At 39.5% G+C, this 144,179-nt stretch overlaps 4 protein-coding genes across 7 annotated transcripts; 2 read left to right on the top strand and 2 right to left on the bottom strand.

Moving 5' to 3' along the window:
• Positions 1–10,197: 10,197 nt before the first annotated feature.
• On the bottom strand, positions 10,198–48,466 carry sema4d (sema domain, immunoglobulin domain (Ig), transmembrane domain (TM) and short cytoplasmic domain, (semaphorin) 4D). 2 transcript variants are annotated; one of them, XM_062435011.1, is made up of 18 exons: positions 48,304–48,445; positions 38,497–38,569; positions 38,293–38,400; positions 31,522–31,580; positions 19,260–19,393; positions 17,445–17,590; positions 17,276–17,338; positions 17,056–17,154; positions 16,844–16,937; positions 16,567–16,683; positions 16,208–16,359; positions 15,789–15,964; positions 15,496–15,652; positions 15,022–15,244; positions 14,467–14,579; positions 13,828–14,000; positions 13,566–13,612; positions 10,198–13,278 (listed from the first exon to the last, which is right to left on the bottom strand). In XM_062435011.1, exons 5-18 carry the CDS (start codon positions 19,354–19,356, stop codon positions 12,272–12,274), a joined length of 2,664 nt encoding a protein of 887 aa, XP_062290995.1. In that variant the 5' UTR covers positions 19,357–19,393; positions 31,522–31,580; positions 38,293–38,400; positions 38,497–38,569; positions 48,304–48,445; the 3' UTR covers positions 10,198–12,271. The 2 variants fall into 2 exon arrangements, with proteins under 2 accessions (XP_062290995.1, XP_062290994.1); XM_062435010.1 differs by lacking the exon at positions 38,497–38,569 and having other exon boundaries at positions 48,304–48,466.
• A 5,404-nt stretch (positions 48,467–53,870) lies between these two features.
• Positions 53,871–83,449, top strand: add1 (adducin 1 (alpha)). 3 transcript variants are annotated; one of them, XM_062435015.1, is made up of 18 exons: positions 53,871–53,998; positions 66,014–66,222; positions 67,138–67,300; positions 67,646–67,797; positions 67,962–68,042; positions 68,213–68,362; positions 68,467–68,610; positions 68,876–68,974; positions 69,333–69,506; positions 69,849–70,106; positions 73,033–73,128; positions 73,290–73,382; positions 73,772–73,789; positions 74,987–75,073; positions 75,896–76,052; positions 76,740–77,069; positions 78,005–78,097; positions 81,901–83,449. In XM_062435015.1, exons 2-18 carry the CDS (start codon positions 66,028–66,030, stop codon positions 82,179–82,181), a joined length of 2,571 nt encoding a protein of 856 aa, XP_062290999.1. In that variant the 5' UTR covers positions 53,871–53,998; positions 66,014–66,027; the 3' UTR covers positions 82,182–83,449. The 3 variants fall into 3 exon arrangements, with proteins under 3 accessions (XP_062290999.1, XP_062290998.1, XP_062290997.1); XM_062435014.1 differs by lacking the exons at positions 73,772–73,789; positions 74,987–75,073; positions 76,740–77,069; XM_062435013.1 differs by lacking the exons at positions 73,772–73,789; positions 74,987–75,073; positions 78,005–78,097; positions 81,901–83,449 and having other exon boundaries at positions 76,740–77,969.
• A 2,304-nt stretch (positions 83,450–85,753) lies between these two features.
• nop14 (NOP14 nucleolar protein homolog (yeast)) lies at positions 85,754–97,056 on the top strand. The gene is made up of 19 exons (XM_062434465.1): positions 85,754–85,894; positions 86,785–86,967; positions 88,684–88,818; positions 89,024–89,165; positions 89,471–89,616; positions 89,743–89,871; positions 89,981–90,103; positions 90,267–90,398; positions 90,507–90,855; positions 91,014–91,144; positions 91,254–91,339; positions 91,456–91,591; positions 91,779–91,880; positions 92,863–93,016; positions 93,140–93,299; positions 95,893–96,040; positions 96,156–96,274; positions 96,358–96,513; positions 96,606–97,056. Exons 2-19 carry the CDS (start codon positions 86,785–86,787, stop codon positions 96,700–96,702), a joined length of 2,628 nt encoding a protein of 875 aa, XP_062290449.1. The 5' UTR covers positions 85,754–85,894; the 3' UTR covers positions 96,703–97,056.
• Positions 97,057–102,825: 5,769 nt separating this feature from the next.
• On the bottom strand, positions 102,826–112,142 carry LOC133995622 (alpha-synuclein-like). The gene is made up of 5 exons (XM_062435095.1): positions 112,022–112,142; positions 111,725–111,754; positions 109,998–110,140; positions 103,601–103,672; positions 102,826–102,843 (listed from the first exon to the last, which is right to left on the bottom strand). The coding sequence occupies exons 1-5, from the start codon at positions 112,140–112,142 to the stop codon at positions 102,826–102,828; spliced, it is 384 nt and encodes a 127-aa protein (XP_062291079.1).
• Between the last annotated feature and the right edge of the window lie 32,037 nt (positions 112,143–144,179).

Below are 144,179 nucleotides of genomic sequence, written 5' to 3' on the forward strand. Positions count from 1 at the left end.
TGTGGGCCAGTATTGGTTTAGTCATTTCATAATCCTTCCTCCCTGAGATCAAGCAGCAGAAATGATGTGACGATGAGCAAATACTACTGACAGATTTTTGGGTAAACTAAATAGAGTAGTCTTACATGTCACTGTTTCTAAAACAGGGCGTTTTTCTGGTCTGCGTTAAAAAAGGGCAAAAATTGAGAGTATACCCACTTCTCCAGGGACCACTACACCACTGATTGTAGCTGCCTAACTTGCTAAAAACCTCATGTGCATATATTCCAGAGAAATAAGACAACAGTGATTGACTGATCAGTGCTATAGTCCAATTGAAAGGTCAATATTAACATATTGACATAAATAAATATGCAATTACATTCAACATGTAACTGTAATGTTTTTTTGTTTAAAAAAAAAAAAAATCTCACACTGCTATAATAAGGCAGCCAGCAGTTCCACCTGCCACACAAAGTGCCCTTATTTTTCACTGAGCACCTGCCCCCCAGAATGTCTGTGCACGCCACTGGTGGAGAGTAATATGAGGGAGCAAAGTTAAAGCGATGGTTCAGCGTAATTTCGACCTAGCGTCATATGCACCATGAGGTCTATCTAATCACCGCCTAAGCCCTTTTTTTTCATTTGGTCGCAAAATAGTGGAGTTAGAACCATCAGCCTAATGGCTTAGTACAGGCGCTAACGGAACCACCAGTGTATCTCGTAAATTACTCCACTAATAATGCCTGGATTGTTATCACACTTCTACAGTAGTACAAATTTACTCATAAATCGATGCATTGGAAAGTTTGTAAGTACACCAGGAGTTTATTAAAATAAACACTTACCTGATGGCTTTTACTCTGCTGCTACTGCTAAAGCTGTAAACATCTTGCACGATCACTGAAATACCATGTGGTCGCGCAAGATCCCGCACAGATCTCTAGATGTGCTGGAATATCTGCTGCTGCTACAATGAAGGATGATGGCTGGTCACTCTGGGGCGTTTCATGCTTGTTGACTGGGACCCGTTCATCCCTCAGCGATGAGGGTGCAATAGGATCCAAATACCACAGACTAGGGCTTCCTGTTGTGTATCATGGGACCCACCTGTGGATAGGTCAAAAAATATCTAATAAATAATAAATATGGCAGCACAAACATAAAAAAGGGATTGATTTTAAGTAATCATTTGGAAAATAATTGAGTTTAAAGAGCTTCCTTTAAAATAGGTGAGTGACAGGTAAAACTTTAAAGACTTCACTACCACAAACATAAATATCTTCTAATAATTTAGAAATTATGATCATCACATAAAAACATACAGGCCACAAATGAAGTGATAATCACTCAAAGGTCATAACATTTGATAAGTGTAAGACTAACTACTAGAGCATACAGAACGTTCAATTTCAATTAAACATGTTTTTTTGATGAGTTTTGTTCTTAAGACGTAAAAATAATTAAGAGTGAACGAGAACGAGAGAGACAGAGGAAAAGAGCATCCATTGGCAAGGAAAGCAGCAGACACTTCTCCACTTGACTACTGTTGCCCGGTTACCAAAAACATTCAAAAAAGCCAGAGTTATTTTCAGACTAGCTAGGAGCAAAATAACCAATGTGACAAAAAGGCCAGACATATACGTAACTGGTAAACTGTGACCAGTCACATTTTAAGTGGTAACGCATCAGTTTTTGGATAATGGACCTGATCTGTGTTTTGGACTTTGAGTTAACATGTCTCAGATTATCTTACAGTTCATTTAGCTCTGTAGCACAGTGGGTTTTTTCTTCTTTTTACATTTGGCCTGTTGGCATTTTAGACTTTTTATGTTTTCTGGGTTTTTTTTTTTTTTTTGCTCTATCTTTCCCCTCCTGTGTTCTTATACTTTCCTTTCCCTCCTTTGTCCATCTACACACATGCTCTGTATCAGCCTCATTAGCCCTGCCATGCTCCTTGTCTTCCTCAACCAATCAGCTCTTTTCCCATTCTCCTGTTCCACCTGCACCTCAGTTTAATTTGTATTAAAGTCCTGATTTTCACTTCAATTATTCATTTCAGTTTTTTATTTTGCATGTACTTGAGCCCCAAATGAAGAATTTATTTTTCAGCTTTGCTCTCCTGTCTTTGGGTACTCCTGCTCTGCTCCATGTTACATGAAATCATGAGAGATTTGACTCGTTTGACATATTAAGGATTAATCAATTTATTAATGACTGGCGGGGAATTTATGACTGAGTTAGTGTAGGGACTAATTATGAGTCAGAATATGAACAGTATGTAAGGGTTAATGGCAGATTACATTATTGTAGTTTCCCAGCAAACAAAAACAACATCAATTTCCTTTGGGACCATCTGAAATTAATTCTCAGGAAACTTTCTCCATGCCCAAGATTTCATTTCAACAACTGCTGTGGCATTTTCCCCTAAAGTCAAATATCACAAATACCTCTTTTGGTGGTCAGCATGTTTAGTTTGACCAGTCTACCTACTTTAAGGGGACTATGTAGAGGGAAAGTAACCTTTTTTCCCTGTTTGGTTTTATGATACTTTGGATATTTAGTAGTAAAAGTTACTAATGTTAAAATGATTTATTCTAATTAATAGGTTCAATTGTAATTTATTAAAATGTACAAATAAGCCATGCATTGTTGTTTTCTCTAGATAGATAGATACATAGATAGAACGTATATTCAATGACATTGAAGAGTCATTCATGTATATGATTATTATATATTTCAGTCACATACACACACATGCACAAAACATGGGTCAGGGACACCTATACATTTGATTGAAATATGGAGGAAGTTACACAACATTTGGTTTTCATGAATGGAATTTCAATGTAGTGTCATATTCGTGCCCTACATCCATGACTATGAGCCTGTTTGTGACCATATTTCATGGTAATTATTGCCCGTGGTTATACAATCCTGTGTCATGTTTTGTTTTTTTAATTCTGAAAGGAGCACAATAAAATGAATAGCAAAGAAAAGCAATATTGATAGCCTACTTGAAGGGCGCAGGAGTGATGTAAGAATTTCCTGTGTGGACAATTACATCCACAGCCTTGGGAGCTCATTTTCATAATCATATCTGGGGCATCATTTGAGCTTTCTGTGAATGGTTCATTAAAAGAGCGACATAAGTGGCGGAAGCACAAGCCGATCACATATATGAGTGTGTGTGTGTGTGTGTGTGCAGCCCTATAGACCAGAGTAACCTTATACAGAGGTGCAATCCCAGGCACCTCTGTAAATCAACTAAATAGGCTACAGCTTATAGAAATATTAATTCATAAATATCTTAAGTAAATACAGCTCAGCCCTATACTGCTGGTGTTGTGCATTATTCACACCAAAAACGAGTTGTTTTATAATTCTTTACTTTGACGTGTCATACAGAGGTAAAGTTAAGTAACATGCAAACTGTGACCATGAGAGCAGTCGTCGACCATCTCTTGCTCTCTGTAAAAGCAACCAAAATGTGTCAAAGAACAACAGCTATTCCGTATTGCAACTAATAAACTACACACTATACATACACCACTACTGTCTAGAGCTGAAATAATTAGATGATTATTCAAAAACTCAAATTAATTCAGAAGATTCATTGGTGACTGTTATGACTTTTCACTGCTGTTCAGACAAAACAAGTAATCTGAATATATTAACATGGACTCCAAAATGTTCTCACATTTTACACACTGAACAATTAACAGATTATTAAATTAAAAATAATTGTCAGGCCTGTTGATAATGAAAATGATTGTTGGTTAGGCTATTCCTTAGTGTCTGGGGTCTCTTGGCATTGCCTGCTTTGCCTAATGGGGCTTATGGGTATGAACTGTTTTGCATTGTCAAATCTATTGTTGCATTTCTGGCCTTCTGTCATTATTTGTCAAATAGGTGATACAAAGCCAAATGCAAAAATATATTTAAATAGCTCCCTAGCTAAAAAGGTCTTCACCATTCAGCACACTGCGGATTTTTGTAACGGCGTGTCTATTTGCACCCCTGGTACAAATAGCCTCGGCCACACAGCTGAGCTATTTGCACCCTAGACGTATAACAACGTGAAAACATGATAATGTTTTCAGCGGAAAAACTCTGCTGCATTTTCATAACTGTGTTAAGCAAATGCATACAACCCTAAAAATATCTGAATTTACAACCTTCAGGTTTTTATACGATGGAAATTAAATCTTGACAGATAAGTCTATGGTTGCCATGGATACCAAATACATTACAGACCTCTGAAGTCTCAGGCATTGGCCGTGAGACACGCATTTCAAGCTGCTCTCACGCTCACACGCCACACCTGACATTTTTTCACGCCGGGAAGTGATAGATCTCACCGGATAGAAATTATTATATAATATACAGAAGAGAACAGCGACGTATATTTATCCCGCTGTCCCGGTGGAATACGGGAGACTTCCGTATCTCCAGACGCTCCCCTCCGACACTCAGTCCCGCAGCATGCACTCCTAATTGTACTGGGGTGCAAATAGCATACATTGATATTTGCACCAAGACGGGTGCAAATAGAACACTTTGCTATATACCAGGGTACAAATAGCATCCACTTCTAATTGTACTGGGGTGCAAATAGCATTCATTGATATTTGCACCAGGGGTGCAAATAGCCTTTGCCTTTTTGTAAACGCTTTCAGTGAGATTCAGTGGTCCACATTGCATGGGTGCTCTTACAAAACTACAACCCCCAAGAAGAAAATAAGAAACGTCCTTGCTCCATTTAGGTGACCTAAAATGTTTTGGGGAAATCAAAAAAAGGACTTTGAACATGTGAAACATCATCATCCTGCCCTCCACAATACTGCCACTTCTCTATATCTTACTAAACCTAGCCTAGATACGCGACAAAATAACTTCTTTGAAAGCACTATGGTAAAAGTTACTCACCTGTGTTTTGATGAGCTAATGAAAGTTTACAGAACATTTAGTTGAATAGGAGTATGGTCACATGACCTAAATCAACCAATTGGAGCTTTCGTACAATTTAAAAGCAGGAAGCTGAACGTCAGCTGTTGTCACTTTGTAAATTGGTGTCAAAGTTATCTAAATAACTAGAAAACATGTCACGCAACCAAATGTACTACTCGGACAGGTACTATGACGACTATTATGAGTACAGGTAAGCAATTCATAGAGTCGGAAACATCTCCAGCGAACCTGGAGGCTAGCCAGCAAGCTAATTTCCCTTTTACCGTTGCCATAGCAACAGTGGTCCAATTTTAATTTCAAAAATAGTTCATTGACTTGAAATGTAAAATGGCGCTTTTTAAAAATTCTAAAAAAATATTTATTTTCAAGGAAATGGAGATTGTAGGGCGTTTGTAATACTGACAAAACATTATAAATACCTTTTAAAACATAATGCAGATCAGTTAAACCGTACCACAAGTTTAACTGCAACCAGCATCTTTCTGGCAGTCACAAAACTGAACATGCCATGCTTTAAATGCAGGATTTATTGCTGATTAATTGTATTGTAGTGCATCTAATGAATTAAACTGCTATAACTCCTTACTGAATATGAGCAATGCACAACACAGACATGAGTCATGATAGTGTCTTCTACAATCCTTACTGCAAGATATGATACAAATACTGTTATGTGCATGCTTATATAGCTTGGCTCAATTGATGTAACTCTCATGAGTTTTCTTTGTGCTACATTTTAACAAATACATCAAATTTAACAGTATGGTCAGTCATCATTAATAACTAGGAATAATCGTTTTTTGTTTTTTTCTCTCCCTCTAAACACCAGACATGTTGTTCTGCCTCAGGAAATGGCTAAATGTATTCCAAGATCCCACCTGATGTCTGAGGATGAGTGGAGACGACTGGGTGTACAGCAGTCCCAATGATGGATCCACTACAATGATCCACGAGCCAGGTACTGTCATATGTCATGTTGTTGGCTTTCTTTTGAAATCCAAAAAACACCATGACATACAGCAACTACATTTTGCCAAAATTAACATTGTCATTTCTAAGACTTCATGTTGTCAGACAGGTTCTATTTAAGTGATTTCTTGATTGTACAGGTCTGGAAGTAATCAGGCCTGGGTGTGGCTAGTGAAATTGAACTCAGCTTTCCAAAAAATTTGGTTAATCACAGTTAATTCATGATTTGACAAGGGGGGGCAATTACTTTTTCACATAGGGCTAGGTTGATTTGGATAGTTTTTTTCCCTTAATAAATGAAATCATCATTTAAAAACTGCATTTTGTTTTTACTTGGGTTGTCTTTGCCTGATATTAGAATTTGTTTGATGATCTGGAACATTTAAGTGTGCCAAATGTGCAAAAAAATAGGTAATCCGTAAGGGGGCAAATACTTTTTCACAGTACTGAATGTCTGATGATATGTTACATGGGTTAACATTAGTTCAAGTAAACAGCTTTTGTAAAGTCAGGAGGAAGAGAACTGTCTTGTGACTTTGTGGTAGAATTGGCAAGTTGACAATCAACTGAATTTGTGAATGAGTGAAACTACTTTAAACAGTAATGCTGCTTTTTTTCCTCTCTTCGTAAAGTGATACGTTAAAAATCTACATGGCTTGTATTATTGTTCTTCCTTTTGAGTCAAGTGTCAGATAGTGCCCACTGAAAGAAAGGACTTAATTTACATCACAATGTTTAAATTTGTGTCACATATGAGGAAAAAAATAACATGTCCAGTCATGACCTAGTTTATTAAAGGTTTGAAAATAAACTATCCATGCCATGTTTGTTTTTTTCACTTGATGCTCCTTTACTTGGTCACAAGAGGGTGCTATAGCTCCTCCCAAAATATGAAAGCATCACTGCGTCAATACTGAGATGCAGAAATGAGGCCTTTAAACACTATATCTAGGATGTCCAGTGTTTTCATCCATTAAATGTTGAACATAGGTTATTTAAGACAGTTTATTTTGAATTATTCCCAGTTGCATTGCTATTAGGTTTCCAACAGTCTATAATCTGTGATGCATCAGCTTCCCAGATTTGGTCTACAACCTGCATCTGTATGTGTAATTAGTTTCCAGTCAAGGACATACTAGTATCATCTGAAAATGTCATGACCGGCTTCCAAGGATAAATGCCTGGTGCAGGTTGGTTAATAATTCAGATGGTAGAAAGTGCTCCTGTGGGAAGAAAAGGCTGACGTGTCACTGTGCCACTCAGGAATAATAACCTGTTTATAAATTGCTGAAGTAGGCCAGTGCATATTTAACTTATCTGACATCAAAAGTGATAAACACGCTTAATTCAAACATGACAAAAAGGTGTGGAACAACAGATAAAACAAACTCCATTTATTTCTGCTTCAAAAGGCACATAGCCACAGTTTAAACATGAAGAAAAATGTAACTGCAGACAAAAAGCAAGAAGGTCTGTAACAACCTATGCTGTCCTTGGATTGAATTCCACATTTGAATGCTGGTGTTTTTTTATCTGAATCTCACTTTTGATGATATAATCTTGCTTAATGTCAAACATAAGTATACTGTGATTGAAAGACCCACTGTAGCCTACTGAAGAGAAACTCGGGCTCTGGAAGAAAAAAGAAATGTCCAGTAAGGATTAAAGATGCTATAATCTCTAGTGAAAATGTCAAACTGTAAGGTAGCTGTGAAGGACCATATCAAGGCTTTGGAAGGCAGTGAAGGTGCAAACTTCTCTGTGGCATTTGCAAAAATAAACCACACTGTAAACAGGCCTGAACTGTCACAGATGCTGCAAATACAGAACAGCCAGGTGTACCCTTCTTTATGATTTATTGTTCCATACAAACACTGCTTTCAGGATGTTCATTTTCATCAATAAAAAATAGTAATGTGGTAAAGAGGTAGCCCACATGTCTTCAGACTGAGGCAACCAAAGAGCCTCATCTCCATGTGAGTTTTGGAAGGAGTCGCCATCAAACCATCATCACAACCAGCAGAGCCTTTGCATAAGGCGGCAGTTGTGCATTCTTTGCTTCACGGTCCATCAAACTCCAATGTAAGAAGTGACACTGGGACATCATATTCCATTTGTTTATGATTGTTTCAGTGTCAAAAGTGCAGTCCACCTGGGCTGAGGACCATGTTCACAACCAGGCTCAGCCGACGCAAGTGAAGCTTGTGACGTCTTCACAGAGTTCGGTGGCCATCACAGCTTTCCTGTGGAGGGAAAACTAGAGTTGAACAAGAGGAACATTCAAACAAAGGCCTCACACTAGTTAGAAACAGAAGTTAAACTAGCCTCATTCCAGACATCTGATTTCAAATGGAGATAAAGTGACACGAAATGGTGATTCAGCCTGATTCTGATCATGAGGCTCAAGTTTAACTGGTTTAACATCTGAAAACTGCTTTGCAAAGAGGGAACTTGTGTGTTTTTGTGGTCAAACTAACATGCAAATAAAAAGCACGTCTGCACTGAAACTAAACAGTAAGAAACTAGATGTGAATGGCTGTCCAAACGTGTAATGCTACATATGGATGTTGAAACAAGAAGAGACCTTTTAAATGTGGACTGCTGGAAGAAAAACAACTCTTAAAAATAAAACCAAAAAAGCAGAAATAGGAGAAATGTGAGGTAAAATAAAATCTATATTGATAAAACCAACTACTTGTTACACATAAGAAATTCAATAGGTTTTGGTAAAAATATCACAAGACTTGTGCATATTTTCAGAGGCATCCTTTAGTAATCCTTTTAAAAAGGAACATGTAAGTATTTAGTTATCTGCAACACAATTAGCTGAATGCAGTTAATAGATCATGTGGTCCAGAAAATGCAGTTAAATGTAACGGTTAAAAGCAGTTAACTAAAAAGAGAGCCACTAACTCAATTAGTGTCCTTTAAAGCACATCACTGTTTACAAAGACCTTATTCAGACTGTTGAATACATCATAGCATAAAGAGCATTTGCAGAACATTTACTCTTTTGCTTGTGCATTGTTTCCAATGCATATACAATCAATCACTTGGCTTTGAGTTCCTGATTATTTGCCAATAGCCCAACCAAGCTGTACTTAGCAATTTTTAATGTTCCTGAAAACGAAACAAAGTGGCAGTGAGTTCAAACCACTCGCCTACAGCCAAACATGCATATCAGGTTAAAACTGGTACACATGATGCAAGTCAACCTAGGATATTGCACAGCAACTTTTGTGAAGTCGAGAGAAAACACACCGACATGCAAGAGCGTACACCTACCCAGGCCTTTTCCCATCTTTTCAGCAGTTGCTCATGCTCTGTGAGCGCACCTTTCCATTGGTTCAAATCCCTGGATGGAATGCTCTCCTCATCTGTCAAATAACAATCTTTAATGGATATGAACTATAACAAATGTCCATCTCTGGACTAATACAAATGGCAAGTGGAATTTCTGACAGCCAAAACTAGATTTTGGGCCTCTCTCTTTTATTACCACTCTGCATGCATTACTGTGATCACTATTTCACTTGTTGGAGACATAACAGGTTTTAATCCTCAAAAGTCAAGACAGTAGACAGATACACAATTTCCCATACACAACCAGGTCGAGATACCTCCGATTGAGAGGTGGAGGTCGACCTCAGACATGTCATTTCCTGTGCTGGCCTCAGCGACACAGTGGTAACGGGCATCCTTGATTAGCGGCCCTTCTCGGAGCCAGCTGCTCACGAGTACCTTGCTCTGACCCAGCGGGCGGCGTTCCTCCATTATGGGGGTGTCCAGACTGTGCCCATTTATTAGCCAGTGAATGTGGACATCACTGGGACCTGAGGGACAGAATCGAACTTCATGTTGACCCATGATGATGGAGACATTTAACACTCCACACAAGAAATGGGAATACTTGCCTTTAGTGAGTCCGTTTGTATTGTTCAGTTTCAATAAACACTTCTTAGGGTTTGACTGAATATACAGTACATGCATAGCATAAACATTACCAAACCTGTCACATACTGCATATGCATAATGCCTGATCTCAGCACTGATAATCATTCTCTACATACTGTATTTTGGATAAACAATTCTTTGTAGGCTACTTCATCATTAGTGAGGTCACCTGTAATTCAAATATTTATCGGTTTATATTTTCACTATACAGGTTACAAATCTCAGCCACGTACAGTAGATTTCTCTACAACTATATGCTGTTATCGTCACTGTGTCCATATAAAAATGAAAGCCACAAATTTAAGAAAACAAGCCAGAGTTGAAAACATTTGACAAGGTTTATTTAGCCTCCCTACCAACAATGTAGCCCCAAAAATGTCCCCCTAGATTTATGTACATCTTCAAATTGTATTTCCCATATATACAAATATATTTACATTTGTTTACAGTCACAAAAAAAAAGATCCAGTTGAAGTATTGAAATAAAACACAGCGAGCCTACCATAAGTCTTTTGTTCTGAGGAGAGATCCTCAACACTGGATAAAAACGATTACATACTAACTTTTACAAGTTTTATGTCAGACTGCTGCTTCACAAAAATATACACAAAACTGTACCCTTCATTGACATACAATTGAATCTGTGAGACAACCACATCACTGAGAGGCTGACGTTTTAATTAAGAATATCAGGTTTTCTTCCCAGAAGAAGAATCCCAGTCTTTTTAAACATTCAACTATATTTTGCTCATTATATTGGTCCTGCAAGACATCACTTATGACAAAAATGAACAGACCTCCACAAGTCAGACACCTTAAAGCAAAGGGCAGGCTTGTTTTAAGAAACACAAACACACACACACACACACACACTCACGGTTAATTCAGGTTGAGGAAACGGTGACATGCAAGGTCAGAAAAGGAAAGGGGGGGGGGGATTATGGTATAGAGCAAAAAAGGGGAGTTAGAGAGAGTAATAGATTTCCAAACTAAGCAAGAGTGGGTGTCAAGGTGTGCGCTGTCATAGGCACCACTCACCCAAGGCCAGGCAGAAGAGCAGAAAGGCCTCTTGGGCATGAATCCCCCAGGCCTGGTCCTTCAGCAGGGGAGGCAACAGTCTCACCTCTGCCTCTCGAGCCTCCACACTGTGGGGCTTGGCAGAGGAAGAGGAGGAGGTGGAAGAAGAGGAGGAGGAAGAGGAGGAGGAGGAGGAAGGGAAGGCAGAGGGAGTGCTACTTCCAGAGAAGGACAGTGAAGATGAGGTGTCGACAGGAGAGGATGCTGTGAGGGAGGGAGTGATGGAAAAAGAGAGTATTGAGGAAAACAGGAAAACTACACACGGGAGGACATGCAAAACAGACGAGGGGGAGACTAACAAATGAGCATCTAAAATCAAATTCTGCTGCAATAAATTAAACACAAATGGACAAAATGATATTACCACAGATGTGACTCCTCTTAAATAATAATTCTCTCAAAAAGGTTCTAAAACCAAAGGCTTCATTAAAAATACAAAAATAACTTGTAACTAATTGTTTCCAGTTTTAGAGAAATAACTGATGATATCATCAAGCATCATGTCATACTGTACATATTCATGTTATTAACAGACCACATAAGGATAAATGACTAGTAGAGGTTAATTACACAGGATCATGAGAGTTGACCTTGTATCCATGGAGGAATGTCGACTTCACGGGGGGGGGGGGGGGGGGGGGGAAATTAAAATACAGAAAAGCTAAACATTCTCACTCAGGACAACTCTTCAGAAGACAGTGGTTTGATTTATTCCAGCATTTTTTCTATCATGCAAGTCGTCTCTTTTTCTGTTCTTTTAACCCTACGTTGCCACCTCACTGGGTGAGATTAAGGCCCACATACCAGGTGCTGCAGATGGCAACGCTGTACATCAATGCTCGGCTATAAAGTACTGAGCAAATCTTCCCTGAGAAATGACTATGATGTTGAAGAATTCACCCAATGTCAGATGGCCTACACGTTGCTTAAAAAAAAGATGCAAAAGCTTCAACAGATTATTTTCCCACCCAGGCTGTACAAAAAACACGACTCCAATTTGGAAAACATCACAGTAACTTACCAATTTGGTAAACAGTGTTTCCAATTTGGAATTTAAGAAATAGCTTTTTTCGCTGGACTAAGCTGAGAGGGAGTAGCTTCCATGAATAACTCACATATGCATTAAATCAGACAGCAGTAGTTCAATCTCTACAGGAAAGCGGGATGCCTGACTTAAGTCTTGTAATGATTAAATTTCACGAGATGCTGCGCGCTGAACATACTTTCACGTAGAGGACACCACTTGTATTTTGCAATGATGAAGCAAGATCTTGACCCCCTCCCCTATAAACAGTCTCTATGCAAGAGAAACAAAACAGTATCAGTAAGCTTCATCTGCATCTGCAAACTGGATGGGCTGAGAATCACAGTCCACATCGAAGGGTTTCTCCTGGGATGGGCTGTCATCTCCAAAACTGTGAGAGGGGATCCTACCATTGCCACACTCTGGCTCGGTCTCATACCCGGTGTCACGGAGCGCCCGCACATTTTGGGTGGTTTGGCTGCCATTCTGGGTTGGTTGCTCTGTCATGTTAATTTTGTCTGTCGCAGCCGTTTCCATCAGACCTGCTTCACAGGCTCGATACTCGGGCTGATGGGCGCTCTTGTTACTGCCCAGCAGAGCAGCTCGCATCCGCAGGCAGGGAGCAGGAAGATACTGCATGTAGCAGTTGTACGCCAGTGCGGCCAGGAAGAGGAGGAAAAACAGCAGGAAGAGGAAGAGGAGGGCGGTACTGTTGTTGTGCTGCAAATACTCAGCCGATGGATCCCCTACATTCTCTGGGCGGGGAGCGTTGGAGCTTGGGAGGTGCAGCTTAGGCTGGGACTTGATTGTGCTGCTTGGGGGCGGGGTTAGTGATGCATCAGTTTGGGGTGGAGTGGTGAAGAGGACTGTGGCTGTGAAGCTGGGAGGGGCAAGGGCCGAAGTTAGTGGGGCTCTTTCTGTGTTACCATTACCTTCAGAGGCAAGTGAGCTAGACGACTCCTGGTTGACGAAGGGGGTGGTCACGTGGCCTGTCTGGTGTGGGGATCTAGGCGGGGGATCCAGAGTCAGGACATATCCAGCCAGGAGGCGGCTGAAGTTCTTCCCGACTGCTGGGGCCCATTCCACTGACCAGCACTCGTAGTGACCTTGATCCTCTTGAGCCACGCTGTAAATAAGGAGACCGTTTTCGCCAATGAGGTGGAAGCGAGAGGCCTCGGTGAGTGCCGAGCCGTTGAATTTCCACATCACCTGGGCATGGTTGGAGTTTACCAGGCACGGCAGCTCAGCAGAGCTCCCCTGTTTCACTTTTACATGCTGGTAGTACTTCAGAGACACATCTGGCACTACAAGGCAAGACAGAGAGAGATCATGACTTTTGGGCACAGTTTTGGGGCATGAAAGCAAAACATTCAAGTTATGGTATGATATTATATTAACAACCACAGTCCACTGAGTGATATTTAGCCCAAACCACACTTAATCTAGATTGATTAGACAGTAATGTGTGGAACAAAATGTAATTTCCACAGACTGTTGTGTCATGAGGGGACTAAGTGCTGATATTGCCCACTTTTTAATTCTCCATGTTAAATCCCTTTATCATGCTGTATGTGTGCATGCTGCACTCTACCTGAAGGACACTTGTCTGCGTCACCATTCAGGCTCTGGATCAGTTTCCTGAAAAAACAAACCAAGTATTATTTTCAGTAGTCTAAAACATACACATGCACACAGTATCTAGACAGAAAGAGTAAAGCAGGTTCAACTGGATGGATGACACAGTATCAGTTGAGATTTCTTGCAATGTTGGTTTTGCTTTTGTTAGCCACAGTAATGCAGGTATGTCGAAGGAGAGATACAGCATGAGCAAATCTAGGTTGGTAGTGAGTTACCTGAGCCGTTGGCTGGGAATATCAATGATATTGATGCAGGCAGCAGTTTGAGGGTCCCAGGCGCAGTAGGGGTCTCGTGCCAGCACACAGTCATCACAGGACAGATACCTGCCGCAGGAGGCTGTGGGTGACTGGACTACACCCGAGTCTGAACCAGCATACAAGGATCGTGTCTGTGGAAGCAAAAGATCATTCACATGTATATCTCAAAGATAGAGTACACAAACTTTCACATAAAATTTTTTTTATAAATACAATTTATTGAGCTTTCTGAAACGTAACTAGACACTGCAAACTCTACAAGAATCTTCAAAAATGAGTCTGCTAAATTTTATTTGCAAACTCCAGACAACCACAACCACACACTAAAAGAAACATGTACAGTCTCAACACATTTAGAGGAAATGCTGGTTTTGATGTTAAACATCGTGCCATCTTCTGTGCAACTTCCTGCCATGAGGTTCTTTTTCAAAGCAGAGTCGGCACGATAGAAAAATGTGCAAACACACACACACACACACACACACCTTGTTTATATTCACTGAGGTTCAGAACACATTTTCTAACTGTTGTGTGCTGCAGCTGTCTCTCTGTACAGCTACTAGTTGTAACTGACTACTGATCACAATAAACACTGACCTCAGATGACAGCAGCAAGTTCTTGATGGGCTCAGAGTTCTTCAGGAGCTGGATCTCCTCCACAATATGAACCTCTCCATCAAATACCACTGACTTGTGAAGGACTCCCTTATCTAAAGATGATAATGGAAAAATATCAATCACTCAGTCAAGCCATAAGCCAGAGTTTAACCTTATTAGAATAATGTGATTAGGGATGTCATGAGATGTATATATATAAAAATATCAATTCCAATAGAGTATAATTGTGGTGCAAGGTATTTTATTCTTAATAAAGAGCTTTGTAACGGTCAAGTGTGTCTTATCTTACTCCATTAATATAAATGGGTGGACAACTTATTAGAAACATTAGAAACTTCATGAACATGCAGGGCTTTTGTAGACTGCATTAGTCTTAGTTACATGTACCCAATACACCGAAACCTGGATGTATATAGGATTGACTATTTGCAGATATTAAAAATGAAATGACTCTTATTAGTATTAAGGGTTAATTAACTGAACATGGACATAATTATAAACTATTAAATAATTGCAACGTATCAGTGTTATTACCTGTTCCAGTGAAAATGACATCATAAATGTTGTTGTCAAGCGCACGGACCCTCTCCACAACAATTTGTGTATAGTTGACGTCTTTGGTGATGAGGCGAGGCCCGTTGCCTATGGGCAGGACCGGATCTTCCAGCAGGGGGTGGTCCTTAACAAACTGCAGGGTCTTGTCTGGCAGGTGGAGAGAGCTGCTAATATTCTGCTGCCGCATGAGGTTGTTGATACACTTGTAGAGAAGGGAGAAGAGGAGATTTATTGTGAGATAGTACACTTAATTTTATGGTAAAGTATATTCACATCCACTGTATGTTAAATAGAGTGTAAAGTAAGATATGTTATAAAGTCTTTTTATTTATTTCTTCCAGTTCAGTATTATAAATAGTAAAAGTATTACTCAGCTCTAAAGTATCACGCAAAGGTTGCACAAGCTTCTACACAAAACTGGCTAATTAATCCAGATGTGTTTCAGGTACTTACTGCTCCAGGACGTGGAGAAGGAGTGATGCCGTTGTACCGGACCCACTTGGTGTGGGACTGCTCCACTGTGGCCTTCTGCATGTACTTGCCTTTGGAGAAAACCTCTTCCACAGCTGTCATGTTGTACGCACACACTGCTGACAATCCTACATTACCCCTGGGGGACGAGGAGGATGATGGGAGTCACGATAGAAAGAAAAAAGAAAAGAGAAATGGGTGAGGGCTGAAAGAGGGGAACATAATTTTTAAGTGCATTGACATAATTAAAGGATTAAGATTTTCAAATCACTGACCACTGAGAGGTGAAGACACCATAGATGACTGTGTCTCTCCAGTCTGCCCCCTTCAGGATGAAGACATCATGTACTACGTTGAAAACAAAGTTGAGTTCAGGCATGGAGCAGACCAGCTTGGCTTTCAGGAAAGATGTCCATTTTTTCTGCAGTGTCCGCTGCCCCCCGAGATCACCCTGCGGTGGGAGATGGAAGAGAGCTTATCAGCACATTCGGCGTGTGACATTTTTGATACAACAGCAGTCAAATAAAGTCTAATGATAAGCACTATGTTATGAGTTCAGGTTAAATATAGTAAAGAGATACAAGAATATTGAAAAAAGGAGAAAGAGAGAGACATGAACACACAGACAACTGGAAGATCAGGTCTAAAGAGGGATGCTGCTGGTATGTGCAGATGGTATATCACGTGTGCTGACCTTACAGACGCGTGCCACCCTGGGAATGAGCAGCTTGCCAAAGAATTCATACTCCACAGACACCTCGGTGAAGAAGTAGTAGATTTTGTCATCCTCTCCATCTGCTCTGTTTTTCCCTTCCCTGATCACATCGGCAAAAACAAAACTGGGCTCTGCAAGGAAAGCGTAGAAAGCAAGTAAACCTCTTGTATTCCTGCTATTACAAATAATTCATCAGAAATATTTAGAAATGTATTTACAACCCTTAAAAGCAGACAAAAATGTTTAGCCATCCTTTGAAATTAATGATTTTTTAAAATTCCAACTATCCTTCAATTGATTCAAGAAATCTATATTTGTTCCATGTTGTCCGAACTCACCATTGAGCCATGATGTGGAGTACTCTGTCCTCAGCAGAGACTGGGAAGGTGAGTATCTAGAAATAATCGGTTCACTGCCTAAGAAGTTATAAGCTGTCCCAGAGTACAGCTCTCCATCTGATAAAAAAAGCAAACAAAAAAAGGCAATTTATTATCCAGCGAGTCCACTTCCCTCCCAAAAAAAGAGATTATTGGGGATTATTATGTGTTTTACTGCAGCAGAGCTGACAACCAAAAGTGCTCTTTGTGAAATGAGATAAAACTGGCCGTGACTCACCAACCATGACAGTAGTAAAGCTTTGTGAGGGATCAAAGGAGCACTTCCCTCTGCCATCTTCAGCTCGACCCGCCAGTGAAAAGTCAGCGAGATTCTGTGAGATCAAGATTACATTTCAGTCAAAGGTTGCCGTGTTGATTGGTGAGAACAAACACATGTTTATTTGTGCATGGCTATTCAGAGTTTAGACAGTAGACTGAGCATGAACCTACCAAGTAATCACATTGAGGTTGAAAGGCATGTGTCCCACAGACATACAGACGCTCGTCGTCTACGACTTGGAGCACTCGAATGTAGTTCAGACAATCCCTCTGGATAGTAACATGCAATAAACACCTTAAATACACTGATATTTGATTGCAGACTGTTCAACACAACAGTTGAAAGAGTAGTTTGATAAAACAACATGAAGACAGCAAAGATTAAACAAACCTCTTTTGATTTTCCTTTGAGTGTGCACATCATCATGGGGACCTCAGCCACTGTCCACTGAACCTAAATTGTTGACATGAAAATAACAATTAAAACTTGTAGAAGAATTTTTTTTCTTCCTTTTTTTTTTTTTTTTTTTTTTTACAAATCTTGAATCACACTTTGCTACCTTGTTGTTTCTGATGGTCACATTCTTCTTGCTGAGTTCGAAGACGGCCTCCCTGGCTCCCACATACAGCGCATCCTTTTTCTCACTCAGCAACAACGTGGAGTAGTTGAAGATCCCAGGCTCTGAAAACTCCATCAGATCTAAATCTGAGTGCAGAGACATTGGATCACAAAATGACCATAAACATAAATAGGTTATGTTTTACTTAATGCAATACTTACTTTTTAATGCTGCTGTAATCAATATTTTCATAGTAACAAATGATCAAATGACTAAATGTCATGTGAAACACATTGCTCATAGTGACAAACCCACAGATAATTATCAACGGACTCTATGGAGTGTTTGTGTTTTTCAGCTTTTTGTTCAGACAAAGTTGGCGACTATTTGGTGAACAAAACAGAGCATTAAGTTGCTACAAAGCGACTTCTTTTCCTTTGAGCATGCACATCATCATGGGCAGTTCAGCAACTGTCCACTGAGAGCTAAAAGGAAAGTAAAATATTCATCAAGTGGCCAAAAACATGACTCCAAATGAATGCCAAGGTTGCTTCATTTTTTTCTGGGTGTAAATAAGCAACTGTTTGCTAAAAACTCTGCCATAACAACTTTAGAAAGCTGAAAAAAAAATACATAAAAAATTATGTGTTTACAGCTAATTTCTGCTGCTTATAAGTAGCCAAAAACCACACACACTCAAACAGACACAAACAGTGTTTAACATGCACCTTGAAATCATCAAGATCATGTTGTAAACAGGTAAATATCAACAAAAGGTGATATAAGGCAGAAACTTCAAACTTTAAGTTCTGACAAGTACGATGCATTAATATAATGTGAGTGCATCTCTTGTTATACTGTTGTGTTATTAATGTGTGTTGTTGTGATTGATGGCAAACCTAGTGCACAGTTAGAATTCGGCTGGCATTAGTTGTGCCAGGTGCAAGTGGCTTCGGGTTGCAGGTGGCGACACATAAACACCACAATGTTGAAAGCAAATACCCTCACTGACTGACTGAAACAGTGAGTGTAGCACGGTGAGTGGAGAAAGTCGACTTTGTTAAAAGGGTGAGCTGTACTGGTTCTCGCACAGCGACTCGGTTACTGGAGCTATTTATGTAAACAGCAGCATGCAAACAGAACTTCCGCCTGACAGTAAAGCGGTCCAACTTGAGAGTTTGTGGTGAATACTGAGAAGGCTGGAGGGGGGCATTTCACAAGATACATTTAGGACAGGTGTTACTCAGCAACCTATTGTGAGCTTTAAGAGAGTTTCAATCTAAAGAGTGCTTTGGTGCATAACATGAAGGTTCAAAGCTTTCTGCTGGTTTGCCTACTTAAAGCTATGTGGGATGCAAACGTCCACCACGTGAACCTGCAGAATCAGTCTTACATTAATTTGCAGTGGGGCAAATGAACTTTACATTGTGGCCTCCAGTTTCTTGTTTTGAGGTTGTGCAAGACTAAATACCAACTGAGATTAAGAAGCACGACTTCCCAAATTGAGTGCCAACACTCAGTTTCAGTTTAAATCAGCATAGTGGTTTCTGCAGACATTTAGCAGAAATGATTAACATTTCTTGGCATGACATTTACTGTGAAAAGGAAACAGAAGTATAAGGATGTTGCTAAGTATATATGTGATATTACTTGATACAATCATAAATCATTTATAAGAGACATGAAAAAAACCCAGTTAATTCTTCTTTTTTTCTACCTAAATGAATGATTAGGTATCAAACTTTAAAACATAAATTTCTCTGTTTTTCAAGAAACACAGATTCAGAAAATTATGTATATAATTTAAATCTTTACCTTGGTGTCTCCAGGAAGTTCGAGGCACAGCATGGGGTCCATGGGTGGAGACCTCGAGGAGCAGCCCCAGGAACACTCCCAGCACGCCAAATCCCATATTAGACTCTGATAACTTCGGAACTGTGAAGTTTCCTCTGCAAAGCAAACAAAGACAAAAGTAAAGCCACACACTGAAACCTGATGCGCCAAAAAGGCATCGCACAAACGATGTGGAGATGAACGAGTTCCTCACAGACTGATTTTATCATGCTGCACAGACGCTAAAAGGGGACTGACATCAAATCCACTTCCCTCATACTGAAAGCTGGCAGCACTGATTCATCCTCTTTTGTATCGCTTAAAAGGTTAACGTAGCATGTCACGTGCATTTGAATACAATCAGTGAAAAGAGATGTTTTGGACAGACACTGAACAGTAAAAAACATCAATTACAAAAAAAGCATGTGTGAAATACAGCTTTTTCTCATGTGAAGACATGTAAAAGATTAACAAAGGTTCTGAACTTTGTTACTTAGATATATTCTTAATTACATGTGAAATATTTGTTATCACATTGTGAAGTATGATTTTTTTTATAAATGATTTTTTTAAATTATCATTATTTTATTAGTTTTTAAACAAATAGTATTCAAGTAGTCAGCTAGACTCTACAAATAAGGAAACATTTCTCATTCACATGCATGAGTCATGTTATTTAAAACCCCACAAAGCAAGGGAAGTCAACTTTTCATTTGCCATTTCCAGTCCACATATTATACTTCCACTGTAGTGCACAAAAAAAAAACTGATCATGACTTGTTTTGGTACTATTTCAGAAACGTTAAATAACAAAACAGGAAAACAGATGGATGTGTGGATCCACATGAGGACTCAGAGAGGGGACAGAGAGAAGGAGGGGAGGGAAAGAGGGAGGGATGCAGCACATGATGGACCTCGTCTGAACTAACATGACTGAAAGTGGCAGAAAACCACCTGCTTATGTTTATAACAAGCGGAGAAAATACACACAGACACACAGCTGGTATGACCCTCTGGCAACAGATGACCATTATCAGTGCACTTAAGGTTAATGTGACCACTGTATGACATTTCAGTTTACTGTTGGTATGTGTGTTATGCAATGTCTTAACACCTCAGGCTTAAGAAAATCTCCCTTTTATTAAAAACTTGTTATTCTGCACTGCACACCATTGTTGCAACACAGTAACAGGCGTATCCGTTTGCCTTGTATGATGACGACGACAATGACCGCCATGACGACAGCATTCCTGGAAGCTATCAGATGAGGGTGTCGTTTTCCATTTGCCAATTTGCGGAGCGTCGTGATGTTTTTGCCTTTTAACGACTCTCTCCTGGTACATTCACTTCAGGATGTGCCTGATAAGAGCTCCATTAGGCTGCTCAGTGCCATTCACACTAAACGTTAACTTATCCAGAACCACCTCAGGAGGGTGGTTTCGTCATATTCAATAAAATGTTAAGTTTAAAACAAGTTGGGTTTTTTTCTGTGGCACTAAGCCACTGCAGTCTCTGTACAATGGTGAATCAAATGTATTACTCCAATATGCTGAGATCAGGAAAGCTATGGTTGCAAGTGTATAATGGTTTACGACCAATCATGACATGCAATAAAATCGACAGCATCAATTCTCTTATGGTTTCATCTTGAAAGGCTGTGTATCTATTTTGGGAGTGAAATCCCTCTTTGAATATGTCTCAAACATGGAGGATTCAGTTAGTTTAATAACAATTCTGTGTCTTCATTTTGTTTGAATCATTTTTATGTAAAATAGTTAATATGTCATGGTTGAACAAACCGTGTTTTAAGTCGACTGTTTTAGGTCAGCTGAAAAGCTGGGGGGAAGCTTTAAAAGCTTAAGTAAGATATTAAAATAAATCCCTAAATCTGTTCTCAATCCAGCTTGTAATAAATGCAATGTTTGCCAAATTTACTGCAACGTAGGGTACATGTAAAATAATCTTCAGGTTGAGTTTCACGACTGATCAAATTCTAACTCTGACATGGACGGAAGCCTGATTATCTTCTTTTGCTAAATATTATTAACACTGAAATGGTATTAAGTCAGAAAGTGATTAACAGACATAATTCAGTTATAAGGCTCAAGTGCTTCCTGTCTCTAGATCCAATCATGTGAAAGGGATGGTGTCTCTTCTTTGTGGTTTTCCACGGATATGATTGGCTTTTACAATATTAGAGATTGATTATGTGTGCTGCCTGCATGTGTGTGTCCAATGTCATAGACAATGTCACAGTAAACATGAGTCAGGTGGATCTGGCCGGTCAGGTGGTTTGTGTGCAGTTTTCTACTCTGAGAGAGTAAAGAGAGCTGGCACAAAGCAGGTTATTCTTGTTTTCCACAACATCCTCAGAAGAAACTGAAGTACCCGCAGCATACATCTGCAAAATGGGTGGGCCGGTCATGCACAGGAGGGGATAAAGGGTTATCGGATGTCTTGTAAGACGCGGGTTGAGATAACAAAACTTTTCACTCACAAGAACACACTAAAACTCCCTCCATGTCCTAAAAATATGGTATTAAATAAGGTATTCAAACTACTGAAATCAAAACTTCTGTTAACAGAACTTTATTATCAAACTTTCAAATGTATAAAAAAAATAGAAATCTCACGAATAAAAAGGACTTTAATAATAAAAAGGAAGTGAACAACAAACTGCTTTATCAGGCCACTTGTCCTAATTTTAGGGGTTTTTTTTAACCAAAATCACAGAACACATTATATGATCACAGAACAAATAAATCATTGTCAACTGCTGTCTTAATGACCTAGTAGCCCCATTGTGGTTCATCCCAACAACATATAGGTTAGTAATTAGTTACACAGCCAGGGGGAGATATATCATATGGCAACAGCATGCATGGACAATCAATGGAGGTCACTGCAGCTAGAGAAAAAAGGGAGGAAAATGCTAATTGATTATTGATTTGTTTGTAAATGAGAACAAATGGCCCCAGAGGTACGACTCTCTTAAAACTGGGATTGTTTTTTTGTGGGAGCTTCCACAGACTAAATGTGGCAAAGATGGAATTCCATTCCAGTTTGAGCTCTAACCATGGACTACTCGACTGAAGAGGGGGTCAAATACACAAGGACCTATTGTTTACTGAAGATGATGGTAGCCTCCACTCCACTGCCCCCACCCAATCCCATCCACATCATCACTGCAGAGTAGCAAACAATGAACAGAAAGAGAGAAAGGAGAGAGGACAGAGGACGAAGGCATCACTTCTCCCTCTCATTCAGTTCTTTTACAGTCTTGCCAATCTAAATGCCAGGACAGCTTAGCTGTGAGGCAGGCCAGTATTTTCAAAGCTCACACAAGCCCATGAGATCTGGAAGCATCTCATAAAGACGACCCATTAAACAGTCTGATGACAGTAAAAATTGTGACTGTTGAGGAGAGACAGAGAGAAGTCAGTGGATGAGATAATAACACTTAATGTGTGATGAAAACTGCAGACAGACTATTTTTCTCTCAGTTTTTGTCCTCTGAAAAATCCTCTACTGGGGCCACTGCAAAAATAAAAGCTTCAAACTAGACTAATTTCTCTATCTGTGCACTCCTGATGCCCTCTATCAATCTCACCACTCCGAACCCCATTTAGGGAAAGCTTAAAAAAAGCTTCAAACCCCTTTGAGAGTCAGTGTTACAGTAGCAGAAAGAGCAAACTGGCAGCTACCCTATGCTGCTGAGAGATTTAGAGGAGTGGCCATACTGGCCTGGGATATTTAAGACTGTTACCATGCTGGCAGGTCTCTTTGAGCCCTTTGTGTTCCTCTCTCAGCTCCTTTGGCTGGGCAGGGAGGTTGACACCTGCTTGGGGCCTTGGGGTTCCCAGCACTGCACTGTTAACTGGGCACAAATACTGGCAGGCTGCCCACTGAGGACAAGGGACAGAGAGGGGGAAACTAGAGCTCTGCCTATCTGTGCACCATAATCTGGAATGTGTTGGTGCCAATGAAAGAGGGAAAAAGAGACATCAACTTTATCTAGAAAGTACATTTAACAAATCATTAGGGAAGTCTGTCATCATAATAAATCACTGAATAAGCAGATTTCCCCATTGGGTGGGAGATTCACAGCTAAATATGTGTTGATTATTGTATTTCCTTTAGTTTACATTATAGCTAATTAAGCTATTTTACAAGCTAATTTAACCAGTAAGCAATTTCTGTAAGGAAAGAAGGAAGTTTGTTTTCTACTTCTTACTTGGGGGAAATACAGTGTCTTTGTAAAGAACAAAACAATAAGACTCAGTGTAGTACCCTCACAAAAAAAAATAAATCTGTAGAATTATAATCAACGGGGGAAGCCCCAAAGAAAAAACCCTGTCTCAGTTGAGTGCGGGAAATTTGGAGGCGTTAATGTCAGAGTCAAAAACATGCAAACCCCGACCTACATGCATAAATTGTGGTGAAGACAAATCCAGTCAAGTTTAAACTGTCGCAACAAGAAACATTTGCATGATGCCTTAAAGCAAAAAGCCTTTTGATTCCAAGCAGGTGTTGGACTTGACGCTGGGGACAAGCTCACAGTTTTTGGTTATCTTTAATATTTATTTACTGTAAATGAAGAGGTCCTTGTGACAAATATAAGCGATTCTCTAGAAAATTCTGAAAATGCTTGACAATAATCAGTCCAAGTACAAACTGTAACACTCTCTTCTTGGTTTCCTCACACATCAGTACCTGATTGTGTCTGACTAAGCCGTGCACCTTTACCTTTTCCATAAACAGTTTGTTTTCACCTCAACATTTCTGATCACTGCTCTGATTATTTATAATGAAGCAAACATGATAGGAACGCTTAATCTGTGTCATCTCCTGAGCTGAGTCAGCCAGATCCCGACATTTCATCTCATGATCAGTTTTAATTTGTTCACTCAACTACCACCTCTTTCTCCCTGGAGGTTCATAATATAATTCAAAAAAAGTGTATTTCATATATTTTAGTGGAGGTACTCTGTATTTCTGACTAGGTTGGTTAATAATAAGGATGCATCCATTCAAATTTTCTCCTGATGCCTTTCCTCAACTCGGTATATCTGCCAATACAGAGCACTGATCCAATACTCATTATACCCAAATATAAAATCTGTACATTTCATTGGGTGGAAATCATTGGGGCTATTTTATGTAAAAGTAACATGAGGCCAGGGTTCGCTTTGGCACTCAAACTAATTCAGCTTCCCGCCGTGACTGAACGAATGTAACTGAAATTTATAAAAGACACTGACAAACGAACTATCTAAAGTGGATCTTTTATGTCATTAACAATATTCAAACTGCTTAATAGGGTCAGTCGTCAGTTGTACTGATACCAATCTGGTGTATCAAATTGGTCCATCCCATCCAAATAGAGTTGGCGCATGTTGCTACTTCAAATATCTCAACTATTAATCAGTGTAGACGTCGACTGGCTCTTAGAAGAAAAGGATTTCAAGTTCATAGTTGGTGGCTGAAGCTGTATTAATTGAACCAAGTGTATCCGACTCAAAGATAAACACATTTCCTGATGAAATGATAGCACGACTTGTCACGCAGGACATGATGTGACGTGACTTCCCCACTTGCCACTTCACTTCCAAAGCAGAGTGCCGACAAGAAGCTCCACATCCTGTGAGGAGAGAGATGGCGAGGATACAGAGCATGATGTGAGGGAGTTGGACATTCAGTGCCTGCCAACAACTCTACTTCTTTCCCCTCAGTGGCTCTCTTTTCCATGTGTCCGCTCATCATCAGCATCAATGCACAGAGATGCTCTTCTTCCTTTTGCTGCAGCACGCCAAGAGGCTGCTACTCATTTTTTCCCCCTTGCAATCTGTCACTATAATACCAATGAGCCTAACCGCGTACAAACAAACTGTAATAGGAAATGTGCTTTCAGTAGCTAATTTTGTGGAAAAAATGTATCTTTTGGCAGTTTAATATGACATTTCCAAGCTCTGCTGCACACGAAATTGATGAAAATATCTTCTGCTCTTGTCAAGTTGCCATTCACACCTCCGGTAAAAGTAGTTAATTCAGTAGTCATGAAGGGAAATTGTTCTTTTTAGTAACTATGCCCACTTCTTACATCTCACTTCTTCTTACTCACAACCTTAAACAGAAAGGGCATAATTAATGAAACCACAGTGCCTCTCCTGTCCATAGGAGCCTCACCGACTACGTTTGCATGCACACTAATATTCCACTATTATTCCAAATATTACAATATTAGAGATTTGATTTGAGTCATGTGAACAGTATTCTCTGTTTGGATATTCCGAATTAGGCCTCATTCTAAATGTAGCCTTTACTGATTATGACATATTATCGAATATTTTTCAGGTTTAGGAGAACTTTTTGGACAGCACATTTGGAAAATGCATTTCAACTAGGTTTTTTTACAGTGGCTTCCAACACACGGCCTCTTGCCTGTTAACGTTCAGCTCTGTGCGTTGTAAACAAACCAACTAGACAACAGCTTGCAAGGCTGATATACATGCCAAAAGAAAAGCCCACATTTCTGGTCGAAAAAAGAAACACACCTATGTTTAAAATGTTTGAAAGAATTGGATATGAACAGGTTTTTGGATATGCGCAGATATTGCAGAGTTAACCTAATCAAGAAGGTGGTTGAATGATAGAAAGAGGGAGGCTGTGTTTGGACGGTCAAACAAGTTCGCTAACGCTGGAAAACTTCGGGTCTGGCTGTTCCAGTTTTTCGTATTTTGAGTATGCATTGCAGCAAGCCAACGGGAATATTTAGTGGAATATTTATTTTCATTACCCATGCACCCTGCTTAGTAGGAAAATTGTGTTTTTTCGGAATAAGGGCAAAAACAAGACTATTTCGTGCATGTAAATGTAGTCACTTAGACAAGCAATGACAGTTTGTCTTTTCACCTTCTCCAATACAAAATATACAGCACATTTTTTGCTGTATGACTGCTGACTTAATCATCAGGACCATCTGTAAGTACCCACCCAAGCTGTGGGAATAGTGATAGCACAACACCAGCAGCTTGTGATAATCGGGGTGTTGTGCTGACGCTGTCAGTCATAAAGTTTGATATCATTACCGGTACTAACAGTGGATATGTTTGAATAATTTAATCAAGGGGCCGGGTGGAAGCCAAGGATGCATTATTTTAAAAAAGCAAGTTTATGATCAGGAACACCAGATTTTGTTAATAATGACCTAATGCCTATTTGGTCTGTAATAATTCATCCTTAAATATAAAGCTTTACATTGATTTTGTAGTGACGTCAACTTGTCCTAAAATATTATAACAGAAATGCCTCCAGCATTACCCACATTAATATAATGCATATTTACATTTGTTAATTTAGATCAATGATTAGATTATGCTTCATCAGCGAGCTTACGCAGAAAACTTTCTTTAAAAATATACACCTATTGGTTTCTTTTATAATGGCAAAAAGAAGAGCTTCAGTGTCTTAAAGGACTCAAACTCCAGCTGGTTTGCTCTTGTATTCTCTGGGGAAGTTGTGGGTTATTTGGAGCCAGGCCCATGTGAGAAAGTGAGTGGGAGAGAGCCTTTCTCTTGAAACTAAATACTGAGAGCACATAGGATGACACACTGATGGGGACAGATGTCTGCTCCAATGTCATTTACAGATTAATGGAGTTTGGCTATAGATGTGGCAGAGACCCGAGCATGCATACATGTGTACACGATAATGCCAACTGTGGGCATGTTATAAGACCAGACAGGGGACACGAGATCATCTTAAAGTACTGCCAACTGCATCAGAGTTTTGGGTTGTGTTACCCCACAGGCTGATGAACTGTTTTTGACATTTCACATAGACAGCCAGAGCTTTACAGTCTCACAGTCTGCACTGAGCTTTTGGCATGACAACTTCAGCTGACTATCATGCTTCCATCTGATTATTTAAGCTACATTTCAAGTGGCCTCCAGTTAGTGTGTCACTCATTAGAAACTTCTTAAGATGAACAGAAAAACCCCACAACATTCTGTTTTTCCTTTTCCTTTCAAGAGCAGTCTTATCTGCTCAACTGCTCACAGCGCATAGCCGTCTGCAACTCTGATCCATGTCCAAACCATCTGGAATTCACTGAAGATAGACATCAGGCTTCAGCTGTGAAGTGCAAAGCCACATAATGTTAACATCAACTCATTTCAAATCCAGTGAACAGCTGTACGACTTCCACTGGACAGCTGACTGCTGGTCACACAGAGAACCGTCCCATAGATGACAGATGGGAGGAAAAGTTCAACTTTTAAAAAGCCAGATGAAGGATTACCAACCTACTACTTTAACAACATTAATTCACATCTACATTAGAGGCTAAATGATGACGAGGTGCACATGACTCTCATGTCTGATGTGCAACAGGCTGGAAACATTAACTATTTCTGTTCTGTTGAGAAGACGTAGGTGGAATTAAAATGTAGGTAAACCATCAATGACAACCAAAATGTCTAAATTGAGGGAAAGAGCTTGTGTGAAAGCAACACTATACAGGGGATGTAAAATGGAAGCCCTCCTATATAATTATTGGTTGTAGGGCCCCTGCTGAGCTAGCATGTCGACCTAAAGTGGCCACAGCAAAGGCAAATGAGGGGTCAGGTCCAGTAAAGGGTATATTTAGTCAGCCGATGGCAAGCTTTTTAAAAACAACACGCCCTTTCCCTGAGTCATATTGCTCTGGAAGATCTGAAAAACTTCCCTATAAACATACAGGCAAGTGAAGTAAGCTAACTAGAGGAACAAGGCTTTCTGTGTGGTGTTCCCCTTCTAAGCACAAAATGTGCCTCTGTAGTCGAACATGAAAACATAATCACTATGCATGTATTCTTTTAATTAAAAGGAGAAAACAGTGGAGTTTTACTAGTGACATCTGCCATGGCAAAAATAACAATAGGGGAACTTCAGTTTTGAAGATCTGCGGCTACTTCTACATCTACACAACTGAAAATGACATTTTATTCCATCATCCATACGTGTTTCAATTCAGACAGCAATGTAGTGTAAGTTGCTTAAGTCTTAATGTCTTCATGAAGCCCTGTACAAACAGCCCCGCACCTTTGTCACCACAAAATAAACATTTTGTAGGAACAAAAACTTTTTTTTATCAATAATATACACATGCAGTGAATGAATTAAAACAATGTTTCCTGGCTATTCAAGCTTCAAAAACTAAGCCAGGCTGCTATGATAAGAGCACACAAGTGATGTTACTTCAAATGTCATTGAAAAGAAAATTTCACTTATTTCAGGGTGAAAACTGGTGATCCATGCAGGGGTCACATGGAAGCCACCATTCACAGATTTGATTTAGTTTCCTTGAGGCTACTGTGATGGCAGCCAGGCCTTGGGGCGTATAATGTGGGACTATTTTGGGAAGCTGCGAAAGCCCAGCTGAAGGTCTTGCGGTCCCAAGCTGGTGAATGGTAGTCGCATTGGTGTTTTTTTTTTTTTTTAAACAGCTATAGTCAAGGGCAGGTGACTTCAGCTCCCAGAGTGGAACAAAACTCTGCGTCTGGGTTTCAAATCAACTGAAGTGAAATGAAAATATGTATATGATGCCACTTCATTTGAGTAACATGGAAAACATTTTACAAATTTTGGTGAGGCTGTGAAAGAATATCATGAGCTAAATAAAGAAACACAACAAACCGTCTTTGAAATTACAGTTGCTAGGCCTTCCCACCAGTCAGGGGACATTTGAAGGCGCCATAAACATCACTAAACACCCTGCTATATTTTCTCCTTTCCTTTCTGCCTTTAAGGAGGTCTCCTTTCTCCTCTGCTTTTCTCTCAGCAGTCTTCAACAGGCGCTGATTTCATGGTGGTAATTTTGGCCGGCAGAGACAAAAACCTCCTTTGGAGTGCTGTGTGAAAACTCATCCCATCACCCACAGGCTGCCACAACACTAACAGTGTGTCCTCCTGAACTTGGCATACCAGAAGATAAAACACTAAGTTCACCACTCCTTTTGCAGAACAGAGAGAGATAAACAACTCAAAGCCAAGCCTCAATCTTTTAACAGTTATCACACAGATTTCTCGTGATCTGGTGAGCACATTTATAGCACACTTCCATCCTTATGGTAATGAAAAGGACAGCTTCAAGCTGCTTATTCAGAAAAAAATATCTAAATCCATCTAAGAATAATGGAAGTTACCTGAGTTGCTGTTGTGACACATAAAAAGCTTTCTATACTTTATCAAGGTTTAGTAAGTAAGTTTAAAAAGGTTGTGGCAGATTAACTGCTCGAAATTAAGTCATTTTTGAAATAATGGTTCTCTAATTTTCACGCAAAAGGTAAACAAGAGCAGGCTTTTAATTTCTTTCAGATAAAAATGATTTTGTTGGGCTAAAATGAATACTAATATGTTAGCTTATTTTATTAGCGATAACTAGTCTGTTGAACTAAAATAAACTGTATGAGTTGGTTGAAAACAATCTCCGGCTGACTTGTTTAAAACATGAACCATGTTTAAATGTGTTTTATGTCTTAAAAATACACTTGATGGTTGCATGTAAGATTTAACTGAAAAAGAAAGACGGAGGCTAAAGCTACATGTTCCAGGCAAACAGTGACCCATGTAGAAGACATACATACTGTAGCTGTTATTGTGGGTAGAGCCCTCGTATTATAGTACAGTGTTATAAATAAATACGGTAAATTACATAACACAATTAGCTAACATAACCCGATTTGCTAACATAATTAGTTAACATAACCCTGTTTGCTTACTAAAGAAGAAGTGCAGTGTAAACATCCCTAAACCAACTAAAGGACTCTAGCTTTGATATAGCAGCATCTCAGGACCCATAAAATGAATCAGTGGTGTTACGACCCAGAGGTCGTCCGAGTATTTTTATGTAGTCTCCTTCTTTCATGTTGCAGCAGGGTTCCCCTAGGTCGGGTCGTAACAGTTGTAAGGTGACTTGTGATTTACTCCTTTAGTTGGGAGGAACATCACATTACTGTAGGTAGGAAAGATGGTTAGCCAGCCAAGCTAACACACTTTAACCCGTTCCTTCCAAAATGTTCTCTACTGTTTTCGGCTTTGGGAAGATGATTGATAAAAAACCCTACAGACCAAGTCCAATGTACACAATGTTTGCAACCATTTTCCGTGGAAAGCAGCTAAAGCTTGATGTCATATGCCCCCTTGCACATAAATGATGTCATCAAGATTTAAAAATTATAACATTTTAAACTTAACTAACTAGCTATATCTTGAGCTATTATTATTTTATACAGCTGAGATTTATTTAATCTAAATGGATCTAAAATTGGTCTCCTTAAGTGTCATGAATAAGAGGATCCAGACACTGTGTTTTGATAGTCAAGAAAAATAATTTAGAATAGAAACAAAGAAGTTGTTCCAACCAGTTGTCCATCTGTGATTGGTCATTAAGTTAGGACATTCACAGCTCTTTCCTCTGTCTATCTGGCCGATGATTGGTCGAATGAATGTAATGCTGCTCTGTCCCTGCTCACTGAACACAGTCAGTCCAGAGAACCATAGCCACATTAGTGCACATTCACCCAGAAAAGATAGCAAATGTATTCAATTAAAAGGTGTAAAGATAAAATAAAATAAATAAAATTGCCAGATTTGTTGCTGTCCAAAAAAGGTCTTAAAAGTCACCAAATCCAAGAAAAAAAGTTGGTAAATAAGCAACACTGCATGCACATGGCATCTGGAGCAATTCAAAGCTTAACAGGCGAGGGGTTTAGCAAATGGTCAACTGCAGAGCAAAGCTACAGACCAAAGCATAAGCTGGTTATCTAAAACCCACTGCAAGCAGGCACACAATGTACACACTATGAAAACTATTAGGTATAATCAACACAACATCAGGTATCAGATAGCAGATATAAAACAAGAGAATCACAACTTAAAGCAGGGAGGAAAACCAAATCACACAGTGAGGGCAAATGATTAATAAAAAAAGTAAAGCATCATTCCGTAAAACAAGAAAGAAAAAAAGTATAACTGGAGTTCTTCTCCATGAGCACCAATGCGAAGCAGAATTAAAGCTGGATTGCCCAGGTGTGGTCATGCACGGGGGAATAAATACACTGAGTAAAGCCCCAAGGTGGTTACAGGTGGGAGTCGGGGAAGCATGCAGCATTCGTGTTGAAGCATGCAGACCCGTGAGCAGCTCAGTATCGGTCTGCACAGCGAAGAATAAAAGGGAGGGAGAGAGAGGAGTAGAGTTTCTGACCTGTGGCTCCTTACAAGATGCGACGCTCTTCCTCCGGAGAGAATTATAAAATCCTCAAGCTAAGAAAGGAGGGGGGGGGGGGAGAAGACAGAAAGATCAGACAAGACAAGTTATGTGATGTGGATGAGAGCCTAGGAGAAAGAGGAAGCTCTGGTTAGTTGTCTAGACCATAGTCAGAGAAAATGATGAATCAATGAAAACACACTTCAAAACAAAATGATGAATCAGTGAAAACACATATTACACAATACACTCACAAGACAAAAAAAAAAAAAAACCAAAAAACACCTATTCATCAATACAAACACAAAACAGACATATACACACACACAAGTGATAGATAGATAATTGTTCTGGGAAGGACCAAACAATCATATAGACATTGAGATTATATAATGTTTGTCAGGATACTGTGTTGACTTTTATATCAAGGACAAATTATTGGTGAGCAGCCATCAAAGGAACCTGAAGTCTGTGACTACAATTATATTTCCCCTACAGTGTCTTGTCTGCTGACGAGGTCATTGTGGCCTCACACCATTTTCCAGTCTGGGATAAGTAAGCATAAATGTACGGCTGTGGGCAGCCATGTCTGATGGATGGACCAGATGTAAATAAAATGAAAAGCACTCTCTCTTCAACACTGTCTAATCATATAATTCAATGAGGTCAGCCAAAACCAAGCCCAAATTCTGTTGTGAAAACAAGTATCACGTTTGAGAAAACCATCAATTTAATAGAGGCGTGCAATGACTAACTTATATATACAGTTTTACACTTTTGCTAAGCAAGTTTGAATTGTTTTAATACTTTGATTTTAGAAATATTACATGTTTTTCCCCCATCACAGACTTGTCATCAACACCACTATGAAACAAGGATAAAGAACTATGCACACCAACATTTAAAACAGTGGCATTTTGTGTTGATCTCAATTTGTGGTGACTTTTGGGAATCACGATAATAGAGCTGCAATTAACTTATTATTGACTTATCTGCTGATTATTTTCTTAATTAATCCTTTAGCCTGTGAAATGTTAAGAAACAGTTAAGAAATACAATTTACAATTTCTGTGAGACCACAGTGATGTACTTCATTAGCTTTCTTTCACTGACTAACAGTCAAAAACCACAAAGATTCAATCTTCCACAAATTACAAAAAAGTAGACAGGCTTCACATATGAGAAGCTCAAACATTTGTCATTTTTGACTGAAAAATACAGATTAATCAATTATCAAAATACTTTCAGATTAATGCCATAACCTACCATGCAAATGACCCATATTGTTATCCCTGAAATGAGACCACTAGCGTGACTAAAAAGATGATTACTTATTAAGAGTTTAACACTCCAAAGCTTAACTATTGTGCTCCATCAGGACTCTGTGGCTGTGGTTTGATCACATTTGATAGACTGGCAACATAAGCACATAAGCCAATAGATTTTGATTTAAACATTGCTTAATCCACTTTTCAACCCACTGACAAGAGCACAGGCAGAAATATTTAAATTGAAATAACGAAAGCTGTTCAAACATTTTTGTGTTCATGTGAGACCACATCTCTCACAGAAAGCAGGTAATTGAGAAAATAGGCTTTCAGGTCCTTTAAAATTTTGCACTGCGTCAGCACTGGAGTTGTGCATCGCTAATGACACAAAAAAAATAGAGAACAAAGACTTTGTGGAATAATCTGCATCAAGCCACAACAGAACAGTCAGCTGGAAAATTCTTTCTCTTTACTTTTGAGTGCATGAAAACAAGATTGTATATTTCAAAAGGGAGGGAAAGTAGAAATCTTCTTAAGGCCATCGTAACAGATGGTTGGGCCTCCATTCACAACACTTTCCAGACTGTTCCCTTAGACTGCTTCCCTGAGCTAAATGAAAACTCTTACAACGAAGCTGAATACATTCTCCTTGCACAAGTACACAAGCTTTATTCCCACAGTGCACTACAGTCCAGCTCTGTTTGAGTGGAAAACATGGGCTTACATATTTGCTTTCCCTTGACTATAGTTCAGTTTCTGACTCATGGTCAATTTCCACTGGTATTTTTCGATTCCTCATTATGACTACATCACAAACAATTTTCAATTCATCTTTAAACTAATGAGGAAAAAGATGATATAAGATAAGATAAGATATATATGATAAATCAGTAAAGTCCTAATTTTGTCACTGGCAAAACAACAAATACTGTCCGAGAACAAGGAGACAAATCTTCCAGACAACTGAATTCAGGTCACCCAAATCAACCCAAATATGCAGATTCATTAGCATTTGCTGGGTGGGGTAAGCTACTCTAATGCAGCCCCCCTGCTCTCCTGTATAAAAGAATAATCAGATTATGTTAAGCAGAGATGATACACACCAGACTACAGACATGGGCAGTTCACTTACAACTGATCACATTAAGACAAAGAAAGCTTATGTATGTCTGTAACGGTATTCTAGCGTCTCTCCATTACTTGTTGACCACAGTATCCTGCAATGAGTCGATTGCGGTGATTAATATTCATCCATATTAGGATTTCTCTACTGCATTTCTGTCAAAGTATAGATTTTTAGCTGACCGTACATGGTAGCAAATTACTTCAGCTCAGTTTCATGGTGACTATCAGTTTCATGATTACCGAAGCCACGGATGAATATTCCCATAGATCAAGTTCAGGCTTGCTAGTTGCGGTGTAAAGACAAAGCCATGCGACGCTACAATATGCATATTCCATTTGCCTTCAGACTTTCCCATTCTTAATTCGCTCCTTCACTTGTATAAAAAACTAAACAAAACATGTATGCAAGCAAGCACAAATACACGACACAACGAGTCCCTGCCTCTCGCCCTCCTCTGACAGCATCAATGCAGCACTGGGAGAAGATGACAGTTGCGTAAGATTGATGAGACGGAGGCCAAAGGCTACATCCCCCTCGACATCCTTAGGAAGCACTTTGACTCGGCTTCCCTCGGCTCCCACAAAACCCCATGACAGCTGATACAGAGTTTTTACTATGCACCCACGAATCCCGATGACACCAGTGACACCACGCCTTCACATGTCTCAATTCAAGATGTCCGGGGGTGTCGGGCCTGTGTGCGAGACCAGCGGTGCCCCCACGCCACGCCCTTGGTGACACAGCGGTCTGGAGAGGGGACGGAGAGGAAGTGGAGATGTCACGGGTCAGAGTTTTCTTAATTGATGAGTGGACTTGAATGAGGACTGGCCAAAGCTGGCCTTTTGAGAACTCTTCAAGCCAGAATACAATTATTAATGGCCCTTCTTCAGAAAGCCAGCGTATGGTAAACACACTGACAGGATGGACTATTGAGCTCTCTCCACTGTGACACCTGAAAGTCTTCAGGATATTTTTCCTCCCCTTGTCACCGCCAACACAAAGTTGTACAATAAAAGTCTAAGCTGACAAAAAAAGCACTTGTCATTCATGTTGTCAGATTTTGGCTTCTTATTTTCCTGAAAGTTCACTCTTGCCTCCGCCATGACAGAGATTTTGTGAGTATGTACTTCAGCACAGCAGTCCTTTTAACAGAATGATTAACATGCTCACAATGAAAATACTAACAGTAAAGATTAGTCGCTGGAAAGAAAAATGTATCTGCAACTATCCACTATACCACAAATTCTCTGCTACCAGCCTCTCAAAGGCGAGTATGGACTACTTCTCTTTAACATGTAACTTTTGCTTTTGGACTGCTAAAATAAGAAAATTAAAGACATCACTGTGGACTCTGAGAATTTAAAAAGAAATGTCTTCCACTTTTTAAAAAATATTTAGAGACTTAATGATTATTCAATTAATCATGAAAATAATCAGCAGAATAATCGATAATGAAGATAATTTTTAGTTGCAGCCCCAATGCTGATGTTTACCATGTTCATCATCTCACTTCAGCATGCTGACATTTCCTAATTAGCACTAAACACAAACTGTAGCTGAAACTGATGAGAATCCCCCCCCCCCCCCCCCCCAAACCCAACAACACACTCTCTCATCTGTGCAACCATCCTTACTGTCCATCTATAAACATCCCCAGCCTTTGACAGGGCTGTCAGTGTGCACCACCACAGGTGGGGGAGGGAAGGAATACGAGAGGGGACAGAGGAAGAGAGAAAACAGGCTTTGGTATGAGAGAGGATATTCGAGCGTGCAAATTCATACAGTGGTTGGAAAGAAGGAAGAGCGAGGACAAAGGACAGCAAGGAGAAATGAGTAGGAGGCAGATTCTCCTTATGGAAAACAAGAATGGAACATGATCGTATGGTTTGAATGGTAGAGGAACAACATATTTTCCCCTTAGCTTTCTTTCATGGACTCTGTACACACACACACACACACACACACACACACACACACACACACACACACACACACACACACACACACACACACACACACACACACACACACACACACACACACACACACACACACACACACACACACACACACACACACACACACACACACACACACACACACACACACACACACACACACACACACACACACACACACACACACAGAGCAGTGTGTTGAAGAGGATTATGCAGGCTTGGATTTCAACAGAAAGAATCCCTGTCTACAACCACTATGGAGCAAATTTGGCTTTTGAAACTTTCCTCATCCCAGAGCATCCTGGTACAAAAGGAGGCTGAACTTAAAATCCTGCAACTGAAACATGTTCATTTTTGAGGGACCCAAGAGCAGATAAGCGGCTCCTGAATCAATAGCAACATCTGCATGGACAACACAGATTCAAAAGGCCTTTAAAACCAAATGTGAACACTGCGCACTTGGCAGTCACGGTGTAAAATGGCCAAGTACTCCACTTCTTGTTGTGTCCGCATGCCAGTTTGTATCTGGGAATATCAACTGGAATGCACATATCTAAAAGGAATGTAGACTGATATCCCGCTTTGTGTAAATGTTCGCTCATGAGCGAGCTAGAGAAAATAAGGGGGCATTTGTGTGTGTACGCCTCTGTGTGCGTGTGAGTGTTTGTGTGTGTTGGTAAGGAAAATAAGTAGCCGTCTTCTTCAGCCATTGTATGAATCTTAAGTAGTCCCATGTGGAGGGAGGCTTTGTTCGCCGTCACTGTCGGGGGGCACGTCCTCCAACTTTTCCCCTTACTTCCTTTTGGCATAACATTTATCATTCTTCTCCCGATGAACAATCATCCTACAACATGGACTAGCATCCAGCACACAATAAACTCCAATCCTCCCCCCTTTCGCCCTTTCTGGTTGCTCGGATACCTTTCATCCAATTGGACAGCTTGTCAACAACATCATCACTTACTTAGAAACTCCAAAGTTTCACTTCGCTTTGATTTGCTCGAGCAGAGCCTTAATGAAAAAAAATAAAAATACTGCTGCATCTTGTTTTCAGAATAACTTTCCAAGAACATCTTTTTCTTATTTGCCTTTTATATTGCATCCAAAACACTTAAAAACTTCCGAGCCTGAATGTCTGGCTCTGAAAAATTGCAATCCATCCTTAAGGGAACGGCTAAGTGGTACAACCTTCTAATTTTGCGAGAGAAATTCCCCTTTGGGCAAATATAGCATTATCCAGATTGACTAACCAGCTAGATGCACAATATTTTATAATGACATTATAGTGTGCTGGCCAGAAGAGCTACCCGGAGGCCCATTTCATAGAAAGACTGAATAACTCACCAGACCCCCCTCCCCTCTCTCTCTTCTCGTTCTCTAAGGGGGTGAACAGGTGCATAAGTAATAAGTGGAGAGATGCTGGGGGTGGACTAAGTGCATACAAACACTGACCCAACGCAACCTCATTTATCAGCTGCACTCTTTGCATATTTATTGTCTGCTTCTCCACTGAATCCTGCAGAAGCATTCATTATCACTACAATTTATCTGTAGCACCAAAGTATTCTGAAAACAACCTGTTTCTTTAGTTTTGTTATAGGCCAAACTTTTTTTCTTTTTTTTTTAAACTGCCCCTTTCATTTTCTGTAACTCAAGCACATAATAGGCCTGACCTTGTTTGGCCCTCACCATGTTTGCGCCTATCCCTTTCAGCTGACTGGCCCGCACCACTTATTCCGCTTATTATGAACGCTGACAGCAGATTATTTTGCTTACTGCGCCCAAATTCTCCATCCTCTATATAGATCAAATCCAACAAATACCGGACTGAGAGACAAAGGCAAAGTTGACAAAAGAAACAAAAAAAAGAGAGAAAAAGAGACAGGGAGTGTAGAGAACTGATCCAAAAAGAAAAAGGAGGGGAGAAGATGAAGGAACCACAAGAAGAAGAAAAAAAAAAGAAAAAGGAGGAGAATACAGAGAAGGAGCAAAAGAAGAAGAGGTAATACAGCAAAGGCTCAAACCCCTTCAAATGACGGTGTTTTGTCAGAGGAATAAAGACGAACTAACCGCAGCAGCAACATACCAGCACAGTGAACGAGAATGCAAATCAACCCTGATGCAAATGTCATACGTCTTCTGGGGCAAAACAGACTGTCTTTATACCAACCCCCAACCACAACACACTTCTGTCTGTGCTATCAAAACTCCCCGATTTTTTGCCAGCTCTGTGCTGAACCACACTCACACACACACCAACATTTCCAGTAGACAATCTTGGACCGAGCAAGAGAAATGTAACCACAACGGCGCTGCATCATCATCTTACTTCATACTAAACAGAAAGGTCAGAGTACAGTGGGCGCTTAACACAAATTACACACAAACACACCCTTGAGAAAGATAAATCACTTACTTGTCTGTCATGGCGTCGGCTAGCGAATACTGGTTCATTAAAACTTCTTTTCACTTTTCTTCACAGTTAGAAATGGTTGAGGGCCAGGGCCAATGTCCCAATGCCAGTCTGCAAAAGATAGAAAAGCAATGCAGGTTAGTTTGGAAAAAAAATCGAGGATTCACACCTACAGGAGATTGTAAATCTTGTATTAAAACCATATACCTGTCTATTTAATTCAAAGGCCTTTGTATTACTGGCCTCCACCCTTGTTAAAAACTGTTGAAAACTGATGTTGCTGGAATGAAAAAGACAACATTTCTTCAAAAAAGGCAGTGGTTGCAAGTAGGGCTGGGCAATATATCGATATTATATTGATATCGTGATATGAGACTAGATATCGTCTTAGATTTTGGATATCGTAATATTGTGATATGTCACCAGAGTTTTCTTTTCCTGGTTTTAAATGCTGCATTACTGTAAAGTATGTAATTTTCTGAACTTAACAGACTATGCTAGCTGTTCTCTTATTTACTTTTTACCCACTTTGTCATTATATCCAAATTACTGATGATTATTTATCAAAAATTTAATTGTGTAAATATTTTGTGAAAGCATCAAGAGTCATCACTACATTATTGTTGCAATATCGATATCGAGGTATTTGGTCAAAAGTATCGTGATACTTGATTTTGTCCATATCGCCCAGCCCTAGTTGCAAGTATTTTTTCCATTTTTTGACTAGATAAAAATCTTTGTGAGACGAATATGAAATATGCAGTGAATACTTTCTATAACATCACTGAGAGATTAATGTTAGCAGAGCAGCGATCAGCAGTGATAACCCAGACTGGTTTACCAACACACACTGCAGCACATAAACTACTTAAACCAACTCTGAGGTGAAGAAAATAACTCGGTGCTGTCTCTGTTTCACCTCAAAATCCCTGCCCCCGCTCAGCGTCTTCAGCGATTGCTTTCCTCAGATCTAATGGTGCAGCAGAGCTGGTGTACTCCACTGATGAAGATGTAACATTAATAACACAGCGGAGCACTTGGCATACTCCTCATTTTGTTATTTTCATACAGGCTGGGAGACTGTAAGATGTGACGTCATTTTTTGAAAGGTTTTTCAAAATATCCAAAACAGATACCGAAGTTGCTGTTTGTAATGACTGCTCAGCATCAGTCATGTGAGGCGAAGCCACAATGCCGTCTTTCAACTCTACAAATTTAATTGCCTATCTTAAGAACCGTCATCTCCATCATTAAGAGAAATTTGTGAAGAGCAGAGAAACCGGCACCAGCAACACAAAAAAAAAAAAAAACTGCCAGCAGCCTCTTCTCCAGTCCTTGAGTCCTTTGAGGCCAAAATGTTGTACAATGCACCTACTTTCACATGATCCCTGTGGACAGAGATTACATTTGTTTACTTTGCAACTTGTGAAACAGATTAAATTTGCCCTGGTTATGGCTAATGTCAGGATTGTCTCAGGGACAGCATCCGAGCCCGAATCTTACAGAAAATGTAACATAAAAATAAATATATATTTTTCATAACCTAATAAAAGTCATTTTCTAATTTTGCACAGTGAATGTGAACAATTTGAAAAGCACTGTATTTTATGCCTGCATCTGCCAGTGAGCCATCATGATAACAGTAGGTATGTTAATTTCACTATAGGAGAGACGTGATGAAAATATGTGCATGCAGAATTGATTCGGCACTCAAGTATCATAATAGTGAATATTGAATCGGATGACAAGCATATCGTCTCAAGCCTTCAAAATACATCATTTAATAATACATTTAATAATTTGTGAGAACCTTTATTTTTCATCTTTTTATTCAATCTTGGTATATAATTTCCTTCTCATGGACACTTTGGTCTGCCAATGGATTTTTTCACTTAAGCACACGGCACTTGCCACATCACACACAGTGCCCAGCCTTTGCCAAGTTATGGAAAATTACTTAAACTTTATAGTAACTTATTTACAGTTTTAACAATGTTACACCCATTTATACGCCACATTTGTGATGTGTTTATAATAGTGATTGCAAAGTTCAAAGTCCTTTTTTTCATGATGTTGTTCTTTGTGTATGTAGGTCAAGCAGCCAGATGATTCAGTGTTCAAATACTTTATAAAACAAAAAGGTCTGAGCAAATCGCTTTTATTGTGATGGCTAATGCATGCCAGTAAAAGACATTAAGGACAACAAAACAAAAAAATCCACTGCAACGGGCCGTTGTCCAGGCTGGGACTGCGTCTAACTTTGCAGACATGCTTCACTTGCTCACAATTAGCCTAGCAAGGCCTGATCTCTTTAACTTTCTGAGGGATACTGTTACCATAGTTACCAAGGCAGCCAACCAGCCAGCTTGCTAGCATAAATAGAGTGCACCAAGAAATCCTCCGGGTAGCGAGCTGACAGTATGAATCCAATCAGAGATGAGGAGTGCATTGTGTGACAAAGCAGCAATGATGACAATTTTGGAACAATGCTGCTGGTTATCATACAAAAAGAAAAAATCAAAGCATGCACAATCCCCAAATTATCACTAATAACAAACCCATACAAATTTAAAATCAATCTTTAAAAACACACTTCTGCTGATGATGCATTGTTTGGGAATGTGAATAAATCAGCAGATGTTTCCTGCCAGCATTTTGATTTTTAAATTTTAATGAGGTGATGAGATTAGACACATCCTGTCTCCTCCTGTCTGATGATGAGCAATATCCAAAACGTGGCATTAGCTCTTAAGCTTAGCTGCCTTTAAAAGATTACGATAGCAGCACTTTAGATTCACAGATTATTTGCTGATATGTGTCAACACACTAACACAGATTTTGACCTGCCAGTGTGAGATTTAGGTTTCATAAGCAGATAAAGGTTAAGATACCAATGTATTCCACTGTCAGGGATCCATAATAGACCTGAAGCAGGAAATGGGAGCGTTTGAATCATATGTTTTACCACACTCACTCAAAAACATGTTGATTTCAGTTAATAATCCAACGCAGATTAACCAAAGAGGACTTAATGGTTTTATAGTTGTCAGCTGACAGGGCTATGACTGCAGGGAGACAGAGGAGTGAAGGTACTGGGGGGGGTCTCAACCCCACCCAGTGCTATCAGCCCCAAACCCAGACAGACAGCCACCAGACTTGGAGCCAGCCAGCGGCAGTCTGTCTGTGTGGAGTGTAATGGCTCAACGGGCTGATGTGACTCCTGCTTTCCTTTCTCCATTTCACACATCGAGACCTCCCTTTTTCCTGATGCTCCAGTGCATTTGTTTTTACCTGTCAGTCTGTCACTTTCATTTTCCTGCCAAATAGCAGCTCATTAAACTTTTGTCTGTGTGTTTGTCTACTGTGCAGTTACAGACATTAGCTGTATACACTCGAGTAATTTCCAGTAATCAATTTACCTCCATTTCCTCTAGTCTTTCATCATACCGTGTTTATGGGAAAACATTTTTTTTAAAGTCGCAGTCACCTTCCTAGAAGGCTGTATGGACAACTCCTACATTTAAACCAATGCCTACCAAATAGGTCAATTCAATTAAGTACATTTTCGGATGATATTACTAAACTGCTGAAAGATGCAACAGTGTGTGCCTTTGCACCATGTGGCAATCCACCCCAGAATACAAGCTTCTTATGCTCACTGTGGTGATGATGCATGTCGTGTTTTCCTGCTAAGCAAAGAGTTCCTTACCCAACACCCAAAATTAAACTCTTCTCTTCCTTGTATAAACAATGATACAGTGCACAGATCCTTGCTCAACACTCAGCACCAGTGAACGATAAAGAGCATACTGCAATAGGTTTGCAGCTGACGGTGAAGACAGATCAAGTGAAAGGTTTCATAGTGGAGATGGGGACCTGCCTTGGGGCTAGAAGAACAGTGCTCTTTGAAGTAAAGCGATATCACTTGAAAAGACATATTTGCTAGCTTTGATCTGTTTGAGCCTAGCACTCACAAACAATTACACCAATATCTTTCTCTGAATGTTTCAATGCCCACTTTAGAGGAACAACTTGTGGCGTGGTCAAAGAAAATCTGAAATACCATTGCTGGGAGGTTAATGCCACTCCTTACACTCTCAAAGCAGATTTATGACCTGACAACAACCAGCCAAGGATAAACAACTCCTTCTACACACCTTACTACAAACAAAACAACACACATGGGTGAAAATAAAAGAGACGCTGCCTCTTGCCTTTAAACATTATCAGTCTTAAATCATACAGCCAGCATCAACACAGTTTATCCAAGTCAATGGTGTGGTGTATCCTCAAATAAGTCACACTGGACCCTGTCCACTCTGCATCATAAGAACCTTCCACCCATCAAAACACTGAATTATTTACCTCCCACTTGAGATTTGGGTAAAAATAGCATGCACCACACAAGACACCCTCTCCACTGCACAGAATAAGCTTAAAAAACATGTGATTTCTAAGGCAATCGTTGACAATGTGAGACGAGTGCTGACACAAGATGTTTGCGCTGTGAATCTTACCATAATCTGAGTGGGAGGATCCTGCAGGTTGAGAGAGAAGAATGCTGTAGACAGAAGGAGAGAGATAGAGAGAGAGAGGCTCTTCCAACCCGGCACAGTCACAATGATATTAGCGGAAATGGTTTGGATGACAGATGACAGAAAAAATAAATAAAATAGAATATGATCATCTCGCACGTCTAGTCTGTCACCTCCTCCCTACTGCCCGGTCATGCCTCTTCTCTCTCACACTCCCTCCTTCGGTCTCCTCAGCCTCTGCCTCTATCCCTCAGGGTAAACACTTAAAAAAAAAAAGGAAAAAAAGAAGCAAAACAGCACAAGAGGCTGCAAAGGGTGGAGAGATAGTGCTTGCATTAAAGGCTTGTTTCACTTTAATGCATGTCAGTGGCAGACTGTCTGTCTGAGTGTCTAACAAAACGGCTAGGATTGCCTTTCCTCGCTGTCACAGTAGTCAAACGCTGCTCGCCAGTGGAGAGCGACAGCGCATTGGATCGCGCCTCTGGAAAGCGTCAATGCACACAATTGCTGAGGGGGGAGGGGGAATTTGGGGTGGCGGGTGAGGGGGGAGGGGGCTGAGGTTAGGGTAGTGTGTATGTGTGTCTGTGGGAGTGTGTCTATTGTTGTGGGGACGGTTTTTTTTTCTCCCTTCTCTCTTTTAAAGAAGTGAATGGAGACTGCAGGTCCAGCTGCTGCCCTCTCTCAGCACTGTATTTAGTCCTGGTGATGTGGACTGCATGCACACACACACACACACACACACACACGTTAACTGTAAAAAGAGTTTGCATCCTCGGGCAATGCATCACTGATGTTGGGATTTGAAGACTAGTTCTCACTATGCAAAACACTAAACAAATCAACAACAAGCTGATAAAAGGAAAGCTGATTAAAATCTGCTGATTGCACTTTAAGTTTCTGTAATGCAAGATGCTTCCCTAGGCAAAACCTCACCTGTAAACAAATGCTACCAATGCCACTTGATTAAAGAAGAAAGTTGGACAAAGACAGATAGCACCTTCTCCTCTCAGCTGTGTCAGACAGTGATATCTACCACAGCAACAGAATGTACTGTATGTAGGCTAGCTCCCCGCTCCATTCCCTTCCAGCTCCCTGCTCTCAGCAACACAACGCTGGGAACCTTTTCAAAACATCAAGTAGGCTGTCAATAGCACTGCAGCGATGCATCAGTAGCTTCCTGCACTCACTGCGGTCAGTGATGGCTGTAGATGCAGCATCTTCTTCAGAACCTTCACTGATTTCCTGCAGTTTTCATCAATACAATTACTGTTGGCATATTCAAACAAATAAGCAACTGCCGCGCTGTGCTCAACAATAAGTCCTTTTGGTCACTGGAGAGAAGTAATGCAACTGAGCCTTGCAGGGTGTGGACTGCTCCTCACCTGTATTGCTACCTAGCCTGCAATACATTCAGTGTTTATCTTTGCATCAGCTGATTTGAAAACACCATTCAATCATGAGAAAATTTTGCTGAGACATCTCTGGAATGCAGCAATGCATTATGCATGGCCGGTAACACGGAAACGTGCTCAGAAAGTGCCTACACATGCCGCTGTCTGCTTCTGATATGCAGCCAGATGCTACACTCTTTGCCAATAGGAAATTATTCCAGCCTGAGGGTGTTGGGGTACTAGGGTGTGGCAGGGGAGGTTTGTTTGTTTGTGTGTGTGTGTGTGTGTGTGTGTGTGTGTGTGTGTGTGTGTGTGTGTGTGTGTGTGTGTGTGTGTGTGTGTGTGTGTGTGTGTGTGTGTGTGTGTGTGTCTTTGTTTCAAAAGGAGGTGGGGGTTGCCCCAGATTTCTGTTTCACAGAGCCAGCACAGCACACCTCAACATCAGAGCACCATAGATTTGGCCCCTGACCTCTATCATTTAACTCCTGCAGCACCAGAACAATGAGGTTTCTGCAAGTCATACATCAAACTCTCCCACCTTGTTTCTAGTACCAGGGCATCTATTTGACTTGTACAAAAAGATCACCCCGTGTGCATGTTTCCTCTTTCCGTAAGCAGTGCTTATAATTTTAAATTAAAGTAAGAGAATCTCATTTGCTGACTTGACTGTGGGTGAATCCTGATAATTAGATTGCTAATGAGCAGGAGGGAACAATGAGGGCCGTGTGTCTGTGTCACAGACGTAGCACCTTTTACAGTGACCTCCACAGCAGGAGGTGAAGTGCTGTTGCCCAGACACTCTCAGACCATTTGCAGGTATATTATTCAACCATAGGGGCTGCCTGACGACCAAACTCAGCAGAGGGGAAGAGTGTAGTAGCAATCTGAAGAAAGCCTCTGACGGCTCATGAATGGTGACCCACAAACCCATTAGAGTTTATTCAATTACCTGACAGACACCCTCTGTAGGCATGTGAAGAAGAGTGACGTCTCTTAAAACTGGTTCTCCCTTGAGGTGGTCGAATAATTACATTTGAGTCATTTGAGTAACGCAAAAACACAGTATGTGTGCTTTATGTGCGTTCCTATAAGTAACACTGGATACGCTCCAGTAAGAACCAATTTCAACGCTCCAGCTTTTTTTTTTACAAGAGAGAAATCTGACAAACAGCCAAGGTTCAGTCTGAACCCAAAACAAGGCATCCAAGTAAATAACCCCTGACATCCAAAACAAGAGCCATTTCTGCACAAAGTTCAGGTTTAAAACAAAGGTCTCTTTCAGCCATGTAGTTCCTGACTGAATTCCCACTTCCCACCCATTTTAAATTGATTACTGATGGAGAAAAAAAGGACTAAAAATGGGTTTGCGTGCGTAAGTGTGGTTATCATTAACAAGCAAGGGCGTTCAGTGTAATTTAATTTAGCACATGTGAATCCTGTGCTTCCACTGAGTGTGTAAAAAGATAAGATGGATCAGTTTTGTCCCCTAACATAATTCAAACAAATGAAATACAGACACACACATGTTAAAAATAGACTGATTAGCTTTAAAATGGGCAGTCCCAGGAAAGATGAAAAGGTGCATTAAAGGATAAGGCTGGCAATTCTCTACATTTTTCAAACAAATACAATGTGCAGAACCAAATCAACACTGAACTGAGCTTACTTAAAAGTATTGCGTGTGTATCCAAAGTCTGATATATCTTATTCCTCTGTGCTATATCGTCCAAAACCTATTAAAATCCTGTCAATGAGCCACACTTCTACACTTGGAGACATGTTTCTTTGCCATGAAGAGTTTGGGCAGTTTCAGTTTTAGAAATGGCTCCAAAGACTAATAACTGTGATCATGTTTTCAGTCTCTAAAGAGTAGTTCTGTGTACAGGAAACACTTCTGAGCATGAGCAGGAACACAGTTTTGCTGGTTTGTTGTGCTATATATCATAAGCTCTGGACTTTGTACATTTTATAATGTAAATTGGTTGTGATATGTAGCACGACAAGCTAGCGAAGCACTGTAAATCCAGTGCAGCAGTGTGGCTTATTGACGTGTCTTTAATAGTTTTTGGACAACAACAGCACAGAAGAATAAGATCAGGCTTTGGATGGACAAAATATTTTTAAGTAGGATCAGTTCATTGCTGGTTTGGCTAAACCCAAGTAAAAGACTGAAAGCCATATCCTTTAAAAGGGATCAGCACAGAATGGATTCAAATCTGCAAAACAAATCGTTTCACACAAAATAATATATCTACAAGATTTGACTTTCACTCCAATGACAACTTGAAACTTTGTAAACCTTACAACACAAACACAACCTCTAACCTGAGGTGAAAGTCAGTGTGACAGACAAAAATGCCTCAACCGCTCAGAGGCACGCAGCCACTGGTTTAATGATTTGTCTGCTGCTGGTGAATGATCACACAGTAATATCCTGTTCTGGCTAGTTCTTCGGGCCCCCCTGAGGGTCTGGCTGACATGATTCTGGCTTGCCCGGGTGCCACCGTAGCACCTGCCAGCCAACAACATATTGACAAGATTTGAGCGGCTGCCCCATGCCTGATATGACCCAGCCAAGGACCTGTGGAATCAAACTCGATGAGGCAGAAGAATTACTTATTGAGGCTGCGAGGGACGGGATGTCATGGCCCCTGCATTTGTCGAAACGCTGAGAGGAGAGGAGGGAGAGGCGGGGCGGTTAATGTCACTAACGAAGCAGTGGAAAACAGATTTAGAAAGCACAACAGCTGTATTTAGGGAGCAACTAAATAGCTGGCATGTTTCAAAATTCCACAGTGCTTATGCAATGTAAACCTAGTCTGTATATAATGTGAGGGGAAATGTTATACTCTTAAGTCACATTTTATAGACCAGAAATGAATAAAACTGGAAAATAATTGGAGAATAATTGATTATGAAAATAATGGCAGCATTAAATTGATTATCAACATTGTTCTTAATTCACTTTCTGCTGATCTCCTAATTGATTGATTAATTGTCTCAGCTCTAAATCAGCAGTAATACACAAGATAAGAGAACTTGATCCTGTGATGGCATGTACTTCACTGCAGGGGTAAAGAAGGTCAAGCGGAGTAACAGGGTGATGATGGTGTAGTTTGAATTATACTGCATCGAGCCAAGAGAGTCATGGAGACGCAGGACTGTGGCTAGCCAGGCCAGAGGGCAAATGGTGAGACAGAAAGCAGCTCCATAACTTCTTATTACTCCCTCCGGTCCACACAGCACCAACTAAGACTAGACATGCATGCAGGTGAAAGGTTTATGACCATCTGCTGATGAGCCCCAGCTGCACTGCCCTCCTGTCTTGGCACAAGATGCCTTCAACGCTGAAGAAAAACAACTTCATAAACAAACATCTTGAGAGAGCGAGGCTGCAAGTCAACTATGTGAAATCACACCAGTGCATGCTGCAGATATTTATTTCACTTGATGGTCCAGTCAGTCCACGTATAAACTGTGGTAACGTGGATATGTGCTTCAGTGCTGTCAATAAAAGGGCTTTTGTTGTTGCAATGAAAGAGCACCCTTGATTTATGCATGCCAAGGTTACAAACCTCTCAGTGACCTCTGTGTGCCAAAATGGCATTTAGAAAGTGCAAGCGGAGTTTAATCTTTAAAAAGATTTGCGTGACCACTGCTGTTGGATACGTAATATTATATTCAGGAGTTATTTTACGCTTCAAGGACAGTGACAAGCGGGCTGCGTGAACGCAACAGTTGTCGGCCAAATGCAGCGCTCGGTAACATCAAATTTTTTCGTCAATTTTGCCCTGAAACGTAGCGGGAAAGTTGTTTAAAAGTTTGAAGCGCCGCCAAAACGCCGGGCTGCTCAAAACAGAGAAAACTGCGACGATGTATTTCTTCTACTTTTGTGTCTCAGCGGGGGTTTTCTGCTACGGTGCAACAAGTGCAGCTGAGCCTGAAGTCCGAGACAGCACGCATGAGTACGAGCAGCGGGGCTGATATTACTCCGCAATTTGAAACAGAAAAGTTAGCCCGGCGTCGGTTTCACCGGCTAGTTAGCCCAAATTAAACTATGCACTGAGGCGAAAGCGTCTGGCACTCACCGTGGGGAAGTTTTCCTCTTTGTACCGGTATGTGCAGAGATGAGTTTCGGTGCAGCCGCAGCGTCACAAAGTTTGGTTTGTCCCTCTCACTCTCTCTCTCTCTCTCTCTCTCTCTCTAGTGCAGCATGGCGGCGGGGGCCAGAGCCTGGATTCAAACCTCTCCCGGCTGTGATATCAACAGACAGGGGGGAGGGCACACAGGGTGGAGGTGGTGGTGAGCGACCCAAGGTATCCCCACACAAAGTCCACAGATAGCTTCAACTTGGACTTTTTTTCTTTACTTTTCAAACACCCATTGTAGCCATTTTTTAGAAATTCAACTCATAAGCACATTAACTTAAGCAGAGTACTTAATTACAATTTTTTGGTTAGTCTACTTTGCTTGAGTAAACAATTGTGGGCTACTTGACAGCTTAAATTACTTTGCAGATGTCGACTATGAATATGCATATAATATTCAACAAACAGATGATGTATTATGGATTAAGTCAGTGCTTCTCAAACTTTTTCAAGTACTTGACATGAAAAAGTTTGAGATGCTCTAATTTGTTTCAATTTAGGGCACAGACCTCCACTGTGGTCTAATTTGATAAGATTTTTGCTTTTAGCTATTTTATTACAGAAAGTGTATGAAACCCATGACCAAAATAGTCATACATTCTGTCATTGTGTTACTTATTGATGGAGTTATAGTGAAAATAAATAATTCACCTTTTTCTCTGGGGACTCAAGACCCACTGGATAAAGATAACCAACAAACTAGTTAAATAAGCCCAATCTTTACTAGCTGCAAAATGTTGTGGTGTTTACACTTTAATTCATCAATATTTAAAATCCAGTCATTCTGAAATGGGCCATTCTGCACAATGAGCACTTTTGGTACTTTATATTTTGAATCATGTTAATACTTTTTTCCAGGTGAATGATTTTTACTTGTATGAGAGTATTTGAAAAGGTAGGTAATGGTATTTTACTTAACTAAACGATCTTCCAACACTGATGAGAGCAAGTAGTAAGTTACCAGCAAGTGTTGCAAGAGTGAATGAGGAATTTCTAATAAAAATACTTTTTTCATGAATTAAAGTTATTAATTTATTGATACACGTAATGTCATAAAAATGGCAATTCCAATAGGCAACCTAGTGGTGGAAAGTAACTGATTCCATTTACTCAAGTACTGTACAAGTAAAATGGTGATATGCACAAGAATTTACGCTACTTCTACTCCTTAAGAGGCAAATATTACATATCTTTATATCTTTTCACTCAGCTAGTGAAGGGTGACCACAATGCCCTCACTTACTACATAGCAATATGCTGCTTTATTTGTCGATGATGTCAGTGACCTTTCTTTGCATTTCTCATTGTTGACTTGCTACCAACCAAACTCCAACCAAAATGTAATAAAAACAGTCTGATTTTAGATTATTTCTGTCTAAAAAAATATAAAATCAGTCTTAAACACAGCAACACGTGCAATGTGTGGTCATAAACTCCTCTGTATGTCATATAACCCCCCCAAATTCCAGAAATATGACTGAGGACATGACCCCAGTGTCCTCTATGGTAGTTAGCCACAGGCCTGATGAAGAGTCAGTATAAACCCTGCACGGGGGACTCTGTAGGTGGGGCCAGTGGGCCAATGGGTCACCTTTCGGGGGTCAAAGGTTATACAACATTTTCCTAAAGTAGAAGTGAGTCACAAACACAGTGAAGGAAAGACAGACTGACCCTTGTCTCATTGTGCAGGGCAGAGGAGGAGGGAGTGGGACTTTCCATGGCACTGCAAGCCGAATACAATACCATCTTTGAGTAGAAGACAGATTGCGGCTGGTGGAAGATAGAACAGCGTTGCAGTCTACCTCTGTGGCTGCTTTGTGGGTTCATTGAATAACAAATGTTCAGAAAACTACCTGCCCAGTTGTGCTGGTGAGGTGCACTTATTTGTAGAAACTCCCCCATGCCATGCGTCTATAATTGCCTTTCACTTCAGCAAAGAAGAATTATAGGCTGTATACTTAAATATGCCAATTTGTCTCCCAGGCATCATCAGCTGTACTACAAATTGTTTATTCTCATATCAGCCCCCAGTGATTTGAGGGCTTAGGTTTGAAGGCTGGCTGCAGTTAAAAGGGGACAGTAAGTGCTGCCTGAAATGAATACGAAAAGCAGCTGGGTTTATCTTCACTCGCTCTGTGACATGTGTAGCTAAGAGAAAACAGGTGACCCAGGAATGTGTGCTGAAACCCAAACGTAATGCTTGAGCTCAAATGATTTGTTGCCGCTCAGGCAGATTTGCATTTTTAAAGATAGCTTATATTTTATTCACTATTTTGATTTCTATCTATCTATAAATTCTTCTGTTCTTGTAGTCTTTCTGTGTGTTTTCTCCTTTTTCCTTGCTCGTGTATAAATGCCATTTCAATATTAAAAAAAGAGACAGTCACAGTGTCACACAGGCACCACACAGTGAAAGCTATTTGACTGTTTATCTAGATATAAACAGATTAAAGTGAAAAAATTTAAATGGAACAGGAACAGGAAGCCAGAAACACTTACATGCACACACAATGGCTGAGAAAGTAACACAGTAAGGTGCATTTCCAGTGTAAGTATATGATCTTCATGCCTGAGCTCTTCAGACACACCATTTGGATATATTTAGAGTCCCTAGCTGGTGTATCCATGCTACAAGGCAGACCACAATTATTCACCACGCTGGAAGGGTCAGCACTGGTCTCAGATCAGTCAAGAGGAGACTACTTGTGTGGCAACTGGTACGAGACAGGATTGACACCACTAGAGTCACAGGTCAGGGCCAACAGTCCACTCAAATTAAAGGATATACTGTACCCTGTAAACTTCAGAGGGAAAAATCACTATTTGGTGGAGCTATTAAACCCATAGTAATCTGAAATGTGACCCTGACTGCACACTGCTTTTTATAAGATGCCCAAAGTCCAAAAACATTTGGATGGTTTGATTTAATACTTTAATACTGGTTTAATGTTTAACAATGTATTGTATTGTAAAAGCTTGTTATATAATTTATTTAGTCAAATATTCTTCTGAGAAGGAACTATAGCTGTCAAATAAATGGAGTAGAAAGTACAATATTTCCATCTGAAATGTAGCGGAGTGGAAGTATAAAGAAACATCAAATGGAAATACTAAAGAAATTACAAGTTTATCAGAAGTACAACTGTTGAGTAAATGTTACTTTCCACCACTGATGGTATATGATAAACATACAGAGTTTGGTGTGCCTTGTGTTTATGTTGTAACCTGTAGCTGGGCCTCAATCCCACATTCCTTGGTTGCAATGCATTGAAATGCATGATGTATTATTTTATGTACTTCAAGTTAATTATTATCAGAGATGTTTCTATAAACTCATAAAAGTGTCTAATATATAAACTGTGACCAGGTCTGTTATTTAATGTATTCCACTGACTGCAGGAAATAATAAATAATGTAGCAAAACATTACACGTTGACTTGCACCAGTGTGGCAAAGCAGCACCATCTAGTGGTAAGAATAATGAACATTTCATCCTTATATTGTGCTTTTTAGGCTACTGCACGCTCACAAATCCTGTAATTGGCCCTTGGTGCCCCTTTTTTGAAGCCACTTTGCTCTCAGCGCTTCAGTAACTTAAATTTGCCCAGCAAAGACTATGGAAGTAATATATTTGGGTGATATCTAGCCTATGACAGTGAAGATTGGTAGTATTGTCAACGGAAGTCCCGCCTCCCATCTCTGACTAATCAGTTTATAGCGCCCCCTGGTGCCTGGGTAAAGCTTAATTGTGTGCATCATGCAGTAGGCTACACAACAATGTTTGCAGACTCGCTGTGGGTCCACTGTGATGTAATTGACTCCGAGTGCCACCAGCATGGTTTTAAAATAGCCAACCTGACTTGCACCATAAAGTCAACATGATGACTTCTATTGCAATACAGCTGTGTTATTATATAACAACAGCTGTATTGATTTTGACTTTATGCCAAAGTGAAGCTGTATTTTGTTACCTAAGATGCTCAAATAAAATGGATATTTACTCAGGGATAAAGAAATGAAGCCTATAATGATTAAAGTGTAACCCTACATGCTCTTGAAAAGGGGTTTGATTACTCGGGTGATTTCGCTTTAAAATTCAAAGTTGTTTGCGTTATCTTAAAAATAACACTAAATAACACTATGCATACAACTACTACATCATCTCCATTTGTACAGGCACATATACAATACAATATTGTAACCCTGGTACATAGAGTTTACCCGATTCCTGAAACAAAAAAGGGTCCAGTGGTCAGTAAAGTGTTGGAGAGTATTTAAAAGTATAGAAAATAATAGATATGTGTATATATATATTTCAAAAGAACAGCCACAAATGAGGCCATAAATTGGACATCAATTAAGTAAAGCAAGTTAAATATTATTGCACTCGGAATAGACTACATTTTGCAATATGGTTTCATGTGCAATATTTTGTTATCTTACACTTTTTCTCAACATTGTGATATCACAGTGCAGGATCAATGGATTAATAAAATGCAATACCTCCAGTTGCACACATTCACTGGAGGTCAATAGTAGCAGTGATTCCACCTGTCTAGCCAACTAAATTGTCTGAGCTCGAATTTAAATCTGATGTACTTCTGACATGATTATGATTACTGCCTGAAAAAAAGGACAGAATGAAAGGTCTTTTGACAGTCTCAGGCAGTACACTCATCTTATTTTCCATGACCAGACTCAAACTTCACAGAACAACAGATAGGAGATTTACCACCTAAATTTACAACATCATATGGTGTTTCTTAGATAATTAATACAGCTTTCAGTGTATTTATGTTAAGGCTGCAACTAATGATTATTTTAATTATGGATTAATCTGCTGTTCATTTTCTTGATTGATTTAAAGCTGTCCATAAAATGTCAGAAAATGGTGAAAAATTTCAATCACTGTTTCCCAGAGCCCAGGTGACAGAGCTGCAACTATAAATCGATTAATCCATTAGTTAACAGCTATTAAAAATGAATATTCAACTATTTTGATAATTGATTAATCGTGAGTCATTTTTTAAGAAAGAATATTCAACTTTTCTGCATCTAGCTTCTCAAATGTGAATATTTTATGTCGTTTTAGTCTTCTATGACAGGTATATGAATCTGTCTAACACCAGCCTCTACTCTCATTAGCTGTATGGCTTTATTATCTTGAGCAGGACAGTAAAAACCTAAAGCCCCTTTCAAGGGGGGCGGGTCAGATGCTCATGCTCCAACCAAATATCTCCTGTGCTGTCAGGTGCCTCAAGGCGTCCAATGCTGGATTTCAGATTAACCGGTTTGCCGCACCCAAGGCGATTTTTTTCCTAGGACAGCAAAATAATGACCCTTCCTACTCTGTCTCTGATTGGTTTCTCACTCACTAATCTCGCTCCTCCTGCCTAAATCCAACCAACGGAAGCAACGAGTACTAGCCAATCAGAGACAGAGAAGGGCGGGTCTTGACTTCACCATCCTAGGAAAAGAAATGACGCACCCAACTGGGATGACGGTGGATGGGCGGAGCCACACAGGGACGATAAACCCACTCTGAAGTCGCCCGGGTGGGGGATAAAAATAGTGAAAATCGCCGCCCCGCTTTCACCGACGACTGTTTATATCTCATCATTTCAACAAAGAGAGGGTAAGCTCCCAAATCATCGTTACAGTTTGCTTTTTAGCAGCGGCGTCTGTCCGGTGCGACACGATTCACATGTGTGAATATGTTTGTGCCTCAGTCGTCTCCTTGTGTTTGAGTCGTCTCCTGCTGTGGCGAGCTCTCCACTGTTTTGCTAATATGTCGCCTCTGGTTTGCAGAGAGGCACGTTTTCCTTATTGTTAAACGACGTATTTATTTGTTTTCAATGCGGTTTAATGCATTCACCTCTCGCCCGGACGCTTTCCTTGTGCAGAAGAACAACAGTCCAGGGTCACACTGTGTGGTTTCTTTTTTTTGCCCCGACTATCGTTAGCCAGCTGCTCGAGCAGGCCTGTGTTTGCGTTATTTTGCATTTCACATGCGCACAGCTTTTACGGTAGCTCTTAAATGTGGGGTCTTGTGCTGCTTCTTTTTTAGTTGTTCTGCACCAGTGTTACACTGTATTTGGTGACCCATCAGGTTGTGTGACCTACAGTAGTGGAAGAAGTACTCAGACAGTTCCTTAGGTTTAAGTAGCTTATCAATACCACAATGTAAAAATCCTGCATCCAGTTTTGCAGCAAATGTGGCTGTGAGTGATGTATTAAAAAGCTGCTTATGCATTGACTCATCAGTATGAATGAAGGCTTAAAGCTGGGCGATATTGATCAAATCAAATATCACAATGTTTTTGACCAAAGATCTCAATATATATATTACAGTAATATTGTAGTGGAGACTATTGGTGCTTTCATAAAATATTTACCCAGTAAGAGTTTTGATAGTTAATCATCAGTATTGTGGATATAATGACTGAGTGACTAAAGGCAAACATGACTGCATTACATCACTGTACTGTAATGCAGCTTTTTTTTTTAAATAGTAAAAGGAAAACACTTATGCCATATCATGATATTATGATATCTAGGATTATATTTAGTCTCATATATCAGTATAATATAAGATATCAGTATAATATAGCAATATTGCCCAGCCCTAGTTTTACTCAAGTTTACGATCTGAGTACTCCCTCCAACACTGTGGGTCACAAAATCTGATGGGACGCCAAATGTGATAAAACACCACGTTTGATTCTGGTCTTAGGACAGTTTGTGAGCTGTATCCAGTTGTTTGGTGATGGAGCAGTTTCCTGTTTGTCATACTGTGCTACGCCCTGCATAATAATAATAATAATAAGGATGATAATAACCGTGCACATCACATTTGAATGGTAAGCACTTTTTGCACTTCACTAACCAATCTGTATTTTCACAGTACAACAGGAAACACCATGTCATACTGCATTAGATAAGAGTACTTTATTCAATTCCAGATTGTGTTGTTGAAGCAGCCAAGTCACATCAATCCTAAATAAAATGCATTTAAAAAATGCAAATGAGAAACCAATATTTTAAACTAGACACCCACAACTTGAATATAATGACAAAGTATACAATGATAATACTCTTTGCATTGATAAGGCAAAAGCCAGAAACACAATAAAGCTGTATGATGATATTTATGATGATTTGTCAGTACACATACAATCATAAATTAATCTTGAGTCATTCATTAGAGAAATAATCCTAGTTCAAGCTTCTCAAATGTAAGAATTTGCTGCTTTTCACCATTTTGTCAAGGTTATAATTTTTTGGTTTTATACTGTAGCTTGGACAGAAGAAGTGATATCACCGTAGGCCCTGGGAACTTAAAATGGCTGTTTTTCACCATTTTTTTCACAAATTATAAACTAAACATAAAGAAGAAATAATTGACAGTTTAAAAAGTAATGAAAATAACTGTGAGATGCAGCTGTAATTGTCGCGCTCTACTAAGAGCATCAGAAAGAAGATTGAGAGGTGATAAAGCCCAGTGAGTTTGTGTCATATGGTTTAAGTTTTTAACAGTATTTTTGTTTTGCTGTTTGACAGTTAGCTGTTTGTTTTTGGGTCCAAACTGGACAACACAACCACTAATCTGCCGTGTCTGTCTCCTATCTAAAGTACAGTGTGAAGCCCCTTCCCCCACGTACTGCACTGTGGATTAGCAAAGCCAAACTGTCAAGATAGATGTTCTGTGTGTTGAGGGACGGTAACTCCCTGGATTTGGTCATTCTGTGAGAATGAGTGAAACTCCCGAAGGACTGAGCTGAGCTCTGTCCGTCTGACTCCATGTTGCCACCCTCGACACACACACAACACCAATACTACACACACGCGTACACACTCACTCCAGATACAGAGCTCTGTGTTTGTTTTACTCCCACTCCCCACGCCCACACCCTTGACTGCAGTGCAGCTGAAAATGTGTTCCTCATTTCAAGTCCACTCTCTCTATTTCACTCTTTCCTTCCTTCCTTCCTCCCCATATGTGATCACTTAGCAGGGGTTCGGGAGGCTTTTTTTAATTTTCATAGTTAGAGATGTGAAAATGGTCATTCTTGAACTTTCATTCACACCACAGAGGTCAGAAAAGATCATATTAATGCACAGTATGTTTGGATCTAGTATTTATCCAGCAGAATGCTATACAGGATGCACACTCGGCTGTAAAAAACAGAGTGTGACACAGTGGAAACATGAACAGGGAGGGGTGTGTTGTTTCAGAGAGCAATCTCCCGCCTCTCTGTCCCATAAAACATGCGACACCCAGATAAACCCGAGCCACTGTCCTCACTCACTAACACAACGTAACATCTCGCCTGGCCTCTGCAGTCAGTGACAGATAATACGTTTCCCGTGCATACAGTAGTCCCATCGATGGTGAAGTTTTTAGAAAAGGGGGAGCCGAGGGGCTCATTTTGTTGTCTCATCAGTGAAACCCAGAGTTGATGTTATTTTCTGATGCAGTGAATTCACATTTTTTTCCAGTTTGTGTCCTTGTTCTTTGATGTAATAGCCTCTGGACTCTTTCTGGGGATTGTCTCTGAGGGTTAGCATCAGTTAACTAAGCACAAATACCTAAAAGCAACACTATATAATTACGCAGTGGATAATGGATTTAGACTAAATGTAATGAAATGCAATGTGTGAGTGCGTGGGTGATAAAGTGATGTCCAAGCTGGCATAATGATGAAGCACCACCTGACTTTAAAGAGGAAACAAACACTCATATCGAACAGTTTTTTAATAATTAAGATGTTAAATATCTTCTTAAAGATACAAGAGTACAAGGGGAAATGATGTGCTTTGGTTGCTTTCAGTTGTGCACAGCTTTGCTATAAGCTAATAAGGTCTGATAGAAGTGACTCACGTATTGAAGGTGAAATTTTAAGGGCTTTCTAATGTAATTACATCAGCTTTTATGCTGGCGGCTCTTTCTTCCTCTACTATAGTGTTTCCTCCTCTCATTTCATCATCAGCCCAACAAAACATGTGCCAATAAATTTTGAAATTGGTTTGCCAGTTGCTCCTTTTTTTTAACCTTCAGGGTAAGGTAAGGGAGGGCAGATACCATGCCTGCTACAAACTCTAGTAGGATAATGAGATTGTATTGCTAATTAAGGTCTGCTATTTGATTGAATATGTGCTCAAATGTGGGACGGAGTCAAATAATTTAGGTCAAGATTTTTACATGTTAGATGTCGGAAAATAATTTAGGATATTAAAATGACATTTAATGCTAGACACTGAGAAAGTTAATGCCATAAATAATGTTGCTAAAAGACCTAATTTTCTTGCCTTCTTTCCTTAATTGGTTCTGTTTGAGTAGCAGTGAAGCCAGTGAATCTGCCATGTATGTGTTTTGCCGTCCACCCTTTTTGTTAAACACTGTTTTTACATTAATTGGTTCATGTTATAGCTTCTCTGTGTGGGGCAGTTACTGTCTGATGAACAGGACCATACTTGGGGCAGTGCTAAAATGACACCTAATACATTCCTACCAGTCACAGTGGTCTGAAGCCTACATGCACACACACACACACACACACACACACTAAATAGCAGTTGCTCGTGGATTCTTCGTCCCCAGAAATGAAAGGCATCCAGCTTAGAGATATAAAGAGCCATGTGTGAGTTCCTCTCTTTTGAATGTCTAAAAACAGCTTGGAGCGCAAACTGTACACACACGTACATACACATACATTAAACTGTTACAGAAACACCACCAAGAGTTTGAGGCCATTTTTTTTACACACACATAATGATCTTTTCACTGGCGATTGCTTGATTGTCATATTTTTGGAACAAACTAAATGGATCTTTTACAGACTGCTTTCCGTTTGGTGAGAGCTTAGTCATGCTGAAAAGATGTTTTTAGTGCAAACTTCCGTCATCTCAAAAGAGATGATAAAAAATCTCCACTGGAGATACTTTTTTTGTTTTGTTTTAAGAGTTTACAAGGAGCCAGGCACTAAGGGAGAGCAGAAAGGCTGGTGCTCCTCTTCATATAGTATACTTTTTTTATTTATTTTTATCCGTCATTGCCTCTCTGAAGGCTGGAAACATCTGTATTGAGTGGTGTCACAGAGAGTTCAGATCACCAGTTTGACTCTCAGTTCCTTGTTTTTAATGCAACAGCATCCTGCTCATTTTCCTTTTCAGGTGTACCGACGGACGTTGTGCTGGTAGACTCCCAGATCATAAGTTTAAGAAGATTTGGCCAAACTAAGATGGTTGACACAGTAAACATAAAACCTGCTAAACATCAAGATGTTAGCCATGTCAATGTGTGCATTTAGTTCAAAGCTTTGTGTATAAGTCCTCACAGAGCTGCCAGAGAGGCTGTTGACTTTTGGCATTGTTTTTTTCTCTGGTAGATACACAGGATTGTTATTATCAGCTGCTGTTTTTATTTTGATTACCTCTGAAGCATTTGTAGGATTAAATATTCTGGACTCTTGGAGTCTCTAATTTCTTTAATTTCTCACACAAAAGCAGGTGTCATACACTGTATGACTGTGATTCTTGATTCATCATCACACCATTTTCTTGTTGCTAAGAGACAAGAAAACTCTCGGACGCATACCTTACAAGGGATTTCCACATCCTCAGTGCAAAAGGAGCCTCCGACATTTAATGTGCATACGCTGTTACATGTTCTGCTTGTCAGTGGCCATTGGTAACAAGTGCCTTTCACTGCTGTGGTTCTTCCTGGCAGGCCTGAAGATAAGAGCTTAGAAGAGTTGATCTTGTCAAAGATAACAGAAAGTCTGACTCCAGCTGTACATAAGCTAGCCTATGGCAGTTTTCTCTGCTTACTTGTTTAAATTTCCCATTTTTCTGACTGGTTTCCTTAGCAGGCTGGTTTAACTCTGTCATTGTGTCTCCAGGATCTAGTCAAAGAAAACATACAATTCAAAATTCCCCTGAAGTTGCTCTTTTCCCCTGAAGTTGATCTGTGCTCTATTCATGGCCACTGGTTATCCCACAGTTGGCTTTGTGTGGAAAGGGATTTGATTTATTTATTTTTTTTACATATTTCAAAATAACATGTTTTTCTTGCAGCTTTGGAGAAGTTGTACCCTTTAAGCCTCTTTTTGATACTCTTTGCAGAGCACAGAGTGCTGGTCGGGACAGACGGTACAGTACCAGGGCCAGATACTGACAGTCAGGTTGATGTATGAGCTGCAGCTTCAGACACACCCATGGTTGCACTTACGGAGAAAAGTGTTCTTTCTAATACACATTGTACCACAGGGTGCGGTCAAGCGCATGGATTCGCTTTAGGGAGATGCACCATCACAAGATGTAACCACTTGTGCCGTCACCAAATTGTGTTTGAACATTAAGTCTCATTCTGACTCTCTTAAAGAACATTAACACTTTCTTTTGTCCTGATTTGTACCAACTGTGGCAGCAACTCCACCCTTCATTGATACAAAATGACAGGTGCTTCTGATGCACAGTGACATTTCTGAAGTGGAGTTCTCTGTTGAAATCTTGATAGAGAAAAAGTGCATTTATATAAATTTAAAACGTCTCAGTTTCTCAGCACATCAGAATCATTGGGTTGTGATTATAACCAGGTTACATAATTTATACAAGACTGTTAAAGTGTTATTTTGCTCTAGCATTATTTTATTTAGTTAATTAGTTGTGTGCTACTTAAAGATTAAACATTTGATTTCCAACTTGACTTGAAAACGTGCCACTTTCAATTCGGTGGATATTTTATGAGTAGAGATGCACATTCACTTCCACACTGCTTTCACTGAATAAGATGCTGAGTTTCTGAGATGTTTTTAAGCTAATGTGAGACGTGTAACACATTAGTTTGAAGGTGTGCGCCTTGTGACACTGACTGGCTTGCTGCTGTGTGATGTTGGCCTACAGCTGTTCTTACATAACAGTAATCTCTAAAGACTGTCCCGTGTTTCCATGGTAATGTGTTTGGTTTCCATAGCAATTGCACTCTTAACAGGAGTGGAGGCTCACTGAGCCCCTGCACCTACATTTCTGAGGAGAAATGAGAAATATGGGGTCTGGCGAGGCGGGGGCGCAGAGAAAATATACATCCTATATCTACAGCCAGTGTTATTGCTACATTGTCTAAAAGAAATGAGCAATTCTGTGATTTGATGAATTGTTTTTAGTATAGTTTATAGATGCACTAGAGATGTGCACGCAGGATTGGTATCTAGTATTGCACAGCTAAAGTGATTGAGTTTAGATTTGTGGCACAGAAAACAGCAGCAGGAAATTAATTTACTTAAACAAATTCTCTCTGGCAGTGGAAGGGGGCGGATTTAACTCCTTTATTAGTAGGCTAATATTTCTCACCATGATCTGTATTTCCTTTAACCTCCCTAGCTTTACTTTACTCCAGCATCCAGTTGATAACACTGACAGAGAGAGAATATATGTAGGCTACAGAGGCGATGTCTGTTATATCATCTGGTTTCCTCCTCCATGCTCCTGCTGCTCTTCCTTTTTCTTTCTCCTTCATGCAGTTTTAGAGATCCCTCAACCGATACTTCTGGCTCATTCAGTCTAAGGTTGCAGATGTTGGCAGATCTTATATTAGGGTGCACTGCAGTGTTGGACACTGTCTGGACCAATGGCAGACTGCAGACAATCGAAAGGATCCTGTTACGTAATGGCTCCATTAATTCCTGCAGTGCTTCAGAGCACAGAGATGGGCCAGTGTGACCGAGCAAGATTTGCATTAAAATCAAACTTTAATTGCTGTTTTTAGAGCTTAAATAAAATCCTGTGCTCTTGATGAAACTTAGTAGGTCAATAGTGGTCATTTTTTTAAACTTATTTTTCAAGCAGCAACAGCAGCCATAGTATGAATCTCCAAAAAAATGTCACATCCTGGTAAACACAGGGCTTTTCAAGAACTAAACATTGATGTCTAGCTGCCTGGTTCTTTAAATAGGTGCCATCGGCTATAATTAATCCCAATAAACAAACAACAGGCTAAAATTATTTGGTTCGTCATTGGATGGTAATACTGTAGTTCAAACAACAATTGCATACAATTAAATTTGTTCTATTCAAAAACTGGGATTAGACTGGGATAAAAGATAAAATGCCAGCTTTATCAAACTTTACAATTTTGAATGAACAGATGAGGGCTCTGTGACATTGTGAGGTTTAATTTCTAACAGGTTTTGATACATTAGTGGAAATGCTGGCAACTTTGTTCTGTTCTCAGACAGGTTTCTGAACAAGTATATTCTCCACTCAAAGCAGAAAAGGTCAGTAGAAAGGACTGCATGGATGTTAAACTCTCAGGGCTTTGTCCTTGATTTGATTTGTCTTTTTTTCTCTCCCCCCTGTTGTCCTGTTGTCAGCAGGCATGTTGGTTTGTCTCGTTGCCACTAGCGATAAACACACCAACATGAGAATATCAGACCAAAGAGAATCTGACTGTGTCGAAGAGCATTAAGACCATCTTTATGTAAACCAGGCTGACACAAGTCTGTCTGAAAGAGCTGCAGACACTGTAGCGTTGTCATTTAGCTCTCCTCAATTTGTTTGACGTCTCAGTTTTGTGAAATGTGTCTTCGGTTTGATGTACATTTGAAGTGGTTCAACAGGCAGGTTTTGATGTTCATCTCACGTTTTTGCTGAATTACCAGCATCAAACCAATCTGATTTTGAGCATGGTTTTTTTTTGCTGTAGAAGTGATTCAGCTGTATTAATAGCATGCCAGAGACTAAGACACACGCTTTTCTGTCTAATGAGTGTTTTTGGCAGCAGAGTTAATTGATGTAGTCTTTATTCTTCTGTCAATAAGTGATGTCCTAATCACATGAGCGCCACAGACCCTACTGAGTTTTCCATCCAAAATGATTTTAGAGAGAGAATACTCTTCACTTTCCTCTTGTATTAGTTCTTTTCTTTTTGAGATAGTATTGATGATTAAAGGAAAACAGCAGAGAGGAAACACTAAAGACAAAAATATGAAATGATTTGGTTTTAAATTAGGTGTGAATGTTAGAAAGATGAAGAGGTCAACCCCAACTACCTCATCTCTGGATGCATTTTCAGTTTCTTTACACGTGTAAGGTGTAAAGATTCATGAAGTTTTTGCCTTTTAAGTATTTGTCTCAATAATGGTAGGATTAGTGAGTGATGTTGAAGACTGTGTAAAGTGAATTCAGACATTTTCTTCTAAACACATTAAATAGGTCATAAATGTATTTCTAAAAAAAGGTGTAAAAAGCATTTCAACCATTTAGATTTGAATTGTGGAGCTAGACTGTGTTTCAAGATTTCTGTGTCTGGATTTAATGGGCAGGTCTGAAAATCACCGCTGCGCTGTAGAGGTATAAATACATTCAGCGCACACTACTACTACTGCTACTACTACTACTACTACTACTACTACTACTACTACTACTACTACTACTACTACTACTACAACAGTCTACAGGTAGCCAGTTAGCCGCCAAATTAGCAGCTGAGTTAGCAGCAGAAAGCTCTCAGACCTAGCGTCCATGTTTCTGGTAGAGGGGGTGACTTTGATTGACAGGTGACACTTGGTAGGGGGCGGGGTTTCAGCGAACTCTGCGGGCACGCCCACAGCGTTTGGGAGAAGAGAACTCGGCAGACTTTTACACAACTTTGAAGCCTAATTTCATATATTTGGTGATTTTTTTTTTAATCATTCAAATTTGGCAGGGCGGTTAACAACACACTTTTCTGTGGTATGTCAAACTCAGAACTAGGGATGCACCGAAATGAAAATTCTTGGCCGAAACCGAAAACCGGAAATGAGGAAACCAAGGCCGAAAACCGAAACACCGAAAGAAATTATTATGCCAATTATTAGTACCATTGCATATATGGCTATGACTGTGTACTAACCTCACTAAAATCAAGGCATTGCAATTCAAAGAATAAATAAATTACAAAAGTATGAAAATATTTATTTAGCAATGACATTACAACAATGCACAATATAAAATTAAGTTAAAAATAACACTTAGTGTTACACTTGGTGGAGGGTTTCGATCGGAATGGGTCTAATAAGCAGCAACACAGAGCTATAAGCATGCTTTACTCTCACACGCGCTGCATTTATAGTCACACAAACACACACACCTTCTCCTGTGCTGTGCGCTTCTCCGTCTCTAAGCGGGTTCTCCGCATCCATCGCAGCCCGGATCATTTCTCGTGCGCGCTGCTTTAATCCCACATCCAGGTAATGATCTTTATAACGCGGATCAAGTACAGTCGCGATGAAGTGCAGAGGATCCAAATAGATCTCAGTGAAACGTGTGCTGGCAGACTCTAAGAGTGTACTACACTTTAGTGCTGCAATTAAACGAATAACGTCTGCTACAGATGCATCAGAGGAGCTGATCTCTTTAGTTAGTTGTTTCGGCCGTGTTGTTTGGGTGATAAAAGTATTTCGGCCGAAAACCGAAAATGCGCTTTTGGGCCATTTTCGGCCGAAAATTTTCGGTGGCCGAATATTCGGTGCATCCCTACTCAGAACACATATTTATTTTTACTTTACACAGACTTTAATGAACTAATAATGTTGAGAATGCAACTTAGTTAGGCCAGAAAGAAACTTAACATTTGTTTTAAGATCCATTTTTTATGTATAATTATTTTTACATTCTTTATATTTTATGTAATGTATTATATATGTGTATATGTAAAATCCAAACAAAACTCAAAACAAGAGAACCAAGTTAAAGCAAATTTACATAGCTTACTTGTTGTCCCTAGCTGTTTTGTGTAATGTAAATGTATAAATAATAATGAAATAATGTATTGGTGATTTACTTTGTTTTCTCACATAAATAAGGTTATAGCTAACTTGGTCATAGCAAATGAACAGTTAAGCTAGTCCTGCTAAAAGGGAACTAACTACCCTAGCTTAGCAGAGTAGTCATAGCTGACTGTGGCCCCAGCTTTTGACTCCATTAACTATTTAAGCTACTTTTAAATCACATATTTAAATGCATTACATTTTAAAGCAATTTATTATTTATTGATTTCCAGGTAATTATTACCAAATTGTAGATGTGAAGCTGAAAGAACACCTTTTGTTTGTTGATACTGTGTTTTCCCCACATATTCTCTGTCGAAAAAGTCATTAGAAGTGTTACAGCTCTCTGCCTTTTGTAGGGCAGTAATCTACAGAGTACAGTGTCATGTTGTGATCATTTAAATTCTCTTCATGTAATGTTTTCATGAGGTGAAAATGGACAAAAGGCGGTCAGGTTGAAATTAGCCAAACAGCATGAAAACACAAAAACCTTGATTGAAGCAGGTGACCTGAGATTAGTGAAAATGATGGGTTTGATGTTGTGTAAAACCTCAGAACGCCAATAAAAGTGGACAGAAACAGAGAGAGGGTCTGTCGGTGCTCAGTGTGATACTGGAGGCTTTGGGTTTGGCCTGTGGTTGTCATGGTAGTTTTGGCTGAACATTTGTATTGATGCAGACTAATGGGTTGCATCAGTTTCTGCCAGGGCACCCCCACATTACCCATGCATGCTTACACACACACACACCCGCCCACTTCTCTACCCTTGTAAGTCTGTCGGTGTCCTTCAAAGCCAGAGCTTGAGTCGTCTGAGATGAGACAGACAGGCGGAGGCTATTTATCCCCACATACACCCAGCCAGCTGGATGGAGGTGGATCTATTGGAAACCTGTCTCTGTTCTCTTTTATGTCTTGAAATCCCCTCCCTCTTTTTGTCAATTACTTCTTTTTGGGGGAGCTTGTATACAGTATACAAAAATAGTCATGTCCACACTGCATTAGAAATTCCAGAGAGATAATCAAAGACTTGGTAAAGTTTATTCCCATCTAATCTAAAGTTGATGTCATTTTTTTTTAGCTGAATGGTAAAGAGATCTCTGGCTGCGCTTCCAGTTTTTGTTTGACTCTCGCTTTGCTGATTCTTGACAGTCGAGCGGTGTTATGATGCCAGGAAACACATTGTGAAAATCAATTAAAATCACTCCGAGCTGGGAAGAGGAGTCACATGGTCATTACAGGAAGTGGGGGGAGAGTGTGATTGGCCTTTCAGGTCTAATGACAGGCGATGTTCATTTCCTCATTTACCCGGAGAAACTTTCTATGTCCCTTTTGTTGGCATCTCATACTCATTCTCACTCATTTCTTTCTCCTCACATTTAATAAACAAACCATTCATAATTTTACTGATTAAAACACACAGTACAAGTTGAATTACTGTATCTGAAGTTGTATTGTTAGTTTTATCAGTATGTGGAATGCTTTATATAATTTTGATTTTAGCAAGTTTTTTTTTAAACTGATACCATGTTATTGTTGTCTCCGTGTAGAGCCAGGTAAAATAGCTTTATCCTTTTTCTGACCTTCTGACTTCATCTGTACGTGAGCTCATAGATGTTGACATGTCATACAAACACAGATTATGGCCCTGAATTCAACACAGACATTTTTATTGTATCAACCACCTGATGATTTTTTTTGAAAATATTTGAAAAAATCATCTGAAAAAATGAACATTGTCTCAATTAGGAATTAGTGTATTGGGGAATTACTTTAGCTTTCTGTAGATATTATTGGCCACTTTCTAGGAATATAAAAATGGTTACATATGCTACCTCCGTCTACAGGAGGCCAGCCCAGGATGAACGGCGATTCAGGTGCCGGAGTGGTGACGGCTCCCCCTCCCACCACAGCCCCCCACAAGGAGCGGTACTTCGACCGGGTGGATGAGAGCAGCCCGGAGTACCAGAGGGAGAGAAACATGGCTCCCGACCTGCGGCAGGACTTCAACATGATGGAGCAGAGGAAAAGGGTCTCCATGATACTACAGAGCCCGGTTAGTGGAACAAATGCAACATAAATCACAAATACATGTCTAGATTTACTGGTACATACAACAACATTAACTGACTAAATACTGTGGTCACGGTTGATAAAAGCACACGACCACAGCAGGCATTTTAAAACATGAATAGACTCTGTTAGTGTAAAGTCAGCAGCCTCCTCAATATCACATGATGGATCCAGTTTATTCCCCATAAACGTCGTGTCTGTGACGGGCTGAATGGAACACTGTTTTAAAGGCTTATTGTATGTATGAAAAGCACTGATGTATTCAAGTCCTGAAAATGAGCCCAGAATGGTGCTTATGAGCTTCTACTTTATGCTTAAAATGCTGAAAGAGATGTCAAGCTGTTCCTTTTTTCTATGACCTCTCAGTCTCAACCTTTATATGTTCTTGTTTTATTGGCTGACCTGTGTACTCATGTTACAAAGAACCATACTTAACATTTCTCCAAAATCCACCCAAATATACCAAATTTTCTTTTCAGATTTTCCAAAAACATAAAAATGAACATTGAATAAACTCAGTGAATGTGTCATAACGGTGTTTGGTGCTTCGTTGTGGAACAGTTCAGACAGAATGAATATCCACCAACAAATTAAACAGTGCATTTAAGTTTTTAGTGAATCTAAAATAAAATTCTGCAGCATATTGTTGAAAATTGTGAGACGTAATGTGAATTTGTAGTAAATTGGTTAAAAAATGCAAACACTGCTATGGTTGTTAAAAGCCTAAACATGATGTCAGGATATTTAATTCCATAATGTTGCTTTAATTTAAATCACTCATCTTAATCTGAAGCCAGCCTACTCTGTTTGTCTTAGTGTCTCCCAGTTTTCTTTTTACATCATCATGCCTCTGTGTGTTTTCGTCTCTTGTCTTTGTGTCTGCGTCAATGTCCGGCAGGCATTCTGCGACGAGCTGGAAACAATGATCCAGGATCAACTGAAGAAGGGGAAGACGCCTACGAGCCTGTTGGCTCTGCAGCAGATCGCTGACTTTATGACCACCAGCATGCCTTCAATGTATCCTGCTGCACCACAAGGAGGCATGGCAGCGCTCAACATGAGTAAGCAGAGAAGTGAATGAGTGTCTATGCGTGTGTGTGACTTTTTGACCCCAGTCCTGCTATGTCTCCGCTCATAATGACTAACACACTGCGCGCCAGAGTTCTTGACAAAGATTCCAGTTTGATATCAGTAAACAGAATCCATCTAATAGTTATCATCTGTACTGGTGATTCTTTTTTTTCTTCTTTCCTGCTGGCAAGGAAATCACATGGGTCTTTTTGTCTGTACAGAGCTATGTATTTTATCCTTTATTGCTCTTTTTTAAGTCCTTTTTTCCTCAGCATTAACCTCATCAGCCTCTTCACTGTAAGCAAACACTATCTGAATCCATCTTTACCTTTCAGGTTTGGGTATGGTGACTCCAGTCAATGACTTGCGTGGGTCAGACTCTATCTCATATGATAAGGGTGAGAAGCTGCTTCGCTGCAAGCTGGCTGCTTTCTATCGCCTCACTGACTTGTTCGGCTGGTCCCAGCTTATCTACAATCATCTCACAGTAAGATGAACTTCGTTGTTACCACAGATCACGTGGAGTGACCTAAGTCAAATTAAATGATCAAAGCTGCAAAAAAATCCTATTGTTCCAGCCAACATTTAAGAATACATGTTATTTTCTATGTTAACTGTATCATCTAATGTGACTGTTATCTGGTTCATTAGGTCAGGGTGAACTCAGACCAGGAGCGCTTCCTTATTGTCCCTTTTGGGCTGCTGTACAGTGAAGTCACTGCGTCCAGTCTGGTGAGAATCAGTGCTGATCTCTGTTAATATTGCATATCTTTATCTAAAAATCATGTCCCTTTGATCCATTAGTTCATTTCTAATATAATAAATCCAGAGAAACCAGTGACAAATATGAACTGCATGTAGACTGATTTGAGTCACTGTCTGTTGTCTGCATCGCCCTACAGGTGAAGATAAACATTCAAGGCGAGGTAGTAGACCGGGGAAGCACCAACCTCGGGGTCAACCAGGCCGGCTTCACGCTACACTCTGCTATCTACGCTGCACGGCCTGATGTCAAGTGTATCGTGCATGTACACACACCCGCGGGTGCTGCGGTAAGGGATAGTGCACACATATTAATTATATCCAACGCAAACGGAGAATTGCACACATACATTAAGTCATATGTTGTGTTTATCTTGTTTTTTGTTTTCTTCAGGTGTCAGCCATGAAATGCGGCCTGCTGCCCATCTCCCCTGAGGCACTGTCTCTGGGTAAGGTGGCCTACCATGACTACCATGGTATACTTGTGGATGAGGAAGAAACCGCCATCATACAGAGGAGCTTGGGGCCTACCAGCAAGGTTGTGTGTGTGTGTGTGTGTGTGTGTGTGTGTGTGTGTGTGTGTGTGTGTGTGTGTGTGTGTGTGTGTGTGTGTGTGTGTGTGTGTGTGTGTGTGTGTGTGTGTGTGTGTGTGTGTGTGTGTGTGTGTGTGTGTGTGTGTGTGTGTGTGTGTGTGTGTGTGTGTGTGTGTGTGTGTGTGTGTGTGTGTGTGTGACTGGAGCAACAACAGACGTTTTTCTGTGTGTGGTTGTACTTGCCTAGTTTTTATTTTTCCTGTGCTGCAGGTGCTCATCCTGAGGAATCATGGTTTGGTGTCTGTGGGTGAAACTGTGGAGGAAGCTTTTTATTACATCCACAACCTGGTCACTGCCTGTGAGATTCAGGTAGGATACACTGAGATCAGTAAAGGATATTCACTATGAAATGTCAGTTTCCAATAATAACTAGCAACAGGAAGTTTATTTCTGTAAAATATTCATTAGGATTGTAACTTTGCTATCACTGTGGTTTGAGTCTGTCGTTTGTTTTTGTGATATTTGGCATCATATGTTTGTCTGCATTTTTCATAACAATTGTCTTTGTCCTTTGTCTCTCCTCTTCTTTATATATGTTCATATTTCTTCATGTACATGTCTGTTTTGTTGTGTGTCTATGTATGTCCTCATGTCCACATTTTATTTCCTTTTGTACTCTGGATCCTTCTATGGTTTGTCTGTCTATATCCCCTTACATTTCTGCCAGGTGCGAACACTGGCCAGCGCTGGAGGGCCAGATTATCTGGTGTTTCTGGACCCGGAGAAATACAAGTCTCGCCCACGGGTCCCTGAGCCAGCCGGAGACGGGTCCTCTACTTACCCCAAGTGGCAAGTCGGGGAGCAGGAGTTTGAGGCTCTCATGAGAATGCTCGACAACTTGGTAACTACAAAGAAAAGGGGAAAACCTTAAATTTTTTGCTGCAGCACGGAGCCGTGGGAGGTTCTGAGAGTATATTATTACCTCTCTTGTTTGATGACATCCACAATTAATCTAAAATCTTTCAATTTGTTGAATTACTTTTGCGTAAGAGTAACAGGCTTTACAAGCTGTAGCAGTAAAATAAAAAGTGTATTTAATTGAGCAAATGTGTGTTTTATTGCTTAACACTTTTAAGAAAAAGAAGAATTTCAAAATGTATAGTCTCACTTTAAACTTTGATAAATAGTTACTGTATAAATAATCTTCCATGCTGTTCCATCTTCCTGTCTCTGTGTCTTCCAGGGCTACAGGACGGGCTATCCTTACCGCTGCCCGGCCCTGCGAGACAAAGCTAAAAAGTACAGTGACGTGGAGACCGCTCCCTCCGCCCACGGTGGTTACTCCTACGGGGAGGACAGTGACTCAGGTGCTCGCTCCCCGCTGAAACACAGCTTCCAGCGTGGCCAGCGTGACAAGACCCGCTGGCTCAATGCCGGCGGCCGGCCCGACGAGCCTTACGAGGACGGGCCCGACGGCAGCAGCCCCAAGTCGAAGCCTAAGGTGTGGACGAACATAACACACGATCACGTCAAACCCTTGCTGCAGTCTCTCTCGTCCGGTGTCTGCGTGCCAAGCTGTATAACCAACTGCTTGGTCTGTGCCTACCTTATTGTTCATAGTATAGATTTTACAGCTACCTTGTTGGTGGATAGGGTAGGTGGTCGGCATCTTGAGGTTCTGGGGACAATGGGGGGGGGGGGGGGATGTAAAAGTCTGTTTTCTTTTTTAGGGGTTAATATAATCCTGCTTTTCACTACTTTTCTACTACTACTTACTTTAAAATCACTGCCTTTTTTTTTAGCTTTCACACTGTAATTTTAGATGTCCTATTAACCCACCTCTCAGAAGCAGTTACCTCTGCTCTGTTAATTACTTCGTAGCTTCACTGGGTGTCATTTTTTTTCCTTATAGTCTCTTAACACTTCATGATGCCAGGCCAGCTGCCCACAGCATGCCCCACTGCATGTGTAGTAGTGAAATGCATTGTTGGTGTTGATGTTTTTCCCAGAGGAGCGAGCAGCAGGGGTGTGGCATGAGTCCTCAGTGGGCAGGTAAATGTGGCGAGACGACAACGGTGATGTTGCTGCTAACCACACTGTTGCTCATCGCCCCGTAATAATACGCTCTTGGTTTTATTAGCTAGCTTACTTCGCCACTTAAATATGAGTCAGTGGTAAAATAAAGCAAGTATAGTGAGGTTTGAGGCTATATTAACCTAAATGTCATTAGTGTTTGCTTTGTGGGTTGCTCACAAAGCTTCTTTATTATACATCTAACACATTGCTTGCATAAATGAGGGAGGTGGCATGTCTCTAATTATGAACATTTAATTTCCAGAATAATGCAAGATATATTGTAGACATATTAAAAGAAAAACAAAGTAAAACAGAAATCTTTAGTATGAAAGTATGAGAGTGATGCAGCCTGCTTTTATGATTTTTATTTTCCACAAATACCTGCAACTGATCCCAGTTGTACGTTTCCCCTTTTGTTTATGTTGTCTTGGTTTTCCTCTGAAAATGGTTTTGAACACCTCAAGGTGTACGCCTGCATGAGTGGATTTGTTAAAAGCAAAAAAAACAAAAAAAAACAATAGAATTGAACAAATTTGATCTGACCTTTTGAATCAATTATCTCCTGTTGGGAAAGTAGGAAATGTTGTGTTGTGAGACTCTTTCTCAGTGAGTATATCGTGTTTACATGTTCATCTCATACTCAACCAACCCTACCCAGCTACCTCCATCAAGAAACCCTTCCTCATCTAGCCCCTGGTTTGGCAGCTAACCAGCCAAGCTCAAAGCAAATACAGGAATGAAGTCATGAGCTTACGCTTTCCGCAGCGAATTACATGCTTAGTTAAAAAAAATAAAAAAAAAGATTAGAAAAAAGATTTTTGCATGAAAGCTGAAGATTTTGATTTCTATACTCACCCGCTGCTCATTCAGTTTGGTGCGAGAAATGGGTTCCTTTAGTCATGCTGAGCATTACCAGGTTTATAAAAACAAAGTGCTTGTGAAAAAGAAATGGGGTTTGTCACATTTTAAGAGGAACATTTTATTGCACAATGAAAGGTTTCATCCTCTGATGGAAAGATACACGCTTGTCTTAGTTTGTGGCGTTGTGACAATGGCTTTTTATTTTTTTCATTTTTTTTCCTAAACATGGGCGATTGTCCTCGGGTGTGTTTCTCTCTTATCTCTGTCGTCCTTGTTGTTATGTATCAGCCTGGGAAATGACTTTGGTGATGCCAGCTCACCCCTCACTGCCACTCTCGCTTCGTAAGCCAGCCTCATTGTCTCCCACCCGGCCATCCTTCACACTCCCTCACCTCCCACCACCCTTCACTCCTCCCTCCCTTACCTCTTCACCTTTTTAAAAACAAATTTATTCTCATTTTGTGATGTTTTCAGTTGATTTTGTCGTTTTTTATTTTTAATTCTAATGGTAATATCAATGATGATGACAAATGGTTTTCAGTACACTTTTAGGCTTTAGTCGTCATGTCTTTTGCAGCCTTTTCTGACTGTGCATCACCTAAAGGGGCACTTTACTATTTCTTAAAACCTCTTAGTTCTCTAAGTTCACAACAGCTTAAACCACACCTCCTTCTCATGTCCGTATGTTCATAAATTTAATATTTCTCTTGCTTAAACTTTTATAGTCTCAAATGTGTTTTTTTAAGTGCTTCCTCGCCTCCAGCAGCCTAGTTCTGGTTCATCCAGTTTCACAGAGTTTCTAGAGCTCAACATTGAGGTTTATGGATTAATGTAAAAAAAAAAATAATAATAATAATAATAGCAGAAGTCAGCCATTAGCCATTAGCTATTTTGTGTAAAACTTGTACATCCTAAAATTGATTTGGGTGCCTTGCATTAACACATTTCCAAAATTTGGCCTCTGAAGGTTTCATACATTTCTTGACAAATTCCTCATAAAAAAAAAGTAATTTCAGCTCTTTTATGATTATTATCACACAAACACAAAAATCAACACTGTCCTTCTGCTCTGATTTAAAGAATTGAGTCCCTGCTCAGTCAGCATCTCTGCAGCGCACTGTACAAAATCTGCCCTACTCAATTATATGAAAACATTGCACATTACTGGAAATATACCACGTAATGATTGATGAATGATCATCAGTGATAATGTAGAACAGTCCCACACTGAACTACACTTCTTCAGACTTTATAAAAGTAAAAAATGAAGCTTACATATATTTCCTAAATGTGCTTCATCATCATTGGTTCACTTTTTTGCATTAAAGCCTTTTTAAAGTCATCTCACTTTGTCCATTTCAGTTCAGCATGATTCTTGTATTGTGAAGCCTGCATAGTATTTTGTCTGAATCTATTTTTGTGCTTGGGTTTTTATTTAATTTCTTTTATCCAGTGTTGTTTTTGTTTAACATATTATGTGGTTTTTACAGTGGACAAAAGAAGATGGACTCCGCCAGGCTGCCGTAGCCAATCAATTCATCCCATTGAACACCAACCCAAAAGAAGTCCTGGAAATGAGGAATAAGGTATCAGGGTTTTCTTTTCTCTTTGGTTTCAGTTTGTTTCCATGTCATTAGTATTCCTCCTTTTTGAGACCACCTCAGGCTCAAAGGCTTCTTGAGCAGGATGTATTATATGTTCATTATTGTTTTTAGTCTTAAAATGTTGCTGTTGTGTTTTTTTATAGATCCGGGAGCAGAACCTGCAGGACATAAAGACAGCAGGGCCCCAGTCTCAGGTTCTGTGTGCCGGCTCTGTGGTGGAGCGCTCCTTCAACCAGGTCAGTCTGTTAACAACACAGCATATAAAAAACCTCACTGCTACAGCTGTCCTGACCTGGAGATGAATATGTAACTCATGTTTGGTCTATTTTATTCAGTCTACATACATGTCAAATGTTAAAACTATTTTAATAATATATTCTGTCCAGGTCTGGAATCACCCCTAAAGCTAAATGCTGCAATGTGTGAATATTGTACGAAAATGAATGAATCTTCTAATGAAAGAAATTGGTTGCCATCAAAACTTCATATCCATTGTAATCTGATTCGACATCAGTGCCTGAAGGAGTAACTTCACCACTAATAACAGAGAGCCTAACATGTCCTCCATGTTGTTTCCCCAAGCATGGGGTGACTTTGTAACTGTGACATTATTCTTTGACCACAGAGATTGTCAATCTGGCAGGTGAGTAGTGGGAGAGGTAACCTCACTCTGCTCTCCAAACCTGCCAGCTCAGGTTGTGTCCATATTCATACATTGGTTTTCGGGTTTTTTTTTCTCCCCATTTTTTTGAAGGTTTATATTTGTTTGTTTGCTCCGATAGAGGCTGTTATCAGTTTCAGCATTTGCAACCTGGTCCTTTTAGTTCCATGACATTTTATAAGTCCCCAGTATAGCCAAACATACCAATGCTTTTTTCCTGTGCATGCGTTCTTTATCCTCTGGAGAGGTAAAAAGCCAAAACATGGGAAAAACAAGTGCAGGTTGCATGGTTCGCCCCTACCTCTACTGTGTAGCTCAGTTTTTCCACTCGGAAAATTTCCTGAACATTTAATCCTGACACCATGAGGAGCAGGATACCAGCAAATTAACAGGGAGCTTAAAACACACACATCCAAACCAGAGAGGGCAGGTGCTGTGCTGCTAGTGAGCAAATCAAGAAATGAACAGCAGCTCACACACTGCAGGGCTCCAATTTCCACTTAACTTATTTATTACTTTACTTTAAACTTCACCCAGCACATCAGTTAGAAGATTAAAGAAGGCCTTGATGTGTTGTTGTTATTTTAAGATTCAGTACATTGTACTGTTCAGCACCCCCCGTGTGGATAGTATGTCCTCACAATGCATGATGCTGCCTATTTGTTTCATCACTGCTACGTTTTTCACCGCCCCATGTCTCTCTCCACAACTCTCTCTTTGCATGCTTTTCCAATGTTTCTGTACTTTTGTAAGTATGTGTGGATGCAGAGGTGGAAAGCAACTAATCACAAAGAAGATTTCAGTTTTTTGATGAAGTAAATGAGCACAATTACAGTTTTAAAAAAGGTAAAATTGCAGATTACAACCGTCGTACAACCGAGAGGACTCATTTACTTTGAGCCTCAGTTTGTCAGTGATAATATACATCATTTACTCAAAGTAGTCTTAAAAATAGACACGAGAAGCTTCACCTCCTCACCTGAGTGATAAAATCTTAGTAATAGTATTTCTAATTTAGCAGGAACATCGTAATACTTTCCACCTCTGCGTGTGTGGAAGCTGGTATGTTTGTGAATGTCTGCACACATTCACGCCTGCCTGACAGACTGCTAATTTGAATGTGCTGGTGTTCAAGAGCTGGGTTGTGCTCCTCCCCCCTCACTGGGTTTACTATTGCAGGACGCCCCTCTGTCTGACTGTACAGACACTATTGATGGCCTCGATGTGTCCGAGGGGTCCTATAGTCCTGCTAAATCAATTAGAAAGGTACTTACTGCTCCAGTCACAAATATTATTCACCTGTACTTGACATCATCCTCCCAATTGTTCCCCTGAGCACAAAGAGAGGCACTTCACATCTGTAAATATCTCTATATATGAAACAAATAATAATGCCAGAATGAGGCTTTTCTCCTTCTTCTTTTTTTTTTGTGCAGTCATGTGACTTAACCATTTCTACAGATTTATGCACTCTAGAGCCTGATCATTTTCGAAGTAGTTAAATTATTGTTTGTTTCTACTAGTTAGGATTTTTTTCATCAAAGATAAAAATGTATTTTGCTGTTACTAGTCTGTCTGCAGGAGACATTTTCATGTTACAAAATTTGTTGTTTCAAGTTGAGATGGGCAGTAAAGTAAAGTGCAGGTATTCTTTTCAGTGATGGTGACATTGACTGTGTTGTTAGTTTAATGCAGTCTTTTTTGTTTCATCTTGGCTATTCTCTGTGTACCTGATGGTGTAATGTTGGACTCTGTCTTCTTTCTCAAACCTGTCAGTGTTGGATTTAATTTTTTTTTTTTTAAGTTTTTGAATGGAATTAGAAGTAGGCTGTTAATTTACATCATCAGGTGAGCTTCCTGTGTTATGAAATGGCCTGTTAACTCTTAACTTGTGCTCTGATGTTTTACATTTAACTAATACGGCTGATATTTCTGCTCATGCTGCTTAAAAGTTAAGTGATATTAACTTATCTGACTATCCCTTACAAAAAAACTCAACTTAATTTTCAACAAATTATCTGCAAGTAATGTGTAACCAGTGACTAACATACTTGATCATCTCTTTTCTTTCCCATGTGTGTCCTGAAGGGGGAGCTGGTGACCGCGTCTAAGGCCATCATTGAAAAGGAGTACCAGCCCAAGGTTATCGTCAGCAAGCAGGGTCCCAACCCCTTCACCAAACTCACCGACCAGGAGCTGGACGAATACCGCAGGGAGGTGGAGCAGAAACAGAAAGGGCCCGAAGGTAAAAGTGACGAGTGGAGCAGAGAAGATGAAATGAATGTCAAATGATATAAATTGTTTTAGGGATGGAACAATGTTCACAGTTAAGAATAAGAACAGCTGTGTGGCCAGCTCACTTTTATCATTTTTTACCAAGTTTCAGACATATAAATCTGTAGTTTTTTTAACAGTGTCATGACTTTGTTATATCTATCCCTGTTTTATCAGTTTTATATAACGAGTTGTACAGGTAGCGCTGACATCAAAATGCAGATTTTAATCATTTTTAGGTTGGTTTTTTTTTTAATCGTTGTGAGGGTAAAATTGCTTTGCAGGGACAAGAGGGAAGTATGTTGTGTAATTCACAGCTTGTTCCTTCTGTAATCAATCTTCTGTTAAAGTCCCTCAAGAAATGTGTAATTACACTGAGACATTGAGAGAAATTATAATGTTATTTAAGAAGTCAATAGAACAAGCTTAGACACAATTAAAAAATTGAGCAGTGATTGCCTGAGCTGAAATGTAATGTGAGTTCATCTTTACTTTAGTTTGATGTGATTATTTAGTTATTTTAAACATAGTTACAAAAAACTGGAAGTATTTTTAAAACATTCTTGTAATAAAAAAAGAGAAAAAAATGAGTGATCTTCAGATTTGGCCGGACTGTGATGTTATCTCTCCACACACACGCAAACGCATGGATTCACAGTGCAGGGACAAGACGATTATAGGGAGGGATCAGCCTCCGGTGAGCCCTCTCCAGAGGCTGAAATGAGGGGTCGAGGGTCTGTCTCCACACCTCCACAGTCTGCAACTGACTCACCCAGCTTAGAGAAAGCCCCGCCTACAACTGCCACTCCGGCTACGCCAGCCTCTGAGCAGGGCTCCGTGGGGACAGTCACAGATGACGTTTTTTCGACTGCAGACGAGGCTTTTTCAGCTCCAGATTCCCCCCAAAAGGAGTTCCACTGCGCCGTTCTGCGAGCCCTCAGCAAGGAGCCGGCGGTAGTAGAAGCAGCTGAGGCAAATCAGGCTCCAGGTACACCAGACGAAGCGGAGTCCTGCCTAAACTCTGGCCTTCCACTTCCCTCCTCCCCCCTGCTCAGCCCTGGCCCGTCTCACTACATACATACCGCTGCACTGAGACTCTGGGAATCCCTGCCTGCTGTGTCCTCTCCTCTCTTTCTGGGGGTTTTGAGTCTGCTGCCGTTGTTTACTTTGTGCACCCTCCCTACCCACCGTTCAGTCTCTGAAGCTTTGGCTTGATTTTTATTTTTTATTTTTTTCCCCTTTCCGTCCCCTGTCTCTGATGTCTTGTCCAAAGGCATCAGAGGTCTGACAGATCAAATACCTATCTGTCGTTTGATTGGACGAGTAGCTGAGGAGAGAGAGGTTGTTCAGATTTAAACCAGGCTCATCATGAGATTTTAAACCCATCCCCTCTCTTTCACAGTGCTCACTCTTCAAGGCTAAAAAGCGATTTTGCAATTTTTTTCCATTTGCAGAAACTGTGTTTGAGCTCAGTCATCCAATCAGAGCAATCCATGTGTGGAGTTGAATAATGGTGTCCTCCTCCTTCTCTTCCTGCTAACCTATCCTGGATATATCTCTGGTGTCCACTCTCCCTCCTTTGCCTCTGACTGATTAAAACTAATATTAGATTTGGTTTGTTTGGCTCTTTGGGACACTAATAAAGTTGATTTCACTGGGATTTATCTGAAAGGGTTCGCAGTCTTCTCCTGATAAACGCTTCCTCCCTGGTTTGGTTCTTTGTGTTCCTCCCCTTTTTTATTTGTGTTGCAATGAACAGATTCTCTGAGACAATCAAAGCTTTAGTCAGAATTTAAGTATTTTGAAAAATGTAGATCAATTTAACATGCTCATTGATTAAGCGGCTCCTTGATATTTATGTCGTTTTTGTTTTCGGGTAAATAGTTTTTTTTCACTGTTTCATTTCTGCGGATTTTCTTTCAGAACCAGAGCAACTAGAAGAGCCTGAGGAGGAGGCAGCTACAGGCCAGAAACCCACCTCCACGCCCCCCAGCACCCCGGTCAGAGCAGAGGAAGGTACGTTGGCCTGATGGTATTACCTGGCCCGGCCTAGTCCTGCCTGGCTCAGCATGGGTTTCTCCAGTCCTCTGGCTGGTTGTTTGGGCTTTTTGAGGCTCTAAAGAAGGAATGCGGAGGCTCCTACCCATCCATCTGCCTGTCTGTCTTGGGGTCTGCTCATGTTGTGCTCTTTTAATAACACTACTACAGGTGCTGTGCTGTGTCTTCTGTAATAACAGGCCAAGAGGTTTTAATTATTTAATAAGTTAAAGCCATTAGAGATGAACAATTACAAAGGCTAGAAAATCTGCTGCAGTCTCAAGTTTGATACTGAATTAAAATTATATTTAAAAAAAAAAACATATTTAGCATGAATTGATGGACCCCAGTGCAGATTTTTTTTTTCTTCTTTTTTTTTTCTCCCTCTTGGTCTTTATTACTATTGGATTACACCAACAGTATGTCAGTAGTATGTATCATTCACAATGATACCGGGACTGGCAGGAAGTTATAATCAGAGATACATTTTTATTTAAATGATAACTGAGATTACTCTAGTCATACATAACAAGTTTTCTTCTTGTGTGATTTATTTAAAGTCAGCATGAAGGAGGAAGGGGATTAGTAGCTTTAAGCACCGGTGTAATCTAATACCTGAAATGTTGTTATATAACATATGTCTCTCTGTACAGTATCTCCTTTTCCCCTTCGCTTCCATTCTCCATCTTTTTGGGGTTTACTAAGAATGGTTCCCAACCATTCTTTTTAAATTTTTTCCTTTTGGTGTTTTTTTTTCTCTATTTCACATTTTTATTTTATTTTTATAATTTAACACAGTGCTTGTGGTTTGATCTGCATAGACATTTGTTTCTACCTGTGCTTTTTTTCTTCTTTGTGGCTGCGATTACAATCAGGAGATGGAAATACAAAAGAGTACCTGTTGCCATAGTAAGTACGTACTGTTCCACCTGACCTCACCACCTTCTTGATTACTCTACCTGCCACCTCCATGCCTGTGTTTCCCCCTTTTTTTCTTTGCATGGCTTTAGCAGTAGAGCTATTTTGTGATCTGAACTAACCCATCGGCCCGGGTTTTGTGACTGTCGATCTTAACTCGGTTCTCTGAATCTCTTTCTCTGTGTTGCTTGGGGTTATTTCAGAGCTCCTCCCTCTCATATAATTCGATTTCTGACCCTGGCCTGTATACTGATGGCATCTCGATCTACATCTTCCTTACAAACCTATTGGAGGTATATCATGCATTAAAGTCCCATTTCCCAAAGTCACAGTAAGCCCACTGGAGGATGCTCCTGAAGTAAACCTCACAACCTACCAAACCTTTTACATTAAATAACCTTTCTTCTCTTCCTGCCAATGACTCACTTTTAAATTAACCAACGTCTCTTGCACATATGCACATTCTATCAATGTTGTATGACTCTGTATATTTGTTGTCTCATGGAGAAAAAAAAATCAGGTAATGTTTTGAAAATGTGTGAAACGTTTTGTCTTACAGAAGAGTCCATTACCAGGTACATCAGTGCTTTATTTGAGTGTGGCTTTGGGATCAAACTTCCTGCTGTGTTGGCTTTGCTGAGACTCGCTGTTTGTTTAGCTTGAAAGACTGTTGAAGCCTGAAGCTTGGCTGTGTGGTGTGTAGTCTCCATTTTTATCTGTCGGTGTGTTCGGCCTCATCTCTGTTCTGACAGACATGAGAGATCTGAACTGAAGACTGATGTGATGTGCAGTGTTTTCTCAGGTCTTTAAGACTGAGGCAACGTTAAGACTGAACAGAGCTGTACCGCAGTTGTTTTTTTGCACCTGGCTGCACTGTGTGAGCTTGATGCGGCGGTGTGGATGCTGATCTGACTGACAGAGTTTTATATTATCTGATGCAGCACCGGCACACTTATCGCTTTTTAACTCTTTTTGCTGGGAGTATTTTTACAAGATGAGACAGTCGCCTCAACTTTTCAAAGGTATTTACTAGAAAAGCCAAACTTAATCAACAATCGAAATTTCTACATTACATATAAACAGCAAAAACATATAAGGATTTTCTGAATGCACTGCACTCAATTTTAGTTATGGGTGAAAAAAGCAGTTTAGTTAGCCCCGTAGTTCTCAGTTTCTCCTTAATTTTTATCTTTAGTGGACTCCAGTAAAATTGAAAACCTGCTAAGGAGTTTTGATGGCTGCGAACATGAAAGCTTAACCAGTAACAAGCGATGATGCAAAAATACTTTGCTTATGGCTGAAACTTGTTTATTCAACTAGGATTAAGGTGCAATATGATGAGGAAAATTCAATATCGGACTATTATATCGTTCCAACATAACGCTGTTCAGATGTTTATTGCAGGAAAACATAGCAGGGCAAACACAAGATTGGATTGATGCTTTATTGGTAGTATATTTAAACAATTATGTTCCACTTGTATGGCTCAGTTATGTTTTATTTATGTTTTATTACTTCCTTGCAATAGGTAGATCTGAAAAACTATTTATTCTTTTGAATACAATGTATATATTTAAAAAAAGAAACTAAATACTAAGCATTAACAAGTTGATGTATCATTTCAAGAATAACTTCTAGATAAAAACAGCGACAGAAACCATCATACAGTAAACTTCTTTATTGTAATTTTGACACAATGCAAACACCTTTACAGCTCTCAGTATGAACACCATCTAGTGTCTATACTCCCAGCAACTGGATTAATGCTCACAGGTTAAGACTTTCTGGCTCCTGTTAATAATTTTAACTTTGAGAGCTGCCCCAGTTTTTAATTAATTCACCTTTATCCCCTGACTTATCACATAATCTCATCTGTGTGTATTTTCTTATTAAAAACTCTGAAAGTACAGTATTGCTGTATTTTTGTGTTGTAGACTTGTCTTATTTTTTTGTTTGTTTGTACACAGGGTGCACATGAGCAAGGGAACTGCACTCATTAAGATTTCCCTGTTTCGATGAAGGTAACACAAAAATAAAGCGTACCAACTCGGGCCAGAAAATAAGGAGAATAGGAGTCAGAAAGAGAAGAGAAATCCTGATTAATTATAGCGATCTTATTTTTCTGATGATTGTTGTCATTCTCAGAGATAAAAAGAAAAGATAAAAGAAATCTTAAGTAACTATATGTAATGTAAGAGAAATAATACATGTTGGTTTGGCTTTTGATCTGAGGGAAGGTGTGAGTTTGGCGTGTGTGATTTTAGTAAAGTGTGTTTGTGAATGACTTTTAGTGGAATGGTAGCTTGTGGATATGTTAGATTATTGTCCTTAAAGGCTTTCTTAAACTGGGGAGCACATATTCTCTGTATAGTTCCGTCAGAAAAGTCTATAAAGTGATTTAAAAGCGAGGAATTTCCCCATGCATCCAAGCCGAAGAGGGCAGGTGCTCGGTTGAAAGTGAGCATACTGCAGGGCTCAAAGGTCCACTTATTAATCATCATAATGAATTATTGCACTAAGGTGACGTTTCAAGCACTACTGCTCTTCATCAGACTCAAGTCACTTGAGTGCAATAAATTATAATTGGACATGCATGCCCTGCAGTGTGCAAGATCTGTATGTGTTTATGGTAAAAGTTATTTAAATACATCAGTCTCATAGTTGTTGTACTCTCTGTCTACTAAAGACACTAGTTTGTGTGAACTCATGCAATGACAGGTGGGTGCTTTTTTAAGTAGATTACATGGATTTTGCAGCTGATCCAGTGTTTGATTTGTAGCAGCTTCCGTGGTGTGAAAGCTCAGCAGCGCAGATGCGTCAGTTCGCTCTTTGAGATCAATAACTCTCCATCTTCTCCTCTCCAGAGTCCCTGCCAGAGCAAACCTATAAGGATGATAGCGACGCAGCCACCCTGAGACAGACCCTTCCAGATTTAACGCCCGACGACCCCTCCGACGCTCCAGCACTTCCTGCCGAAGACTCGGCCCCTGCCCCTGCCAACGCAGACGCAGCCGAGGGGGAGGAAGCCGCTGAGGCTGGCGACCAGGAGGGTGACGAGTCTCCCAGCAAATCGCCCTCCAAAAAGAAAAAGAAGTTCCGCACTCCTTCCTTCCTAAAGAAAAACAAAAAAAAGACAGATTCCTAGATTGGAGAATGTTGGATCGGTCCTCAAGGCTGGCCTCTGCCTCCTTTTTATTTTTGCTTTTTTGTCTGCTATCATTGCACCCTTCGAGCAAGCCACAGAGTTACACACAATTATGCTTTTTGTTGTTTTGATATCATTTGTCGCTGGCTTATTAACCTATTTTTCCTTGTTAGTGTGTGCCAATTTTATATACAGTGTAAAAATGATTGATTGCATAAAGGTTTTTCATTATTAGAGGCTTTTAGTTGTGAGTGAGTGATGCATCCTGTCTTGTCCACTCCATCTGGCCTTTTATGCATGTCTATTACTACAGGCCCACATGCTTGATGTGAGGTCTTTAGGGTTTTATAACCCTCTTTTTTTTTTTTTAAGAAAAAGAAGAGTATTAATAAACTGTTGTAACCACTAGAATGTATTGGGATTGTATCAAAAATATGTCAAAGTGTCTTTTACAAAACAGTGAATGCAGAAAGGAAAAAAAAGCTTGTACCCTCTCATTTAACTGGTGGTTAATTCTGACAGAGACGACTACAAATTGCATAGAGCTAATTTTACCTCTGAAGCTGCGCACCCATGTAATTACATGTTAGCAGGCCAGGAGAAGGATATCTTCAGTCCATTATTTACCCTGGGAAAATGCAGTCATTTAAAGCTCATATTAATGTATCCGCCATCCAATATTTTTGATTAAATCCGCTGCATAAGAGCTAAAATCACATCTGGATGTTTGTTGACTTCTTTTTTTTTTTTTTTTTTTACTCAAAAAACTCAATCTTCTACCCACAAATATTTGGCACGGCCTTACAGGTACGTTGAATAGTGCTTTAGCTCTTTGATGATCTGATGATGATTGGTTGGATATTTATCAAAGCGGATTTGTGAAGAGTAACTATCTGCAGTGCTGCAAACCCACAGATGGTATTGTCTGAGCCTGGACATGGTTCACAACAAAGAGTGAGTCATCCCGGGAAGCGTCAGCAAGCATTGTGTTGGCTGATTGTTCCAAGGGTTGGTAATGTGTTCACTACTGGCTCTAAGTCTTTAGTATGAAGGAATGTATAAAAACATTCAGTTTTTCATTTATTGTTTGAGCTCAGCTTTGTTTTGCATTCGCCCCTTGATTTCTGTCTATGTTTGTGAAAGACAGAATATTATGTGAGATTACATATTTCATTTTGTTCGAGATTGTTTTTTTTGTTTTTTCTTCCTTTTACTTCCTGAGCCATGATTACTTGCTGTGAGAGAGCACTGTGAACCTCCTCCTTATTTTATTTTTTTTTTAAAGAAAAAACACTGTTTGGGAACTCATACCACACATATTACTTTTAGTAGTCACAGTGCATTCATCATTAGAAGTAGATACGAAACATGTAAATGACAATGTCACTGTTACAAAGCTGCATGATCAATCAGTCATATTTCTGCACTCTCAACCTGGACTCTCCTGTGTAAAACTCCACTCTGAGCAAATAGACTTTTATCACTGAACACCTGTTTGTTTCCAGTTGCAGTAAAGACACAATGTACACTGGAGAAGCAATTGTTTTTTTGTTGTTGTTATTGTTTATGTCATTGGTGTGTGATTGCAGATGAGCTGTTCTTCAGGTTGCGGGGCATTAATACCAAGGCCGATTCCATGCATTGCTTCCTAACATGTGTTTATTCATCCTGTTTTAGTTAAAGGTTGGTGACCAATCTATGTAAGTCAAGTTGAACTAAAAGGCAAAACTAACAGGAAACCCAATGAATCAAAGATGCTTTATAAACCCCAGCCTACCACAGGTGGTGTATGTACAGCACTACATACAAGCTGAGAATGTCTGACTCCTGGAGGACTGCATGTGTAGAGTGCTTATAGCTTGTACTGTCCTTTTAAACAACTGTAACTACCCCTTTTTTATTTGAAGTATATTTTATTTTAGCTTTAGTGTGCTGATAACAATACTGAAGTCCTTTTTTAGCTTTCATCCCAGTCAGCCATAGGTTTTTTTTTGTTTTTTTTTTAGTCTCACAGCTATGCTGATTTGTATTCGGTCCAAACCACTTCTAATTAAATGTCTCATCATTCTACCATCTACTGACTTAATACTTCCACCTGTCTCATGGTCCTGCCTCTTTTACAACCATGAATAAAAACACTACCTTTAAAATCCGTTTATGATTGTCATGTATGTATATTCTCTGCAAGTAATGAAGGGGTATACTGTGAGACAGAATGCACATGTCAAATGCTTTTTATTTCCCATAGCAGTTAACTTTGTTCTAGGTGAATTGACTGAACACACATTTCAGCTGTCACCTTCATCAGGGAGCAATAATATATGTAGGGCTCAAAGTTTGAAGGCATCATCTGTTGACAGACATAGAGCAGTTTAAAGTTCATGCAGTACTTAATTCAGTACATTGTATACATTTTCTTTTGGACAAATCTTTTCTTGCTTTAATCACTGAATATGAGACAACATTTTATTAGGTTCAGTGTTTCTTCAGGTTCAGGGTGTCTTGACTCATCCCAAATAATCACTCAGTGAAGGATGAAGACGGAGCAAAAATGTCAACTAACAAAATTATCATTATTGGCTGTGAACACCAACTGGTCAAGTATTACCAATAATATTTTACACACAATGTATAAACACATGCCAAAACTACAATAATACTTTGACAGCAGTCAATACTAGAGCGCAAGTGGATTGCAGATGAAAGTAGACAATGAAAATGTCACAATGGAGGAAAAAATAGAAAGGAAGGAAACAAAAAGGGAATCAAAGGGAGATCAAACTGGTTAATCCAGTGTCTTGGCATAATATACATTTGCTATATGGTTATATTTGGTTATAATCAAACATCATAAACTTCCAGGGTCCAATCTAACCAGTTTCCATAAAATGACAAAATGTTGGTCTGTCTGCACAATTAACCTCAATTAGCTCCACTAGAACACACAGTAGTTGTATCTCTCTCCCTTTCTTGTGATTTTGTTATAATCAGAGCATGTTTATAAAAATGTAAAAGTATTATACTGTGTGCTTTCTTCCTCAAATGTGAGGCATGTATTCTGACAGCTCCATACTGTCTTTGACCTTTATACACAAACACTCAGGCAGTTATTTAGATGGAAGAGACATTTTTACATCTTAGGCGGACATAATGTTTCAGTTTTTACTGACTCCAGAGACTTTCTGCACATTGTCTTTATCAAGTGTTTTTGACATTTTCACAAGAAACGTTGGGAGGTTTCCTTTATGGAATGATCTCATGTAAATGCAGCTGGTCAGTGTGACTCAGGGGCCAATAATGATTTTGGAGTAAATCTTTGTTTTTTGCTCCAAAACAGGGGTGGAGTAGAAGAGGTTAAAGGCTGTAGATGAATCAGCGTGCTCCTGTCTTTTCTCTTCAAACATAAACAAATTGTTTTCATGTATTTGTGCTGGCAGGTGTAGGCAACCCAGTCTGTTTAATGGAGACTGTATTTCAGGGTTTCACCGCTGGAGGTCGCTGTAGGGAAACACTCACCGGACGTAGCTATGTGTGCTTCCTTGTTTTAACCTTTGACGCCAGGCTGCGCACGCTGGAAATGGCAGCTCGGTGAAACAACGTGGACAGTAAAATAATAAAGTGTTATTTATTAAAGTCAGCGTTGGCACTGAGTGAATCTCATATGTTTTCTTTCGTCTGGATTTGATAACTCGGCTCATCAACCCGGAAAAAAGGTAAAAGCTGCCTGTGAGCGCTGGTGTTGGTTTGTTTACAAACTGGTAAAGACTGTTAGTGTGGCTGGTCCTGCTCCTGATGCTGCATCTCTTCATCTAAATCTTCATTTTTATTACGTATTAGGCTTTTTCTTTTCAGAGTATAGTAGAGTTACACTTTAAAGCTTATAATTTCCTCATAAAAAGCATGAAAAGCTAAGTAATATTAGCCATAAACTCGAGACAAACTAGATTAATAGATATTTCATAGATAGATAGATACTTTTCAGATAGATAGATAGGTGCTTTATAGATTGGTAGATAGATACTATATTAATTGAAAGATAGACACTTTATTAATATATACTAGATAGATAGATAGATAGATAGATAGATAGATAGATAGATAGATAGATAGATAGATGTTTTATTATCTCAAGGTGAAGTTAAAATGTTAGAGCAGCCAACAATGAGGTAAACATGTAAAAGAAACACATTTAAATAAAGGCTGACTAAATAAACTAAATCAGAACAGAAAGAATCAAAGGTCAGATTGATATTGCTACAGAAGTAAAGGGCATGATTGTCAATGGTTATCAGAATTGAGTGAACGGAGTATTGATCCCTAAATAATCTACACAATGTATATATAAATATGATAACAGCATACAGTCCAACAAATCAACGACCAGAATACAAGTTGGAGAAATAGCAGAGCAGAATATGATGCAGCTAGATACCAAATAAATACATATGATTTAATAAATAATAAAATATTTCAATTCAGCTACCACAGCTTCAAAAGATAACAGGATTTATGCAATCTCTTAGACATGGGTAGACTCAAAAAGCTTTTCCAAGCTGCTGTGACCTCAGTGACGATAATTCATCAGTCCACCACTCTGTTACAGATGGGGAAGGCCCCTAAGAAGAGGAGCCTTGCTGACAAGGTCCGCAAGACCAAGACCTCCACTGAAATCAAGAACAACCCCTTTGAGGTGAAAATCAACAGGAAGAAATTTGATGTTCTGGGGAGAAAAACGAAGCACGATGTGGGTCTGCCAGGTGTGTCTCGATCCAAAGCCATCAATAAGGTAAGAAGGCAAAAGCTCAGCAGGTGTAGATGTGCGTCTCATGTTGTCACCTTCACCAAACAACTTAGTACAACTGCTACTTACAGTATGAACCATTCTGCCTGTCTACCCACAAGTCAGGTCACATACTGTTATAGCCGAAGTATTGTAACATTCAGGTTAAATTCCATTTATTTGACTTTTTATTTTGTTGTTTATTAGTCCTAGTCTCATCTGTTTCATTGTATCCTGCAATGCTGAAGCATTCAACTATTCCCTCCTATTGATCAATAACATCTTCTGTGACCTGATCTCACTTATATTATCTTATCAATCATCCTAAAATAGATTAACATGCTCAACCTGTATTAAGGTTCCCACTAATAACTAAATTAGTCTCTCACTTTATTTTAATTGTACTCTTTAATTTGCCCACTTACATTTTGAGGGACCAGGTTTTTGGAATGAGTTACAGTACTTTTGCACATTAAAGGACCAGTATGTGGGGTTTAGTGGCATCTAGCAGTAATGTTTTAAATGGGTTTTAATTATCCTGGTAGTATGATGTTGGGGAGTCGGGGCACCCAATGATAGAAAAGATGCATCAAGTTACATCAAGGACCACAATGTCCTGATGTCGTCCTCCTCACAATGTAATAGAAACTAAATCAAACTAAACTTATCTTTCCGTTCAGTTATAAAGTAATGAAAACAGGTTACAATGGGCCATTCAAACATTCTTTAGCACTGCCCAATATCATAAAACAATATTTCATATTATTAATCAAAATGACTGGTGTTGGCCCACTCCATATAACACAAGTTCTACAATTGAAATTAAACTAGATGGTTTGTCTCTTTGTAAGAAATACTTAATGCAGTTTTTCTTCTGTATTTCCCAGTAACAGTTGTATTGTACATGCAGTGATGTCAGAAAGCAGTCAAGCTCACTGACATTTCGATTGAGGTTTTTTGTTCTGTGTGTGTGTGTGTGTGTGTGTGTGTGTGTGTGTGTGTGTGTGTGTGTGTGTGTGTGTGTGTGTGTGTGTGTGTGTGTGTGTGTGTGTGTGTGTGTGTGTTGAAGCGTACAATAAATTCAGCCCAACAGGCTGCAGAACACCGATTGCAGAGAAGTTATTAGGTGTCTTAGATCTCGGGAAGTGTTTTTTTAGGTATTTAGTGTTCACAAGGGCACAATAGGCTGCATCATTTGGGACTATAAAGAAACTGTTAATTACCTGATTCAGCCCACTTTATTTAACCATTATAATCCCCTCAGTATCAGGACTGCTTTCATTGGAGTCCTCCTGGGTACATATATTAAAAACAAACAATGACCAAACACCTGGGGAACTGCAGCAAATAGAAGCCATAGGAGTGGAAAATGCCAGTGTGGGCAGAATAAAGTGAAGGGACAAAGACTCTGAATAAAGTACAAAAGATTCTGTGGTCTTATGAAATTTAAAAAAACCTCTTCTGCTGTTACACTGTATCTGGCAGTCATGGGTCACAGCTCATCATCCATTTAACACTATCTGTGCTGTGAAGGCTGGTGCTCGCAGTGTCATGCTGAGAGAGGCAGAGGGAGTTTCTGCAGGAAGAATTGGGCGCTTTGTAAGGACAGCACCCTGATAATGGAGCTAAATAGAAGCATATAGACGCAATAGATGGTTTACTGTATTTGTGTGTGTGTGGACAAACATAAAATGCAATTCTTGATTTTTGTTTTATATGTAGAGAAAAGAAACCCTCCTGAAGGAATACAAACACAAGAACAAGTCCAACAAATTAATTGACAAACGCTTTGGAGAGTATGACACCAAGATGGCACCAGAAGACAAAATCCTAAAGAGGTTTGCAATGGAGAGGCAGGTGAGTGAAGTAATATAATGCATTTGTATTACCTGAACTGACACACCAGACCTCAGATCCCCACATTCAGATTACCTTTTAATTACCATTCAACCTTCCAGTCAGTTAATGTCACCATCTAAGACCCCTATTTGTACCTGCTTTGACATATTTCTGTAGCTTTGGGCTTCTGAAATGTAACATACTTCAAACATCTACCTTTCAGCGTGTCCATGATAAGAAGGATGTGTACAACTTGAACGAGGAGGAGGAGCTGACTCATTACGGTCAGTCATTGGCTGAAATGGAGAAATTCAACGACCTCGTGAACAGCGATGATGAATCAGAAGAGAAAGGTCTTTTGTCGGGTGAGTATAAATAGAGTTAATGAATGTTTCTTCATGCAGACGCTTTCTCTAAAGCAAATGGTAATTTTTAAACCTGAAATTGACAATCAGCATTGCTATGAATAAAATATACATAGCATTCTTGAAAACTTAGTTTGATAATAATAATAATTCATGCAGTTCCTTGCTTAAAAAAATCAAAATGCATGGTTGCTTTTTTGTTGTGGTTTTATGATTGCAAGTCTTATGTCATGATTGATTTGATAGGTCATACTGTAGATGACAGAGCTGGTACATAATAATCACACTTCCACTTTCTCACCTAGCTGAGCTGACTGCCTCCCATTTCGGAGGAGGAGGGGGCCTCCTCAGAAAGAAGACAGGGGGGGAGCAGGAGGAGGACGGAAGCCACAGGGCCAAGTCCCGGCAGGAGCTCATTGAAGAGCTCATCCAGAAGTCCAAGCAGGAGAAGGTGAGTGTCCTGAACTGTCTGTCTATTACTTAAAAGGCTGTTGGCCTTTTATTGACAGGTGATTTTAATAATATTCTAGAGATGTTGCTGGTAGATCATATGATTAACTTTTTAGTTCTTTCTCAGCGGGAACGACAGGTGCAGAAAGAGGAGGCGCAGGAGCTGACTGAGAAGCTGGATCAGGACTGGAAGAGCATCCAGGCTCTGATGGTGCAAAAGACGCCCAAAGCTGACAAACCGGATGAGAAACCCAAGGTGGGAATGGACCAATCAATCAGTGAAATGTTTTTATTTCTCCATTGGGTGTTTTTGTTTTTTGACGGAGCCTGATGTTTTCTCTCTGCTTCCTCTTCATGTGTTGCAGCTGGAACAATATGACATGATGGTGAGAGAGCTCGGCTTCGAGATGAAGGCTCAGCCCTCTGAGAAGATGAAAACCCCAGAGGAGCTCGCCAGAGAGCAGAGGGAGAAGCTGCAGAAACTTGAGGTGTGTTCACAGTGCAGATCTTTGCCTCTTGTTGATTGTAGATGTTGAGTCTTTTTATCTCAAGTTGGATGGCATCTTCTCATTGTCACATTCAGTCTTTGTTTGAAGGTGTTTTAAAACCTCTGTGTGACAGTACATTTCTTGTGCTCTATGGTTTCTTCAGACTGACCGTCTGAGGAGGATGATGGGAGATGAAGTAGACGACAGCGCACAGAGGCCGACTTACATGTCTGCTGATGACCTTAATGATGGCTTCATCCTGGACAAGGACGACAAGAAGACCCTGTCTTATCAGGTATGAGATGATGCATATACGTTTTGTGTGTTAAAGATTTATTTTCTCAGAAATAGTCTTCGCATTTTAGTTTATGTGAATACAAAACTTTTACTTTTCTACGTAAAGGACGGAAAATGGAACATTGGAGAGGACTCTGAGGAAGATAAGGATGAAGATGATGAAGAGGGAGAGGCTGATGAGGAGGAATCAGAGGAAGAGGAGGAAGACGGGGATGAAGAAGAAGAAGAGGAGGAGGAGGAGGAGGAGGAAGGGGATGAAGAAGAGGAGGGCAGCAGTGACGAAGAAGAAGAAGAAGATGGCCACTCGGACTTGGAGTCAGAGCAAGACAGTGAGGATGAAGAGCGGCAACAGGAAGAGAAGGGGACCAGCGCCAAAGCGAAGAAGACTCTGACCAAAGAGGAGATAAAGGCTCAGCAGGATGCAGCTAAAGCAGAGCTCCCATACACATTTACTGGTAACTACACACAAATGTAGAGATGTAAAGGTCAGAACTTGATTTTAAAGAACACAAAAAAAGCTTAACCTGACTATTCTATTTGAGCTTACTTTTGATCCTGATTTTTTTTTTTAGACATATCTGCTTTACTTATATTCTGTTTTTTCCTCTCGTAGCTCCAGAGAGCTACAGCGATCTCACAGATTTGCTCCATGGACACACCCCTGACAACCAGCGCCTCATTGTGGCCAGGACTCAGAAATGCAACCATCCTAGTTTGGCTGTAGGCAACAAACTGAAACTGCAGGTATAATATTTACCAGGCTGCCCCTTTCTGTAAATCAGTGCTGTACCTTTGTGTTTGTTAGTGTTTAGAGCTGTTCACACTGATAATGTGTTATTTCTGTTTGTCTCAGAAACTCTTTGGCTTTCTGTTGGAGTACATCGGAGAGCTGGCCACCAGGACTCCACCTGAACTCACCACCATAGATAAGCTCATACCGTGAGTTCAAACAGTGGCTTTCCCCTCAAGTTTTTTCTCTGATTCAAATATTTAGTACTTGAAACTATTTGTTCATTCCTGCACTGCTTTTCTTTTCTTTTTTTTTCTTTTTGTAGAGAATTGTACACTCTGTGTCAGATGTTTCCGGAAGCAGCCTGTAAAAGCATGCAGAGCACCATTGCAGATGCTGCTCATACCATGGAGGAGGTGCTGGAGGTCAAAGGGCATGCTGCTTTCCCACCACTAGACATGGTATGGATTATTTGCTGTGAATGCTATAAAAATATTCAACAGGGTTTACATCGATGTATGTGTATGTATGTGAATTTACAGACCTGATTCCGTTCTGTCTTCAGCTTAAAATGTTTCATTTACAATTTGCTTAGTTTGACAGATGGTCTTAGCATTAAATGTGAATGTCTTTTTGTGTGTTTTTTAGCTGATTTACCTGAAGGTGACGGCGTTGCTGTTTCCTACCTCAGACTTCAGACACCCAGTCACGACTCCAGCACTGCTGTACATCAGCCAGGGTCTCACCAAGGTACACACAGCCTTCACTGTGTTGTCTGTGTTGCTCTGTTTTGACTGATCCTGACTCTGTGTGTGTTTCTGTGTGTTACTCGATCGTTGTGGCTTCTCATTTAGCTTGAATCCTTCCCTTATCCTCTTATTTGTCATCATTCTTTCTTGTGTTTTCTCTGGATAAGAATTGGCTTGAAATCACCTCAACCATTTTTAATTATTCATTGACATCACAACAGTACTGTTTTCTTTTTAAGATCTGCAGCTGAGTCATGTTGACATGGCATTTACATTACAATGAATCTCTTTCGCCTATTCACAACCCTTTTTCTAGCGATCTGAAATTGGGATGTAGTGTGAAAAGCGGCTGCAGTTGTTGCCAATTTTCTCTCTGTCTCTGGGGTGCAGCTGCAAACTCTGTTATTTCTCCAGAACCAGCACTTTCATTGATGTTTACAATAACATAGTTTGGGGGGAAAGGAAGAACTACGGCTATAAGCCAGGGAGCGTGCTCTAGATGCCCCTCAAAAACAATACTTTCTTATTCTCATATTCTAGTTTCCTTGTATTACAAACTAGTTACGTTTCCAACAGCAAAAATGGCATCACAAAATATGAGTGCAGAGGATGTTATGGACGAGGATACAATTTACAGTGTTTTGGCTGACGTGGATATTAAGCTATATTATTTTGAGCTAGACTGGGTTTTGTGGTTGGGTGTGAGAAGCTTGTGTGCAATGCATTCTGGTACATGTAGGCACTACTGACATGGCTCTGTGAGCAGTAAAATTCAGCTTTCTTTTCATTTACTAAGGAATTTATTGCTTTAGTTGACTACATTTACCATCAACACTAATTGAACATCCTCTTAAATTGTGGCGAAATTTCTCTTTAAATACCAAAAAATAATTTTCAAACATTTTCACTTGAGAAACAAATGTTCACATTTTAGCACCAATGCCATAATTGTTCCCGAATTTGTTTTTCTACACGATTTACAGTGTCCAGTGAGATCATTACAGGACGTAACATCTGGTTTGGTCCTGTGCTGTCTGGCAGTGGAGTACGTCTCTTTTTCAAAGCGCTTCCTGCCTGAGCTCATCAACTTCCTGGCTGGAACACTACACTTGGCTGTGCAAGACAAGACCTCTCTAGGTAACTGCACAACATACAACGCACACAAAATATACACATTTCAACAGATCATGCATATATTGGTGCCAGCATTCATAAGGTAAAAACAAATACTTGACCTCAGACTTGAATATTCTGTTGCAGGACTCTCTGTGGTGCCGCCATTTAGGTCAACAGGGAAGTACAATGATCTGCTGGTGTTGTCAGACTCAGAGTCCTCCAAGAGCTGGAGCAAGAACAGCCTGCCGCTGTCTGATACACAACACCTTGAACTGAAAAGTCACCTTGACAGAGATCACCACAGGTAGGAATGAAAAGAAGCTGGTAATACAATACAATAGAATTTATGTCATTTCTTTATTGAAATACTGCCACTTCATTACACCACCTTCATACAGCATTTAGCTCGCTTTAGATATGTCAAACTTGATTTTAAATTTTCTTTATATGTTCATTGTAACAAAATGATTTTTTTTTTAAAAGCCAAACCCCTCCACAGTGTATCCAGACTTGTTGTATATTATACAGATTACCCTCAGAGACTTGGTAATCAGAAAGATCTCAGAATGCATTAACTGGCCATTCAGAAGTAGGTATGTAACAATACCATTTAATAAAAGGAGACTTGACTGGAGACAATTATAGACACAGCAGGAAGAGGAGGAGGGAAATAAAGTGTGAGAAAATGTTTTGTATTCAGACAGCTTCTCGAATTCAGTTTGGACAAGAAAAATACCTCCAAAAATGAAATAAAATGACTAGACAGGAAGTTGACAGATTAATTAACTTTTATTGAAGTGAATAAAAGACAAGCTCATTTGTTCTTTTGCAAAACTAAAACTGTGACGACAGAACTGGAAGCACACACACTTGCACTCATACAGATCTCTCCTTTTAACAAGTAGCTTTACAACATCTTATAAAAAGGAAAATAAATAGATAAAGCATTAACGTGTCATGAGCGTTTTCATTAATGGCTGCCATTGTACGCATATTGAAAGCTAAAAAACCATCGACTGTGTTTACCTGTACAGACTGTGTGGCTCAGAGCTGATACATTCACTCATGTGATTCTGATGAGTCGCCAGCACAGTTTCACACAGCAGCTGGTGTGTGGGCACAAAGCAAAGCTTGCAAATGGACTTCAGCGGGCCATGATTGTGCACCGTTTGCAAAAATATACATTTTCATTTGTACTTAACTAAAATTAATACTCCTAACATGCCATAAACAGTGTGACTCAGACATGGTTATGTTAGAGAGAAATTGATGTGATTTTCATTTACTGGCTTTATTTGTGTAAAAATACTTCATACATCATCCCCATTTTAATCATTTACAAGCCATATAAATTCAAAATCATTAAGCTTCTTTTGTCTGTTATCATCAACTACAATACACTAATTCATCCAATCTATTATTTTCAAAGTGGTAATTGTCAAACAGTATTTCAAAGGTTTTATTTATCTAGAGCTGTTAATTCATAATGACTCAGACTCAGTCTCACTGCGACCCTGAACACCCACCCATTAAATCAGCTTTAAAACACTCAGCCTCCAGGGCCTGATCCAGCCCGATTTCCTCCACACTGTTATGAACACAGTGTTGCATGTGACGGCCCCTCCTCACACCTGGGTGTCCAGTCATATTCTAATTTCTGCAGTCCTTTAGGCCTGACGATGGCACATTCACACCAGCAGCTGTGCGTATGTGAAGAGTGTCATAGCCTTGGTAATTACTACCTCGGTGACGATGCACAGTAGTTCAGTAGAGAAGGGCAGGAGTGAGTGTATATTGCATCAAAGTGAAAGTGTTAAAATGTGTAAAGCTGAATAATTACATTTTTGCATATAAAACCTTGAACTACTAGAGTAATACGTTCTCAGTAATCATAAATATCTAGATACAGATATGTGAATTTGTCATGGATTCTACAGGATGGATACATGTGCAGCAGGATGATTATGTCGGCCAGCAGCTGCAAACTGGATGGTTACACAGTTTTGCTGTGAACCGTATTTCCTACATTCAAATGCTCACTATGGTTGATATCTGGGCAGAGTGTCGGTCACTGAAGCAACACCCACTAATCAAAACACACTGTCAGCTGTCAGCAGATCTCTATTCATATGCCATACTCATTAATGAATCCAAGACTATACAAAGATCGATTTAGAAATAGAAATAAATAGATTTTATTGGATTGGATGTCCAGATTTGCAACCTGCAGTCTGCAGTTTGCAATATGAGCTAATTTCCTCTTGTGTTAAAGGCGACCTGTGGAGTATTCTTGTATATATTCAAAAGTTACGTTTACATTGACTCATCGGAGCACATTGTGTGTATCCTTGCTATCTAACAAATATATTGAATCCATTTCATTCTTCATGAAACATTTGCAGAGCTGATTCTGCATTGGTTCAATTGGTGTGTTATAGCCACCTGTAGATCAGTGGAATAGTGTGACGCCTCACACGTGTGTATGTGCAGCCATGTGTGCATGCACCAGACAAATAAAACAACCAGCATTACTTATGAGCCATGCAAGAGCCTTGTAGGACTTTTATGTTATGATATTCTTATGTGAAATTTGCAATTATTTGTTAAACCATAATACTGCCATCATTTTTGATATTTGTGTGAGCAGTGCTTGCAAATTGCTTTGTGAAACAGGCCCAAGATATGCACAATAAACATGGTATGTGTGGTTTTATATACTTCATTCCTCTACATCTAACTCCATTTAAAGTTACCTAGTTATACATGAACACGTTTTCAGCAAGCTGTTATATTTAGGGTTGCTATGACCATCAGATGTGGGTAGGCTAATAACAATTGGATAAATAGCAAACTATAACATTTGGAGGGTTCATCTGTGTGTATGTATCTCTCCACAGGTTGATGTGTCTGTCTACCTGCCTGGACCTGGTGAAGCGATGCTGGCTGCTCTACAAAGACCTCACATCATTCACACACATCTTTGAGCCAATCAGAACGCTGCTATCAAAACATCTCACAGCCCAAACATTACCAGAGCCATTAAAGGTTGGTGCCAAAGAGAGTTCGATACATTTAAACCCTCTCCCAGTGTGTATATTTCTGTCTTACGGATGTTATTTCCTATTTCTCCTTAATTATGATGTTTGTTGTTTTGTTTCAGGAGCTTCACAGTGAGATCCTGGAGGCCATCAGCAGTGCTCCTGTGACTCACAGTCGGTTGGTTTTTGAGAAGAAGAAACCTATTCCTCTGAAGCTACTCACACCCAAGATTGTTGAAGTGTAAGTGGCAACCCAACGGACGCAAAGGCTGTTTTTAACTATTTGCTTGGTTGTGTCTAATTAGTGTCTTTAACATTTGTCAGGTTGGACTATGGAAAGAAGCGTGGCAGCACAAGAGAAGAGAGAGAGAAGGAGCGATTTCAACACAAGTTCAAGAAGGAATTCAAGGGAGCTCTGAGGGAGATCAGGAAGGACTCACGCTTCTTGGCCAGAGAGAAACTCAACGAAGTTATGAACAGGTGCGGATAAAATGCAGCGTCTATGTGGAAGTGATCCACAATGTTTTGTGTTTTGTTACAGCCTCTAACATTTGACATGTTCTGCGTTTCAGAGATGCAGAGAGAAAGAGGAAAGTAAAGGAGCTCTTCGGCAGTTTGGCCACTCAGGAGGGAGAGTGGAAGGCCCTGAAGAGGAGGAAGAGGAAGTGAAATACAGACACTTCATCATTGATTGTCTCCATTATCTGTTCCCTGTTAAATGGACTTTTCTCATTCAGCTGCGGATAAGAACCCGAACAAGGTTGAAATTTGTTGAACCGGGAACTGTTTTTGTACTTTATTTTTTATCATGAGACAGTATAAATTCAACTTCCTTCTCACAGCACACATTTTATACTGTTTTAGAAATAGCTGTCAGCAGCGCGCATCAAGTTGTCAAACACTCTGATGTAGGCGTTTGACGGTCGGATACTGTTGTTGGAAGTGTCAGTCTACACAGCAGTGAATGTTTGGTTTGCAATCTCCTTTTTTCCCTCGCAGAATCCATCAATAAAATGTGCTCAAATACAATTTCTTTTTTTCTTTTTTTCTGTCAACATGTTTTTCCAGTCAAGCTCAGCACAGTAAGGGCAAGGTTACTTGTGGCTGTTTTACAGGGGGTGAAGCCAAAAGCCACGGGCTTGTTGAAAGATAGCATGATAGATGTGGGAGGAAAGATAGTTATTGGGTTATATTTTGGGCTGAATTAAAGAGTAGTGGTAGTGGTCATATGGAGAAGATCTGAGTGTTGTAGATTCAATTTCTAGCCAAAGGAATGCAGTGGCGTGGGTGTAGTCAAGCTTGAGTGACAGTAAGGACAATGTTTTAGTTGTGGGGTTATGTAGTATGTTGTGATTACAGTGGCAGTGTCATATTTTATTACAAAAGTCATGTTGATTACCAGCTACTTCCTACCAAGTGACTTAAAGGATAAGCTCAGTAGTTTTCTATATTTTCCTCAATAAATCCCAGAAGACAACAACCATTGGTTTTTAATTAAGATCTTTAAAAAAATGATCGCAAGTGCATCTTCCTTTTTTCTTTTTACAGCTAGGTAATTTCTTGTAATAGCTGTTCACTGTAGCTTCAAATTGTAATTCAAACAGGACCTGGAGTTGGGCTGTGGGCTCCAAGAAGAAGAGAAAATGACCCTCTTTCTCACTTATTATCTCTATAAACACTTCCTACTGGGTTATGGTCTCAATCGCTAGTTTTAAGTCTTCTTCAATACAGTATAATGTTCAATTTGTAAATTATGGTCCCATTTAATTAAAATTTGATGATAAAACAGGTATGCTTAAGGTCGTGGCTACGTCGTGCTTGAAAAGTCACTAGGCTACCATGGCGACAACGCAAATATGGCGGAACACTAGATTTACAGAGTAACGTTACAAGCGTAGCCGTCGCTATTTTAGTGTACTTTCAAAAGTCTTGCTCAAAATTTGGTTGTACTAAAAGACACTCAAAGGAGTCGGATGTTAAGTTTTTCCAGTAAGTGCATCCTAGTTTCAATGGTTTTAAGCCCGTTTTTCGCTAGAGACAATTAGCATTAGCATTATTGTAGTTAACCATAGACGGTAGATGTGCCGTGCGAATGAAGCTAGCAGCTAGCATTAGGGTCAGCAACTCACTCGTCCAAATGTGGTCACCTCTAATCACTTGTGGCTCCAAAAATACAAGATGGCGAGAGTCAAAATGCCAAAATAGTGCTAGCAGAGTATTTATAGCGCTCACACTTTTAATTTATTTGGTGTATGGCACACAGGACCAAGCTTTATCAGGCATTAGCTGCACAGATAGGATAGATAAAAATGAGATAGGATAAAATTATTGGTTTTGGTATTTTTACAAAATGTATTGACACATCTGTTGTCAGGAAAACAGAATATCGTCATAATATTTTAAGTTTTAAGAGATTTCATGACAAAAAATAATATCTAGATATACAGGTTAAGGGTAAAGGTTAATTTCAGGAATGGAGTCAGGTTGATTGTCTGACAGATTGAGCGTCCATTGTATGACTTGATCAACATGGACATATTCAAACAAACAGGTATTCAGTGGTTGTGTGTTGGTACAGAGGAGTTATGGTTTGACTAGTCTGGCAGGAAGAGCAAGAAAAGCTGGCTGAGGTTTGTTCGGTTGTGCTAAAAGAAAGATATGTGATTGTGTACAGGGAACAGGAACATAGCAATAAATTCTGTTGATGTCTTAAGCAAAAGGTTCATTCAGCAATAAAATAGCACTTTTAATTTAAAGGTCTCTGCAGCCTAGAGTGACATTTACACCTGCTAGTGCTACCATTGAATTTATGGTGGTTAGAAGAAAAAGAGAGGACATAAGATTCTGATTTTACTACACTTTTTTTTGCAACAACTTCAGTATTTTATTTTAAATGTACTTAACTGTTGCAGCCACTGAGATAATTGCATGCCTCCTCTCCTCCCTGTAGGTGGTAATCTCAGCTTCACCTTGATGTGGAACAGGTCCTGGTGGTTCCTGCACGTGTAAAGCCATGTCCAGTTCATCTCACATTGTGGCATCGTCCACATGTTGACAAAATTCTCTCAGGATCACCTCCACTTCTCCTTACCTCCTAACCTCAACGTCTATAAGGTATCCTCACTTGATATCCGCTGCTCCTTTTATTACATTGATTGAATTTCAGCTCATACTCCTTGTTGATGACTACAGGGCATCTCTTGCAGTCGCTCTGCAAAGCGACTGCTTCTCAGCTCGTAGAGAAGCATTCCTTTGCTCGAGTGGCTGGACTTTCTGGATTTGTTTCTTTTCTGTTGGTGTATCTTATGAGTCTGAGGGTTTTATGGCACCACAAAGAGTGTCTGAGGCAGAATTGAAATTCCTGCAGGTTTTATACATATTTTAAATGTGGATCAATACAGTTTTTTTGGCATCCTCTTGTGACAACATAGTCTTTTTGTACCACAATGTTACACTTTTCGCTCACCTCTTAGACAAAACTTGATAATATTGAGGTTTGATTCTTTCTAAGATACTCATTCCTGAAGTACAAATCTTTGATTTTACTCTCCAAAAATGTACAGCTAAAACAGAGTCAAAGAGCTGGTCGTTGCACTCAGTTTTATTGGCAAACATGTCCCTTACCTGAACCTCATACCTTCTTTGAAGAATAACTATGGTTTCAGACACATACTACAGTTTTTATACTACATTCCTTTTTAGAATTTAAACATTTGTGCAGACACTGAATCTCTTATTATTCCCTTTGAATTCTGTTTAACTTGTCTATATAATGTAAAAAAATATATATTGTTTTTCAGCCCATATACATGAAGAATGTTTTTTTGTGTAACTTGTCAATTTTTATTGTTTGCTTGTCTTGTTTTTATGTTATTCTATTGCTTTTATCCACACTTTGGTATAGCAGGAAAAAAGTTGGAAAACAGTTTCTTAACTGTGTCAGGCCCACAGCTGTTAATGTACATTACTCCACTGTTTCCTTACTACAAAAAAAAAGATTTTGAAATTGATTAAATTAAATTAATCTCAGCAGACTAGACACTGTCAGTGTCTCTGGAAGCTGTACTGTGACCCATCAGTAGAAGATTTGTGTTGCTTCTGCCACACGCTACCTCTAAATAGCATTGTTTCATACATTATATTGGTGAACATGTTTAGTAACTTATTCTGTTCAATACTGAATTAGAAGTTGGTTACCAGTGCAGTATGATAACTGGTGAAAATCTCTCACACATGGAAGTATTTTTTTTTCCAAATGACACCAGGATTTTTCAGCATATTTTGAAATTATTATGGAAGAAATAAAAACATACAAAACCTAAAATATCATGTCACTCTCTGCATTGAGCCATGACAAACAAAACCAACAAGGATTAATCTACTTTGACACAGCAAGGACATTACAGGAAACAGTTTACAGTATGAGGATGGAGGACAATGTTTTGAGGTGTACAACTACTGATTCCTCTGCGGGATTAATTAGTAAGCAATGCAAACAAAGGGAAGATAATTAAATGACTCATTCTGTTTTCTTGGGAGTACTGACCTTTATGTGTACTCAGACTTAATGAAGGCCTGTTTACATCAGCAAGAAATAAAGCTTTAGTTAACTGTTGTGAGGAGAGGTTGTTTGTACCCTTATTTAGCAAACTTGGCTAATTTTTCAAGGATTTCTCACACTCGTACAAAAAGTCAAAAAAGATGTAGGCTACTGCAGTTGTAGAGGGATGTTATCACAGAGGCAGTGAGATGTGGGGATAAATTTGGGACGCCTTTCAGCAACAGGCTGTTGATGCATTTGGTGCTCTCGGTGTTAATGGAGTGGAACTGTCTCGCAGAGGAAGGATCTTGGAAAACTTGGTTGCAAGGGCCGACATTTGTTACGAAACACACTCTATACCTGTGTGCTACCGCTGCTGGACAGCTAGGTACAGCACAGAGTCAAGGCCAGCACGCTCTGTTGTAATAACACATTGATTGGTTCACTGGCTACAGGCAGGATTTTTTTCTCCTTTTCAACCAAATACTGAAGGACATATTTTCCACTGATGAAAAGGTTCCAGTAATAACAGCACATCTAATCATGCATCCTTATATCACTAAAATCCTTGGCAGACAATGAAATCCTTAAAACAGCAACCTGTTATTGGTGCATGAGCACATGTTGTCCTCTATGTCTCCCAGATGATTGTTTACCAAATAGCTGACAACACACACACATTTCCTGGACATTTACCCATACTATAACCTTAACCACTGATTCAAAAATCAACGTTTTACCAATTGGAGAGACAGCTTTTGTTCCTAATTGCACAAGCCATTCCCAATTAAACAGATCTTAAGTCTGGTGTGTATCCCTGAAGGTGACTTAAGTCAAACACACACACACACACACACACACACACACACACACACACACACACACACACACACACACACACACACACACACACACACACACACACACACACACACACATTATTGTTGCTGGCTGTTACTAGTCCTACTTTCTCATAAATGGAAATAATAATAAGGGGGAATAAATTACAATTTTAATGTTGTCTTAATCTACACTTGTAATGATTTAGTTTTAATGATGTAAACCTCTTGAGATGTTCAACTTGTAATATCACAGTTTTTGGTTTTTGTTATTTTTACAATTGCTAACTCACATTTCTCTACACTGATAAAATACAGTTTGACATAACTGTTAATATCATGGCCAAAGTTTAGATGTTTAGAAAGTGTATATTTATAAATAGTGGAAGGCATGTATGGTTTTTGCATATATTCCTATTTGACTGGAAAAAGATCTTTCTGTATTTGGGGAGACTTTATTTTTGATTCATTATTAGATCTCTAAATCCCATTGATATCTTATAAATGTTCACACATTTGTATAATCTCTATATTCTCTCACAGGGACTTTGATCTAAGCATTTATAACTTTTTATCTTTTTAAACACAAACCATTTATTTATATTAAACATCATTTTACATCATTAGCCCCACATGCAAACATACAGTACAGATAAATGAACAACACTTCAATTTACACACTTTTTACATATTTTATTCAACATTTAATCCAAATAAATCCATACCACAGCTGTTACGCTGAATTGTTTTACATGCTCTTGGTTTTCAAAAGTCCATTCAATATGAGATACATTTGTTTTAGCAGTGATAACTTAAAAAATACAATATGAATGCACGAATAGCTCAGCACTTTATAGTCCACCGCAAAAAACAGCGACAGTATACAGACAAAAATAGAGAATATCATTATGCTTCCATTTCAAACAGGTCACTGTAAATTGGTCATTTTTATAGAGACACTTAGGTGCTTTAAGTGGTAAATTGTGGTATATTTCCTTGTTTGAATTATTGACATAGCCACACGGTTAACAGTAAACACACACACACACACACACACACTGGCCAGGTGGCATTCTCAGTGGGAGGGAGTCACTGTAAATGACAGCTGGTCACACACGTACGACGCACACCTGAGGTCCCTTTCACTGATGTGCAAAAGGCACACGCAGACACACACACACACATGAATACACACGATCACACAACACCTCTCTTTGACTATGACATTTACACAGATACGGACATACGTAACAGCACAAACGGAAAAAAACATACACGCACACACACACACACACACGGAGGGACGTTGGGCACAGACTTCATAAAGGACCAAAACGAGGCACGATGGGACTTGGCAGAGCGACATGGAATGTTTTAGGTCATTGATCTTTGATTGTGAAGCTCTCAATCAGCTTAGTCGTCGGTGTCCTCCTGAGAGAGAGAGAGAGAGAGAGAGAGAGAGAGAGAGAGAGAGAGAGAGAGAGAGAGAGAGAGAGAGAAGATGGACGAGAAGCAGGCTGTGAATTTACTGTCCTAAATGCAAATGACTGCTGTGATGTGATCATTTTATCCTATAAAACATCATCATACAGCGTGATGATATTACACCTGTTTATAGCCGAGATGATGTTACAACACCCATTACAGTCAGTTTATTTATTACTCTGGTCACATAGTCCACAGACCTCCACTCCTCTGTACTTTAATTATCTTCAGAAGGATGTTTCATGTGAAATGCTGACCTGATTTGCTTCTAATTTAATATTATAAAATATTCATCATCATTCATGTTTTTGGAAACCACCCACATTGAAATGTATGCAATCCAGTAGGTGTTATAATTAAAAGTCAACAGCCAATGTCATAAATAGATTTTATATAGAAATTCATTTTCCCATTTTCTCATTTCTCCATCAGCTTTATGTGATTTTTGTTCCTGCTGATTTATTTAATTGTTTTGTAAGACTAATAAGAAGAAATAAAGATAGTTTTCCCCTTAAATCCAGTCCAACTCAGTATTCAGTTGTACGTCATAAGATTTGTGAAGCAAGATCCATGAACTGCAGTCATTAATTCTGTTCTCTCTCACTGAGGTTATAATTACCTCTAAAAAAAAAAATCTGTTTTTTCCTTCAACTGAGATGCTGCTTCATGTTGCTGACTGCGGACTGTGATAGTGGAGTCTTACCTCTGTGACATCAGCAGTGTCTGTATCAACCGGCGACTCGGCCATGTTCTGTACTGCTGAGGGGTCGTCACTCTGGAAAACAAAAAATAGGGAAACCTTTTCCTTCTCACTCTGAGTATGATCAAGTTTGCATGGCCAAATAAGCAATGGGCATGGATGTATCTGGACCTCTACAAAGGCTTCACTAATCCAGTTTAACATGATGTTAGTCTGCTCAAATGATCCTTTTAATTCTCCTCCAGCTTTTCAAACACAGTTAGGGGTTTGATTTGGTATATCGGATAACAGTGTGATCTTATGTTATGCATTGTGCACAGTAATACATTTATAGCAGAAGAAGCAATTGTATAGGTCCAGTGGCGTAAAGTGGAATTTGAGAATTTATTATTCAAATTGTCACCCATTTTAGCGTTGAAATGACAAATTCCCATCAAAAAACATTTACCCTAATATAATCTTTTCTCTCATAGTATCCCCAACTGAAATTGAAAGAGTCATCTGCATCTGAAAAGAAGTTGAGCCAACTTTTGTAATATCACCCTGTCAACAGCTCCAGATCAACCTGAAGACAGATCCAGGCTTGTGTCAAATAATCTGCTGCAATCAAATCAAGCTAACGTAGTTATCCATGTAAGAAGAACAGGGCTGTGGTTGCCTCCTCATGTGCATACTATTTATATCATCTCTGTGTATCTTTACAAGACTTGTATTGACACTTTCTTGGCCATCATAACAAACTCTGACCCTGACATGATGTCAAATAAGAAAATTCTACCCACTAAAATCTATTTGATTAAACAGCCTTGAAATCACTTGACAGATGTTTTTGTTTAAGGTACTTACAGCAAGTACGTACAGTTTGTTATACTTCTTCATCACTTGTCATCCATGTTTGTGGTTTACAGATATAATGGGACTACAATACTTTTTAGTGTGTTTTTTTGTCAGGAATATACAAGTGTTTGGACTGGGGCTGAATACTGAAATGTACTTGTAAGGCTTGTGAGCCTTCTGCCTGAAGTTTGAGAAGGTAATTAAATAGAGTGTAGTGAGCAGAAGTTCCCATCTTTTTTTGTGCTACTTTGTAATTGCAATTACAGCACCTGGCGGAACCTTCAAGCTGGACGAGATGTGGACACTTTAAATTCAAATAACCACGATCTGAAATAAGAAAAAGGACTAGGGATTAGAACATTGAACAAAACCTTGTAGCGATTGTTCAGGCATGTCTATCCAAGGATAACTTTTAATAAATCTACAGAAGAAAACATGTTTTAAATGTAATCAGCACACATAATTCATCACACTTTTGTCCCCAGATGCACTGAAAGCCACTTAGACTCTTGTCTAGCTAAGAGGCGCTAATGAACAAGGAGGGGGGGGGTGACTTCTCTCCTGTCTCATTGAAAGGATGCCTTGATTACACCATGCCATTGAACTGACCTTCCTTAATGGGGAGTGGTCACAGACCGCCGATGTGTGTGCGTAAACGTGTGTGTGTGTGTGTGTGTGTGTGTGTGTGTGTGTGTGTGTGTGTGTGTGACGTGCTTGCCAGCTGACATAACCTTAAACCAGTTATTGCACCTACTCCTCCTGCTGTTGCATTTAACACCACCCATCAAGCCTCCATCTGTTCACACAGCCGAGCCAGAGAGACGTGTGCTCGTGTAAGAACACACACATGCATAAACACATACTCGGACAACGCCAATAAACATCGCCTTGTCTATTTGCCGTGGTCAGATTCAACTTTGGCCACAAGTTCACTTTTTAGAACAAGTCAAAGCTAAGATATCAAAGTTAAACCTCAGCGACAATGACTGTATTGTTTCATAGCAATTTCTGAGCAGAAATCGTTTCCTGGGGATGGGGGGGGGGGGGGTACAGCAGCTTCAGCTAGATGTTATTGCACACCACTGAAAATGTCTGAGCAATAAGACGTGTTTGCTGAGACCAATTTGGTCTCTACCTTTCTTGCATTTTTGTGTCATGATATGAGTCACCAGCAGCTGATGAATTGGCGAAACAGCCAGATGAAGAGATTAATCAAACGACAAAGTCAGCATCCCGCTGCCCTCTGTTTCCTAGTGTGTGTGTGTGTGTGTGTCTGTCTGCGTGTCAGACATAGGAGACAATCTTTGATGGCTCTCACAACCTGGCATCAATTTTTAAAAATTGAAATCAATATAAATGACGATTAATGGCTGAGCCGTCTGGGAATTATGGTTAATTGAGGACGATCCGCTGTTGTCTGCATGTCAATCTCTTGCTGGGAATACCTGGATTTAAAAAAAAAAAAATCAGTTTATCCCTCAGTCAGTCAGTCAGTCCTCCCACTACCGAACCAACCATCCATCTCTCCATCTCCATCAGTCAGTCTCCTCTGTGTCTGTTTGTCCATCTGTTGGTCTGCTCTGCCTGCCAGTTTGGCTCGTCAGGGTTCCTCATAATCAGTCAGATCACATTCCAGGTGTGGCTCCGTCAGTGTTTTATCCCTCAGGGCAAATGCATGATTAGCTATCTAGCTGCCTTAATAATGCAACTGCTAAGGAAGATGAAAGGATTTGATTTGGATTTTTGTGGGAAATACCACATGCATCCTTTGATAGTGAAATCAAATATAAGAGGCCAGTGATGAAAGCAAAAGAACAACAAACCCCACAAAAAACAGGTGTCAGTTGTTGCCTTTTGCAGGAAAATAACCTGATAATTTCTTTGTTATCTTATCTTTTTATAGTGTACTTTTAACTAATCACAGTCCATTAAAGAAGAGCTAAAGAGGTGTGTGTGTGTGTGTGTGTGTGTGTGTGTGTGTGTGTGTGTGTGTGTGTGTGTGTGTGTGTGTGTGTGTGTGTGTGTGTGTGTGTGTGTGTGTGTATATGCTGTTATCTCTCAGTGTCTAAATTATTGTTATAGATTCCCCCCGTGCTCTATTGCTAATTAAGGGACGGGAGATTGAACATCACAACAAACATTCAACAAAGTGTTTGAATTGCCCAGGGAAATATTTGATTGGCTTATCATTTCCTGCTACTTGCAGCAGTATAATGAGCAAGGAGGGTAATTACAGGCAAAATTCATCATCCCTTCAGGATTTTAACACCTTATTAATCCAGATATAAACCAGTGGAAGCATGGGGAAGTGTAGCTGCTATGGTTTGACTACAAACGAAGAACAGCATTTACAAGTTTACTTCTTTTTTTTTTTTTTTTTAAGAAGAAAGAGCTGAATTTGAGCATAAGGACCTGCTGAAGAGTTTCTGTGTTTGTTTTTTGGAAATGGTGTAAAGTTAAAGTGAAAATGGATAGATGTAGAGTGCATAGTTTAATTAAAGTGCATTGTGATCATCTCCAATATCACTGAAATAATGAATGAATGTACAGTAGAAATGAGTCCAGGTTATCCCAATGGGATTTCTTTGGTTTATTTTATGCGTTGAATACTAAGTTATGTTTTTTGTAAATACATATTTAAATTCTGGTGGAGACATACTCAATCTTTTATTTATTTATATATTTTTATATATAAGAGATCAAATTTACCCTTACAAAAATATCACGTGAAATTCATGAATCTATGTCCACAAATAATGTTCCTACTGTGTATGTGAATTCATCATGTTTTAAATCACATTTGCCTGCATGTGAAACACTGTTGCACATATGACGATATGTGAAATAAATGTTTTCCCGTTGTCTTACATTCACATGTGAAATGTAAAATATATAAAAACATTAATTTGTCAGAATTTCCAAAAAAACATCTGCAAATTACATATTTTTAAATGTATTACATTGTAAATATGCAAATTGTTCACATGTGAGAATGAGCTCCACGGGATAAAATGTTCTTTTTCGTAAGGCTAAATATACAATTTTAAGTCTAAAAATACTCAAATCCTGATGTAACTAATCTAATTAATCTAAAATTACATACCTAAAACCCCCAATTCCCAAAAAAAGAGTCAAAGAAATAACCTCAGTGGTTACTACCCTGCCTCTCCACAAAAATCAACATGAATCGCTATCAAAAATAAAAGAAGAGGGTGAAATAGAAATTTTCAGAGGCAGCAAAAAACAGAATAAAATTAAATGTGCCAAAGACAATCATTTTTCATAGCAGTAAATTGTTTGCTACAGTAAACTGCCTTCAGTTCTCCTTCTCCTCCGTTGGACAAACGAAGGCCAGACTGACTGATGAACAATGTAGGAAAGCTAACAACATGTAATGGCTTTCATTTCAGACAAGAAAGACAAGCAGCAGATATGAGAAGTGATGACAAATGACTCAAGGTCAGGAGGCCATTTTGATACAGTGAAGAGTTATAGCTTGCAGCCACTGGCATGAAATGGAGGGGATGTGCTCTGCTGCAAACTACCATCTTCAAATATGTGTTAAAATGTGAATCTATTGGATTACTGGCCGGCATGGCTAGTTGTGCACTACAGACAGGAGCCCTACAGACATTCCCCCCCCCCCCCCCCCCCCCCCTTTTTCAATAAGCCCATGTATTGTTAGCATTTTAAGGAGTCTTTTCAGCCTTTTCAGAGTCCAGCATTTTGGAAGACTCATTGTGCTGTTAAGTTGGTAGTTCACTTGGAAAGTGAAAGCTAGTAAGCTAGAAGAAGCTAGTTAGCCTAGCTTGACAAGAATTCCCATGAGACTTTTTTTCCTCTTTCAACACCTGCTGAGTCATTGCTAGCTCCTGCACACTGCATTTATTTATTTATTTTTTGAAAAAGGTACATTAAGGCAAAGCATACTGTGTTGTATTTTATGCTTAAATTGTGCTACAGAAATATAGTTTCTCATTATAACAAAATAGGGGGTCTTCTAGCATTAGCTGTCTCTTTCTCATGGGGCAATTTGGGGATAATAGGAAAAGACTAAACTGTCAAAACTCTCAGCAATGATATGTGAAGTACTAAAATACCCAAACCACTCAAAAAGTCCTCCAAATTAAACGATCAAATACAACCACGCACTCCAGAACAACACATAGGAGCATTTTCTAATATGGTGCCTCTATTGACAGTAATTGGCAATACAACATAATTTATCTGTGTTTTCCAAATTTGTTACGAATTTGTCTGATTAGATTTAGGCAGAAAACTTTGGAAAGGCTTGGGGAAAGATCATGTGTTAAAATCACTTTGTTAAGGTTTGAGAAACCTAGTGTGGATTAAAGTTACCACTTTCTCAGTTAGGATACCTTCATCATAATGGCAACAATTATCATCTCTGGGTTAGGGTTGGAGGACGATAGTTATGTTTTTTATTTTAAACTGTTACGACCCTGATCGGATACAGGAAACAAACAGTAGTCTACTGCAACAAAGTCCATCTTTTGCAAGTTGCAACCCGCCACCTCTCAATGAGGAAATTTGCTAGCTTATATAGACGTCATCTCAACTGTGCCATTTCTCCGGGTCATAATTACTTAACCTGCTAGATGGCATCTGTCACTCAAATGTAACTGTAGGTCCTTTTTTGGCCAACTGACATTATGACCTATTGTGTAGACAGTCTCAACCATGACTAATGGGCTCTTTTCTTGGCAGACATTTTGACTTGTCAAAGCAGGAAAAGCACAGGTGTAAATAATAACATTAACTACATTCCATAAATTGTTCCAGTTACTCAGTGAGCGAGGATGCACAATACCAGGACCCTGGAATGAAGGTTACGATATTGTAACCCCAGTTCATACAGCCCTCTACTGGACTTCATGGGTAATACTCTCCAATCACACGCCGGCAATTGCCCACTGAAATTTGCATTTTTGTAGTCAACCAATCAGGACACGCCTATCGATTAGGTGTGTCCCACATGGTATAAACTACATTTCTCATCCCGAAACCACTTCAGTGGATGGTGTAGGAGCAGCAGGGTCCATAGCTAGAGGGCGTTGCGTGTGCTTATAGAACTAGGTTTAAAATACTGTCAGCTTCGTTCTCCATTAAGGCGTCTAGTAGGCAGAGCCCGATGAATGTTTGCCCTGTTGTGAAAATCCCAGCTGCTAAAGCCGAGAAGTCTTGGGCCAAACCCAGCCAAATTATGCTTGCACTTATGCTTTTCCTGCTTTGATGAGTTTAAATGTGTGCTGTGTAAAGGGTCTAAAAAGTCGGCCTTCAGCTGGTTAAATGTCTGTGTGGCTGTAGGAACAGAAGTGATATTATAAACTATTAGTAGTGACCACCCACTCAGATATGGCACCAATCAAACAGTACCTCTATTGTCAGTTGGAAAAATTCATGCCTGTGGAGAAAATTAACTAGGGACCACAGAACAAGAGGTAAAACTTTCCTCTACAAATCAAAACAAACACCTACACATCAACATACAGTATATAAATAATTACATCGCAAAAAATTCTTTTTTAGCTATCTTTCTTACTGGTTTGGCTGGATCCTTCTTGACCAATCCAGTGGCAGCAGCAATATTACCTGCGCCCTCCACGGTTTTGTGGGCCACAGCGGTAACCCCGGTAACCATGGCTCCACCCACCTGAGACACTCCAGACACAGTTTTACCTGCAACTGTAGGGATGAAAGAAGTGGAACTGAGAAGGGCGTATCTTTATAGAGCCTCAATACCTCTGAGAATTAGCATGTAGAAAGAGACATTAACATGATACAGATCTTGCAATACTGGATTTCAGGGCTTCCACAGTGATTGGATCGAAGTGTAATTTGAGCGGCGCTGCCCATTAGTGATTTTTCTCTAGCTATCAGTGATATATGGCAGATAAATCAAAGCTTAATAGCTTTTACAGTTTGACACATAAAGGTTTAATGACTGAATTTTACTAGCCAATTTTGACTTTGACGTGACAGAGGTGCTAAAAACAATTATAAGGTCATTAAAATCTAAGTTGTTCTTTCTTTTTGAAGCATATATTCACAATAAAATGAAATCTGATAGGATTCAACATGGTGATGACCATGAAAAAACAAAACAGACTCAAGCCGGTAATCACATAAAAGCCACTTCCTTGTAAAAATCAAAACAAACTGTCTGCCTGCTTCTTTTTTTCTTTTTTTTTGCAGTAGTATTTTGTGGTGAAATGTAAAACCTGCCTTACTTTAGGCTACCTGAGGTCTACAGAGCTGAATAAAGACTCATTTAGTACTCTGTTGCTTCTACTTGGAACGCCCTACAGAATTATTTAAAACTGGATCGCTACCGCTTGTGTCATTTGGTGAGCTGAAAAACCACAAGAACAGCCTGGAGGCATTTTCCTTTCAAAAGCCTTCAAGAGGCCCTTATTGAGTTTCACCCCGCCTTTATATTGTTTCGATTCATTGCTCGTTCATTCATTAGTCATTCTGCAAAATCAGTCCAACTGGTCTTAGGTTTGTTTCTTGAGACTTTCATGTGTAAAAATGTTAAATTCAGCAAGACTTCCTTGTTATAATCAAGGCTAAAAAGGTCAATCAACATGGACATTCTTTGCATTTACAATAAGCGCTGGATTGAGAGTATAAAAGCCGCGCGGTCTACTTTCTTTGCCCTCCACACTGTATCATGATGGAGTCCAACTGTGTGACACATAATAATTAATCACGACCCAGCTGCTCTTTGCTATAGGTCAGCATCTCTGCTTATGCGGACCTCCTGAAAGCAGATTATCAGATCATAGGTCTGGTGTAGCCACTTGGCCTCAGCGGGAGAGACGATATCCTGATGCATTACTCCTTTCCTCTTCACCCTCATTTAATGGATTTTAATAAGATATTCTAGCATCATATAATTTTTTTATAATCCCAGTGTATGAAACACTAATTGCTTTACTTGGCAACCAGCTATGTAGGTTAGAGCAATACATCTATTTCCCTGAATGTCTATAGCAGGCTGTGTCCCTTGGGTTCTCCAGTGTATGAGGAATGGCAAGGCATGGCCCTCGGGGAGTTGGGCAGGTTCTGCTGAGTTACGCTGTGAAATATGACACTTGCTCACCTGCAGAGACACAGTACATTTTTTTTTACTGATCACCTAAAGATCCAGTGACATTATCCACTGTTGCTTTTGTGTACTTGTGTAAAACACTCGCTCGGGTGTGAACAAGAAGGCCTAAAATGCAAAATGTGTACAATCATGTCAAGAAGAGCCTTCATTCATACCTGTTGTGACTCCATCCTTTGTTTTGGTGCCTGAAACAAAAATCCAAGTGAATCTCAGTTAGTCAGCATGTACAATAAAATAATTACAAAAAAACCCTGTTGACTTGTCAAGGTTAGATAGTCATTCAAGCCCAGAGGTGATAGCCGTGAAGAATATTAATAATAATGATTATTAAAAAATGTTTTTAAAGAAGAAATATTTAACAATCAGTAACGTTTTTAAGCTTTCTGTCCATTTTTCTCCCAGCATCCTGTCCATCCTATGATCATTAATCAGATGAATTCACCAGCACCCACCGACAAACATAACCCCATCTTTCGTCATCTCAGCTGCTCCAGTCACTCCCTGCTTGGTTTTCTCCGCCGCTGCCACGACCCCATCCTTGGCTTTCGAGAAGCCCTTCATTAAGGCGTCCATGGCTGTTTGATTGGCTCCCAAATTACACGCACACACAGCTGCGGAGATGTCAAAACAGACGCAATGAGAGAAAAGGCACTCCCGGATTTTTTTTTTTTTTTTCCCTTACAAGCGCTCGGTATTTAAGACACAAAACGATGCCACCGCCCTACTTTTTCTTTTCCTCTGTGAAAGGTTTAGAAAGCCGGCATCGCCATGTAAAATACAGTATCTGTACAGCCCTGCTGAAAATCCCACCTGTAGGAATTGGCTTCAGCCCAACTGAGAAATCATGAATGGATTTACTATTTAATTTAAATAAGATGAAACTATGGCTTGTATTAGAAAGCAATGAGCCATGAACATAACATAATTCACAAGCATGGTATTCTAAAATGAAAGATTTTAAAGATATTTTTTAGGAGAAAGAGAAAAAGAGCTGCGATTCACGCACCTGTTTGCTTCAACTTCCTTCAAGGCGACAATGTGCAGAGTCTTCCGGGATGACAGCAGTGGAGATTCCCCCAAAGAGCAGTGCAACCGGTTTATTGTCTCGAAACTACAACTACTACTCCAAAGACGATGTGTACTGTCTTCCAGGCAGACAGAGAGAGAGAGAGAGAGACAGAGAGAGAGACAAAAAGAAAGAGAGAGAGAGAGAGAGAGAGAGAGAGAGAGAGACGCACAGGTTTGACGCCTCCTCCGCCTCGGTGATGGAGAAAGAGCGATGTAAACCGCGTGATGCTGGTGCGAGTCTGTCTTTCTGTATGTCAGTAACACACACACACACACACACACACACACACACACACACACACACACACACACACACACACACACACACACACACACACACACACACACACACACACACACACAAAGATTACGTAGCTCTTTTTCTGTACGTGGGTTGCCCACAGCGTGTTTCAGGCTCTTTAAAACCATCAGCCGGCTGAACTGCCAATTAGTACAAGTGTAATTATGCAAGATAACATTAGTGGACTGTTCAGTGTTCCCACCTGTGAGTAAGGTTTATTTATTTATTTATTTGTCCTACTTGTTTTAAGACTATGTTGGAATTGGCTCATAAATTGGGTCAAACTGTGAGCAATCAGTAACCTAACTTTGAGGGTTTTTTCTAACACTAATTCATCAACTTCTTCAATTAAACACACTTTTTGATTATTCATAATAATGGTACCACCTTTTAATAATGGTATGAAGGGTTTATAGGTTCTTAACATATCCCTTATAAAGCATGTTTGGGTAACCTGGTTCTGCAAACTCCCTTTAAATAACTACATTACAGAAAAGGGCTGTCGGGAATCTAAACAAACCAAAAACAAAATCAATTTATTAGTACATTAAACTGCAGACCTAAAACTTTGAATAATGAATTATCATGTATTTATAACATCATACTTGATTGCTTATTAGAAAGTTAGAAACGTTCAACCATTATTTATAACTGTATTATTACCAAAAAAGAAAGGATAAACACCCAAATTTGTTATAATTAATGGCATCATTAAACTTATTAAATGAAACAGGTTGTTTAGTGTAATATAAAAAGAGGCAAAGGCCCTTGGACAAGTTCACCTGTGCATCAAGGGATTCAATTGATTGTAGTATAAATACACCTGTATCTCCAGCTTTTGGTGAGTCAGTATCGTGGCACAAACTACACCATGAATCTTGTAGTCTATGCCTCAAGTGAATGACAGATGATCAGATGTCCTGATGACGTGATGTACGTGAGGTGGATATGTTGATGGATGTAAAAGTAAAGCAGCAGCATCGTACATGTTGTTTTTGGAGAGTTTATTTATCAGATGCTAACATAGAAAGACATTCGAAAACTCTTTGAAAAGGTGCCTGAAAAGCACAAATCAGGATGGATCCAAAAAAAATGTCCAAGTCCCTGAACATACCTTAGTGTACAGTTATATCAACCATTTAAGAAGTAGTTTGACCTTTTGGGAAATACACTTATTTGCTTTCTTGGAGATCAATATCACCCTCATATCTGTACAATAAATACTATGGCTAGAAGACAATTACATTAGCTACATCAGCTCTGTCTGAAGGTAAGAAATCTACCTGATCCCCCCAAAAGCTCACTAATTAACACATTATATGTTGTTTGTTTCATTTGTAGAATAATCTAAGTGTAAAACTGATATTTTTGGTTATACCGGGGGTTTTATGTGTGGCTGTTTCTTAGCAGGAAGCAGCGGTTAGGAATCTTGTCATCACAGTGAGGTTGCTGGACAACCATGCACCACAATCCTCCAATTAGTTGTTGTTGTTGTAAAAATGGAAAATTTGGCCAAATGGTGGCTAGCGTAAAGGTCAGGCTGTCAAAAAACAAAACTGTAATATTCAGCCTCTTGGTACCATGAAAATCCATAGCATAGTTCACGGCAATGTGGCCATATACTTGCCAGGATATCTTGCACCACCTCACTGATTGGCCAACATCTTCATCAACAGCAAGCCAAAAAAACAACCATCAATAGAAGAACTTAATAACAATGAGAGTGGTGTATGCAGTCCATACATTTATGGTCTTTTCACTTTACAGATATAGACAACACTGTATTGACTGTGTATCAGCTTACTAGATGTATAACATCTATTTAACAATTAATAATGGACAAGTTCATTTTACACACTCAAAAGTATGATTAAAACAGTACTTAAAATTGTGCAGGCAATGCTGCATTGAGTTTCTGTCGATACACAGTAGTATTAGTTCATGTTGAGCTTAGCTTTAACACATCAGTCAAGTTGATTTGTCTAAGATAGCAGTGGTTAAAATGTCTGTCTGTGTAGTTCTAACATTGTAACAATCGTACATGGTATCTAACTGTTTTGGATGGAGAGAGCATAGATGTACTGCACGTGTAGTATATGCATGTTGTGAGTAGGGCTATTATAAGTATGCAAAGCATGTATTGATTTGCTATTTGTAGCTTGGTATATATCAGTCTTCCTGATATGGTGTAATGCAAGCATTAGAGCTAGTGCAAGATTTTTTTTAAATCATGAAAGATGAAAAATAATTGATCATTTGCAGGGATAAAATCATCAATCAATAAAAACAAAACACTTTGCTAATTACACAAAAGACAGCACATGATCAGAGGGATGTTCAACTGCACAAATTTCTTGCCCATTTCAAAGCAATATCTCTCATATGAAGATTCAATGTATATTCAGTGCTCAAATGCTCACGGTATCACTAGGATGAGTCCTGCTTCACTGTGCTGTCAATCAGATGCGAGAGTGCAGAACCATTACGGCCCCATGTCATTTATCACTAGCTACAGGGGACAGGCCATGCTCATTACTGTGTGTGCTGGTGAGCCCCAGGCTCAATATGAGGCGGCGGCAGCACACCAGCCCACAGGCTCAATTAAAGGACCTGATGGATTCCACACTAATAGCAATGTAACATCGACTTTTCTTCAGACTTATGTATGTGGAAATCATGTAATCCTCCTCTGGTCTGGATAAGTGTTCAATTCACATGTGTACAACATTTTATACTGACAGTATATTGGTGTTTATGTTGTTACAGAGAATAATCATTTTTATCATTGTTGATACTGATTAACTCTTGTGGAATTAAATCACAAAATATCAATTATTTCAGTGTTTCTCTATTAAAAGGATTTCTGTTGTCATTCAGCTTCATTTGACCCCCTGTCACTTGATATACACGTTTCATGCATTTTTATTTACTATAATAATTATTGTACGTATTATTATTATTATACATATTATTATACATATTATTATTATTATTATTATTATTATTATTATTATTATTATTATTATTTATTTATTTATTTTGCATATTTCATATTCTATGCTTCACCTGGCTGCAAGACACATTTCCCCTTGGGGATAATTAATAGTAGTTAGTTAGTTAGTAGGTTGAAGTTGGAGCAGAGACAAGAAGGTGAAGGCTTAAATAAGGTCAAATTTCTTTCAACATTTAATAATTGATTTTTTGGCCACATGGGGGCAGAAGAAACAAGCTGTGAACACAACACTTGCATATGATCACCTTCAAAGTAGATATAGCTAAATTGTTAGATAACAGTTGCTTATATACATGCAGCAGACACTAAGAAACATTAACATTTGTGTGGAGTCTGGTTTCTTACAACTGGTTGCTGCTAACTCCTGAGGGAAACATTTGGCTTTTTAGCTGCTAAATGCTCCACTATCTTTATCAGCTAGCCGCTAACTTCTGTAATATTTGTATGCGTTTTGGTGCTGGGGAGTTAGCGTACAGTGGGTGTTATTAGTGTCTTTTTATTGAAAACAGCTGCATTCTTCGACCAAAAACAATACTACTAGAGCGTTGATAGCTGCAGCACGTAAAACCAAGACAAGCTGAGTCGAGTTGCATGACAATTATTGTTTACAGAGTTAAATAGAATCATATGTCCCGTGTTATTATAAAAAATATTGATCATAGACATTTTAAATCAGATGTTTTAAAATTTCCCACACATTACAGATGTGTTTTTTGTGGAATATAATTTAAATTGACAGTTGTCTAATCTGCATGCTAAATTATTCAACCAGGCAGTCACATCTTAACTTTTGGCTAACCTCTTGCATTTTTGCTGCCATGGATTTGCCCACATGCACATTAACTGTTAAATATGAACAGTTAATGGTGGGTCTCACTTAGAGATTTTACTCTGTAGCAGTTAAATGGTGCGTTACTCCCTGTACTTTCAATCCGATTTTAGAAAAAATTGTGAAAATAATTATCAATCGTTTCTTGTTTTGTATTTCATTAGCTGAACCTGTGATGTCCCTGTTCCACTTTATTTAAGAAGGCACTGTTCACCACAGTCCATATACAGTAAATGCTGGTTTTTACTTTAGGAGAAATCAATGGCCTTTCTTAGACATAATGGCTTGTGCTTGTTTTTTTGTTTTTTTGTTTTCTTTTGTAAGCCAGGAAGGGCAGGACTGCCAGTAAGACCATGTAATTTATCCTACTGTCATCTGGACTCCTACAGATCGTTACGGTGGACTCATTTTCTTCTAAATGCTCTAACATCATAAATCATTTAATGAAAAAGAATGATTGGTTTGTTATTGTAAATCATTGAACAGTGGTCTAAGGTGGTGAGTTTTAGACAAATGTAGTAGATTACAACCTCATTGAACAGTTTAGCGAGAGGTATGTCATGTAAGTACAGTTTCTTTCATCACCAATTCAATAACAAGCAAACCATAATAAAATACTGCTACTCCTAGTCTAACCACTTTTGTTCACTTAAAAAATCAACCGTAAGTATTAATTGTTCTTTTTAAAAACATTTTTAAAGATCATAAAGAGAAATTTGACCCAGTTATTTATATGTTTTGTTCCTCTCCATTTCATTCTTTCTAAATGACCTCCTGTTTGCTGCATAATGATGTCTTCAGTGGTTTGTAATTGAGGCAGATTATATAACATGAGTCATACTAGAAAAAGTACCCCACAATAAGTTTTTTGTTACATCCCGATTTATTTGACAGAACTTGCTTTTTTTGCCATCCCTTGTGCATCTATTACACTGTTTGCAGTATTGATTTTTGGTTTTGAAATCTTCTACTTATTATGTTAGAGCAGCACTGTCAGGATGTTGCGGTGTGTGCACGAGGAGAGGAAGATGTAGTCTGGTGGCCAGCGAGGCATAAAGAGACTTAAATGGATAAAGACAGATCAAAATCTCAGTATGACTGTGCAGCTCTGGCCTGCTGTCACCAGTAGTCACACACTTATTGTGTGTGTGTGTGTGTGTGTGTGTGTGTGTGTGTGTGTGTGTGTGTGTGTGTGCGTGTGCGTGTGCGTGTGCGTGTGGGAGTGTGTGTATGTGTGGGAGTGTGCATGGAGATCCAAACTAGATGAAATACAAGCAGAACTTCACGGTGAGACTTTGAATATGTCTCTAGTCTGGCCTCATTACTGATGGACTGACTGAGATCTAAAGTTACATAGAGTGAGAAATGAAAATATACTGATAATAAAGCAAAAACCTATTTTAATAGAATGAAAAACATCAAACTACACCCACTACTGCTGTTTATGATATTAATAATGATATGCGACAGTAATTGAATGCAACAGAAATATATTATCATCACTTTAATTTAATGAGAATTTATTGCATGGATGTTAATTATGGGTGCTCAGGTGTGTTGATAAGTGAATTCATTTTATGTGATGTAGTGCCATCTAGTGTGGGATGTATGCTATAGCTTTTTGAACCCACTGACCTGTTCAAGAGCAGAACCAGAGTTATTAAAAGGCATTGATTACTCAGATACAGAAAGCTGTGACTCTGACTGCAGTTGAATTGTCTTAGAAATCACATTTTCAGCTGATTTATCTTGATCTCAGCGAGGTAAAGGAAGCATTAAGAGTACATTTCCAGAGGATTTTAAAAGACATTTGTCTCTTTGTTTAACATGCTTGTCGTCGTGTAACTCTGTTTTCTCTGGCTGCAGGAGCACTTGTTCTGTAGATGAACCAATTGGGGGATATTAGTGTGATGAATCCTTCCAATATTAAGAGCTTTTTCATGATGAAATCCAATGGTTTAAAACAGCCAAAAAGAAAAACAATCAATAGCTGCTCAGAAAGTTTCACTAAATTGAGAAGATTGGGTGTCCATCATTCAAATGTTGAACTGCAGTGAACAAATACATCATAATTCTAGTAACAGGACAGATTTACACTTCCAAAAGTCAAGCAAGCATACACATGCATGTTTACACACAAACACTCCCTACTACATATATGCATTTTCCTCAATAACAGAGTCTTCTTCAGGCATTTATCTGTTGTGACTTAGTTTCATTTGTCAAAACTGAACAGTATAATCCCTCATCTGAGATGTTGTTTAAGAAGAAATATTTAAGGTTTTTCCACTCAATTGTCTCTCAACAGCAGAACTTTCTTTTTTTTCTTCTGGTGACACATCCATCCCAATAATGGCTCACAGACTCTCACTCTCGCTGCATTTGCCTGGACATTCTCCATGCTTTGAATCATCAGACACTTGGCAGACTGTTGAGGAACGATGACGGTGTTAGTTAGTTAGTCACTCCTAGGGCGTTGGTACATGTTACAGTGTTGTGGGTGCAGCAGCAAGAGGTGAAAAGGTGATCATATGTACTGCCTCTGTGCATTTAATAGCTATTATTTATTTGCGTCAAAGGCATTTAAATACACAACAGAGTCATCGTGATGAAATGTGCGATTACTGATTTGAGGTGAATCATCATCTATGTTTTGATTCTTAACACACTAAGTCGTCTGTGTATTTGTTAAAACTTCAGCGCCTCAGTGTCACATTTATGATGTTTTTACACCTCATTTTGCATAATTTATTCTTCATAGTGCCTGAAAGCACCTTTACTAATCATGTTAGTACTAATACTAACATTTCACAACAAACATGTTTAAACCCTGACTGAAATTCCTGATCTTATTCAACTTCAATTTCAGTTTAATTTTGTATAATTAACTTTCCAATGTTATTCTTAATATTTTATTTATTTTTATTTATAGTACATAATTCAAGGGGTTATCTCTCTATCTACGGAGAAAAATCCCCTCTTCGTTCTTCTTGTGGTTTCTCCTCTTTTTCCTGTTTATTGGGAGATTTTTAAGCCATTTTGAGAATTTGGCTATTTAGATAAAATTGTCTTGACTTGATATTTTAAATGAAGTCAGTGCAGCTTACTTCATATATTTACTGTGAGTCATACAGGATGAAGTGGTAAGCTTCATAAATTTACACACTATATAATCGTTTTTAGGGAGTGACCCCAGTTACTATGACTAAGGTAATTAAACTGATGGGTTGATACTTTACAGATTAACCCTTACCCTACACAATATGCCTTTAAATGACAAGAACAGTTTCAAACATTCTGGTTTCACCGGTCAAAATCTCTTGTGGTTATTCTGAGATCCAGATGGTTTTGCCCAACCAGCTTTAGGGTTACAATTCTCAGGAATTGGGTCTGACATTTCCCACCTGGACATTATCACAGTCAAACAATCTGTTGGCTCTGTATATTGTAGGAGTCGGACGTGTGTTTTTATGGCTCTGGCCCACTTTTCCCTTTCAGGTCAAAGTGAAATCAGAGAAATGACAACTACCTACACTGAGAAACTGTCACTAGATGGCACTACAAGATACCAGAAGGCAGGTGGTGTCATTTATCTGAGTCTTTCTGCATTAAGAACTTGTTTTGACACATATCTGAAACTGTTGTATGACATTGTCTTACAATTGGTCAATGTAACTTACATTCGTTTTTAGAGCAACAATAACAACAACAATAAATGCAAAAGAAAATAATTGTTGTAGTCTGACTGATGAGTTCTTATATATATTTAGAGTAGCTATAAGTTGGTACATTTATGAGCTAAAAGTTTTGAAAAGGAAAATATTCAAGATAGGAAATACGAGAGTAGGAGACGGTGTACTAAAAGTGTAATATTTCTTTAAGGGATATTTGGAGAGCCGGCTGAGTTGTGCAGCTGTGATATCGGCCTGACACATCAAATTGTTGTCCACAATCACCCCGAGATAGTTAGCAGTCTTTGCAGGTGGTACATCCATTGAGCTTGATGTAGCTGGGCAGGCATTTAACAAAAATGTCACCTTGGAAAGAAGAGGGCTATAGCTTAACCTGAGCATCAAAGAAAGGTGAATATATATGCTTTTTATGTGAAGTGATGAGACAAATGAGAGACAGAAGAGGAAAACACAGAGATCTCCAAAACATAGGAAGGATTATGACTGATGGATTATCAGGTCAGCAAAGGTCAAAAAAGGGATCTTATCATTAAACTGGGGCAGCAATTTTGCCCTACTTTTGCCATGATGTGGTATAATACTGCTGATGTTTTATCAAATTATCTAAATTCTTCCTTCTCCCATTCAAATTATAATAATAGACAGATGAGGAAGATTCTGACTGATTCTAACACAATCAAACAAATTAGGGATACTTTACAGAAACTAAAAAAAATCTGGTATGCAGGGTTGTTTTGTCGAAATTACTCTACATTTGGGAAATCAAGATTCAATTTAACAAATGTCATAAATTTGCCTGTTTGCCTCTTAGGATGTTATCCAAATTCTCAAAATGGTGGCTCTTGCATAACACTACATAAAAAGACAGCATTAGCAGTATCATGCTCACTGAGATGACGGTTGGTAACATGAAAACATCCCGGTTACCAGAGAAAAGAATAAGTGAGAGTGTGACTGGGATTCATGAAAAAGCACATAAATATGTTTAGTCCCTCTTCAATGAGGACTGTCATGAAGTACATCTGATAAGACTGCTGCGGGGGTCATATCAGATGTATGGCACATGCTGGTAGCAATTTGTTGTAATCCAAACACAAAACTAGCAGAACCTGCAAAACGTCAGGGTGACTCATCCAAAAACCCACCTGGAACAACAGGGACTGCTGACGGTCAGATTGAAGCGATAACTCTAATTCATGGTTGTGTTTAATCTAATCTGATCCATTCCCTATTTGATTGTTTTATGTTATTGTATTGCTTTAACTGACAGGGACAGTGTATATTAATAACATTTCTGGAAAAATATGCCAGAGTTAGCCAGAAAGGCTCATTTTCATTTATTGTTCCTGGGCAGGAAAATAGTTGAAAACACAAACTTTATGAATAAAAGCATTGAAAACACAATCAACAATAACAGCAATGAAAATGTGCAGATGCAAACAACCAACGAGGCCTGCTCTACATAGAGACAAGAAAGAACAACAAATAGACAACAAATAGCATGACAACACAATGTTAGGCCTGGTGAAGTGTGGATATTGTGTGCAGAGCTTGTTATAAGCAGGAGCAGCTCTAACACTAAGCACAATAATGACAAAAACACCTCACTGTTCTAGTGATTTAATGACTTCTTAATGTTGTGGAGAATGAATGGTAGTTGGCAGAGTTCCTTATGTGTTGCAGCAAGTTGTTCTGAAAGCACCAAATACCATTTGTGATGCCAGTATTTTACTGTTCAGTTGCATTTTAATGAGATCTTAATGTTGTGTTAAAGCTGCAACAAGGAATATTTTTCTTAACAATGAATCAAATGACATGTGTTATGAGAAATCTGTTGTTTGTAGTGGCGAACCCACTGATAATTATCCCCTGACTGCAGTTCCCATTTCTACTGAGCCTTTTAGTGTCTTTTAGCTGATTATTTTGGTTTTACAGCCTTGTTTCTCACCCTTTTCGCTTGTTTCCCACCACAGCAGGCAGCTGTTCTCAAAGAAAAAACTCGAAAAACGGACTCACGCTACCCAACAAGCACCAAATGGCACACAGACAAAGTTAGCTATTAGCTAGTGAGCATGGTGACGCATTTAGACCCTAAAGAACCAGATATTTTCGTCAGGAGGTGGTGGAGACCAAAAAGGATCTAAAAGGAGAGTCAATATGCTACCAGGTGGACACAAATGTGACCAATGTTGGTTGTGGATGTGTAGCTGTGTTACCAAAGATGATAGCTAATATGTCTGTGTTTTATTTACAGCTTGTTTTTTGCTACCACCAAATGACTTCTTTTACATTTAAAGATAAAAGAGTAATACCTAAGGTAAACATGTCTTTGTGTTTGGAGGTATATCACACAGATATCCTGTTTTTTTAAAGAAGTTTGTGGATAAAGCATTCAGCATAACAAAAGCATTCTGTTCAATGTCCCATTAAACACACACTAGCCTTTTTTCTTTTGTTCTCAGTGAGCAATAATTGTTTCATGTTGGTTTTCTTTTGCCATCAACTTGGTTAAATTGAAACTTTGCTTCAAATAAGCTTTTGGTAAACTAAATTCTCCAGTAAATGTCTGTGCAGCTCAAGGGACTCCAGCACAATCTGGATGCTTAGTGACTAATAATCCATGTGAATTAGTCTGGATGACTGATAAGAGAACACAGCAGACTGGAAAAGTCATGAAGAGAATTCAGCCGCACACTTTGTCTGTCAAATATGTTTTTCTTTCTCAGTCCACAGTGATGAGTTCAAAGGGAAGTCGTGGCGTTTCAGAGAGAAGGGGACCAACTTGATGGATGGTTAACCGTACAGTATACAGCTGGGAATCCACTGCTGTTGTTTGGAGTATCCCAGCAACTAGGACCAAGAAGACAACCTCGAAGTCCTAATTAGTTAAGGATGTCTACTTCAAAACATTTCCATTAAAGATGAGAGAAGACAAAGAGGATAGGAGAGGGAGATACCAAGTTCAAGTTGCTGTTTTAGCAGAGTCCTTTACATTTCTGAAATCCAAAGCATCCTGCATTTGAAGATTCCATCGACTTTGTGAGGGAAACCTTTTCCTGTGTTGACCAATTGAATTATGCTCACCTGGAGTTTTGCATTACTGCCAAGTGGCCTTCGAGGCTCACTCACAAATTTGAACATGACAGTGAATTCTTCACATGTCAATTACTGTAAATGCCATGGCAACCTGTTGCACGTTGTCGATCTTTGGTTTTAATTTCTTGCTGTGAGATCAACAAGCAGGTCGATTACAGTTAAGAGTTACGATTGAAACCAAATGAAACCCTTTTAGGACCATAGGCATGTTGATCCCACCCAACACACACACACACACACACACACACACACACACACACACACACACTTGAACAAATGTTCCTGTGGAATTGGATCTGTGTAGTAAGGAAGGCCTACGTGGTTTTGTGCCATGGATCTGTGGTTTCCAATACAAATCTTTGGCAGGGAAAGAGGCATTTTCACTTTGGCCTGCTGCTACACAGCATCAGTCACTGTTTCATAACAACATGCTTCACTTGTTTTCTCAACATTACCCAACAACAGTGAAACTAAGCCCTGGGGCAAAACACATCTTACAATCTGGAAACATATCACAGTCAGTGTGACGTAAAATAATAACAACCACAGCAGGAGCTGTTATTTAATTCATAATATTAATCTAATTTTCAATATTAAGTGTTCAACAATCTCTGAGATTTAGATAGAAATTGTTGCTGTAAACTCCTTTAGATTATCGCAGTAAGCAGAACATCTGCTTTGGCCCCGGGCCGCATGCATTTACGTCGACAGATGAGGTGTTACAGCCACTGAAACCCAGTTCATGATATCATGTGTAGAGTGTGTGTCGATGTGTTTGTGCGTGTGCTAGAGTTGCTGTTGGAGGGGATCCAGGCATGCAGATGGCCCTGGTTTGTGTTTGCACTGAGCGGCTGCAAGCCTCTCGTCTCCCTATAGTGGCCATGACACACACACAAACACACACACACACACACACACACACACACACACACACACACACACACACACACACACACACACACACACACACACACACACGACCATGCAGTGACTTTTTAAGAGTCTGGTCAAAAAACTCTACAAAGGTCAGATGTACCTGTGTGCTGCTTAAGAGGCTGCAAACTCTTCTTTGACAGACTTAAGGAAATCCTCCAGAAGATTTAAGTGATAAAACTTGCACATTCATGTAATTATTTCACAGTTTCTATTCTTCATAAACTACTGTATGAAGTCAATGCAGATTCTATGTTGCTATGTTGTTAAAATCTAAAATGTAAACATGCCAGACTGTAGTGTTCTGTGTATGGGAAAGCCTGTAACATCATGTCAGATGAGACGCCTTTCAGGTGTGTCATTGTCTACGTATAAAGACGGTGTTCTATTTCTGTCAGAGGTTTTCATTGAAGATATTAAGTAAAAGCATGTACAGTACACGTACCTGCTTTCACCTGTACACACTTGCTGGCTGACAGCCACTACTATAGCAACAACAACAATAACACGCAAGGAAAGCCTTTGGACTTCCTGGGAGATCCTCTGGTATGCAAGCTCAAGTCTGGGCCAATGTTTGTCGACTCAGGAATGTTGCCTGGGTGACCAGAGGCCATGAAGAGGGAAACCCCTTATCTGCTGACGTTGTCGTTCAACCGTTGTCACGGTTCAAAGGCTGCTTAGGTAGAGACGATAAAAAAAGACTCACAGACACACGCACCTTAAGCGTTGGTCTATATACAGTATGTGTGTCACCATGGAGATACTCTAGTGTTTGGGTGGAGCATACGCTCCACAGGGCATGAATGGTTGAAAAGCTGAGACAGAGAAAAGGGAAAAAGGGCGTCCCTTGGCTTTGAGTCAGAACTGGTAGACTTACCCTTTCAAACAGGAACTCCAAAGACGAAGTGTAGATTCATGAATGAGCTACAAACCTTAGGCCTGTTAATGTTTGTGAAATACAGGGAGGGTTGGATTTTAAAGCCTAGCTCAGTATGTGGAATGTGATTGCGACACAGTTTTGTCTCCACTGTGCTGTCAGCGTTGTTTAGTGCTTTGTGAATCTTACAATGACTTCAGATCTGGCCTATGTTATAAAATGTGGATTTAGTGGATCGTGTCGAGCTTCAGCATTTATAGGTTTACAAAAAATATATCTCAGAATACATTTGACATGATGATTTACAAAGAAAATCATGACACATTGGGCTATCTTGAATGCTGCCAAATAGTTGGATATTTTGTATAAATCTTCTTTATGATACACCAACATGCACATACTATTTATTCTACCTTTTACCTGTTAAATTATATGAATGCGAATGCTAAGCAGCTCATGGACAGTACACAGATTCTACTGATGTACTGCATAGTAGGAAAACACCTTTTATGAGATACAAACATCACTATAACAGCTGAATGTTGTATTTCCATCACACTGTAGAGAACAGAGGGTGATGAGAAAACTGAAAAGCTTGATGGCTAGATATCCAAATACATGACATGTCTTTATTCACACATGCCAGCTGACACAACCTGCACAGATGGTTCAAATCGTGTCAGTGCTGTGATGGCACTTCAGTCAGTACTTGATGAGAATCACAAGTGTCCATGTCCTCAGTTGACCATGTTGGCTCAATGGATCACAAACTGGATGGTTTTCCCCTCACTTGTAAAGCCAAAGAAGCAATCATGATCAGCTGGTCAAAAAATATACTCATACATTTGGCTCCATCTTCTACATCTGAAGAATTCATTCACATTTGTCATTCAGGATGGGAATTTTCCAGATAAGAGTGCATCAAGTCCACGTTTTTGAAGGATGAAGGGGCACCTTAGATGGGCAAAAAAAGTTGTTTGCACTCGAGCATACTGATGCATGCACATGCAATTGGACCTAAAACAATTCTCAAAGTTGTATTTCTCCCACAGAACCTGTCAGACAAGTTCTGTTCTGCTTTTAGTAAAATCTTTATCTCACTTTTTGCACAGAGATCCCTTGTCGATGTAGAATGCAGAATGTCTGAAGAGTGCACTGATAAGCTTCAAACGACTCCTCAGTTCTTTATTATCTTCTGAAGTTATAAAGAATCTTTAATGCTTGAGTTTCACCATGTAACATCATCTTACTTCCTCCTACATGCCAAATGGAGCATTAGACAGGCATCATACATCACTACGTGTTCATTCAAAATCACTAAGCCTGCCAAAATGAATCATTTAATGCTCTGTTCTCAAATTGAATTAAATGTTATATCAGCTGGACTCAGTGAGTGAACTTACATCAGCATGCAGTTGAGAAGTACTTCCATCCATTGTTTGGTTACGACAACCATATTCAATTTTTATTGTTGAAACAAGCATATTTATGCAATCAGTGCTTCAAAAATGAATTCCTGCTTGATCAGACAGAAGGCCTATCTCGTCTTTTACGTCATGTTTGTTTGAGCTCTTCTCAACACATCTCTGTTTTACTGCACTGGTTTAAACCCTGAAACTCTGCAGAACGCAACACCAGCACAGACAGAGGAGCGGATTAACACAGCTGCAAGGGTGAGACATTTTGCAGAGTGTGAACTATGAGTCATCTAGCTCTGAACATAAATGTAATGCTTTTCTACTGATGTGAACTTGGATTTGCATACAGCAGTTATGATAATTTAACTGTCTTTCTTGATATACTTTTACTTTTTTCAATTGGACTCACACACACACACATACACATACTCGTTTTCTGTATTGTTTCCCTGAAGGGATGTATAAACATTTACTTATGAATCATTAGTGATGATAAACCCAAGCTAAGCTAAACCATTGATCAATATTACACCATGTCTTCCTATGGAGTCCTCAGGAAGATACCCTGTTGGACAGCCAAATACATCAAGTGACCTTTCCTTTGATAAACAACATTTAAGGATGCCAGGGCACTTAATCAATTTGGATAATGTTAATATATGCGTTGAAATATTGATTAGGGATGATCTACCTCCTGTGAGGAGAAGCTCGTTAAAAAACATAATCCCCCGAGCATCCAGCCAGCAGAAAAAAGTCAGACGGGGATGTTTATGCTGAGGTTGACCTGATGAATTAAAGATCAACAAAAATCAAATTTACCCTTAAATGAGCATCAATGATTTATGCCTAAGTCTCACATTTAAAAATAAATATTTGTTTTGTATATTTATTTTTAAATGGTCACTATCATCTCTCAGAGGTATGGTTATTTGAGCATTTTCTACTTTTTTGTTGTAAATGACTCATTGCAATGACTCATTTGGTCCAGTGAATTTGTTACACCGCTTTTCTACAACGACCAAAAAAAGAATAAGATTATCAACACCACTTTACTGTCACTTTAGGTTAGGTTCATGAGCAAATATCAGGCAGAAGAAAAGAACAAACAATGAAGACACATGTGCTGCTCATGGGCAAACAGTTTGCTCTTGCTTTTAGTGCCTCTTTGGCAATGTGTAGTGGAAAAGTATCACAAGCGTCATGATCATGCCTGCGGTGAAACATGAATGACAAGGTGTGCTATAAAAAAATGTTCTTTACATTACGATTTATTGAGAGAGAGCTCTCTGCCAACAGGTCTAGCTGGTTCCACAAAGCAGCAATGGACAATAGAACCTGGGAACAGGAGTGTAATTCCCTTTCTATAACTACATCCACACCTTAGTATGCAGCCGTTGTTTCTATAAACACACATGAAATAACACACACACTTTTTTTCATTATGTGTATATGTTTGTGTGTGTGCAAGAGGATCTCCATTTTCCATGATGACATTGAGGGAATCCTGTGGTGCAGCTCTGACGGCAAACTTTAACTGTAACATCTCAATCTGTTAAACAACTCTGCAAAACATTACAACAAAGGTTTATCTCAGATGAAGACACACAGTAAACAGAAGTAGTTTTATTCAGGAGTCATTTTGGGAAATGTGCTTTTTCACTTACTTATACTTACTTACTTAATAATACTCTCATGTCTGTTCATTAAGTATGGAGCTAGAGCCAGGAGGCAATACGCTTAACTTAGGATAAAAAATAAGGAAACAGCTAGACCCAGTCCAAAAATAGGCTAACCAACACCTCTAAGGTAATTAAATAGCATGTTTTGTATCATTAATGTCTACATTCATACCGATTTTATCCCTCTTAGCCTGAATAAAGCAAGATCAAAAACACTTGACACTGCTCCACAATGCAGCTAGACTGTATCTTTTGTTAAACGCCCACCTCTTTCAAACTCTGAGTTTGTTACAATTTGTAGTCTCCAAAACTAAACAACTAACATACTCAGATAGTGTCACTTGAGTACTAGTTTTAACAGACTCAACTGTTTTCACAGGCTGAGTAGTACATTTACTCCCCCAGGTGAGTTAATTGACTGTGACACGTTAAATGGAGCAGTGCCCCTGTAGTATAGACTGATTTGAACTTCAGCTTGAACAGACCTTTGCCCTTTGCCTCTTTAATGACCCCACTCATGTTCTCTCTCTGTACTTCCAGTGTCACTGGACTGACCTAACATTATGGCGGATGCTCTGCTGGCCTCAGGTCACAGATGGTTGACAATTATAGCTCTCATTGTGTTTCCTAGAATTTTGGTACAGTATCTCCCCCCCGGCCTTGTCCTTTCTTTCCCAGCCTCCCAGCCATCTTCTGCCCCCTTAATCAAAGCAGCGTAAGATTTAGAGAGGAGGTAAACACTCTGGTTTTATGATTGGGCCCCTTCTTACAGCGTGGCCTGTATAATTGAAAAGCCCTCGGTGACTATTTTAAGACACTAGTGGGAACAGGCTCCCATATGTGCGCTACGGCTGGGAATGGGGCTCTCACTTTTTTTTTTCTGCGTTCACTGATTGCTGTGCAAGTATGGTGTCTTTTCAAGCTGTTCTGTGATTACTGTATTGTACCGAATATACCAAAAAACTAACAAAAGCTTAAAACAAATATCAGCTGTCCCACGAAGGCAGTGGTCTGACAAAATAAGAAATGGGAAATCTCACAATCAAGAGAAGAACAGAAGCTGCCTTGTCACAACTGGCTGTGTGTTTTTTGAACAGGTTTTTTACTCAGACCATCTGTTCTTCACACTGCTCTACAGTCCCCGACCGCCAACATCCCGCAAACCAAAATTAACGTTGTTTCACTGTGAGTAAAAAGTTTAAACAAACAGAAATATCAGCAGTCAGCGTCTTCTCTCGGCCATAATAGACTCTTTGTTTGGCTGAAATGATAAACTCTTAGTATTTTGGAACTTGTATGCATCTGTCAACTGGTACCCTCTACGTCATCATGATGAATACTTTCTACCCACATTTTAAACTTTGAACATCTGTAAAGACGTGTAGCATGGCACAAGACTTCAGAAACACGTTCACAAAGACATTAGAAAGGAGTTTTTAAGTTTACCTCTCTTAAAAACGGACAAATGAGGTGAAGAGAGCTTTTATGAAGCACCAGAAAGCAAAGAGCAAGTGAGGACATAGTTCCGTAAAACTCATTACACCGTCAATTATCTAGTGGAATGAGTTCAAGGCATGTTTGGAAACACACGTGGAACATACAGTAAATCTTTCATTACATTGCTCTACGTCTTGTCACCTTGTTGAAGAGTTATTTAAGATGTGGAAATCAGCTTCTGCATGCAGCATGAGTTGGCAGAGTTAAGACATAGGTGTTCTCACGTCACTTAAAATAGGACTGATGTCACTTGTCCGTCTTACATTACGAGACACTGAAAGGAAGCACCTGCTGGTATATTACTAAACTTTCCCTAGATTATTCAGTAACAATAATAATTAAAGCCGCAAGCGGCGATGGCGGGCCCTCGCTCACCCATGCCACTGTGGGGCCTGAGGCATGGCGGGGCTGTGGCGTGAAGCAGAAAGTGAGAAAAAACCTGGAAGGAGGCCAAAAATGCAATGTTTCGTTCATCCAGTAGGGGGCAGTCACAGGTAGTTACACATATGGTCTGGTGTGGTCTGGTGTGTTCAGGGCGGCCACTCATCAGTCATGTGAAGTTTGGAGTGAATTGGACAAAGCATGAAGGAGTTATGAGAGGTTGATGGTTCATCCACCAGGGGGCAGTAGAGTGTAACAAAACACAAGCGGTTGCGTTCAGGGTGGGACAGTGATTACACATGTGAAGTTTTGTGGAAATCGCACAATGATGATGTAAAATATGGCACTTCCTGTTTCCACTAGGGGGCGACACGAGTGAGATCGCCTATGAGCGAATGGAGACGTTGAGGTCGGCACCCTGGACCTGTGTACCAGTTTTCATGATGATACGAGTTCAATAAAGCCATCAAAAAGCCAAACGTATTTTCATGGCGAGGAATTGATGGTCGCCGCGTCGCCACACGGACGCCATTACTCGTAGCTTCACAGTCTTCATAATGTAGCTTCACCAACTGGTTCTGAATGAAGTTGATGGGGCAAAGTATGTAATTTTAATGAATCTTAGTTAACTTCCTGTTACCACCGGGGGGCGCTATGAGTTACGTGGGAAGTTAATATATCGGGACGTTCAGGGCGGAGCCATCATCATGTCCAGCAAGTTTGAAGCTGATTGGATGAAGTATGTGGGCGTGAGAGCCACTCGTATGTACATGGCGAGCACGCCAAAGTTAGTTGAGCCCTGGCAGACACGACCTTTGACCTACGGATGCACAGAGCACAACTTAAGCTCAGCTAGGTCTGGAGATGTTGCGTACCTAATTTGAACTTGATCGGGCGAACGCTGTGGGAGGAGTTAATTTTAGGCGAGAAAAATCAAAACCAAAATGGCCGACTTCCTGTTGGGTTGAGGTCATGAGGTCAAGAGGCTTTTTTGCATATGTGGGTATAATTCCCTATGGGCATTTTTGGACTTTGTAGGGGGCGCTATTCTGCCATTCTGCGTCGACCATGTGCGACCACCCAAAAATATCGAATTTCGGATGAGGCCGGACGTCCGTGCAAAAGTATAAGCATTTTCGCATTTGAGAAAGGGGCGAAATTGGGGCACGAAATGTCGGAAGAATAATAATAATAATAATAAACATTACAATTTCAATATAGCATTTTTCCCCGGGGGTCTTCCATACCACATGATTACTTGATTACTTGATTACTTTGGGGTCACTTGCACTTTGGGGTCACTTGCACGTTGGGGCATATTCCCTCTTTGCGTCCCAACGGACAGTGTTTTCCTCTTGGACTGCAGTGGAAGGATAGTAACAAAACCAGGTAATTTGTCACTAAAAAGACAGAAACTTTGGACATTTCACTAATTTGGATGACTGAGGCGCCATGTTACTTTAAATGCTTTTATGGGCTGTGGATTTTATCATTCATCATTTACATTTAAAGTACATTATAGAGGGATCTCTTAATGGCGAGTATGAACAGGAGAACTGATTCCAGCAAGAAAACATGTGTCAGTGTTCATTTCTGCACTTGATTGTTGTTTTAGCACAGACATGAAAAAACTGTTAACCTGTCCTTTAAAGCTTTAATACATTCCACCTGATAGTCGTCACTTTAATAGTAAAAATCATACTTTATATAGTGGAAAAAAGTCCTCAATTAAAACAAGAAGTAACTATGTTTTTGTAATGTTGGCTTATATTCATAGTGAAAGACAATTTACTTGAGAGGTTGAGAGAGAAACCGACAACAGTATATCTTCTCTATAAAACGCACAATCACACAAGCTTCCATGAGACTCGTGGTAAAAAAAATCTTTTTATATATAGAAATATTGCCCCATAAAGCCATTTAAGTAACATGAAGGCATGGTCCCCCGACTCCAACAAGTAGGCCTATTACCACATGAAAGACATGCTCTGCTCTAATTCCATTTGCCATTATATCCTAACATGCATCAAGTCCCGTCTTAACTTAACCTGATGCACCAGATGGTTTGTTACACAGAACCATCTGAGAAGACGTCCTTGGAAACTGGAAAAGGGCAGGCACTTTCAAAAAATACTTGGTAGGTGATTGGATGAACCATCTGTCTATCAACGTCTGTCACTGTCTTACCTTGCGAGGCAGCTGGATTCAGCTTGAAGTCTGATAAGATGGATTCTCGGGTGATCTTGTAATGTTGTGATCTTACAAATCCAGCTGCCTTGCAAGCTACGTCTTTACTGGGTGTACCTCCTGTTTATCAGTGTTTCCTCATATATTCTGGTTTTGATATTGTTTGTCTGACCAGAAGAAAATCAGGAAAGATGATGAATCCAAACAGCAATCAGCACCAAAACTGAAAAGGGACAAACATACAGTTAACTTTGAAGATTTTTTTCTATTACCAGTGAATAATGTTTTCCTTTCATATACTGTAGCACAAATAATGTGCTCCAGCAGAAGATGAAAATAAAACAGAGTAGGTATATAGAGTGAGGTTCAGCATCAACATATGAACATTTCAATCAATACATATTACTCATGCAACAGCAGTCAAATCAAACTGTATAACATCGGTAGACACAAAAGCTACATGGGGTTTCCAGGAATCTGTAATTCGACGCTGCTTACAATGTGGTCCACTAATACGCTAATGCAATGGAGGGCTGAGACTGCGTAGGTTTTTATTACACTCAATCATGACAGAGGAATCACACTGTTGACGTAGCGTTACTGATAGGTCAAACAAGCAATTATGACACTGAAATTTGGGACTCAGTTCCTTTGAATCACTGTGATAGGTGGATGTGCTGAAATGTTGCATGGTGCTTTTAGTTTTACATTGGCGAACTTGACTGAGCTGACCTTTGAAGGAACCATAAACTCCAAAGTAGAATATATTACCTTAGCTGTGTGGTACAACCCAATTTTATATAACCCAAACTGATATAAATGAGAAGCAGCAGTGGAGGAGCTTTCCATTTTGTATCTATTTTGCAAAGACTAGTCCAGGCATAACCGATGGTAGCCACATGATCTGCAAGCAGCCACTACATCACCAAGCTTCCAACATCACTTATATCAGGAGGACATGTGGATACATTTTATTCTGTTACTTTCCGGTGTGTTTTGCGAAATAAACACATTCACTTTCTTGCTGAACATTAGATGAGACGATCAACACCACTTTCATGCCTGTACATTATGCCTTGTTCTTTGTATATTGGGGTTATCATAATAATAATTTCCGCCGAGCAAATAGCATTCACATCAACTTCCAAATTTTAATCTTGACTGGAAAATCAGATTTGTGTGAAAGCTCAGATAAATCCGACTTGGCGCATAATAACACCAAAGTGCCAGAAAACGAAATAAACAATGATGCCTCATGTCAGCCAAAGCCCGTCGTTTAAGTAATTAAACCCATCTTAAGTTTATGATAGTGTTCCAGCATGTATGAAAATGTCTGATTATTGTGGAATGCTTTCTTCTTTGTTGATTTTTAGAGATTGTGTATTTATTTTTCATTGTTTTTTATGGTCTATGGACCCCCAAGAGCTGTGTCTTTAATAAAGGTTGAATTGAATTAAATTATATATTGCTACATTATCAATCCAAAGTATTTCCAACCCGCACATTTAGCCGACTGCAATCATACAATCATCAGTCCTCCATTGTTTGATTAAATAAATGCTTGCAAGTTATAAACATGTGTCTTTCCAATCTCTTTTGTCTTTTCATGATCATGGAGTTAAGTATGGAGCTAGCCTTGGGAGGTGGTTAGCTTAGCTTAGCATAAAGACTTGAAACAGGGAGACACAGTTAGCCTGGCTCTCTCCAAAAATCAAAAATATGTCTTCCAGCACCTGAACTTCGTTAGCCAACATAGCTACTATACTTTGTGTGTTTGACCCACAAACAGAAATCTAGCAATGTCGTTACTGCAAGAAACCTCTTAGTAACTCATGAAAGTCCCCCTAGACCACATCATGTCGTCTTTACAGTTCTCTTGGAGCAGTGTTGCTTGGTTAATTTCTGATCTTTGGAAAGAGCTAGGCTAGCCATTCCCTCCCGGTTCCTCTCTTTATGTTAAGCTTAGTTAACCACTCTCCTGCTTGATATTTAGTCCATAGATATAAAAGTGGTTATAATCCTCTCATCTCTCCATAATTATATTCACCAAAATGTCAAACTATTCCTTTAATCATCTACTACAGTCCTTTTTCAGAGTATAAACCTGCTAACCATCAGCAGTTAATGTCATCCCTGCACTAATGAGAGACAGTGCTTGATCAGTGACTCATAGTGTCTTATCAAAACTATCTGATATTTCAAATAAATAAAAGCAGTGAACAGCAGCTGAAATGTGCCAGCATGAGCCGTGCAAAGGAGCTTTGCAATGAGACACAGCAAGTGTGTTTCCAGATTTCAAAGTTAGCCACAATCATTACATTTGATTCCAGAAAAAGATCAAAGAGAGCAGTAGGGAACCCGCACACTGCAGACATCAGGGAAAGCTCCTCACCAAAGCTCTACGAAAATAGAGGCTTTTTTTTACATGATTCTTCCACAGCACACTACTGTATATAATATACAGTGAAAAAGAGTGCAAGATCTTACCACATTTGTTACATGCAGCAAAATTAGAGAATGACTTGTTTTATGTGTGTCCGCTGTGGCAACAACCAGCACCGCCACACTGTCTCTGCATAATAAAACAGAGTGGCAGTAAGTTGCTTAACAGAGGTTATGGTCACATCCATTGTTACAAACACGGGTACACCGACTTTCCAAAAAAAGGTAAACAATGTTTTTGTAGCTTGGGCAGTGATTTGAATGAGCATCTGAGCACCTGGTTGATACATATATCATCTACATGCCCTTTGACCCTTCAGATACTGTATGTACAGAATATGGTGATCTATCTTAATTAACTAATTAATTAAAAAATAGACTCTGCATATTGGGATTTAAATGAAGTTTTTGACTCCAGCAGTCTGCTTTTTACTTTGAACTTGCTTCTTACATTTTAAAGGCGAGTCCACTTTATGACTGTAACAAAAACACTTTGTGGGAAGTCTTTAAAAGAGGCAGTCGTTTTTCAGTTAGGCTGCCAAGCTTGTAAATGTTGTCCTGCGACTTGAATTCCAGTAGGGACAGATACAGGTAACACATGTTATTATTTTCAAGCCATGCTGCTGTTTCTAAAATTAAAAAACAAAATGGCGGCCTTAAACAAACACTGCATGCAAGCTCACACTCTCACACACAGGCTCTCTGCAGGGATTACTGCTGAAGACTACACCATGATCCCTAAAGCTACTGGCTCTTCATTATAGTTAGCTTAAATTAACAGCCACTTCAATTACAATAAAGCAACATTAGGCGCACTAATGAAACACTGAGCTGTTTCCAGCATGCAAGTCTGACCCAGACTTAACTCACACCCACCAGCATACTTTCCCCTTACATCAGCAAACAAGAAAACTGCAAAGCTTTTTTATTATTCATAAAACAAGATAATATAAGCTGTCACTGGCATCGCAGACAATATTGTCGAGGCTTTTTTAAACTGTGCATTACGCGCTCATAAAATCCCCCACTTTTTATTCAATACAGCATGTCTAGACTATATTTTTATTATCATTATTGCCAGTAGCTAATTAGGATTTTATTGCGCAAGTCAATTGGGGTTTTGGTGTGCCTTTGTTTTTCTAAGTTTTTGTCATTCCTTGTGTCTCTGGGGGAATGCCAGTCGACTAGTTAGTCAGCCACCCACTCAGATACAGAGCTGATGGAGGAACCGCAAGGAACCAGGGACCGTCTGCATGTCTCCTGGAGAAATATAAGAGCTTTGCTGTATGGAAGAAATCTCTCAGCCAAGATGTTTACCAGCTGATATGACAGAAAAATGTCACACTAAAACTTTCAAAACTGTGTGGGCCCACACAGTGTTTATTACGGTCTACTGAGTTGTTACTTATCTCCTGTCAGAGCAACAAACATCGACTAGTTCTAATTTTTTTAAATATGTATGTGATTTGCTTTGTCTGTCACTGTCACTGCCTTTTCCTGTTTCCTTTTTCCAGCTCATCACAGATCTAACACAAAGGCATGGCAGCAGTTATGTTTCCTCCTAAAACTATTTGTAAATTGCAAATAGGTGTATAGAAACATCATTTGTAGAAGAATAGGCTGTGCCATAACACATTCAGCCTCAGCCTCGCTTAGTGGGAGGTTATTAGTCTCTAGTTCACCTGAGTTGCAGGTCTTTGGGGAAGTTCATGCAAACACAGTGAGAACTCATGCAAAAGAAACAAGGCTTTGAGATTTATCAATCCACTTTTCTGCTCCTATACACCAAATGCTTGTACTGTATGTAACACAACTCTACTATTAATCAATTAAAGTTCATGTCACACTACTGGTGGGTGCAAACATCCCAATAACTACTACTGGCTGTAGCTAAAACAAGTCTCATCCTATACTGTATATGCATTTCCCTACATGATTCATTTGATGTCTGTGCAGTAAAATTTACTATTTGGATAACTAAAACTTGCTAATAGTTACCTCCTTTATCTTTTACAACACCTCATGTTGTCCCCTTCTAGTGATGAATGCGTAGATGGAGCAGGTTTTTGTTCTAGCAGCAAAGTGCAGGAATTTGATTTAATGTATTTAATAAATGTGGTTTAATGAATTGAGGCTGTGGTTACGCAGTTTAAGTGTCCAAAATTCTAGGCTGAAATACTTCTTATAATGTATGAACCATAAACAATGTACAATAAAAACCTGCTCTGAAAATTATTTAATATCATTGTTATCTCCTGGCTTATTTACCACAGAAAAATAAATAAATTCAGATAAATTCTGTGAGCAACATTTTTGAATAATCTGCAAAAACAACTCCTTTAGTCTATGGGTCAACACTGATACATTACAAAGAATCTAACTAATAATTGTGCTCCATTGGACCTACACAGAATAATCTTTTAAACTTCTCCTAGAGATACTTCAAAGCCATTTTCAATTTGCATAAAACCTTGACTTTTTTCGAGCTCATACACATGAATGTAGGTAAGATTGCATACATTTTTTACACTGACTTCGCTCTGATTGACAGATAGTGGAAAGATGAGGAGGGGGAGAGGGCTGCAGAAACTGTGGAGAAAAGAAAAGAGGCAGAAAAAATTGGGAAACTGAAACTGAAAGCACAAACCCACAAGCTATATATAGGACACATGCAATGCTGGTGATGCGCCCTATAATAGAGGTGGTGGGTGGTGCCAGGTTACGCTTTTTGCCCCCTTCTCTGTCTCTTTCTCTCCCCCTGTTACCCTGGTTACTTTGGTCCTGGCTCACAGCTCTTTATTTACCTCTTCAGACCTCACATTTACAGCGCAATTACCCCTGAGGACGTCAGTAGCTCTTTCTCCACTCCACAGCTGTCGGTGGTGGCGTCCAAACGAGAGACGGCCAGGGGGAGGGAGGACAGAGGTGGGGACTGAAGATGTTACCCTACATGTGCTTCCTTGATATTCCCCAGAGAATGCCTGTCAGGGTCTCTTCGAGGCTGCTTCTGTCCCAATGACTGAGAGATAAACAACAGGTGTTAAATATGGGATGTCCCGGGGTGATGAACTAAGAAGGGATTAGTTTAAAGAAACGTACAGTAGATTGGGTGACACAACAAGAAACTTGAAGCATTGTTTGGGAGAGCATTAATGCCTGGCTGGCCCTCTGGAACACATAAGCACAAACAAGCTGCTTGTTTGTAGTTTTATACATCTTATCTGTTCATTTATCTGCTTTTCTGTCTGTCTATTTCTTCTGGTAACCCGTGCACATGCCGTCAACTCGTTCCTTTCGGTGGATGCATGACAGTCGATGAGGTTTTTTCCTCAGGAGAGCCACAAGGCTTCAGTAAACTCCAAGTGTCTCCTCATGTTGAAAATACTGCAGATAAGTCATTTACTTTTAGCTTGAGAAGAAAACCATACAAACATGATTAGACGATTAGGTCTCAACAAAGACAAACTACCATCATAATGTTTCCTATGCAGTCTGTGGCTCTAGACCACACTATTGAGATAATTAAATCAGTTTACAACAATATTTATATGACATCTTTCTGTTTCTTTTAAGAATTCTTGAGCTACAAACTCTAGATTTAATCCTTAGACTGTATATAAAGATGTATGTAGCGAGGTGTGACATCACCCACTGGTTTGCACTGCAGCCAGTGTGAAGCTCATGGTCGATGCCATATTTTCCACTTGGAACCAGGAACTTCCAAATAAGGAGTGCGGGTTGTTGCCTTTCACACTCTGGAAACACCCCTGCTACTTCGGACCAAAGCGAATGCTAGCTTACTGAGAACATCAAGCAGTGCGCACTTTTGGATTTTCTAGGATGAGCGTTTGAAGCCATAAAGCCCTCTTAGAGAGACATGATAATTGCTAACTTTCTCAAGCTGTTCCACTCGCAAAGTGTTCTTGGAAATGATCTTTGGTTTTCATTTTTGGCTCTTTCTATTCTGATGCTCTTATATGTCTGTCTGTGTCTCTCTCCTACATATTTACACACATACACAGACACACACACACAGCCATGCAACTGCATGCCAAGCAGTAATCTGATGGGCAGAGCTGTACCCAGATGGTTTGATTCATATTCCTGCTGTTAGCTGCTGATGTTAAACAGGTGCTACCTTGACCTTCATTCCACTGCTGCTCTGCCCTCCTTCGCACCACCAAATTTCCTCTGCACGAAATCACAGTGCATTATGTGACTTCCCAGCCCAGCTATTTTTACTGACAGTGGTGTTAACAATGAAGAGCTGTAATTACTGGATGGCAAATTGACTTTTAGTCACATACTGACGCCTTTTATTTTGCCAATATTTTAATCAGAAGCCAATGACTGTTTTGTGTAAACTCGGCCTGAAGCCATTGTGTCCCAGACTGCTTTGTGGTGCCTACAGTTATGCTCTGTTAATGAGAGCTTCTTTCCATCACTGGCTATACCACACTTAGCTGGGCACAGGCATATGGAGGCGTGTGCCCATTTTTCCTAATGATCCATGCTGTGATGATTGTTTGTCTTTCTCTCGAAGGGAAACAATTGATTGGGCAAATATTTTTACTGGAGACCAATCTGATTAAAATTCAAAGACCAAGTATTTCTCTGATTTCCCCATTGTTTTTCTAGTTCTGTATTTTCTTGATGCACTACAAATCAAGATGTCACCTTATCTAACCTATGCTGATATGATTCAAACCAGCACGGCTCTAAAAAAAGCCTCCTCATTTAATTAGTGGGCTTGCGGGAAGTTGATACCCTCTATTTATTTGCCCAAATGTTACAGTTCCTGTTGGGACAGATGAAACCCACTCCTGCCATCCGTCGCCTCTTTGGTGATGTTCTGTGAAGTGTTTAATTATGTCAGAAATTTATGTTCTGAGAAAGTGGATCATTCATATTATGTTTACTTCCCAGGCCCAAGTAAACATCCATGTACAACCTCCCCCACTCAACTCACACACATGTGCACGCAAACTAGTTATGTCGATTTCTAGCCTTTCCCTCACGTAAGGAATCTGCGTGGGAATGAACAGCCGATACACTTCATATAGTGTTTTCATAACAATATTTCAACATTTTTAAGTTGATAATCAAGGTTTTAAACTCCTTCCTGTTTAATTCACAGACGATCACAACAAGCCACTTTGGTGCCTGAAAGCTGTTAATCCCACCTCAGGGCCTAAAACAGCTCTAGTTATCTTTCTCCCTGCTGAATGGAGAGATGCACAAAGAGAAGAGGGTAAGGTGGTAACCCAAGCTTTGGACCTGTGTTGCTGGATAGCGTGCTGACTGTGAGAGGCCTAGATTGTGTCCTGTGTTTCCCGTGGCTTGGAGAAAAGAGTCACTTCTCCTTGGGGGTGTCCGATGTCACTGGATCCAGTGGCTGCTCTGGTTACTTATATATCCTAGTGGAGGAAAGCAGAAACAGAGAGAGAAACAGCGTGGTACTAGAGCAAAATCTACAATGAATATTTCCTGTACAAAAACCTGAATGAACAATTCAACCTCCTATAACCTCACATCTGCTGTGAGTTGCTATATTTATTTTTGCAAACAAATCAAAGAGTAAATATCTCAACATAAAATAAATTGTTATTATGATTTTTTTGTTATGCCTGTGATTTTTGGAGCATTTGGCAATCATCCTGCCAGTCATCTCATACTTTTCCCTGGGAAGGCCAGGATAAGGTGACCACAGAGGATGTTCAGGGATAAAATGACACAAAGCAGCAGGTGTGGGAAGAAATGGCTCTGTCTATTCTGCCCAAATGCTGGCATTTCCCAAGGTAACCATCAATAGCTTGGATTTCCAACCGTCTACATAACCTGTGTGTGCATTGACATCGTGAGTGTGTGAGAGAGAGAGGAGGTAGAGGCAGTAATGGGTCAGGGGGGGGTGAGAAGCACATGGAAGTGTCACACATCTGGCTGTGTACACATTCAGGTTAACTTCCCTGAGGTAACATGATACGCTGTATTGTAATGTATGATAATGCTGTAACTGTGTATCTTTAGTCTGTTCTCCACTGGAACAGCAAATAGTGACACATTACAATATTTGTGATTTATTCCTAAGGTTTCATATGTATCTACAGATGGTAGGGGTATTATTGCAATAATGAGGATGGTTCTGGTTTAAAAGGAACAGCTGAGATATGGAACAACAAAGTCTTAGGTTGGACAGACAGGTTACCGACAAACCACATTTTCAGAGGTAAAACTGAAAGTCAGCATACCAAAATTGCACCAAAAAAAGAAACAAAAGAAACCCCCCCAAAAAACAGACCAATGTTGTAGTAAGTAATTACTTAGTTTGTTTTTGTTTTGTTTGTTTGTTAATTTCTTTTATTTGTCCTCCCTGACCATGACAGAAATTTGAAGAGATATGACAGTGGAACCACAAAGAAGATTCAATGACACCCATAAACATGAGGAAGCCTGTACAGGAGAAATCTGAGAGTCATTATTTGGCTTATATTTCACTTAATATAGCTCTCTTTAGTGGTGCAGTCTATTAGCAGCTTGTGGTTTGATGACACATACGTTCACAGGGCTTTGAAGGGCAGAACATTTCTTTCTTCTGATGTGTGTTAAGCTGTTTGGTTCTGCTTGTACCCCCTCTGGCCTGTAATTAGAAGAAATCTGTCCTCACTACAAAACATACGGTTGTTCGTTCACTGTGAGAAATCTGTTCTCATTTCTCACACTGGTAATGAACCTTTATCTTGTATCATCCTGGAGTTCACAGCCTTGGATTAACATATTATACAAGATTTAAATTATAAGGAGAAGCCAAGAGGAACATGAAAACCCCAAATCATACAGATAACATGTCAAACCTTGATGATACGTGGCAGCCTCATTTTCAGCAACACCACAGCATATGCAAAAGATACTCCAGAAAGAAAAGCTAAAAGCAGATATGCTTACTCAGTTTCCCTGAATTTCTTCTCAAGTGTTTCCCAATGTTTGCTTCCAAATGAACAGCATGCATTTGTCATTATTTCTTATCCTTGTTTTCACCTTCTCTCTTTTTTCCTCACTTTATGGCAGACTGACACCTGGGTTGCTGTGATATGCTGTTTTGTTTATGTATCATATAAACTTTAAATTTCATCATCGCTATGCATTTAGTGAACCTCATGGGAAAGCCTTGTAAATGACTCCAAAGGTGCACTGACTTCAAGGTAGGAGTTTATACGAGGGCAAAGTGCATACAGTACACAGAAGAGAAGGAGAGTGAAGCAAGCACGAGAGGGGGAGATTTTGGACGCAAAATGTCACAAACATCTGCTCCTCGATGATGCAATTGCATCAGGCTTGCAGCTCAATGTAGCTTGAGCTTTATGGCCTTTGGAACTGACCAAACCCTTCACCTTGAGGTTGCACATGGAGGTTAAATGTGGACATGTTGTATGCAAACCTGAAAAAAGAACTGATCCTTTTAGAGGTGCACATGAATCATCTGATGAAAACAATACAGAATCTAGGTCCCTTCACACACCCTTTCCTACGCCTTGAGGAAAGCCCTTTGTGTAATCTTATTGATATGAAGCATGCTGCTATGCATTTGCACGCAGAAAACAAATGTGACACTATCGGCACATGGCGGGATGCCCAGTAATTCCAGATCCGCACTCCTGCCCCGATGCCAAAAAGAAGACTCCCCACGCCTTGATCTGGTCTGAGTCAGCAGAGCAGGGATGGTGCCCTGCAGATTTAATCCATGTTTGTGTGAGCGGGGCAGAGCAGACATGGTGAGGGGGGTTGGAGACATAATTTTATACACAAGAAATGCAAGAGCTGGGCTATATTTTAGGTAACTTTAATGACATAGTGAGTATGAGAGAGTGAAAAAGTAGTTAAGAGGTAATTACATAATCATAGAAAAGAATGGGGCTCAGTTCTATTGTGCTATAATACAACAGAACTGACTTAAGCAGTCTTCCATATTATTAAAATTAAAATAGCTTTGTCAGGATAAGCAGGAATGAAATTATTATTTCCACATATAGGAGTTAAAATCTGACATCAAGTGATGTGAAATAGTATCCATAATTCTATACTTTTGGAAGAAGAAGGAGATTTTCATGTGTCAGTGATGAAAAACAACATCACCCACCACAGACACTGATGGGTAGGTTCAAAATTTGTAAGTCTGTTTGAAACCATCGTCAGTCTTGCTGCAATCGTTCCTCCTGTACCTATAGCCCATTAGGAGATCCCTTCCTAACGTTCTTTAAATGCAAGTGATGGAGTACAAAATCCACAGTCCTTGTTTTATACAAAAATGTATACAACATTTTATCTGAAGCTTAAATGAGGCTTCAGCTGTCCAGATTAGTCAAACCAAGTGGATATCTTCAAAAGTGATTCCCTGTTTAGTGGTAGTGGAACAATAGTACAGGGGAATTAGCTCCAAAACGAAGACATCCTCTTAATTTAACAAACTCAGATGACTGAAGCCTCAAATTAGCTTCACATAAACCTTTGCATACATTTCTGAAAAAAATGAGGACTGAAGATTTTTTCCCCATCACTTATATTAAAAGCACATTATGAACAAGAGGAATGATTACATCAAGAAAAAACTCAATCAGTGTTCAAATGGGCGCCTGACTATTATTTTAAGACAGACTTGGAAAATTATTAACCTATCCTTTAATGGAGCTGAATTTGATGAAATACTCCTGGCTAAATATAATCCATAAATAGGAGCCATTCAAATAACAAAGGGTCTTGTCTCTGACATACTGTGAGTGCCTGGACCTCACTCCACGTCTCTCCCTTCATGGAGGTTGGAAACATTGACACTATCATAATTTTATTACAATATTTATGACGCCCGCTGAGACATACATTACATGTTGCCTGTGTTTTAGGGGATGAATTTGTTCGTCAGCTTGCTTTAAACAGCTGCTCAGCCTCTCACGGGCAATAAGAGGTTGATGTATTTCATGGGATGTTTCAAAGCATTGTTTGGATATATGAAATTTTATATCAGTCATATTCTGGAGTGGCTCATGGAAAATGACTCCTTAGGTGTGTTATTGGGTTCAATGGTAATTTATGGACATATTGAATGAATAACACCTCAGCTATTCTTTGTGTTTATTGATGGATATCTGGAAACTGTAGAGTCAAATAACTATAGATGTGTGTTTACACAGTGAGACAGCATTCAA

The sequence above is a fragment of the Scomber scombrus genome, chromosome 15 (assembly GCF_963691925.1).
Source record: "Scomber scombrus chromosome 15, fScoSco1.1, whole genome shotgun sequence".
NCBI classification, from domain to species: Eukaryota; Metazoa; Chordata; class Actinopteri; order Scombriformes; family Scombridae; genus Scomber; species Scomber scombrus.

Coding starts and splice junctions, on each gene's coding strand:
- sema4d (XM_062435010.1), bottom strand. CDS start 19,356: ATGGGATTTGGCGTGCTGGGAGTGTTCCTGGGGCTGCTCCTCGAGGTC. Junction 15,245..15,495: donor CTTCTCCACGTCCTGGAGCA/GTAAGTACCTGA, acceptor CTTCTCTACAAG/TGTATCAACAACCTCATGCG. Junction 13,279..13,565: donor CGCAGACAAGTGTCCTTCAG/GTAGAGTGCAGC, acceptor CTTGCCTTGTAG/TGCCAGATGTGTCTCTGAAG.
- add1 (XM_062435015.1), top strand. CDS start 66,028: ATGAACGGCGATTCAGGTGCCGGAGTGGTGACGGCTCCCCCTCCCACC. Junction 67,301..67,645: donor CATGGCAGCGCTCAACATGA/GTAAGCAGAGAA, acceptor TTTACCTTTCAG/GTTTGGGTATGGTGACTCCA. Junction 77,070..78,004: donor TGAGGCAAATCAGGCTCCAG/GTACACCAGACG, acceptor ATTTTCTTTCAG/AACCAGAGCAACTAGAAGAG.
- nop14 (XM_062434465.1), top strand. CDS start 86,785: ATGGGGAAGGCCCCTAAGAAGAGGAGCCTTGCTGACAAGGTCCGCAAG. Junction 89,872..89,980: donor AACCGGATGAGAAACCCAAG/GTGGGAATGGAC, acceptor CATGTGTTGCAG/CTGGAACAATATGACATGAT. Junction 91,881..92,862: donor TCAGCCAGGGTCTCACCAAG/GTACACACAGCC, acceptor CACGATTTACAG/TGTCCAGTGAGATCATTACA.
- LOC133995622 (XM_062435095.1), bottom strand. CDS start 112,142: ATGGACGCCTTAATGAAGGGCTTCTCGAAAGCCAAGGATGGGGTCGTG. Junction 111,755..112,021: donor AGATGGGGTTATGTTTGTCG/GTGGGTGCTGGT, acceptor TTTTTGTTTCAG/GCACCAAAACAAAGGATGGA. Junction 110,141..111,724: donor AAAGGATGGAGTCACAACAG/GTATGAATGAAG, acceptor TCATCCCTACAG/TTGCAGGTAAAACTGTGTCT.